Source organism: Erithacus rubecula, assembly GCF_903797595.1.
Source record: "Erithacus rubecula genome assembly, chromosome: 11".
NCBI lineage: Eukaryota > Metazoa > Chordata > Aves > Passeriformes > Muscicapidae > Erithacus > Erithacus rubecula.
Window position 1 is genome coordinate 20660739 of NC_136663.1, and position 143649 is coordinate 20804387.

Below are 143649 nucleotides of genomic sequence, written 5' to 3' on the forward strand. Positions count from 1 at the left end.
TATTGATACATTCTGGAAATCAAATGGAGTTGATGATGCCGTGGAAAACTGTGGAGAAGTCAGGGACACATGCCTCAGGGTCAGCATTTGTTTCTGCATTCTTCTGAGCACATGACAATCCTCCCCCCTACAAAACAGGCCCAGGAACAGCTGCCTGATAACAGAGCAATCATCTCTAGGCCCTGTACCTCCAGCTTGTCCCAGCCAAAGAGTCCAAAGTGACCAGATACTGATCCATAATGGTTTCTTCCAGGTGCTGGCCAGATCAAAATCCCACACACCATCTCTCCTGCCCCATTCATGGACCAACAGCCCACAAAGCAGATGAGGAAAAACACCAGCCCACATTTGAGCCCCTCTGTCCCCTGTGCTCATGAGCCAGCTTTAGCAATTTCAGAAGGAATTGCCCTGCTAACCTCACATGACCACCCTTATGAAAGACTTATCCTGAACTGACAAAACAAATAAATTGCTGCTCCTGTGTGTATGTTCAGACTTGGCACATTAATTAACATACACTTTTTTTTTTGGGTAAGACTTCTGCTCTTCAGCCTCATGGCAACAGTGGCTAAATTAATGAGTGTACATGTGACAAAAGGTGGAGAGCTGAGGTATTTGGGTTAAATGATCATTAAGTAACATACACAGAGACTCAGAAAACAGCTCACCCCTTGGTCCTTGCTACAGTGGAACCAGAGCAGAACTCCATTCTCCTTCATTTCCTGCTTCACACGGAGCTTTGATTTCTCTGTCTGTTCATAGATCTCCTAAATAAAGGTGTTGTGTTGGAATATGGTTGTTTATGAGACAGGATGCTCTGATTTTATGGGGCTAGAGGGCTGGTCCTGCAGGTATAAACTCAAAAGCTCCAGCAACCCAAGGATCCTACAGGCAAGAACTTTGTGAAAACCTTCCAGTGATGCACAGTTGATTAAAATACAAAAACAGAATCTCATTGCAGGAGTTTTTGATACCTGTACTCTATCTGATGTTTTCACTCAGGTACCTCAAAGTGCTTGATTTGATCAGGGGCAGGGAAACAAAGGTAGGGGAGACTGATGGGGGAGACAATGCAGGAGGGAATAAGAGGAGTGTGGGGGAGCTGCTGGCTGCTGCCCAAACCCATCTGAGGGTTGTTTCTCTTGCTGACCTGAAGCTCACCTGTGCTTCAGAGCAGCACCAGCTCACCATTAGAAGCGGCAGGTTGTGAGAAAGGCGTTGTGTGTCAGCGCCGGGGAAAACTGTGCCTGGTTTGTTCGATGGAGAGAAGAAATGCAGGACCAGCACTAAAACGCTTTGAAACACGTGAATCAGTCACTGACGTTACAGCACGTGAAAGAACACCCAGCTCCACAAATGCAGCGCTGAGAAGGAGGCATGAGGGAGGCATGAGGGAGCCGTGCCCTCGCCTCTCCTCCAGCTCTGCCGCCTCTCCCGTTCTGTGGGGACACCGATGTCCCCGGGGCCGGGGAGGAGACAGCCCCTCACCCTCACCAGGAGCTGAGGGCGGGCCTGCCTGGCGTCACCCGGGGGGCATCTGAGCACGGTCCCGTAAGGGCTGGCGAGAGAAAAGCCCCGTGAGGACAAAAGCCACTGTCCCACCTCCTCCTCGCCAGCGGCCACCAGGCCAGGCAGCACCCGCGCCTCAGGACTCCCCGCCCCAGCCACCCCCGCGCCGCCGCCCCGCCCTCAGCTCCGCCCCGCCGCTGCGCGCACGGCATGCTGGGTATTGCAGTCCAGCAACGCCGTCCCACCGCCGGGCGACGCGGCATGGAAACTACATCTCCCGGCGTGCCGCGCGCCGCGGCCTCCCGCGCCGCCGCGCCGCGTTGCTGCGCCCGGCCCGGCGTTCCCCCCCCGCGCCGCGCTGGTGTCCCGGGGCAGCCCGGGGCGGCGGCGGCTCCGTGCGCCAGGGCCCGGCATGGCGCTCCCCACGGCGGCGCAGCGCTGCCCGTAGGTGCGGGTGTGCTCAGGGCCGGGCGGGCCTGCGCGGGGCGGCGATGCGCCACAGAGGAGCTCTGAGGGTGCCGGGCGGGGCGGCTGCGCTGGGGATAGCGCGATGGCGAGGGGAGCGCGGGAGAGGGGAGATCTCTGAGGTGTGGGGTGGGAGGAGGTGGCCGGGACGGGCCATGCTGGGTCGGGGGCCTTGGAGAGGGCTGGGCCGGGCTCGGCTGGGGCTCAGCTGTTGCTGGGGTGCGGGGAAGGGCCGCTGAGGGGAACAGGGAGCGGCCGGGGGTGCAGGGCTGGGGCTCCCTGAAGGGGAAGGTGTGTGCTGAGCAGCTGAGCTTTGCCAGCGGCTGTGCCGGGGACAGAGAGGATTGTGAGGAGCAGCAGGAGAAAAGGAGTGTCCGAGGATGCTGGGGAGATGCTGGGGGTGGTGGCGAGGCAGAGCTGTGGGGTTAGCTCTAATACCGGGGAGCGTGCTAAGGTGATGGTAGGGAAAATGGAGCCTGGGACTTGGTAAGTGTAGAACATTAGAGTGAGGTTCCTTGACACATCTGGAAGGCATTTCTGTAAAGAATTGAGAAATGCGGTGTGCAGGAGGGCCTGGCATACTTAGAACGTGTTGGCAGGTTCAAGGAGAGAAAAAAGATGCAGGTGACTCTTCAGGGGAATGAGCCAGCTTCCAAGAACTGCGCTTGAGAGCTGTGTATTCTTGCTTGTCACAGTTGACCATTGGAGAAATCATCACTTTCCTGCTGTGCTGCAACGCCCTAACCCTCCCTGATTTTGTGAAAAACCCCATCCTGTCGGCATGGCTCACCTGAGAGAATTTGCTAGCCAGGTAAGTGGTGATTAAAAATTTGTTTTAAAACCCTCTTCAAGGGTTTACATAATGATGTTTGCTCTTGATACAAGGGTTTCAAACAAATAACCAGAAAATCACTTTTTGCCACTCTTTATCTCTCTTGCACAGGTCTCAGCTTACTCCTGTTAGCTGATTGACCTGTGTCTCACTCTGTGCCTGGTGTTGGGCTGATAGTGTTGTGTTGCCAGCCATACAGAAAGTGAATTCTTCACCCACTATGGAGCCTTTCTCTGGGATTAACTGTGTTCTTTTTAGGGAGACAGGAGTCACTGGCTTACTGATTATTTTTGGAAGAGGAAGTCTAGAAATGGGAACAGAAAAACTGTGTATGCTGGCTCTGCCAGACATACCTTGCTAAAGTCGTGGCATTAGTCTCAGAAAAATGGTGCTTGTAAGAGGCATAAGAGGCAGTGATATTTGATACTGGGTCATAACTCTTCCAAGAGATCTCAGCCTCCATGGATGTGGTTAAATGCTGCTGTTGTGATGACATTTTCATAAGAGGAGTGTGGAAGGATGATGCCAGGATTTGGGACTAAAAGCTAAACCACTTTAATAATACTGGCTTGCATCTTCTTCCCTCTGCATTTAGTTGTGGGGTGTGTTTGATTATTGGCAGATGTCAATACTGAACATAGGTCTTAAAACATCTTTTGTGACTTTTGGGGCATTATTCTGTTCTGCTCCTAGGTAGAATTACTAAAAGCTTTAGTGGTTTTAGCTAATGCTTTCTCTGAACCTTTAGTGATTTAAAATTGATTTGCAATGCACCTTAGCTTGCATGCTGTCTTTCATATCAACTGTTTCCCCCAAGTGTGTATGGAATTAAATGTAAATATAATGCCTGGCTGAGTCACTGTACAGGGAGAGAAAAGGAAGGATACTGTCTGGTTAGGGCTGAAAACTGAGTTCTGTAGCTGCAGAGGAGGTTGCTCTGAAGCTTTTTTTGTACACATCATTCACTCATGAAGCTTATCAGCATTCTAGTGGTTTCAGCTCTGAATTTATTATGGAAATGTTAGGCATTCTCAGACCCTGTCATTCCATGATTCTCTGTCTGGTCTTGGAGTAGGAAACCAATCTGTGTTGTCCATTCCTCCAGCCTTTTCAGGAATCCCTGGTGGAACCTGGTAATCTGTGTAATTGCCAGGTGATGTATTTCTGTTAGTTACTATGTTTAAAACTCTGATCTGAGCTTTCTTTCTAGATTTGCTGTTCTTTCCTGACTTTGGAGAAGCCATTTAAGTTATTTTGGCTAAGTAGTGCTTCACCTCCTGAAGCAAAAGAATACTGTCTGTGAAGAGAGCTGGGAGTCTCAGACAAACTCGTGTGTTTCAAAGTGTTGAACACAAGCTTCCCTCTTTTCTATACTCCAGAAATTCAAAACTGTCCCAGGTTTTGGCAGTTGCAGAGAGCTGTGCACAGATTTTGTATAGACAGGGAAGCTTTCAGATGGCTCCAGATACAAACCTGGTTCCACCAAAGAGCCTGTTGGTACTCCAGAGATGAGTGTTCAGCATGCTGGCTGGGAAGTTGGGGAGCAGAGAAGGCAATGAGGGAAAGAGAGGAGCAGATGAGTTCTATTAAAGCCAACTTTCTCCTTCCACTATGTTTGGCAGAGCAAAATTATGTTTATTTGTTTGTTTGGCTGGGTGGAAAGTGCTTCAGTCAGAAATTACACTAAATGTGATTGTAAACCCTTTGAAGTTACCATGTTGCTGGTCAGTTTCAGCTCATAAAGTATTGTGGCCTTGGCAATCTTCTGTTATAGATCTCTCCCACATAGGACAGTGAATCCAATTCCAGCCTGCTCCAGATTAAGGAGTTCTCATTTCCAAAAGGGTTTAAGCACCCCTCAGTGTTCTGTGCAACAAATGCAGGCATGATTCTTGCTCTTGAATATTTTGAGAGTAAGATCCAGCTGGACACAGCCCAGAGAGATCTTCAATTGGTTCAAATGGTGTTTGCTTCTGTTCCCAATATGCAGCTTATCTTTCCAGGCAGTAGCTTTGAAATGAGGGAGATATTTATCCTTCCTTTCTAGTACTTATCCACATCTTCTCAAAGACTGTGGATATCATGTCTCCACAGCTGGAGGTGGCAGAGCTGCCAAAACCATTCTTTCCCCATGAAGCAGCTGGTGTTACTGCCAGGCTTGTCTCATAACACACTGCACTTCCTAATTGCTGATGGCTGCAGTGAGTTGGTCTGTTTTAAACCATGGTATCATCAGTCAGGATGGCAAAAAACTCCCACACCTGTCAGGACAGAGCATCCTTCTTTCCTGTGCTGTGAGATTGGATCCCAGAGGGCAGAAGTGGAGCACATTACTAGGAAATTGTCATCACTCTTCTCATACTTATTCCCTTCCTGCACTTACAGCTGAGATGGTGCTTTGTGTCCTCTCCCCGCATAGCCTGCCCAGCCCTGCCTGAGCCATGTCTATTGCCTGACTGACTGCTCTCAGTGGAGAGAAACAGCAAGAGGCTTTCACAGAACTGCTGTGTAACAAGCATTCAGTCAAGCAAAAAGTTAAAATGTAGTGACCATCCTTTAACAGCTTTACATGCAGTAGTAGAACAAGGAGCAGCCACTGCTGACCTGGAGCTCAGTTTTCTCAGCTCTGATAGGTTCTGTCAATGTGGAAGAAAAATGGGAAGAGCCCAAGCTGGTGAGCAGTTGCAAAGGTTACATGTCCTAATGAGCTGTTTTGGGTTTTCTGTGCTCATTTAAGCAGGTATAAAGCATTCCATCTGGATTCTGTTGCTTCCTACTAATGAAATTTTCCAGGTGTGTTTGTAGCAGTGCAATTCCAGAAGATGGATTTCCAGCCAGCGTGGTTCTCTAACAAGGTGACTGGTACTGAGATAATTCATGTTTAGGAGAGGGAGGCATGGTGCTTATTACACCAAGGTTCTTTGCAGTGCAGGTATCTTGGGGAAGGGGAGAGCCAGGCTCATGGAGTGCATCCTTCTCTCTCCTGACAGAGCAGTGCAGTTCCATAGCTCTCCATTCTTGGTGGAGCTGCATTTGTGCTGCTCTCTGATGAGTGCTGGGGCTTTTATGCCCACAAATCTGAACATTTTTGTTTGTCAGCACAGGTTACCATGTAGTGTCTCAAACTGGGTTTTTTTTTTTAATGGACAAGGGTTTTTGAACAATGTCCTGCAGACAGGACATCTTAGTTTGTTGTGGAACTGCAGAGTTGCTGAAAATGCCACCTGGCAATTTCTTCTGTGGTGTCCACAATGGTAGTTCATAAGGTGTTCTGTTGAGCAAACAGTGGCCTGCTTGAATTGGGGATGGGCCTGTTTCCTCCTCCCTGTTTACAGAAAGGGAAGAAATTCATCCAGCAGTGTCCAGAGACTGTAACTGTGGCTGGAATGACTCAGTACCCCTTGGCCCTGTACTGGGTTCTTTCTGTTGCTGGGTCTGGATTCTGCAGTTTTGGCCAGTGCATCAAGGGATGTTCATCCTCAGGCCCTCCTTAGAATTTCTCTCTGCTTGTCAGGAAGCTTTGTCTCCTTCACAGCACCTACCTGAACTTCTTTGTTCTATGGAAACAAGATAAAGCAACATCCAAGTCTGGAAGCTTGTTTACAAAGCTGTCCATGATTACAGAGCCTGCCACATAAAGTAGTTGTCCCAAAAGCTGCCTGCCACAGCCAGTGCAATTATGTTTGATGTCTTGATCTGGAGGAATCAGTCCTGATTTTCTGATGTACTTTACCAAGCTGGAGGGGGAGCAGTTAGTTATCTTGCTGTTTCTTACCTCATGGAAAAGTTACATGGAAGGGGAGGAGTGTTTTCTTGAAGGTTTGCTTCCCTGCAGAATAGTGGATAGTGTTTCTTTTCTGAGCTGAGCAGGTGCTTCTAGGAGATGATCTTCTTTCTCTCCCTTTTCCATGATGTGTGGGAGTGGCTGATGTGTTGCTAGCCATTTTTGGGTGCAGTAGGTCACTGTGCACAGTAATGTCTGGGGCACTTTCTTGCCCTTTTCTCAAGTCAGTCAAGAGGTGGAAACTGCTCCTGGTCTGTAGTGAGCCTGGACTAGTCTGTGCTCTCTGCCTGCAGTCATCTTTCTCATGTTTTCCCCTAACATTTTTCAAGCTCAAATCTTCTTCCCCCCACCTCCCTCTCTCCAGTCTCTGCTACATATCTCCATCTCCAGACATCCCTTCTAGTCTGTTTCCAGTGCATTTGTTCAAAGTACAGCCTGTTTGGGTGTTGCTATGGATGCAAAAGGATATTTGGTTATCCTTCTGTATCTTGGACTGGAGTTTGTGTGGAAATCCTGTTGAGTGAGCAGCCTGTAAAGCTCAACTGGGCCTTGCTTATAGCAATGCACAGAAGGCAAACAACCTGTGATGCCAGACTGGCTTAATCATTAAGCAACACCTTGGGCTGCTCAGTGAGGGCCTGCTGCTAGAACCTGGTGTGAGATGGAAAAATGCAGCTTCCTTGTTCTCTGATAAAATCTGCCAACTCAAGGCCCTTGTGAGAGAGCACTCTCACTGTGTGGCATGTTGGAGTTGAGACTGAGAAGTTCTGGGTGTGGAAAATTCCTTCTAATGGCTTGGCTGCTTCCTAAGGTCAGGCCATATTTTCCAGAGGTTTTTTTTTTTCCAAAGTATTTAAAAAAAAAGGCAGAAAATCTGATCACAAAGAGCATTTTAGTAGCATAAAGGACCTCCTGGTGTGCAGATGGACTGAATTAAATAGCATGAGAAAGTGACTGATTTATTCCCTTTTTTACCCTTACCTTCATAAAGAATTAATTGTGCAGCTGCTGTCAGTATTTCTCTGTTAGTAACTGCCTAGTTGATATGTTTATCTAATGAAGGAGTTGCTGTTTGCCTTTGCATCTGGCTGTGCCAGCCAGAGAAGAGGCTGGTACACAGAAGCAGGTCAGGTAGATGGAGTGTCCATTCTGTTCTCCTGCCTCCTCCTTGCTGCTGACCTTCCAAAATATGTGAGGCTCCATCTGCAGACATGTGAGGAGAGCTGGGCTGGCTGCAGCAGGGAACACAGTAAATGTGAATCCATATTACTGTAATTTTTCACCCTCCAGATAAGTAGGGAAGGGTGTAGATCTTTCTCATTTCAGTCTTTGAGTGCAGGAAGGTTAACTAGGGAAACATTTTTATGGCCTTTTGCTTGTGCCCCTTTTCTGATCCCCATCTCCAAGAGAGAGCTGGTGCTGGTACCACTTGCTGGTCTGTATTGAAGTGTGAACAGATGCTTGCTCATGGAGCTGCTTCAGCCTCAGTCAGTGCCTGCAGTTGAGCAGCCCTGTCCCAATGGAGCTGACACTTCCACAGTGATATTTGCTGACGCCCTCATGCTGGGCTTCCCTCCTTTTCCTCCCCCACTGTGGTCTGCAGGGTTGGAAAGCCTGTGGAAAAAGTTTCTTCAGTTCTAATCCTGGATCTATTCTATGCTAAGTTTCTAAGACTGTTAACATGAGTTTCAGATTCATTTATCAACACAGTAGGTGCACAGGTATGTAGATGAGCTGTATGTGAGCTCAATGGAATTTTCCCATCTCTGCTCCATTCAGCACTCCAGGGTGGATCCTGAGGAGCTGTTCACCAAGCTGGAGCGGATCGGCAAAGGATCCTTCGGTGAAGTCTATAAAGGCATCGACAACCGCTCCAAGGAAGTGGTTGCCATCAAGATCATTGACCTGGAGGAGGCTGAGGATGAGATTGAGGACATTCAGCAGGAGATCACTGTGCTCAGCCAGTGTGATAGTCCCTACATTACCCGGTACTATGGCTCCTACTTGAAGGTAGGACTAACCAGGGTGATTCCTTGTAGTTGGGGTGTGGGGAGGGCTCCTCTCTGGGTGCTGCAGTGGATGGTGGCACATGGCACTGCAAAGTGATGTGTGAGTGGAACAGGAGCAGTGGTGGCTCTGCTCACTGCATTGATGTGCATTTAATAGCCGATTGGGCTTTATAAGCACATGGAAATGAGGTGCCCTCTACTTTGTGGTACCAAGACCAGGGTACTTCACTGGAGAGCAAATTATTTGTTGAAGACTGAACTTTCCCTGCTCTGACAATTCTGGAAAGGAGGTTGATGGAATACTTTTCCAGAATAGCACAGTCTTAAGGCAGTGTCACTGAGGGATTTATGCCTCTGAAGAAAAGAGGAGATTGAAACTACATCAGAAATAGTGAAAAGAATATGAACTGAGTCTGTGGAGGAGTACTAATACTGCTTCCATTGAGAAACAGATTAGGAATCCCTAATGGAAGTTGTTCAGAAGTGGCCTATGCATGCTAGCTGCTGGACATGAATGTAACAATGGGACTGCAGCAAACAGTTCCTGAGCTCTTTGGATCCTGAATATTCCTCCCTTATTTTTCAAAGGCTACAATGCATTTTCTCAGCCTTCTGCTGCAGTTTCATGGACCTGCTGCTTATCTTCTGTTGGGATCCTGTGAACCTCAGCATGGAATCTCCTCTCTGAGGAGTTAGAGTGTCTTGCTAATTGTACCCTTCAAGCTGTTAATGAAATCAAAGGCTGCAGTGCTCCCCTGCCATTGTCAAGAAGGACTTGTGCTGGATGAGCTGTTGGAGAGATGTTAAAGGGCTCCAACCTGGGAATAAGCCTGTCTGTGGGCTGGGCAGTCTGGTGCCTGTAGGGGCATTTGCCCAGATAAAACTGCAGACTGAGAGTTAGAAATGTGCTGGAGGCAGGTCCACCTCTGTAATGCTGTGTCAGCAGAACAGAGGAAGCTTGGGGCTCCTTCCTTAAGCCCCTGAGAGCTGCAGTGTGCAGCATCTCCTGGATTGTGTACAGAACTACTCTTGTGTCTTGCTGCCTCATGAGTGTTTCACTTTTCTGTCTGCTTTAATTACTGCCTTTGCTATTGATTTGTGCTCTTGCTTGCAGGGCACTAAGCTGTGGATAATCATGGAGTACCTGGGAGGAGGTTCAGCCCTGGATTTGGTGAGTAAGGGGCAAGTTCTGGACTATGAAAAATACTGACTGAGGACTTGGTTTGTGAAATGCCCATAAGCCAGACACTCATTTTCCACATTCCATTGTTTTGGCAGCCCTGTGCCTGAGGGGGTAAGCAGTGCAGGACAGACATGTTGGTTATGCTTTCCCAGGACAGAGGGAATGTTTTCATGGAGCTCAGCTGTCCCAGCACTGTTGTCCAGCATGCTGTGCTGCTGTATGATGGAAAGAGCCAGTGAACTGAAAAGTGAGCCCAGATAGTTGGTTTTGATCAGTGCAAATCTGTACTTCACCTACTCAGAGTCATGGTATTGGTCAGTGCTTGCATAGCTCAGTAAAGATATGGTCTATGATTAAGTTACCCCAAATTTTGAGAGAATACAAATGCAGGATTTACCCATGGGCAGAGGTCTGTATTCTGTCACAGCATTTTGCTCTTCTCTTTAGGACAATAACACCCATTTTTTCAGAGTGGTAACTAATGATGTAGGGAAAACTGCTGAGCCTACAGTGACTTGCAGGAAGGTGTAGTAGGGGGCTGTCATCAGCAGAAGTTGTCTGAGTGTCAGAACCTCAGTTATTGCACTGAGAAAGCAGGACTTAGAGGAGAACTGATGGAAAGGAGAAGAACTTTGATACAGTACTCCACAGCCTGAGGGTTGATGTCTCACAGGCTGAAATTCAGTACTTGGATGCTGGCAGACAGATCTAAACAAGAGAAACTTAAAATGTTCTCTTGGCCAGTGTATTTCCTGGCCAAAGTGAGAGATGAACTGCTGCTTGTTTGGGAAGCCCTTAACAGATTGATAGACTAAGCAGAAAATCCCCCAAAGTTTTTCCATTGAATGCTGCCAGGTACAAACACCAGCATTCTGCTTGTAGCACATACATCAGGTGTGCAAGAAGGTGCTTCCTGCTGAGTACAACCTGCTTGGCCAAGGGTTCCAAGTAACAAACTGAGAGCCTGGAAAATCCAGTCTCTCTTTTAAAGTCATCTTTCTGCCTTTTATCAGCTGAAGCCAGGACCATTGGAGGAGACTTATATAGCTACTATCCTGAGAGAAATCCTAAAGGGTTTGGATTATTTACATTCAGAGAGGAAGATCCACAGAGACATCAAAGGTAAGATTGGAGAGTTCAGCTCTCTCTCCTGTAAGGGATGTTAGTAACATAATACTCAGAGGTATTATATTCACCATAATCTTTCAGAGACTGTTTCTCAGTGCTGCTTTGTTGTTGTGTTGTTGTTTTCTGAATCTGATGCTTGTCACAATCTCACAACTCATGCTTTTCATGTCTGTAGGGTTTAGAGTAACAGTAAGGATCTGTAGCTCTCCCCTGGCACTTGGAGTTTGGGCAGTCAGGGAGCTGAAGTGAAGGAGTCAATGAAAGGCATGCTCAGATGTTAGCTGACTTGTGTCTGGACATGTGCTTTGCTGCTGGACCCCAAGGGTGTGTGTGCTGGTTATTGTGCTTGTAGCTCACAGCAGACATGAGCTGTCCTCATGCAGGGTTCACAGCCCTAGAAAATCAGGGCAGCTTGTGTCAGCTTATCCTGTTGCTGTTTTTAATAGTCACTGGCCACGTGCAGTGTACAGAGAGCTGGCATCCTGAAGAGCAGTGTCCCAGCAAGCTCAGAGCATCAAAGTACTGCAGGAGGATGGAGGGACAGTGCTGTGGAGCTGGGCCAGTGCTAGATGCTCCCTGCTCTGACCCACTGCAGGAGGGGGTATGAGCAGGCAGATTGGGAGAAAAGATTTGGTTGTGTATTTGATACTGCACATTTCTAGCACTGCAATATGTGTAGGGAGTGTTGGCTGGCAGTGGTGGGGAAATGCTGAAAGTTGTTAGGTGAGGTCTCAGAATGAGAAGTCCTGCAGAAAACCCCAGTTCCCAAACCTGCACTATGTTACAGTCTTATGAGTGGGAACTAGTACAAGAGTGGAACTTGAACTCTTTAGAAGGATCTGCTATTTAACCTCTGCTGAATGCTACTCTGGAAAAAGAAATCAAGAGCATCAGAGACTGTGTTGCCCTCCCTTCTTTGTGTGGCCAGGAGTCAGATCTAATTCATGGTGTGGCCCTTCTACTCCCTGCTCCTACCTTAGCAATATTCCCCTTCTGATCCAGCAAAGTGCATGAGCTTGTTCCATGTTACCCAGCAGGGTTCAAAGCATTAGAATGGGTCTGAGGCTGGGCTGAGAGTTATCACTGGGGTAAAGGAGGATGCCACAGGAGGGATCTGCTCAATATTCAGTTCTATGTGGGCTGGAGGTGATTCAGAGGCCAGCAGACTTAATTATTATATGCTTATAATTATTAATTGCTTATTTGTGCATGTAGCTGCCAACGTGCTGCTCTCGGAACAAGGAGATGTGAAACTGGCTGACTTTGGGGTGGCTGGACAGTTGACAGACACTCAAATCAAGAGAAACACCTTTGTGGGGACTCCATTCTGGATGGCACCAGAGGTCATCAAACAGTCTGCTTATGACTTCAAGGTGAGCTGGGAGCAGGGGGATTGCTGCTTGAGGCTACTGTACAGAAGGTGGTGCTAGGACAGAAACAGGGACTGGAACTGCTGTTTACTGCAGGAATTATTATTTTCTGCTATGATGCAGGGTCTGCTGGAGAAGTGTGTGTATTAGATGTGAAATGTCATGTCTGGTTTATGTGATTAGCTGTCCTAAAACTGTGCTTTCATGTTGTAGAATTGCTCCTTGTTGTTCTGTGTTCTTCTCTTTTCCAGGCAGATATCTGGTCCCTTGGGATTACAGCCATTGAACTAGCAAAGGGAGAACCTCCAAATTCTGACTTGCACCCTATGAGAGTTCTCTTCTTGATCCCCAAAAACAATCCTCCAACACTTGAGGGTCACCACAGCAAGCCCTTCAAGGAGTTTGTGGAAGCCTGCCTCAATAAGGATCCTAGATTTGTGAGTATTGCTGACCACCTGTGAATTTGGGTAAAGGTCAGCAGAAATCAAAAATTCCTTCAACAGGGAGGTTCCAGAATTCCAGAGAGAGAGAAGTGCTGAGCTTACAGGATGGACATGTGAGGCTGGCAGGAATTCCTCAGGAGGGACATGGAGGGGCGAGTGCTGATCCCTTCATGACCAGCAGTGGGACCTAAAGGAATGGCATGAGCCTTCCCTGTGTTCAGGGGAGGTTTAGGTTGGATATTTGAAAAAGATTTTCCCCCAGAGAGTGGTCAGGCACTGGAACAAGCTCCTAAGGGCAGTGATCATGGCCCCAAGGCTGCCAAGAGTTCAAGGAGTGTTTGGATAACACTCTGTTGGGGATTGGCAGCATTGTTGGGGGCTGTCCTGTGCAGGGCCAGGAGCTGGATTTGATGATCCTTGTGCATCCCTTCCAGCTCAGGATATTCTGTGACTCCAGCTGAAGTCAGTGAGTCACATTTAGTCTGCAGAGATGGTTAGATGTGACATGCCTTCTTTATCTGCTCCAGAGGCCAACAGCTAAAGAATTGCTAAAGCACAAGTTCATCACACGCTACACCAAGAAAACCTCATTCCTGATGGAGCTGATCGATCGCTTCAAACGCTGGAAGTCAGAGGGCCATGGAGAGGACTCCAGTTCTGGGGATTCTGATATGTATGTACACTCTGCATGGAGGGATGCCCTGCTTGCCCCAGGGTGGCCACTGCAAACAGCTCAGCTCCTTCTCCCACCTGACAGCTTATCTTTGAGGTTTTGTTTGTGGGAGCAAGTGAGTGCTGCCTGAAGAGCCAGCTGCTGTTCAGTGGGACTCAGTTCTCTGTTCTGGTCTTAACCTGTGGAGCCTCTTGGCTGAGTGTAAGGAATCAGAGTACTGACATGAAACATTTAGTCTGTGTGTAACCAGTAGAACAGGGCTCTTGTTGCCTGTGGTTTATGCACCTTTCATTAACTACAAGAGCTCCAGGCTTTAGTAGCTGTGACAAGGAGCTGTTGTTGGTGTGTATGTGCACTCAGGGGTAAATCTTTGCACTGCCATGCAGGACACACAGGTTATGTGCCTTGGGTGGGGAAGGGGCACTTCATGGCCAGAATGGTGTCACAGAGCTGCTCTTCACCTGTAGTGGCAGCCACTCAAGTGACCAAAGACTCAGGGAGATTGGCTTATAACATCTAAGTCTGGCCCCTCACATTGTGAGCTTGGGTTGTCTTTGAAATTCTCCTAAATTTAACTAGCACTAGAAACTTCTTCAAGCTGGCTGGATCAGAGGTGAATGTGGTTATTTGGAAACATGATGTAGTGCTTAGCTCAGATCTCTTTGATGCTGTATATGTGCTGTAGAGACTGAAGTGATTTATCTTCAGAATTTTTTCTGGGGTAGGGAATAGCCTGAAGTCCTGCAGCAATATGAGTCAGGTGGGGAGAACTTGTGATTCTGGGAAAGTATGGGCAAACCCCCAATGTATGGGACTGAGGCTTTGTCTTGACTTTCCCCTTTTCATTTGCAGTGATGGAGATGCAGAGGATGGAGACCAGGGCCCAATCTGGACATTCCCACCAACCATTCGCCCCAATTCCCTGAGCAAGCTGCACAAGGGAATGGCTCTTCATGGTTCCCAGAAGGTCTGTGTGCTGTCTGGTCTTTCTGAAGAGGGCTGAACTAGCATGAACTTTTGGGTATCCTGGGGAAGCCACCAGACACTCATCTTCTGGCTGAAATTTACTGCAGTCTGGCACTAAGGGCTGGTGCTCCAGACTTGCCTCTTCCACATCATCAGGGTGCTGTGACTTGTGGCTTTCTCAAGATCTGGTGATGAGATTGCCATGTAGTGAATTTACCAAAGGCCTCATGTGCCCTGGAAGCATTTGCCTGTACTTGTAACTTCTTTTTGTGTTGTTTTCCAGCCTACTGAGCCCATCAAGAGGCAGCCACGGTCACAGTGTCTCTCCACACTTGTTCACCCAGTTTTTGGGGAGGTGAGTAGAACCTTCTTAGTGTCTCTGCTGGTTGGAGATGAAGAGATACCTGACACAGATAAGTAAATGGCAAGGATTTGGAGAAGGGAGGTGTAGTGAGGTGTCTAGTAGGGTTAAGGAACTCTGAAGCATTTGTACCAGTTCAGAGTTCTAGACCATATGTGGGGACAGTGTCCTTCTGAAAACACCTGTGTTTGGGGGAAAGGCATTACCCTTCTGGTAATCTGTGTTCTGGTGAGGTTCTGATAGAGAAATATCTGTCTCTTACCTGCATCTTTGGCTTGTTGATGCCTGGGCAGCTCCAGGTCTGATGTCTGAGGCTGAAGTGCAGCTCCTGTTAGAGCAGGTAGTTGAGCTGGCCTGTCACTGTGCATGTCCACAGCAGAGTTACTGAGGGGAAGGTAGCTGGGTTAGAGCAGGAATTTATTAGGTGAATTAGAGCAGGCTTTGCTGGTTACTAGGCCATTTCTTGATCTGCACAAACTGCTGTTGGTAGCATGCCAAGACCAAGGAGTTCCCTGCCACTTAGCTTCTGGAAGGCAGGCAGAGAAAATGTGTTTAGAAAACCTACCCAGTTCCCCTGCCTTGTGGTCTGGATGGGGATGTGGAGTTGAAGTAAGAGCTACCATTAATGATAGAATGGTGTTTGCATCAGCAGAGAGGTGACAGCTCACCTTTCCAGCTGGGTGATGTTGTTAGGAAAGAGGAGGATAATCATAAGAGGGCTGCTGGCTGTGAGCTCTGGTTCCTCTTTCCAGTAGAAGGGCAGAAAAAGAGATTATGCTTTGGAAGAAATCAATGAGATTCTGCATGTCAGGGTTCTGTTCTTGAGATGCTGGTGGCAGACACCCTTTCTTTGGTCCTGAGGAGTTACTCTTCTGGATCCTGATGGCATGGCCCAGCAGAGAGCTGTGCTTTTGTCCTGACTTGAGTCTTTTCTCAGGTCTACTGCTATGTGGAAAGAGGTTTTTCTGCATGGCAGGAACTAGAGGTCATTCTGAAAAGCAGGCTCTGGAAATTGGAAGTTTATCTCACCAGCCTCTTTGTTCCACAGGGCTTGACTTTCAGAGGTCAGAGCATGAGGCCAGTGACCTGGGTCTTGTAGTCCTAGAGCTATGAGATGAAACCACATAAAACCATGCTGGTTTGTGATGCAGTTTGTGCAGCACAGTCACTGATGTCTGGATCTCTGTTCAGTTTTAGGAGCCTCCTGGGGCACAGTGCTCAGGGCTCTGACTGTAAATTCATTTTGTGCTTTCCATTACTCACCTTGCTGCTCCAGTTTCAGGCAGGAAGTGGCTTCTCAGACATTTCATTTCTGCTAGTTTGACTCCTTTGCCCCAGTTTGTTGATCCCCCTTTCCTTTGATTAGTCTTTTGCTGGCTCTGCAGATCTCACTGAAATTGGGAGCAGGAAGGGTTCTGGGCAGTCTCTGAAATAATCTGGCTTTTGTGTGCAGTAGAGGGGACTTGAAAGAAGACTTCTCCAGGCGAAATCTGATTCACTGCTGGTTGTATGTGATATTCTTTGCTATTGATAGGAAACTAGAACTGTAAACTTTGTCCTCCTCACTATTGTATGATTGCATCTTAAACCAGCTAGGCTTGATCCCCTCTTTTTCTAAAGGGGCTGCAGCTGGGCTTTGTGAGTGGAGATCTGGCTGAGATATTCTTTGTAATCTTTCATCTACCTTCTCTGAATGTGTGTTATTGGATGTTAATATTGAAAACATCCCATGAGGATTCACTAACAGGTGTGGACAACTGCAAATCTGGAAACATTGTGGAGCAAGGAGGTAAAATGATGTTTGGGCCTGGTAAGGTTGAGCTCAGTGCTCAACTCCTGCAGGCTTCCAGAGAGCTCTTCTGCAGTGGGAAGAGGCAGCCCAGCACACACTGCTCCCATCACAGACTGGCAAGCTGAAGGCCAGGGGCTTGGCACCAAAGGCTGATGCTAAACTGAGTCCACACCTTAACCTCCAGGACAGACCCTTATTCTGAGGCAGCCAGCCTTTGGTTGATAGACATCAAATCCTTGGCTATAGCATCACAGCTGGTTTTGGCCTTCTCCTTGCTGTGTAACTGAGTTACCCTCCATGCTCCTGCCATTTCTGTCTGAGCAGAGGAGTGCATGGGCTGTTCCCAAGCTTTGTGGTAGGGAACAGGTGCCCACTGGAGGAGGAAATGGCCCTTTTTGGCTGGGAACTGTGTGTTCCCAGAAGGGGACTTGGTGCACAGGAATGACTGCAGCTGGGGATTAGCACTCACATTGTTCTGCTTTCTGAGGAAAAGTGAGCTCCTGCAACAGGAAAGGCTGATCCTAGAATTGAGGCAAAGAACTGTGAAGCTTATGTAAAGCCCTTTAATCAGCAGGGCCTAATGAGAGCTTAATTGAACTGGACCAGATGTTGCTTGTCCAACAAGATGCTTGATTGTTGTTCAGTTCCTTGTATAGTGGTGCCCTGGGGAAGGGGCTGCCATATCAGCAGCTTGTGGGGAGAAGGTGAGGAACTACTGCTGGGATGGAAATGTAATGTTTTGAACAACTGACTCCTTCATGCTCAGCACCAGTGGCCTGTCAGGCATTCCTTCTCAACAGAGCTGTAGCTATTTCAAATTAACAACTGGAACATGTGCAAGTAGAGGCCTAGTTGGAGTGTACTGAACATGAGAGATGTGAACTGAGGCAGGTGCTGTCTGTGGAGATCTTGGTGTGTGGACTTTTTTTCCCGTGCCCCCTGGGTAAAGCTCTCTTAGAGAGGAGTGTTGGAGGCCAAGGGGCTCAGGATCCCTGGTGTGGCAGTTGTCTGCCTTGGTCTCTCAGTCACTAGAAGCAACTCAAGACTTTTTTTGTGGTTATTAAAAGTGGTGGTGACTAACTCCTGGCTTTAGATATATTCTGCCCAACCTGCCTGTGAGCTTGTGTGTGTGTCTGGGTGCTGGGCTGTCATTAGCAGCAAAGGTGATTGTACTGCATCAGATACATGTGGAGTTCTTTGTACTGTTACTATTTACAAGTTTTCAGGTCCATTTCTTAGAACATTTAATTTGTTTAAGAGTACATCCTGTTAGGTAAGGGCTTCAATTGCCATTAGTACCTAGAGGCAAATTTGAACCCTAGACATTTTACCTTCCTGACCTACAAATGAGCTCTTTTTGCTTCACTTAAGTGGAATGTGGGTTGCCCTCCTACACCCTGGTGGAGTCATAATAAGAGGGAAAGGGCCTTAATGTCAGGATCTAATGAGGACTTAATGCTCTGTTTCTGGGTTGCAGCTCAAAGATAAGCACAAGCAGACTGGAGGCAATGTGGGAGCCATGGAGGAGCTGGAGAATGCCTTTAGCTTGGCTGAGGAGTCCTGCCCAGGCATCTCTGACAAACTGATAGCACACATGGTGGAGAGGGTCCAAAGGTGAGTGAGTGTCCTGAGTGTGAGCTGGGACAGAGCTGGCACTGAACCACACAGCTCTTGTGCTCCAGGGCTGGTCAAAGGTCAGTGCTGAGCACTGACAAGAGACAGATAAAAGTCAATATTGATGACAGCTGCCTTAATAGTTCCTATGGCACTTCTTGTAACTGCTTTCATTTAATGGAAATAATTCTTTAGCCTCAGAAGCCTTTCCTCACACTGGACAGGTTTCTGTAGTGTAGATGTATGTTGTAGGGCACAGAAAGGTGCTGTTGTTCACCTTCATTTTGCACATTATCTGCATGCATAAGATGTCCTGCTAGTCCCATTACCCAGGCAGCAAGGACTGTGCAAAATCTCATTGGGATCACTTCTGGGATAGAAAGTTTCTGTTAATTATTATCTGTTTCATTGCAAGGAATGTGCTTAAAGGCACTACTTGCAGCTAGTCACTGCTTGCCCACCTTTAGGTATACACAAGTGTACTTTTCCTGACAAGAATTAGTTATTAAACCAGTAAAGGAATGTAGACTAGAGAAATTTAGTTCTTTGCTGGGTCAAACTTGGCTCACTGCTGGTGCCAAGTCCAGTCACATTCCTGTGTTGCAGATACCCATACAGCTAACCTGGTCACAGATTTATCAGATTTTAGCTTTTCTCCCTTTCACAGCAGGCAATCCTAAATCTCAGCCTTTCCTTACCAAGAGAGAATCTTAACATTTGGCTCCTCCCTGGTTAGCAGTGTTTTACCATACCAAAAGAAGCTGTTCTGTGCTCTGGCTGCCCCTATATGCACAACCCAAACTCTACAGTCTTGACTACAGTTTACAGCCTTGAACTTAAACTTCCTAACATTTCTTTCTTCTGGTGGGTTAAAGTTTGTGCCTTGTAACCTGTTGAATAGAACAGAATCATTAAGGTTGGAAAAGATGTCCAAGATTGAATCCAGCCTTTTACTGATCATCACTGTGTCAACTAGACCAGAGCACTGAGTCCCATATCCAGCTGTTTCTTGAACATCTCAAGAGCTGGTGACTCCCACATCCTGGACAGCACATTCCACATGACAGCCCTTTCTGTGAAGAAATTCTTCCTGATTCCCAGCCTCAACCTCCACTGGTGTTGCTTGAGGTCGTTGCCTTTTGTCCTGTCCCTGTTCCTGGGAGCAGAGCCTGGCCTCCCCCAGCTGTCCCCTCCTGTCAGAGAGTTGTGCAGAACCACAAGGTTCCCCCTGAGCCTCCTTTTCTCCAGGCTCAGCCCCTTTCCCAGCTCCCTCAGCCTCTCCTGGTGCTCCAGCCCCTTCCCCAGCTCTGTTCCCTTCTCTGGACATGTTCCAGCCCTCAATATCCTTCTTGTGAGAATCCCAAAACAATTCCCAGGATTCCAGGAGTGGTTTCCAAGCAAATATACCATGGGACTGTGTAGAACCCTCATCTAACAATCACTTAACACCAGGGAGAGAGCACTCATGGTTCTGGCTGACCCATGGAGGTCACAGAAGTCTCCTGTGATACCTGTAAAACCTGAGCCTCTGACTGAGCAGGAGCTGCACATAGATGTGTGTGGGTGACTGCAGACAGGGGCTTGTTTCAGCATCATTCACTTCTGTCAGCCTAGAACTGACACTGCTGGACAGGGCAGAAGCACAGGATTGTTTTTTGGGGGCCTGCAAAACCTCAAAGACTTGGTTGCTTTTTTACCATAAAACACTAATGCTGAAAACTCATTAGATCAAAACTGAATCTTGAAAGCCTGAAAAAGTGTGAAACCACTTTGGCTTTTAGTTAAAAGTGCTGGTTTTGTCTGTCAGGACTTTATCTAGCAGAAGCTGGCAGTGGCCATGGGAGTAGGGCCAGCCCTGCTGGTGGGCAGGAGAGCTTCAACCAGGCAGTACTGACCAGCTGTCCCTGGTTCATTCTTCCTTGCAGGTTTTCACACAGTCGGAACCACCTGACCTCTGCCCGCTGACACTCACATTCCCTGCTCTTGTTGTCAGGGGGGAAGGATTTTTTCCAGCTTCATAAGAACTACATCTCTAATCCAGACCACCATCTGCTGTTGGATGTGACATTGTGATGGACCCCAGGACATTTCAGAGCCTTCATGTTAGCCGTGTTTCCATGATAACCCAGGGTGGGGTTTGCAATGCAAGTACAATTTAGACCTTTTGCAGAACCCAAGATGGTTGGTCTAATTGTTTTTACAATGTAATCAATGCAGTTTTTAATTGTTTTCCTACAATGGATGTGTCCATTTTGGCTTGGTTTGATTCACAGCTTGTTTCTGGTAAATACCTGGCTGCTGGAAAAAGGGAGATTCTCTTCCATTGATACATGTTTCACAGGCAAGTCTGATGGGTTTAGCCTCCTGCCCTTCTGAAGAAGTGTTTGTGAGCAGTCCTGTGAGTGCAGGGATGTTGAGAAGCTCTCCTGGCATTTAGGACCTCTGGGAGAGTGAGACCAGCTCTCCAGTTGTTCTGGAGGATCACTTCAAGCCCTTCACACACAACAAGGTTTTCCAGTGCTGCAGCAGCTGAGCTCATACACTGTTGTTCTTTCCCAGCCTGTCATTTCATAGGAGGATGGGTTTGCTGATTGTTCTTTTTTTGGCTCTGGGACAGCATTTGGTATTAAGCCTTAGTTCATCTACTTCAGGCAACAGCAGAACTCGCCTTGGGTCTCCAGGGAGCAGGAGGCAAAGTGGGTGTGTTTGCTGTGGGAGCTGGTGGAGTTCCTGTCCTTGGTGCTCCTGGTCTGAGCTGTGCAGGCCCACATGGGGCAGAAGGCTTGAAAAGGGCAGTGGGGGGAGCATAACAGCCACAGACAGCAGGGCTTTGGTTCAAGGCAGAGGGACACTACATAGCAAGTTTTTGATACAGGAACCTGAGCTCTGCAGGAAGACATGAACTGGATTGTTCACAGCAGTGTGGTAGGGCTGGAGATTCCCAAAAGCTGCTCTAGGCCTCCCTCTCCTTCTCAACCTTCCCTTTCTGGCTCCTCCTTCAGCCTGGGATCCAGACTTGCTGCAGCCCGGGCTCTGCTCCAGTTGAAAAGCTGGGGTGGTGTTTGGTAGCAAAGTAAAGCATCAGCTGCTGTGTTGGCTGCTTAAGGAATTCCAGCAGAGCCATCTCCAGGAGCTTTGCTGCCTGTATCATACTAGTTTATAAAGCAAATCTTTAATTCAGGTAAGCACACAGATCTTAAATCTACATTTTAAAGGTCTAGAGAAATAGACTTAAAAAATAACCCCTGATAGCTGGTTGCTTAGAGAGCTGCTCTCTAACTGAAAAGAGATTCCCATGAAGTCAGCAAGAACTCAGTTGCCCAGACCTTTCTGTCTGGGTGTTTGTGTGTGGATGATATGGCTCACCCCAGAGCCACTGAGAACAAAGGCTGGAGCTGTGCAGCATTTTTTGAATGACAGGCCACTTGGTTAGAAACAAGGCTTGATTTTTGGTACTTAGCTTCAGACCTGCAGATTTGAAGTGCTGGGCTGCAAGTAGCTCAGGGGGACCCTGTGTTCCCTGATCCTGGTGTATAGTGTTCACTTGACCTTATGACTATCCTTTATTTATCCTGATGGATAAATTCAGGCTCAGCAACACTATGAACTTGTACAGTAGTAGAGAAGAGGTGCTGCTGCTGCAGAGCTCAGAGCTTGCAGTTAGGAAGAACAGCACAACCCCACTTTTCCCTCAGGAGGAGAAGTTCATGTATAGGCAGGATGCTTGGAGAGGGGGAAGGCAGAGGCTGCAGGCCAGCACAAGGGCCCCTGCTGCTTTTCAAGTTGCTGTTCAGAGCAGTAGCAAACTGTTGATAAGGTACCTGTGTCGTTACTGGCATGCTCTGCAGTGGAAGGAGTAAACTTTTTAAAGGAAACAATCCTCACACCCTTCGTCCAGTATTCAAAGCAACAATGGGTTTAGTTTTCAAAAACATTGAAAGGGATCTGCCACTTTCAATAAAGTAACAAAACAAATGAGGCTGGTGTAACTGTGTTATTAGGGGAAAGCATTGGTTCCAGCTGCTTTTCTCTGTTTTCTTCTTGGTCTTCTCCCTCATCTTGCAGTTATAACAGAGACAGAGCCAAGCTGCAGGCACATCAGTCTTTTCTGGCACTCCAGGAAGCCACACTACTGGCAGAGGTACAGCTGTGCACTGGAGCACACTGCACTGCAGTTTTTTGCTGGAGTTTGTTCCTTGTCTGCAGTCTTCAGACTCAAGCTTGACTGGCAACAGGGAATCTCTGCCTTCCTCAGTCTCACTCTGCAGCTGGGAGGGGCCCAAGTGGAGCACAGGTTGCCCAGGGACATGGTGGAATCTCCATCTTTGGTGACAATCCACTGCACAGATGTGGCTCTGCATGGACAAGGGTTGGACCAGGCAACCCTGAGCCTGGGTGACCTCAGGAACAGCATAAACACTTTGGAGATGCCACTTTAATTGTGTTTAAACCCTTGGGACTGTCCTTTCCCAGGCAGGAACAGAGGTGAAAGGCACAGCTCAGGCTGTGCCCAGCTCTGCAGTGCTCCTCATCTTTCTTCCCCTGGAGCCAAGAAGCAGGACTGTGTTACCCTGGATGAAGGTCAAGCATGGAGAGGCAAAACTCATCATATAGGGATTGTTCAGCCTGGAGAGGAAAAGGCTTCAGGATGACAAAGGGGGAATGGTTTCACGCTGACAGGGCAGGGTCAGATGGGATAGCAGGAAGAAATTCTTCCTTTTGAGGGGGGTGAGGCCCTGGCACAGGGTGCCCAGAGAAGCTGTGGCTGCTCCAGCCCTGGAACTCTCCAAAGCCAGGTTGGACAGGGCTTGGAGCAACTTGGTGTAATGAAAAGTGTCCCTGCCCATGGTGGAACTGGATGGTCTTTGAAACAGTGAGATCATGGCTATTAAGCTGTGCAGTCCCAACTGCACCTCCCCCTTACACCATAGCAAGAAACTAATGTGTAAGGACCTGTTTTAATTCTGTTCTTGCCTAATGCTCCTGTTAAGGAAACTTCTCATGCTTGTATTAAGACAAAAATACTCCTGGAGAGTTCTGGAGAAATGAAATATTTCACACAACTGATACACCACTGCAATCCTCACCCTTTTTAAAGTTCACTGAGGTAAGGCTTCTGCAGTTTTGCTAGGAATAGCTAGCTTTTCTAGCCTGAGCTCCTGCACTTCAAATATACAGACATTTGTGCTCAGCACTCTCAAACCAAGAAGAGACTTTTGCTGCCTGCTGTCCTCCCAGAGGCTCCTGGTTTAGAGACCCCAGTTCAGCAGTTGTATCTTCAAGGGAGATTCTGAGCTGTGGGTTCAGCACAGAAGCAACTGAAGGATCATTCACCCACCTGCCCACAAACCTTAAGGGAAGACTCTTGCTCACTGTGGGGCAAGTGGCACTCAAATTCCAAAAAAAAGGCAGCTCTGCCACCTTCTCCACACCATCCCCACTCTGGCTGGAGAGCACTTGGAACAGGGTGAGCTGAGATCCAGAGTTGTGGAAAGCTACTGAGTAACTTGAACCTGGGATGGTGAGCTCAGGAATGGGGATGGTTAGCTCAGGAATAAGAGGCTGAGAGAGTTTTATACCAAGATGCTATTTACTTTGAACAGTCATATTCAGCCACAGTATAACATATCTAATCAATCCACATGGATACACCTACAACAGGTAATTAAAAAAATAATAAATGAAGACACTAATAAATTAAGTACATTTAACTTAGATGGGACAATGGTGACAAAGGCTGGATCTGCAGTCACTCCTCTAGGATGCAAATGCCAAGCAAGAAAACCCCTCTGGATTCCCCTTCCCTTCAGTCCTCATCCCACATATGCTTGAGACCATAACTGAGCACTCCTGCTGGCCTCTGTCCTTCCCATTGTCCCATGGGATCTCCACACTCCCCCATCCTCACAGCATGCAACACTTTCCTTTTGCTTTCACTGCTTCACTGCATTGTTCTTTCTGTCAGTACACAAACACTTTTCTAATACAAATCAGAGTCCTCACAGCCCATCAAAGCCACATCCAACAGCATCTTGTGGCACTTAGCATGTCAGTCCTTCTGTGGAGGCACCCAAAGGTGACAGCTTTACAAAAGAGAACAAGCTGCAAACATTTCAGATTTAATACAGAAATTTAATAGAGTCCACAGACACTAATTCTCTATCTGGAATCCAGTGACTTTTACACCTTCATGAGAAACAGAAGATGGATCCCACCCTGAACTGAAATAGAAGATTAGGGATTTTCAGAAGTCCTTGCATGACAAAAGCACAAGCAGCAGTGACTTTCAGAGGCTTCTTCTCCTACAGTGCTTAAATGCCTTGAAAACATCACCCACACCAGAGTGGAGAGTGTTTGCCATCCCATGCCTTACTTAACTCCTACTACAGGATAAAGAAACTGGAGCAGTGATATGAGAGTAGTGTTTGAGTTCAGAGGACAAACCATGCACCCCCCACACCGATCCACAATACACCAACACCTTGGCAGCTCAGCAGAGACTCAGTCTTCCTGCTTCCCTGGAAAACTGCTCCTGAGGAGCAGAGCTGTTCTGGGAGAGCTGCAGTGTCTGTTCAGAATGAGCCAACACATCTTGTGTTCCTGTTAGTGTGAGGCAGCTGTGCCAGCAGGCTGATGCTGCCAGCCCACGGAGCACCTGGCACAGGGGGTGTCTGTGGCACCCACTGCTGCCAGCCAGCTACATCCCTGGAAGCTGCTGCTTTTCTCCCATGAGTGCTGACCATCCAGTCAAAATGTAAAAAGAAGGTGGTACCTGCCTTCAGGGCAGGTAAAGGTGTCACTGTACAGGTCCAATGGAACAAGAACCCTTCCATGATGTGTGTGCACTGGAGCACTGCTGCTGTTGGGTTCTAAGTAGGTTCAGCTGGAAGAGACTTGATCCTTTTCACACCATTGGGAATGGATGTGATCTCTGTCTGCAGCCTCCTCACTCCCACTTTCCATGCTGGGGGGAATGAGCCTCCTGGGTCTTTGCTTTGTCAACTCCAGAGACTCCTGTTCCCACCTGCTTCTTTTGGTGGTGTTGCCAGCAGAGATCCAGCTCTGCCCCCATCAGTCTGTGTGAGTGTCCTTCTCCTTGGGAAACAGCAGGCTCGACCTGGCTGGAGAGCTGGTGGCTCTTTTGATCACCTCCATCCACCTGCCCAGAAAAGACATGAGAAATGCTTAACCCTCACTCAGAGGTAATCCTGTCCTTTGTTATGAGCTGTATCCCTTTCCCAAACCTCCCCAAACAGTAATTTTCCTTCTTTTACAACTCTTCTGGAAAAATAACTTTTCAAAGGGACAGCTTGAGATGTGGTAAATACCCTGGAGAACCTGTGACAAGTGCACAGTGCTCTGAGCTCCAGAGAACTCTCATGAGAGCTCACTCTATTCTCTCTTCAATGTTATCAAGGATGACAAGCTGACAATAATTATTGCTTTTCTTAACATTAAATTAGGAAATAGATAACTGCCTTGTTCATGTGGAAGAAAGCAAAGCAGCAGTGAAAAAAGCAAGATAAATCCACTGTGGATTGGACATTTTTCCCTTGAAATCCCTGCATAGGCCCAGCGCATTTAAGAACACAACTTATGGCTCAGGTATCTGATACCTCAGCTGTTCACAAGTGTGTGACACCCTCTCAGGGAAGGGGGACATGTGGCACCTCAGTAAAAGCACATTCCAAACCAGCCAAAATGACCCTGCAAGGCAGGACCCAGTGCAAGAGTTCTCAACAGAGCAAAATTTTGTATGTGCTACATTTCACACACCCTCTGTGGAAGCCCCTAAGAGCAATTAATTGTAATTATAGAGGATAATAATAAAATGTAATTACAGAGAAACCAGACAAGTGAAAGGGGGCCATGGACTTGTTGCTCTCAGCCTCATATTATAACTAATGCTTCCAGAGATGGAAGATAAAAACCAAAAACCTCTTTACAGAATCTGGAAATCTGACTCCCAAAGAGCTGGTGGATCTGAGCACCCCACAGCCCTTTCCCTCCCACATTCCTCTCTGTGCACAAAGCACAGCTCACAGCTCTGGATGTATCCCCAGCTCTCCCACACAGAGGAGGGTTCTGTCAGAGGAAAGATCTTTAAACATCCATGGGGAAAAGAAGGGAATGTTATTCCTGAGATCACTCTAGGAGGAAAGAGAGGATGGGATGACCAACCACTGAGTTAAGAGCAGGATACAAACCAAGACAGAGAAAACAGAAAATTACCTCTCAAAGGTGTATTTGCTCTCAGCCCTGAAGAAATACACGTGGGACTTGAACTGCAGCTTGAAGACATAATCCTTCTGAATGCCATCTGCCTCCACAGGGCAGCTGACTGTGTAGCCAAGCAGGGGGAGGCTGGCCAGGGGATAATCATCCTGCAAGAGCCCAAGAGCCCAGCCCTGAGTGCAAGGCACCCCTGCCATGCAGCCCAAGTACCCCAGGTGAGGGCTGTGCACTCTAGTTCAGGAGACAACAGGAGAACTCTTCTGCAAGGCCACCAACAGCTTATAAATAAACCTTCCCCCAACTACTTTCTGTTTTTTATAGTTATTTGCTTCTGCTCCTCTGCCCAGTGCTGCCTCCTGGGCTCTCTCCTCCTTCTCTGCACCCTTTCTATGGAACTTGAAGCACAGATCTGACACAAAAGTCAAGTAACCCTCACAAAAGAAATGTGCCCTCAAGGCAAGAAGCCAGAATGACCCAATTACTGGGTTAATAAACAGAGTTTATTTGGTTAATAAGACAAAAAAGATTGTGCTGCACCATGGTTTATTATCAAGGAGGTGCTGAAAGTACCATAGGCACAAAAATATCTGGAGCTTGTCATGCTGAGCTGGAGCCCAGCACAGAGAGAAGTGGGCAAAGAAGGTCCCTCACATCCTTTAGTCACTGCATGAGGAGATGTTTCCCCCTCACCCACAGAAGGTCAGTACCTTCAGAACTGGAAATTCCAATTCAGTTCCACAAGAAGTGCCCACAGCCTTTCAGAGACCAGCTTCAGCTACCTCCTCTCCCCTTGCTACCTCCTTCAATCAGCAGTGATTTGTCCCTGGGGCTGAAAGTCAAGAATCCCCAGGTCCCCCCAACACCCTGACCATCATCCCCTCACCTACACCTGCCCACCTGGTGTGTCTTGTAGAAGAACAAGCAGAAGTTGGTGAAGACCACCCAGAGTTTCTGCCAGCCATTGCTGTTCTTGAACTTCCTCAGCAAATACCCAGAGAGCTGGTTCTGGCACAGAAGGAAAAAAGGACTGCATGAAATCACAGGTTTCAGGTGAACAGCCCAGTGCTGCTCCTGCCCTTGTCCCCTGGTGTCACCCAGGTATGGTGACAGCCACCAGAGCCCATCCCTTTCAGCCACCCCTCCTTACATGCAGAAACCCCACATGGAACACACTGTGTGAGAAGGGGAATAAAGCAGGAGAGGAAACAGGATAAACAGCACGTGGCAGCTACACAAAGCAAAGCTGGCATGGAAGGGGGTGCAGGGAGGGGAACACCACTGCCTTGGAGCCAGCCAGCAGGATAGGGAAACTATGGCATGGAATGACAGCACAGGAAATCTGGAATTTGAGAAAAAGACAGGACACATGGCAGATTTACAGTAAGAACCATTTTTCTGAGGCATAAACAAGGAAATCCAGTTTTAACAAGGCAATGGTACACATCTGCCTCTGAGGACAAGGACCCTCACGTGAGCAGTTAGGAAGCAGGACATTTTCCTGGGCATCCCATGGCTCCTCCCCACCAGCACAAAATGTGAGAGGCATCTTTACCTGGATCATGCACAAGTAATCAGACAGGGACAGGCTCTGGTTCCGGTACCAACAAACATGGGTGATTGTGTTGGGCCGTTGGGCCTGGCCCAGCAAATAGCGAGGAGGAAGCTCTGGAGAAACAGCAAGAGAGCAGAAAACTGAGCAGAGAAAGGGGGAGAGAAAAACAGAATGTTAGGGTGAGAGGAGTGATGCAAGAAAGGTGGCTGTTAAAGGAAAATGGATGGTGAAAAAAAAGATGGTGTTAGAACATGGAACAGATCAGAGTGACAGGGAGTGCAAGAACCACATTCAGTGCCAGAACCTTGTTATCCATGCACAGAACTGTGAACTGGTGTCTTTCCCAAGGTGTCAGCAGGGAAAGGCCAGTCCCCCCTACAGAAACTGCAACAGAAGCCAGCTCAAGAGCCCAATGTCTGCACCTCAAGCCCAGGTCACAGCTACAGCATGTCCCTTACCAAGCTGATCCAAACGGTCCCTCTATCAGAAAAATGCAGGAGCTCCAGTGCCCAAACTTTTAACTACAGTTAAACAAGTGTCCAAGAGCAGAGCAGGACAGGCAGGCACAGACACATACTGCACCTCCCTGCCCCATTGCTTTTGTCAGGTTAGTGAGCTCCTTTTTCTCTCTGTGTTATTTAGAGTCCTTCCCACTTCTGGAAGTCTTCCAAGCATGCCAGCCTCCAGCAAGGTGTCCTACCCTGCCAGAGTGCTGCCTACAGTGAAACTGTAGATTTGCTGCAAGCAGTGTAAGGAGTGCTGAGCTGATCACTCTCAAAATCTGCAGGATTCAGTGCTCAAATGTGCCACCAGTGCTGCCTTGCACTGTGAGTAACAGCAAGACTGCAGATACCAGTGGCCCATAGAATCACAAAAAGGTTTGGGTTGGAAGGAGCCTTAGGGCTCATCTGATTCCAACCCCTGCCAAGGTTCCAACCTTCCACTAGCCCAGGCTGCTCAGACTCCATCCACCCTGGCCTTGAACACCTCTGTGGGTACATAATAAACATCTCTGCTCAGCACAAAATGATGCTGCTGTGAAAAGACACTTGGCTGCTCAGTCCTGCCAGCAAGGGAAGGACAGAGAATTCCAACTGAATTCCCTCTTCTTAATTCTGGGTGCAGTACAGCAGCTAACCAGAGCTCAACATGGCACAGTCAATCTCTAAAGGAAAATACCACAGGTAGGGAACTTACAGTCATAGAACCATTAAGGTTGGAAAAGACCTCAAAGATCATCAAATCCAACTTTTCACCAAATCCCACTGAACAATTTGGCAAAGTGCCACATCCACACATTCTTTGAACACATTTCTGGGGGTAGTAACCCCACCACTGCCCTGGGCAGCCTGTTCCAATGCTTGATCTCTCTACCTGCAAAGAAATTCTTCCTGCTACTGTGTAGCTTGAGGTCATTCCCTTTTGTCCTGCCCCTTGTTCCCTGGGAGCATAACCCAACCCCCACCTGGCTGCACCTTCTTTTCAGTGAGTTGTGCAGAGCCAGAGGGTCTCCCCTGAGCCTCCTTTTCTCCAGGCTGAGTCCTCCCAGTGCTCCTGGTGCTCCAGTCCCTCCCCAGCTCTGTTCCATTCTCTGGACAAGCTCCAGCCCTCAACATCCTCCTTGTCTGAGGGGCCCAAACCAGACCCCAGGATTTGAGGCACACCAGCAGTGCTCAGCACAGGGGATGCTCAGCCCTGCAGCAAGCAGGAGCTATTCCATCCCAGGATATCCTGGCTTTCCTTTCCACCCTCCCTGCTTTGTTCCCGCTGCCGAGGCCAGCACGGAAAGCAGAGGGCGAGCACGGACACACAGACAGGTACAGAGGGACAGCATGCAGTGCTGGTGATGGCCCAGGCTCTCCCTGCACACACAGCCACTGCCCAGGCCAGCCTGGAGCTGCAGCCAGGGCAGGATGGGCAGGGCCAGCCCTGGGTACCTCAACAGCCACACTGTGGTCGGCCATGGAGACGCTGGTGTTGCGGTACCAGCACACGTGCATGGTGGTGTTGGCACGGTGGTGGCTCTGCCTGTCCAGGGAGCTACGAGAGGAGTGAATGTCATCTTCGGACTCCTGTTCTACAGAGACCTCATCAGAGGATCCTGGGGAGGAGAATTGGGTAGTGCTTTAAGAAAACTGTGTGATGCAAACGGCAAGAGAAGCTGGGGTTCCTGAGAAAGGAGCTTTTCTCTTGCCATGGTCCAGTTTGGTGTCAGGCTGGACTGGTTACACAGCTCCACCAACCACTCTGAGCACATCAGTCTGGGTCTCATTACTCAAACTGATCACAGGATGGTTTGGGTTGGAAGGGACCTGGGCAGGGACACCTTCCACTAGAGTAAAATCACAGAGTGGTTTGAGTCAGTGCTGTGTCCAACAACCAAAAATGACAACACTTCATCTTGAGTGAAAGAATACAACAGAGGTCTCAAAGAAAAAGTACTTCATGTTTCAGCACAGCCATAACACCACCAGGCACAGGAATACTGGGCTGTAAAACTTGACCTCCAGAGACACTACATTTTGGACAAAAAAATTCACCACATAGTTAAATTGAGAAAAATCCATGTAAAGGGTGACTAAGGACCTTATAAAATTAACGACTCTGCAATGGGAGCATCTCTGCTGCATTTAAAGCTACCTTGGACATCAGTCTAGGAAGACAAGCACATCTCTTTTGATTAAAACCAAAACCCAAATAATACCCCTTTATCATATGAATGATAAAAATAAGTCATATTTATGTCATCAAACTCAGAACAGACCTGCTGCTTTTCAAGGAGGCAGAAACACCACTTACTGTTGGAGCGGTTGCACACAGAGTTCTCCAGAAGCATCTCAGATTTCTCAGTAGATTTCTTGGCCATTTCAATTGCCACATTCAGATCTTCCATCCACTTGCCCATCTCCAGGCGGGTGCTGCAAGGGAAGTGGGGAATGGGGATGTGCCAGCCCATGTACTGAAGGCACTGCCCAAAACAAGGGACAGTATCCTTCCTTTAGATAAATAAAACCAAAATTATAATTGCTCCAAAGCAGGAAATTTCCAGAGGAAAACTGACCACACATACTCTCCACTTCTATATTCAAGCCTTGAAACAAGACTAAACAACTAAACACTTGCACTTCACAGCAAATAAAATGAACTGATAGCTGACAGGAGAAGAATTCTGGAGATGGGGGATATGAACCATGATTTTTTGCAAGGATAAGTGGCAGCCTGAAGCACAGCCCAGGTTTTAAAAGGCATCTGGGATGTATCTGACATCTCAAGCAAGTAAAACTCAGAGCACAGGAAGAGGAAACTTCATTCTCCCCTCCCAGGATCCACTACAAGGTGAGACCTTCGCAGCCCTTCTCTATCCACAGGGTGCAACAGTAGAAGGTTTGGCTTTAGACACAGACACAACATTTCTTTGTTTTGGTAACTGTCTCTTCTTTCTGAAAGTTTTTAATTTAGACTGAAAATTCCACACATGGTCTAAGCCTAGTAGCAATTTTTATTTTTGACAGGTAACCTTTGAGCTATTTTAAAGTTCTAACAAGGTAAAAATTCTATTTTTTTTTTCCAAATTTAAGAATCTTTCAAGCACCTTATGGCTCACAGTTGCTGAGAAATTGTTGATCTCAAAATATTGCATTCTCAGGTGTTAGGTTGGAATTTAAAAAATACACCTGCATATCAAACATGTTGGTTCCTGTGCAATTACACACCTGATTTATAAATATCCTGTAGTGGTTATTTTTCAAGAACAGGTCATCAAGCTGTAAAAATCTCTATGATTTAAGGTTGAGATTTAGTGCTCCCACCCTGCATTGTTGGCATTCCTGATTCCAGCTGCCTTTTCATAGCAGACTTGCAGAAAGACAAAAACTTCTAAAGCTGATCCTGACACCAGGGCAGGAGACACCCTAATTACAAAAAGGCACCAAACTCACTGCACAGGGTTAATTTAGGCTGAAAACAAATTGTTTTTATTTCCAAGTCAGCCTTTAATTAAATTTTTTCTATTCTCCATCTTCCTCCATGAGATTCTGCAGAAACTCTCCCCTCCTCACAGCAATTCACATGTTCTGAATTTTAATTCTTTTGAGTCTCTAAAATACTTGCATGTTTAGATTTTGTCTTCTGAAGTGGTTTGAAGGATGACACTGGCAACTCCCAAATAAACAAACACAATGGGAAACTTACTGCTGCTGTTTGAGTTTTGGGTCAGATAGAAACACAGAACCACAGGATGGTGATGGGAAAGGACCTTAAAGCTCATCTCATTCCATCCCATGAGAGCAGGGACATCTCCCACTATCCCAGGCTGCTCCAAACCCTGTCCAACCTGCCCTTGGACATTTCAGGGATTGGGCAGCCACAGCTTCTCTGGATAAGCTGTGCCAGGGCCTCATCACCTTCCTTGGCAAGAATTCCTTCCCCATATCCCATCTATCCCTGCCCTCTGGCAGTGGGAAGCCATTCCCCCTTGTCCTGTCCCTACAGGCCCTTCCCCAAAGGCTTTTTCCATCTTTCTTGTCAGATCCTTCAGGCATTGCAAGGTCACAGTGAGGTCACCCCAGAGCTTCTCTTCTCCAGGCTGAACAATCCCAGTTCTCCCAGCAGAGCTGCTCCATCCTCTGCTCATCCTGGTGCCTCCTCTGGGCTCTCTCCAGCAGCTCCAGCTCCTTCCTGTGCTGGGCCAGCTCTGCAGGTGGGGTCTCACCTGAGCAGGGCAGAATCCCAATCCCTTTTCTGCTGCCAATGCTGGGGGAATCAACCCAGGATAAAATACTCCTTCCCAAAATTCAACACTGAAAAAGGAGTTGTGAAGAGTACTGGGCTTATTTTGAAGTCCAGAGGATGTATGAAACACCCCTCTGGCTCTGCACCACTTGAGCAGCAACTTTCTGAAGAAGGAATCCATCAAAGCCACAGGAAAACTAGGAAAGCTGGGATTACCTGGCTGCCACCACTATGGTTTTCTGTGCAGAATAGATTGTGAAGCAGTGTGGGACTGACCATTCATTCTCACTCTCCTCCACCTGCAGGAAAAAAGATTTTTCTCATCAGTGCTCAGTCACCAATAAACATTAAAACTGTCCAGTGCTGGCTGGGACTGGAGTCAAACAGGATTCCAACCCAGCTGCAGGAAATGCAGAACAGCAACCCTTTGATGAATACCACCTACTGTCAAGTCTATTTTGGCTCTATACCAAAATCTATGGTGTGTTTCTACTGCAGGGGCACAGCACCACTTCCAGCAGGGCAAGGAAAGGAGGAGTTGGAGCAGATTTGGCTCTTTACTTACCGGGGGGTCAAGCACTATCAGCTGCAAACCAAAGACAGAAAGAACAATCCTGTTAGAAAAGGTGTGGGGAGGCAGGAGGATTGGTTATATGCCAAGGTGTTTGCAGGGGGATAAAACACCAGGAGAAATAAATCCCTATTTTCAGATCAGCCCCTCACCAGTGTGAAAATGAATGGGCAACAGGGTCTGCTGCAGCTGTTTGCTAATGTGGAAGGAAGAGACTCATCACCTGCAGGTAAAGAAAGCTCTGTTTGACACATATCAAGGTCCAATTGCTGCTCAGACCAGCCTTGGAGCAGTTTGTGGCTTTGGTTCTTGTGCCCTGAAGGAATTCCTCACCCTGCCTTAGGCAAAGCCATTTCCTTAACCCTGTGATGCAACATGGAACCACTTACCAACATGCCATGCAGAGAGAGGTGTCCGTGGATTTTGAACTGATTTGTCCCTGTGACCCCTTTGCTTGTGTACAGCAACATATCAGAGAACTGGAAAGGCAGAAGAGAACAGTGTTCTGAAAGCAGCAGGCAGGGCTAAGGATTTTTTTGACATCTCCTTAGAAAGATTTAAAGGCCACTGTAGATGCATGAGAAATGTCATTTCTCAGTCAGTTTGGCCAACTACCCTTCAAACCTCTCTTTTGTTTACTTATAAGAGAGGAAATTAATTTTTTTAGTCCTGTTAAAACTCTGTGCCATTAAGGAACCTAGTTGACTAAAGAGTTATATCACACCCTCTAAAAACATTGCTTAGAGTGAGTTTTCAGTCTCAGCTGCTGATTTTCAACACACTTCACCAACAACTTTATCTTGAAGACTTTGGATTTATACAAGTCAGAAGCAACACCCACCAGAAAGAACATCCTCTGCTGTAAGCCCTTCTTAGTGAGCTTGTACAAGCAACCTTCCCGGATAAACTCCTGCAGAGGAAAAGAAAAAGTTAAATCTTTGATCTTTCATGACCCAAGGGAATTTTATTTTCACCCCAGAGTACACAGATGTTGATTGGTGTCCAGCAATGATCACTAACAGATTTTTTAGAGGCCTGATGACACCTTCCTTCCTTTTTTTTGTGATATGAATCAGCTGCTTGCTGCAGCCAGCATTTAAATCAGTGAAGGAAGAGAAAGGAAAGGAGCAGAATTCCTGCTGGATACCAGCACTTCACCCATCACACATCCCACTGCAGTGACTGCCATAGCATCCCCAAAACACATACTCTGCTCCTGTATTTATGCTCAGTACATCTATCAAAATAAACTAAAAAAAACCAGGCAGGAACTGCACAAACTCCTGCAGCACAGAGGCACCCACACCAGTTCAGCCCAGTGCTGTGGCTCTGTTCCCTGAGTTTGCACCAGGCAGACACAAGCAGAGCTGGGAGTGGATTTCCAGTATGACACACCAGTTTCCACTCATGCACAGAGCATCCAGTATACCCAGTATCTGTACTGGAAAGTGCAGCCAGAGTTTAAGCAGAAGCATTTCTGACCTAGGTGATGATCCCATCATCCATGGCATTCACTAAGAGACAGTCACATGAAACCTTTACAGCTGTCCCATAGACCAGAGGGGCAGCCATGGCAAATCCAGGCTGCAAAATAAAACTTCCTTGGAAAGCTTGGAAATAAAACCAATAGAGGCTGTAAAAACTAAGCAGAGGCACTCACCCTGCCAGGTGCTGTGAGATTGTCTATCCCAATCAGGTCATGCTGTAGCTCTGTCAGCTTCTGGAAGTTTTCCAGGCGGATGAGGCTGTGCTGCAGCTGTGAGGTCATTTCTGTGACTTCCTTCAGTGCATCTGTGTGGAGAACAGCACCAATGGGACAAGAGAGCACAGCAACCCAGGCCACCCATTTCACCCCTGGAAAAGTGAATCTGAAATTTAGATCTGAAATTTATAGCCAGTTTTAGAACAGAATGGTTCCACAATCACCCAGTCCAACTGCCAACTTCTTTAAGAGTATTTTAGAGGAGTGGAAATAGAGCAAGTGACTTCACAGCATTTCCTATGTTTCTGGAGATCATTGTGTATCTCAGACTTTGCTTAAACAAAAAGTATTTACCCTGTAGCTGAAAGCAAATGAAAAAAATCAAACCAAAAACTATTTCTGCTAAAGAGTACTTTGTCATAAATGGAATTTACTACACACGCTTCTGATGCTACAAAACAAACATTTTTTGGTCACATTTTTACATCTAAATGACAAAAAGGTTGTAAAAAAAATACTCTCTTCCTTTTTTCCCCTGCTAGGAGACATGAAAATGACTAATTTTCCAGCTTTGCTTGAAGCATTGGGATCCATCATGAGCAAATCACTTCCAGAAATGCCAGGAAGCATTTACATTGAATTTGTGGACATAATTGAACATAAGTGAAGCTAAGTGTTAAAGACCAGGTTGGACAGGGCTCTCAGCATTCTGCTCTAGTAAAAGTATCCCTGTCCATGGTGGAAGAGGAATGAGATGAGTTTTTTCAACCCAAACCATTCTGAGATTCTCTGATTCTATAATTATTGTGTTCCCAGGGCACAGACAGAAATTTGGATGTCCCTGGGTTTTGCTTTTATCATCTTTTTTCTCTTCTGCCAGAGTGGGAATTAAAAGATCCATGATCTGCAATGTGGACTTTTCTACCCAATTACAAAAGTACCACCTAGACCCATGAAGGAGGTGAAGAACAAAGAAACCTCCACCCTAAAACCTCCACCTTGCCTAGAACATATTGCTATATTCTAAAACCCTAAATTATTTTCACCATTCGAATCACATGCTCGTGATCCTAGTTCTATCACTCAGTTCTGCATAGCCTCAGGTCAAAAGCAGTGTTCTCCTGGGGATCAGTGCCTGCCAGCACAGAGAGTTCCAAACTCCAGGGAGCTTTGGAAAGGGAGCTGCCAGCAGGACAGGGCTGGGTGCTCACTCACTGCGGCAGTCGGCGAAGTCCCGGTGCTCTGCTGTGTAGTGCTTGCACAGCCTCCCCAGGATCAGCTTGTAGTGCATCAGTCTCTGGATGGGTTTGAGCAGAAAGGTGTTGAGGGGTAGGTAGCAAACCTTCTGCAGCTCAAACTCCTTATAAACCATCTCCAGCTTCTTGAGGCGTTTGGTCGCTTTCTCCAGTTCCGTCAGGACCTCGTCGTGCTTCTGCAGGTAACTGGTGAACTCCTGTGGGATGGGACAGAAAGTTCCTTGCATCAAAGGAAAAGTGTCTTTCATAATTAAAGGAAGTGGCAGGCAGCTCCCAGTCAAGGTTAAAATAGGTGTCTGGATGGGATTGTGCCTGTGCCTGCTGGGAATACCAAATGCTGGGGGTGGAAATAGTCCCACACTCCTACACTCCCATTCAAGGCACTGGTTGTAATTAAATTATTACTCCACTACTACAGCATTAATGTAACTGTCCTACATAGGCACTCTGCTCCAAATAAAGTTGACTTCATTCCAGAAGAAGTTATTCTGCCTTTTAAAAAATGTATATTTTTAAATTAAATAACCTTGTCAATCAATGTCTAAATAGGGGAGCTAAATGTTTTTCTTTGTTTTCTGCAGAATAACCAACAAACACCTTTTCTCAAGGTAAATGCAGGTGGCTAAATAAGCAACAGTAATACAAAAACCTTCCTGCAATTATTTCACTGTTGTTTTCTTTTTAATTTTTTTCTCAACAATAACTTTTTGCAAGTTACTACAAGATTGACTGAAAAAGAATAGGTTTAGATGGGAAAAAAATTCTTCCCTGTGAGGGTGGTGTCAGATACTAGAATCTGATAGTTCATGGCTTAAATATTGTTAGGAACCTTTTGCCTGTTATGGCAAAACTGTATATAAAGAAGTTAAAACCAGAGAAGCCCAGCCCTCCCTGAAGATGCCTAACTGGAACTTTGGACTGTGAGTTAAGATGCCTTGATAAGATAAAGGGAACACTATTATTCAATAATCATGGGTCTAGGGACAAGTAAACAAGGCAGAGGGAAAAGAATGCATGCCCAAGAAAGTCAAACCCAGGAGAAAATCATTCCTGGCTGGCTTTGGGTGGAGGAGGCCATAGATCAAGAGGCCAGGTTTGCACAGAACCCCCCAGACAAAGGGGAGAGGAGGAAAGTTGTGGGTGTGTGGTGAAACCTCTGGTCAGAGGCAATGAACACCCATCCCCTTACATAAACTGCATCAGCTGTAAAACCCCCAGTGCCAGGAAGGCCACATCCATGGGACATGCATGGATGGGCAGTGTCACAATCCATCAAAGACTCGCCCCAAAGTGCTCCCCAGACTTATTCCTGTGGCCTTGCACTACAGGACTGCATGTGATGCAAAGTGATTCAGTCTGCTGCAGCACACTGTGCAAAACCTGCTCCCCTCCAGGGGAGGTACCTGGGTATTCCACCTGGCCTGAGCATACTGGAATCCATTGGATTCTATGCTTTTTGGGGGACCCTCACCACCAAAAAGACCAGCTGGACAGGATCATCAGGATGCTGGTGAAATGCCCACCAGAGTGTAGTAAGATTTTCTTCAATCTGTCCCTCTCTCTCTGTCCTCCCACCTCTTTTCTATTTATTTCTCTTCCTTCTTCTCTCTCTCTGATATTTACTATTATATAAAGCTCATAGTATTGACATTGGCATCTCGTTTGCACCTTCATTAAAGCACAGGCATTTCTAATAATTTTAAGAACCAAACCATAGCAGGTGCTGAGGCCCTGGCACAGTTGCCCAGAGAAGCTGTGGCTGCCCCATCCCTGGCAGTGCCCAAGGCCAGGCTGGATGGGGCTTGGAGCACCCTGGGATAGTGGAAGGTGTCCCTGCCCATGGCAGGGGATGGGATGGGATGAGCTTTAAGGTCACTTCTAACCCAAAGGCCTCTGTTATTACTGAAACTATTAATTTCTGAGGTCTGATCCTTGACAAAACAAAACAGAGCACCTCCCCAGGCCCCAGAGTGCCCGCCCTGAGTCTGTGAGTACCTTCAGCGCGCGCATGTTCCTGAGCATGACGTCTCCGATGCGCTGGCAATCTCCCTTCACCTGAGCATTGCTCCTGCCTTCCCTGCAACACACACAAGCACCAAAGGAGCCAACAGAGATGGGGGATCAATTTTCTGCCTCCATCTTCCATTGTAATTCAGGACATAATCTTTAGCCATCTGACATTCCTATTTCACTGTTCAGATTGAAAATTTGGTACATTAAATATGAATGCTGCACAAAAACACAAAGACACGCTTAAAAAACTGGAAAAGAATAGAAAGGAACTTGTGTGAAAGTCTATTTTTGAGAGTTTTACATTTCAGATCTTTACATAAATGTCATAACACAACCCCACCTGATTTTATGAACTTATTTTTGTTCATACTTTGTTTATGTTGACCACCTTTGAAAGGTTCTTTAGTATTACTGTATATAAAACATGTCAGGAGAAAATAACACAAAGTTTAAAAGACTAAAAACATCATCTGTGACATAAACTGCATTGCAAGAACCAAATTCGCACCTAAATCACAAAAATATTTCCTAGATTTTCACCTGGAGATTCATTAACTGGAAGGTGTTGTAAAAACACACCCATCATCTTTTTGATCTTGTGTTTCTTCTTCTTTCTAAGGCTTGAGAGACATTATCAGATTATATCAAGAACTGATGGGCTTAAAAGTGTTCTCCAGCCTAAATGATTCAGTGATTACAAAACCATCACTTTGGCACACAAATCATACAACTACAGAATATTATATACAAAGCAAAGTTTGGAAAATGGGCTTTGTTCAATGTAGTTTGTACTTTTCAAAATAGCTTTAATTTCATAGAAGATTTCTCCTTGATTCTTTTGATGCAGAAATACCAATTGCAGTCTGGTTTTGAAGTGAGGATGTAGAAAAAGATCCCCCTGCTCACTTACCAGAGTGAGAGCCTCTGTTCAATCTCCTTCAGAAAGCCCCTGTGGAACTCATAGATGGGGTCAATGTTGGAGAAGAGCAGTGTCATCAGGCCCTCTGGCATGGCATTCTCCTTGATCACAGCACTGCGGAACCACTGCCAGAAAACCAGAAATTCTCATCAAATCCTGTTTCAGAAATCCATTGTTGGTATGAAAATTCCTGCTCCTGCAGCAATGGGAGAGGATGCACAGGCAAACAGGATATGAAAATTCCTGCTCCTGCAGCAATGGGGGAGGATGCACAGGGAAACAGCAGGAAGGGAGAAGAAATATTTAGGGAAGACGTAATTTGTGGAAAATGAAAAGATGGGACTTTTTTTCCTTGCCAAAAATGAGGAAGATGAGGCCCATGGCTGGCTCTGGGCACAAGCTTGTTTCTGAATGCAATGATGGGATGGTTGGGGACAGCTGAGTGACAGTCAGTTACCCAGTGGCTGCCCCAGCTGCTGCCACTTCCACGCAGATAAAACTGCTCTCATAGACCTGGAGCCCTGTGCAAGCCACTCAGCTGAAGACATCTCGTTGCAGGTCACATTCCACACTCTATTCGTTTTCAGGATATTACAAAAATCCTCTGAGATTTCTCTGAGGTATTCCCCCTTCTTTTAGGAGAAGTGCTGGGCAGCCTGTAGGAGGAATTGGAGTGAGATGGTGCTCAATGAGCTGGCAGAGAACACCTCCACTGAGGCTATGCAGTGTTAAGGGACTCAAGCTTTTCTTTGGTGAAATCAAAACAACAGCTTATAGAAAGGCAACAGTCACAGTGCTCAAATGTGGAGCTCATGAACAAAAAAACTCTTTTAGAAGCACATGAAATAGAAATTCATGCTGCCCTCCAAACCAGCACTCACTTGTCTATTCTGGGTGAAAAGAAGAGGAAGAAACAGAAAGAACAAACCCATGGGTTTGATACTCTTTTCAATTGACATCTGCTCCAGATCCAAAGGCACAAGGCTAAAAGCTTCCCAAGGAAAACCACAAAGAAGACAGCCAGAACTGGCAGATGATATTGAAACTGAATACAAAATGTTTTTAGGCTCTCCTTGTTCACAATTTTCAGACCAAAAGTTTGCCCAAGTCATGAGGATGGCACAGGATGTAGCTGCTGGAGCAGGTGATCGAAGTCCAGAGGCAATATCTGCCCTCCCACAGAAGGAGCTACGGAACAAGGACGGGGACAGCTGCTTGGCTCATGGATTATGCTACAGCACAAGAAGAAATCCCAAGTTTTTTCCACCCTAACAATCACAAATCTGTTAAAGAAAGGGAGAAAAGAGAAAGTCAAGCCCACTTACCACAGTAATAACCTCCAGGTCCTTTAGATAGGTGCGCTCTGTGGCAAGGATCTCCTTTGCTATGAAGTACGCCTTGTCGGTGGGGTAGCGCTGGAAGGACACACACCATCAGCAAGGACACAAACACAAACCTCTGCAACAGTGGGGGGTGTTTTGCACCACTTCATTAGTGCTTTGTCTGGAGGTTTTTTTGTTTTTACTTAGAGCCAGGATTAAAAAAATATACTAAGGAACTGATTTTTTTGCGTTTGGGCTTGGTTGTTCATTAAATTTTATCAAAAGTACAGAACATTTAGTAACACTTCTAGCTACCACTTAGAAGTGAGCAAAATGGAGATAAATCTAGCTAGCTACAAGGTCTCAAAGCTAAACATTCCAATAGAGAAATAACATCTATATTATTTATACTTCTAACCCAATAATCAAATTCTTGTGACTTTCAGTGCAGCACTAACTGTCCAACCAGAAACTACCAACTGAAACCAGGAAGAAAAAAGAAGATGAGCACTGAAAAAGACACCACTTAAATTCCTCCCTTTTGTTTCATACCTATTGCTATATTATAAAAACCTCAATTTTAAAACAATGTGAAACCACACACATCTATTTAACTACACATCAGTAATTTTAACTCCATCACTCAATTTGAAAGCTTCTCCAAGGCCTGAAGTCAAAAGCAGTGTTCTCCAGGGGGTCAGTGCTGGAAAGCTCAAAACTCCCAAAAATCCCAGGTTTCTGGGATCCAACTAACTTCTATTTCCTACTGGGCATCAGCTCAAACCTTACCTCCACTTCCCCTTGCTCTGTGCAAATGGAGCAGCTCATTACTAACAGGATGCCCAACAGATTTGCAAACAGTCCCATTCCAAAACTGTTTCTTTCCACTTAGAGCTTTCACTCAAGCTATTCCTTTGAAGCCCTTGTTAATTAGCTAAGAAAAAAAGAAAATGAAACTGCAGCAGTTGTTTGCTGCATGATTGCTCTGAGCTGCTCCTTAAAGAGATAATGCATATGGAAGAACACAAGAATGAAAAGGTGGTAAGAGATGCTGTGCAGATGCAACACAAAATCACAGTTAGCTTGAAAACATATATTACTAAAAATTATGCAATATTAAGGCATTAGTCATTCTTCAGGGTAAGGGACTGCTTTTTCTCCTTAGCTCCCTATGCTGTGCTGTAGTTCTGTGCTAAATGCCACTGAGTAATGTCAAAATTTGGACTCCTCCCTCTCTGCCCCTCCTGAGGGAAACACTGCTTTGAGATTCTCTCTTCTGTTTCCTCCTATATTCTGAATTAATTAAAAATTGTCTTTATAGAGTCACTCTGAGATGCCTCCAGTGCTGTCAGCACAGGGAGTGTTTCCCAACCCTCCAGTTCAGTGTTGCCCACAGAGAAGACATTCTCCTGGTAGCTCAGTAACCTCTCTATTGAGTCCTAGAGGTGTACCCTCAAATAATTAATTGTGAGACACTCTCTAGTCTCTTTACAGGTTATTTTATGCTGGTTATTGTAGTTCCACATGTCAGCTCCTCCCTGGAGGAACAGAGGACATACTCCCACTCATTCCACAGCCATCCCCTCAACTCCAATCTGCCTGTCTCAAGTGCAGGGTGTCAGGCAAAGTCCCACCTAATCCTGGCTTTTTTTTTTTTTTTTTTTTCCCTTGGGCTGTTTACCTGAATGCACTCTCATAAACTGTGGAACTTCAGTGAAGGGGCATCTTTCATTAGAAGGATGTTTCCCAAAGGAAACAAAATCATTTTTCTGGGCTCCCTGGAGCCCAAGGTGACACACTTTTACCATCTCACTTCTCAGCCTCAGCAGCTCCTTACATGACAGGAGGGTTTCTGCTCTCAGGGAAGTTCTTACACAACTCTGGGTACATCCTCTTCTGGACTATGCACAGGAGCTTATTGCAATTCCTTGAAATCTTACAGAGCATGAAGGTGTGTGAAAACCTGGGAGCATGACCTCTACACAGGCAGGTAGTGATGGGGGAACTTTTCTAAAAACTCAAACCACACCATGGTCATAACCTGTCACTCCTCATAGCCTGCATGGATCATGTTTTTTTCCACCTCTGAGCATTTCTGCAGCTTTCTGCTCCATTCTCCAGCTGTGTGCTGACCTGGGCACAAGAGGGTTTTTATTTTCCCAGGCATCTTCTCTTCCTCTCTCCCCCCACAACACATCAGCCCTTTCTGCTTATTCTCAGAAGTTCCCACTCTTTTCAAATTGCTCCCTGGTGGAATTTAGTGCCCCTAGCTTGCTTTTTTCCAGCCCTGCACCAGCCCTAAGTGCATCCCTTGTGCTGAGTGCTGGCAGCAGCTGCTGGGCAGACCCTGCACCAGAGGAGTGGAAAGGCTGTCACAGAGCACAGGGGCCCTGCCAAACACCTTCACTGCTGCTCAGGCTCTGCAAGGGGAAAGAAAATCAGCTCATGCCTCAAAAGCCAAACACAGGAACTCTCTGAGGTGGCAGTCTCCTTCTGGAGTCCAAAGAAAATGTTTCTACAACTATAGCAGGCATCAAGGCAAATATCCCCACTTGGAAAAACTGGTATTTCACCATATAATGTACAAACAATCCTACCTGGAAACCTTCAACACCCACCAGATGCAGCAACCCGAGCTTGTGGGGAATGAAAAGCTCTACTCTGAACTTGTAATGGCCAAAAATGCTTAATTTTTCACTTCAAACACTAGGATTCAGAAGTGTTAAAAATAAGTCTGAGTGGGGAACTCCCCCTAAAGACCTAGCTTCAATTTCCTTTTTAAAGTGGATTGCTGCAACCAGCCTCCACTAGAAAAGGAATAGGGAAGAATCTACCAGTAAGATGAAAGAAAAGCAGAGTGATTTAAAAAGAAAGAAAAAAACCTCATCTTTCTCAAGGTATCAGTACAGGACCAGCAGCACCATGGCAGCAAAGAACAGACAGCACACACTGTGAGGGCTGGAGAGTTGGCAGAACATGGCCTGATCAACCAGGAACTGAAGCAGTAACACCTTTAAATCAAAGCTCTAGTCACAGGGATATTGTAAGATTACATTTTTCTTTTACAACTAAGCTGTAAAACTCCAGTGAAATGTAACCAATTTAACACCAGGTTCCTCCTGTATCTATTTCACTTAAAACAGTGTCTCTGAATAAGACATCAAAGCCTTGGAATACTCAGGAGTTGATCAAGCTTAAGATCAATAGAATAAAAAGAAGTTCCCTTCTAAGAAGTCTCACTTTCATAAATTGCTTTCAGCCTGAAGGAGAACACAAGCTGCCAAAACCCCAGACCTTGCAGAACGTGGCAGAAAGGGTTTGGCTCCATATTTAAGTCAGCTAACACAGTCTCTGCTCATTATTTCCATGCTGTAAGGATAAATGAGAGGAGTTATTTTTAAAATAACTATGGAAACTAATAGTAGAGTGATCAGCCAAAGCTATAAACTCCACCTCAAGAAGTCTAAATGAGACAGGGAAGCTGCCAGTTGGGTGGGTTGTATACAGCTCAGCTCCCAGCTACCCTCCTCTGGTTAAACCTTCCTCTCTCTGGCAAGCACTCACACCACATCCACAGCATGGGTGTTTCCCAACAGCATCACAGAACTGCCTGGAGGTGCCCAAGACACCCAGGAGCAGGGGCCTGTGACCTTCTTGCCTGAGGATCCTGATCCTGGCAGAGGTGAGACAACCAGAACACTGCATGGGGCAAGCTGAAGAGCAGAAGCAAAGATCACACAAAGCTTCTTCTTTGTGGCTGTATGGAAAACAGCAGATCCCAGTGTGGCCACTGACTCCTGAACTAAGTTTGGACAGTGCAGCCTTCCTTGCACTGTAATAGAAGGAGCTTGGATCCCTCTCAAGCACCAGAGCCAACAAACCTCACTGCAAGCAAGGCAAGGAGAGCAGAGAGCCTTCCAGAAAAGTGGGCATGGAACTCTACTGTTAGGCAGACTTCATCCTGCTGGAAGAAATGCAGCAAATCCTGAGCTCTACATGGGGGTGAGGAAAACCCCACATCACATGGGGAACTCTCTCTGATTAAAGCAACCAGTGCCCACAGGTAGGCAGAAAGGGAACAGCCCAGGCATGGAGCAGTACCTAGACATAAGCACATCTTGAAGACCCAGAGCTGTTCCTGGCTTGACACTCACTGCACCTGCAAAACTCAGGGGCATTTTTGTCCCCCTCTTTCCAGAAAGTGAGACTCAAGCTTCTGCAAGGCCAGAGTGGACAACTTCAACAACATGGCCAGCTCTGCTGAGCAAGCCCATGATGGAATGGATGTGAGAGACTTGACACTGAGCTCATGCTATGCAACAGTTCAAGGGGAACACCTCAGGACCCCAATAAAGGTCCTGTTATGATTAAAAAGTATGACCTGGAGGAACAACATATGGTGACAAGACTGCATGGGAAGGAAGGAACCCAGGAAACAAACACCTCATACATTAACAAAAAAGGATCTCTGAGGATTATTGTGTCCAGCTCCCCACTCCTTGCAAATCCTGAAAATAAACCATATGACTAGGGCATTATCCAGATATTCCTTGATCTTTGTTAGGCTTGGTTTTGGATCACTGCCCTAGGGTGCCTGTTCTGGGGATTGGGGTGAAGAACCTTTCCCTAATATCCAACCTGAACTCAGTTCCATTCTGGGGTATAAAAGGTAGATTTTGAGCACAGTTCCCTGGCACACTGCTCCTGCTAAAGCAGAGGAACATAGTCCCAGTGGCCATACCAAGAGGACACAAGAAGTTGCCAGGAGTGCACCAGGGACTCCTGCCACAAGAGTACAATACATTCAACCAACCTTCAGCACTGGAGTTCTGCCACAGCCACCACAGAATAAATAAAACACCATCAGCATTCTGCACCCAGCTCCTCACCTGGCACCTTCAGTGCCCAGCACAGCTCCCACTCACCCCTTCAGTGCCCAGCTCTATGATCTTACCTTCCTTTTTGTTTCATCATCCTCTTCTATCCTGGCCCCACCAGCATCACTGAGGACAGGGCTCAGCAGAGGGGATGAGCCCTGAGTGACTGCATTCAAGTTCACCTGAAAGGCTGGGGTCAAGCCTAGGGGACTCTTCAGCACAAAGGAGGAGAGCTGGGAATGGTCCACAGGGAGGCCTGGGTGGGAAGACAACAAGAAAATGGAGTGGAAAAGGAGAGAAAATTATTTCAAAGATAGTGCTAATAAGGTGATTATCCACTGCTACAGCAAACCAGAATTGCAATCTTGTATTATTTTTAAAAAGGTAAAAGAAAAAGAGCAAAAAGCCATACAAATCCAAAGACTTCAGTGTGTATCTCAAGGTAAAGGGAGTGTTCCCTGCATCCCAGAGGTTATAGGGCAGTGCAGTAAGGACAGACAGCAATCACCAAAGTTAAGGGAAGGATAAATTGCTCTTGGTCAAGGAAAAAATGCTGCTGAGTAGCAGCACAGTTCACAACAGAGTTATACTGTAGGGACAGGAGTACAGCTTTTAATTTTTGCTTTTCAACAGAAGAGTTACTTTTCAACACAGGGAAAAGCTGGGACAAATGATTCCATGACTTGCCACTCCAGAAGACAAAGTATGAAATACATTCAGAAATTAGTGTACCTCCAAAATTCATTCAAAGGGAAAGGAAAGCCTATTGCTATACAAAGTGGGAACATGATAAAAATTTTATTCCTAGCTTTTCTAACTATACAAACAGAATAATCTCAAGGAAAATAATTTTGTAGCACTGAGTATTAACTGGATAGACACAATCCATAGCTAAACCTGTTAGAAGCAACAAGTACCACCTTGCTTTAGATTATTAAGCATATTTTTAAAAATTATTATTTTGTGAACTCTTTAGGATTTCTGACACATCACAGTGAATTTAAGCCTCCTCTTTTCACCATGTAGACCCTCCTCAGGGGTGAGAGTGACCATTCAAGATGAGATTTTTTTTGGACCAAAGGAAGGTGACAGACACACTATGCCCACAGAACTCCTCCTAACCTCACACACTCTTTTTCTGATCTTCCCTGTGATAAATAAATGAGTTTTCTCAGATCAGGCAACTAAACAAGTATCAGCACTTAAGCAACTACAAGTTAAACACCCTCCCAAGCCTCCCCAGCAGGATTTGTTGTGTCACAAGTGCTTAACCACCCACCCAAAGACAAATGGGGAAATCAACAGCCAACCCCAAACTGCCAAATCATCATTTCCCTGACTGAGAAATAACTGAAAAATGATTAAAAAAAAAAAAAAAATTAAGCCCTTAGATCTCAAGTATCTCCTCACACAGTCATGGGTGCAGCAGGAGGAGTTGGGAGGTTTCTATTCCCAGCTGCTCAGGCTTGGGAAGCACAGGCAGGGCGAGGCAGCCCCAGGCTGTAATTCCACATGGACAAAGGCAGGAAGCTAAACAGAGCTGCACTCGGTCACCTGGAAGAGATTCAGATCAGCCAGGCTGCCGGGTTAACTATTTGTACACTACTCCTGCACCACTTCTGCAGCAGATTTCTGCTTCTCCCTGAGCGTTTTGTCCATTCACATTGCTTCTAATATCACCCCAGGAAAGTAACAATGAAAAAAAAAAACATTTGTTTCACCTATCCAGGCACAAGTTTGATTGTACATGCCAGGAATGCTGAAAGAAACCAGCTTCCAAACAAATTAATTTGCAGGGGGGAGGAACTTCTTTAAGTTCTAGAATCTGTAACTTGAATTGCTACCAGACAGCCTGAAAGCTCAGATGCAGTGGGAGCAAAAGGGATATAACTAAGCTTTTTTAGTTGGGTTGTTCTACCTTTTACCTGGCCAGTAGATAATTCCAAACACTGAATCCAAAAGCAAGAACCCCTCCCCAAAGCCAGAGTGCCTGATGGATTCATAGAATGGTTTGAGTGGGAAGGGACCCTAAAGCCCATCCAATCCCACCCCTGCCATGGGCAGGGACACCTTCCCCTATCCCAGGTTGCTCCAAGCCCTGTCCAGCCTGGCCTTGGACACTGCCAGGGAAGGAGCAGCCACAGCTTCTCTTAGTGCCAGGTCTAACCACCCTCACAAGGAAGAATTTACTCCATCTAAAATCTCCCTTCTTCAGCTTAAGGCCATTCCCTCTTGTCCTGTCACTTTCCTTTTTTTTTTTTTTTCTTTTTTTTTTTCCTAGAAGATACTATAAGAAGTCACAGAGCAGCTCGAGACAGCTTTTTGGCTACCATTTGTTTAATTAAATATTTGATCTAAGCTCAGTGTGATGGTGTCTTGGCAAATGATATTAACAAGTGAGGAATGAAATTTTCATTCTCATAACCCAAGTCTTCTCCACCAGAGCAGCACAGGAGGACTCCAGGTAGGATGTACAGCAATTCCTCATTCTCACAGAGAAGGATGGTAAAGGGAGAAGTCATTCAACTGCTGTTCAATGTAGAAAACTCCTAATTAGGTAGAATTATTGATGTGAAGATCAAAACATGTGAATGATTCCCTTTGACATCACACCTTGGTGCTCTGAGGTCTTCCCCACAGGCAGCATCCTCCAGTTACATTAAAAGGGATTATTCTTTCAGAGGGATGTTTCTGTGTTTCAGTGTTCTGCATGAAGTGGAAATCTGTTCTCTGCAGCTCACACAAATATCCCAAATTTGTGTCTGTAAATTCTGTGAGCACAAGCCTCCACACAATGATGTGGGAATTCAGTGCTGTAGCCCAGACAGTCAGACATGGCTGCATCCTGTACACAGCAAATTTCTGCCTCCACATCACACACAAATGAATCTAAAAATGCATCAGCTTGGTGTAACATTCCACATACTCAAAGATCTTCAAGTACACTAAAACTTCTTAGTTACACTACATAGTTAAAAAAGTATCCTTAAGCAACCAAACCCACAGTTTCATAAAGACTACTATACACCTAATAGAAATTTTAAAAAACTAATCAATAAAACATTGCAAAAGCTCTGTATTATGCCAGAGCACAGCTACAGAATCTGGTGAGAATGCTGAGCATAACCTTCACAGCTACTGTGCAATATTGGTCAGGTAGAAGCAGGCTCCATTTGATTTTCTCTGAGATAACAAGCAGAATAATAAGACAACAAATTTTTGGCATCACTTCCCAGTGATTGTTTTCAGCACATATTTCCATTTTTCAGCTAAATTCAATTCCTACACAGAAAGCCAAATTTGAGTGTACAAAGCAAAAAATACAGGTTCTGTAAGCTTTATGTCTGGATGTTTAAAATAATTCAAAAGACAGACAACTAAATTAGTACCCCAATAATAATCAGCATTACAGGGTGGACAAAGGTTATGTGAGGGTCAAATGTCAGCAACAGCTCCTTATCAGAGTGTCTCTTGCATTTCACAGAAAACCTTTAAAGACATAACTTTATTATTATATCATTGCTATTATTACTGCTTCAAAAGCTGAGATGATTTTCAGGCTGAAGCCCTGCAGAGGACAATGGGAGCCTGCTCTGAGCCTCCCTTACACCCAATGCCCTGCTGAACCCATCACACACACACACCAAATTATTATTTCTAGAGTGAAACTACACAGTATTACTTCTAGAGTGAAATCATTAACAAGCTGATGTGCTACAAGTAAAATCCTGGATATTTTCCCTATCTTCCTTATTAAAAAACATCACAACTAGCAGATTTTCCCTCTGCTTTAAAAAGATGAGAAAAATTTGGGAAAAAGATGAGAAACAGTAGGGAGATAAGAGAATTGAAAATTATCTAAATAACTATGCAAGAGACTTTAAATTCAAAGATCTCTTTTTTTATCCTCAAACAGGTACAGAAGAATTATTAAAGCAGATTTACAGCACTTGGCATGTGCCCCAGTGCTGAGTACCTGTGAAGTCACTGCTACACGTGCTGGTGACACCCATAAACCAGCTGAAACAATCCCAAAGAATCACCCTTGTAAAAACCCTGTTTGCAGGGAAAAGGATTCACCTGGGCATGGGCCACAGACACCTGAAGGAAAACCTGGCAGCTAGAAAATGTGCAATCACCTTCTTATGTTTGCAAAAAAGAAAAATCTTCCAATAAAAACAGATATACAGGAGAGAGAGCTCAAGGGAAAGGTCACCACAATAAATATTCATACTACAGAGAAATCTGAGTTTCTAGTCCCATTTGTATCCCAAGCAAAAGATCTGCACAAATCAGGAATTTGAAACACACACACCAGCATTTGCCTATTGTGCTCTATTTGCAACATAGTGCTACAGGTGGAAAACTGTGTGGACAAAGCTGGGAATAAAACTATAAATTGCCTTGGCTAGGAGAACAAATATTTATTCTATTTCAAAGGTAAAGGTAATAAAAATAAAGCTAAAAAGCCCATGTTGTCATTGATATCAAAGTTTTCCTTGTTTTATTGCATAAACAATTAAAATTATGAATTAGTACAAATCTGTAGGTTCATAATTGGCAATCTGAACAGACACAAAGATACTCAAAATCCCAACATATAATTCAATAAACATTTACCATATAAAAGATAAAGTTCAAGAGATTAAAATTAAAAAATTCCAGCTCTCTTAGTTTGAATGTAATCTTTTCCTGGCAAGAGTAGCACCTATGGAATTGGGGAGTCCCTCTAACCAAGGCACAGTACCCCTTTACGTACCAATAAACAGGAATTTTGGGATTCCAGCAAATGAGGAACATTATGAGTTTTGAAAAAGTACAGGAAACCTTCCCACAGACCAGCTTCAATTAATCATGCTCCAAATTTGAACTTCCAAACCTCCATCTCACCCACTGGAGTAATCCTATGGGAGCCCATGGGCAGGTAGTTAATGAAGAGGATTTTATGGTGTAAAGTCTCCCCATCTTTAGAGAGAATGTGTATGTACAGCCATACATATACACCTATAAAAATTCCTAAAAATGACAGGCAATGACAGCTAAAGGCTACACTGAGACCTGTGGTTACACTCATTCAGTACTGAGTAACTATGGCTTAGAATATTTTGCAAAATGACAATAATGGGAATGACTTACCGACAGGTTTGCACCAAAACAAGCATAAAATTAGAACAGTTTTTATTAGTGTCTTCACAAAATCTCATCCCTACCAAGACTTGCAACTGGACAAAATCTACCACCAGAAAAAAAAACAAAAAGAAAAAAAAAATCAAAACCCCCAATACCAAAACATAACCAAGACACCAAAAAAAAAACAAAACCAAAATAAAAATCCCTTAAACAAAATCACTTATGACCACAATAAAAAAAAAAAAAAAAAACCACAGGAAAAAGGAGATCAATACTTGGTTTTATCCAGATTATTCAGCAATTCTGAAATTTACTGGAAATTAAAGTGAAAGATGAGGGTAGATTGATATATTGCCCTATTCCATCCTAAGATAAAATATGGCAAGTACTGGGAATATAAAACATGTATTACTTTACTAATGAATACTTTAAAATTACAAAGTCTACACACAATAGATAACACAGGTTAGTAAACTTAAAGCTTAACCAGGTGGTGGATAGGTCAGAGAATATTCCATGACCCATGTTTTGTGCAAATTAAGTTTCATTAACTGCATAGATGATGATCAAAAATGCTCTGATGTAGTGCTTTACATTTAATAAATGTGTTTAAGCATCAGAAGGATTGTAAGTACACACAGAGAAGTACAGGTGGAGATTGAATTGCTCCCATTTTGCTTTCTTTCAGTCACATTGCAACATTCAGTTGAGCACTGCAGAGAGCTAAGGCCAGCAGCCTGACTCACTGGGAAAAGCCACTAACACTGGCATGCATCCTACAGCTGCCTGTGTTTGCTAAAACACAACAGAGAGACATGGAAGGATGAAAAAGAGTCCTGGCACACTCCCTTTGCTGAGCCAAAAGTGCTGCAAAAGCTGCTGGCTGCACTGTGTGGAAGCAGAATGATGCCCTGGGTTTTAGTTTTCATTTTTTTCAGAATCTCTGCTGCTTAGTGTGTAACTCTGAAACTTCATATTAGGTGTTAGTAAGTTCTCTTCACAGGGGAGTTTGATAAAACAATTCCTTTCTAGCTAGAGAATCAAGGACAATTAGTACCTAAAAAGCAGAAATATCAGTGAGGGAAAGGGGGCAAGCCAGGGGGCTGAGACTTCATAGCCTGGGGCTGTGGCTGGATAACTGACCCCAATATGTAAATGAACCAAAACTTTTAAAAGTGTAAAACTTGAGACCAGAAGGCACCTTGGATTTGATGTGGGTGTAGCTCCAGCCAAGTTCCTGCACTGCCCTTTCAATAAATCCCTATTTTGTTCCTTTTGCTCTGTCTAATCTCTGTTCCAGGTCAGCCTTTCCAGAACACAGCTGGAAACCCCTGTGGTTCTCCTACTGGAAAAGCACAGCCAGAAATGTTCGTAACTGTTTGTGTCCCCAGATCCCCACGGGGTGGGAGGCACAAGGCAAATGTGCAGGGGGACAATCAGACTCACAAAGTTCACACCTAGGTTTTATCTGCCCTAGCACAGCTCCTCAAATGCTGCTTTCTTACATGTGACAAAGATCTTCTCAATATTGCCATTTTTCCTAGGTCATTTCCCCTGTTTTCCATGGAGAGTGGTTCCCACAGCAGAGGTCACTGCTCAGGGTCTGCCAGGCTCTTGGCTCTAACACTTCATGAAAGGAAAACTTGTGTTCTCAGGAAATAAACAGAAATCAACACTGTAGCAAGAAAACAAAACAAACCCCAGGGAATAAGGCTGGAAGTGGCATTGCCAGGACTCAGGACACACCATGCTGCTCTCCAGTTCACCACTCCCCTCATGCTACCCAAAAATAATTGAGGGGGACAGAGCAGGGAAAGACATTCCTGTCTCACCTTCTCCTGCCACCTCAGGAGACAGCCAAGGGAGAAGAAGACAATTCCACTGCACTGAAATAACCCACACATGGTGCTTGAGCTCCCTGAGAAGGTCTGAGCTGCCACACTCCTTTAAGGGCACCTGGTTTTCTCTCCATCTCTACCAGAAAGGGGATCTGAAGCAAATGATGAAGAACCTTTGGTCACAGCTTTCTTGCTATAAAAAAAACCTCTATTTCAGAACCAAATTTTCTGCTCTTTTGTGTCTGTCTGGGAAACCTTGAACAAAACAACACAGCTCAGCATGCAAAGATATCCTCAGAAGCAATGGAGTTTTGGAAACCAAGTGAAGCACAGAAGGAAACCATGACAGCTCTATGCTGTCAGTCAGCCAGAGCACAGACAGAACCAACAGGGCACAGCAGCAGCTCTGAACTCTCAGTCTGTACATGAAAACTTCATCTAAACTGATCTGTACCAGGGTCAAAGCTCCCCTCACCTCCTCCTCACCTGTGGATCCACACAACTTGCCCTAAGGTAGGAGACTGAAATCCTAGTCACTACCATTCCTTTGGAAAACAGAAGGGGCACTACATTAAGGATCTTACTGCTCTCTTTACAAAAATAAGAGAATCCCTGAGAGTTAGAACTGCCAAGAAAAGATCCACACAGTTAAAAATACAGGAAGAAAAACACTGAAGATGCCTTTTCAAACTAACTATGGTGCAAGAAGGCAAATTGGCAAGCCTGTACATTGAAAATACAGGCAGCTTTTTTCCAAGGTCTTTTGAAAACTAGGAGAATTTAGTTGGATTTATTCCCTGTTCTAACACATTTAAAGGAATGCTTGTGATTGAGGCACAGGCACAGGACATGAAACAGAGGCAGACACAGTTATATGTAATAGCTGAATCCTGATTCTCTTTTCAAAAGATCAAAGATATCAACAGCCTTTCTCTACATCTTTATCTATACACTTGTCCCTGATGTTACCACCTGTTATAGAGTTTGCAGACAGAATTCTATCTTTTCGTTGATTTTCTTTTTCTTCCTTAGGTTACATAAAGTAGTTCATTCTGGGAAGAAATGAGACAAATCACCTAAAAACTCATTTAAAGGAACCAGCTCTCTACACCACTGCAGACCTCCTTCAACTCCTGTTTCAAAATATCACACCACACACCCACAACATCTCCACAGGCCTGAATAAAGTTCCACAAAGAGCCAGAACACACATTCAACAAGAAAGAAATAAAATCAAAGTAATATATATAGCAAAAAAAACCAGAGCACCTTGTTGTGCATTACTGGAGGTCTGAGCTAATATTTTGTTCTAAATGTGCTTTGTCTTCCTGTGCTGCTGGAAAGGGACAGGTTTCCCACAAGACAACACACATTTCACTCAAACACAAGATAAAAGCAAGCACTGTGCACAATAGTTATCCCTTGGTAAAACTAACCTGGAAGAAATGGGTGACTAAAGGAGGTTTTACCTCCTCGAGTTCTGCCTCATGTTGAAAAGTATCCCATTGAAGCTTTAGTTAGCAGAATTTTGAGAAATAATAGTATTTTTAAATGTTTGAGTAAACAATGAAGGTCTTTAATGATATACCAAGACCATATTTAAACTAGTAGCAATAATATTGACCATAAAGTTATGTTTGTAACTAAGCTGCTTCTTTTGGAGGCAACTGTATCAGCACTGCATTTTCTCTGCAGAGGACTGAAAACTGGGCAGAAAGGAAACCCAAAACTAAGTGGCTGAAAAGATCATCCTTTCCATCACAAAATTTAGGTCAGGTGTTATGGATTTCCCATCCTTGCTTGCATGTAGTCTAAAAAAATGCTCTTATGCTCTTACAAGCTCAAGCTCAGAATTTCACTCCCACAATCCATGGTAGTTGGGAAGGACATTTTGCAACTTTTGTTGTTTCACCTCAATAAATGTTGCTAAATTAAATGTGACCAGTTAAGCAACAATTCAGTTGTCTTTTCCATTACACCTCCAAACTTACAACTCAAGTCTCACATCAGTCACCTGTCTAAAAGGATTTACAAAAGCCCTGAAGCTCTGTTGTCTATAGCATTTACCTCTCCTAAAAACTCAACTTCTCAGAAAAATTACAGTATTTTTCTGAATACAGTCCATATTAAAAAAAAAAAAAAAAAAGTTAAAGCTAACACCAAGGTTTACCACCAGCTGTCCTCCACAGATATAGGACACTTTTCTGAATCAATTTATGAGTATTTTTATGCAGAGTGATTAATAAGGAAAAAGGAAATGTGATGGGGATTAAGTGCTTTTACAGTCTGTCTCCAAACTTCTGCAAAACTGCTGAAGAACCTGGAAGTCAGCAAATAAGCTTGTCTTCATGAGAAGTTTGGAAACTGCTATTTCTATTTGGTTGTATGCACATTCCCTCTTCCAAACTACCTTGCAAAGGTAGGTAGGTATAGGATATTTGTTCTTCAAAGCATACCACAGATGTGTTGCATAGGTTGGTATTTTAAAACTGTCCTTCAGAGATGATTTGAAGATTGTTTGGGTTTTTTTGATTATGGAAACAAAAACCCAAAATGAGGATCTTGCTACAGCGCAGGAAAACAGGCAATTTAGTGGATGCAGCTGCTGGTTAACAAGCATGTGCAAAAGTAACTGTTTTATTTGGATTTTGGAGGAACAGCATATTATATGAGACTCTCACAGATATGTTTACAGCCGAAGAAATCCTTCAGTAAACTGTAAGTTGTGATGTCTGCATGAGCCAGTTGATACTTAAAATTCTCCAATATTAGTGTTTTTTTGCTCAATGTAGTATTTTCCATTAAATATTTCCATTTAACATTGTAGTCTATGATAACCCATTCTTGACGTAGTGTGATGCACAGAAACGCAGCACCAAATGCCTTGAGTAACATAGAATTGGCACACAAATTTAAAAAAAATTTAAAAATCAACCATGTTATGTGATTTAAAATCCAACCACTGGACTGATAAGCCTGAAAAGCATGAGGGATCCATGACAAAAATCAAGACAAATCAGTTGATTTGTGACTTCTCTGTCCAGTCTTCTTGCGTGAGATTTTTTAAATTATTCTGAAAGTCAAAGGCGTAGCTGTCCCCCGCGGTTTGAGCAAAGGGGTTGCTAAAGAACAGGTTGACATCCAGAGGTGCAGCTGTTCCTGAGTCCCAGGAGTCAGTGTCTGTGCTGCTGGAGTCCTCAGTGGTGGTGGGAGGGCAGCTGAGCTGCTCCAGCTGGTCGATGATGTCCGTGAACTGGAAGGCGGAGCTGGACTCGGAGCGCACGGAGCAGGCGGGGAAGTTGAGCATGGAGCTGGCCTCGGAGTGGTTGGCAGAGCCGTAGGTGTGCAGGGAGCAGGTGCCATTCAGAGGCAGGTTGTTGAGGGAGCTGCTCTCAGAGCGGTTGTTGATCAGGGAGCTGGTTTCTGAGGGGCTCAGCAGGCTCTGCATTCTGCTCGCCTGGGCTTTCACCTCAAACAGCTCCGAGGTATCTGAGGGCCTCTCGTTGCCGTTGAAATCGCTGCCTTCTTCAAATTCAAACTCCTCTTCCATGTTCATATCCACAGCCTCTGTTGAGTACCTGTCAGGGCTCGACTGAGCAGAGACTGTGTTTTGCTGGAGGGCATCTGCAGTCAAACCTGCTGACTCAGAACTCTTTAATTCTAACCCACTGTACACATAGGAAAATGCCTCAGAGCCCCCAGCAAAAAAGGACATTTCTGCTGGGTCGTCATCAATAAACTCCTCTGACACCTGTAACTGAGAATTTGTCAGTGTGAAAAGAGGGGCACCTCGGCTGCCACGCTGCTGCTCTTTTTCAGCAATGAATACACCTGTGGTAAAGTCATCCTCATCATTGTCATTTTTACAACCAGCAACCCTGCTCTCCTTACTACTCCTCTCTACATCTACGTCTACACCGCAACCACTCTCAACAACAGGACAAGACGGGTCACAGTTTCCTGCAACACTACCAAACCCAACACCTTGGAGCACGGGAGATCCAGGCTGCTGCATCAGCTTCCTCCCCGCTTCTTCCACTGGTGCTGCAGTGCCTTTGTCTGGATTCCTGGTGTAGGATGCTCTGGGCTCCAAGGAAAAAGGGCTGGGTTCAGCAAACATGGGCAGGATAGAAGCAGGACTGGTCAAGGAGTGACCCGAGTGGAAGGGGGCAGCTGTTGAGGCAGGAGACCCTGGAGTTCTCAAGCCCTCAGTGAATGGGGCACTCTAAAAGGGGGAGAAAAAAAAAGCAGAAACACAACAGATAAAAAGGTTTTTGCCATACATAAAAACAAATGCAACATCCAGTTGCATCCATGTGTAAAAGGAATATAAACTTCACAGGAGCTCACTTTGTAGCAGATACTGTACATAACCTGATCCAGCAGCCCATATAAAAAGCAAGATTTTTTTCCTTAATTCTGATAACTGGATGGAAAGTTAAAAGTATATATTTTATTATATTTTATAGCTGAACAAGCATCTCCAAAGAAAAACAACAAAATGACAGTGAAATTCTGTGATGTTTCCTTAACCTCTCTGATGTAATACAAGAGCATTCAGTGAAATTATTGTTTCATGCTGTGTCCTGCAGAAGGCATCTTAGAACAGCTTTGAGACTGTCAGAGAGCAGTCAGAGAATACCTGGAGATCAACTAATCCTCTGAAATAACAACATACTAGAAAGTCCAACACTTCTTTTCAGTTCAGTGGAACTTTGAGTGAAATATTACTCACTTCACACTCCACTGGCTACAACTGTCAAATCAGCAACACCAACAAAAAGAACTCTGCAGCCAGTCAAAGAGCAAACAGTGGCAGCAATTCTGGTGAGTTCACTCTTTCACTATCACCTCAGAAAGTTGTTTGTCCATGCCCTTGACCACAACTCCAAGAGTGCTGCAGAACTGACCTGCTTTGGCACGTCTGTGTTCGAGGTGCGAGTGGATGCTCTGACCTTGCTGTGCCTCCTGTGGAACAGAGCAGACTGTCAGCATCCAAGACATGCATCAGCCTCACTCCTTCCCCCAGCACTTATAGACATGCCAGTAGCCAACAGAAATATCTCAACCTCTATTTTATTGTGTTTTGCTAATAACTAGTTCAAATTTTAAAAGGTAAAGAGTTGTAAGTTAAATGATGCAAGAGCAAGAAATGCGCAAAAATGGAATAAAGCCAGATCCAGATAATTCACAGAATCAGAGAATCATTAAGATTGGAAAAGGCCTCAAACACCATCAAGTCCAACTGTTCCCCAAACACTAACCCATGTCCCCAAGTGCTTTATCACTACATTTTTCAAACATCTCCATGGATAGTGACTCCAACACTTCCCTGGGCAGCCTGTGCCAGTGCCTGCCCACCCTTTTAGTGAAGAAATTCTTCCCAGTATCCAACCTAAACTTCTCATGGCACACCTTGAAGCCATTTCCTCTTGTCCTGTCATTTGCTACCTGGGAGAAGAGACCAACCCCCTCTTGGATGGGGCTCTCTTGGTACCACTGAAGGAGACTTCAGGAACAGTTTGGGGCTGAATACTAAACAGCACATTGTAGTTTAACTCTGTTCTTTGCCATCATTATTATAAACATCTACAGAAGAATGGCTTCAGAACCAGAATGAGCTAATCTGCAACAATTGTACAAATTTTCACTAGTTCAGTCAACCATACAAAATGTTAGACTCCAAAAAGTGGTATCCTGCATGACACTCATGGTTAAATTCATTCTATGTCAATAATTAAATAGAAAATCAATATTCCAAATAGAAAAGGTGCTCAACTGGAGTCTGAGACATGAAAAATATTTATTAATAGTAGATTAATGCAAATTTTTTAAAATTACTATTAAATCCCTATAATCTTTTGGATTAGGAGTAAGAGTTTCCCATATGTAGTTTGGATTAGTATTTGGAGTAGGAGGAGTTTTCCCTCGTGTAGACTGAACAGCTTTAGAGTCAAGTAAGGAAAAAAACCAATTTTATCATGAAAATGCATGTTCTTAATTTATATATTTATGTGTTTAGAAACAACTGAGTATTTAAGGCCACAGTTTCAAACCTGCAGATCCCAAGTTCCATTATGTGCTCTGCCACTGGCTGATTGCAGCTACAGTGGCACAGACAAATCCTCATTAACATCAAGGAATCTTCAGCATGTGCTGAACTTTCAGACAGCTAAGCCACACATTGTCCACAGACATCAAAACATGGTGCCCAAACTTTCCTAAGCTTCTTCTATCACCACAAAATACTAAATTTTTTACATTTTAGTTTAGCTACCTTAAATTTGATAATGAGTCTGCCTCCAAGCAGCATTAAAACACTGAAATATAGGCAATAAGGGCACTATGAAAGTTTCAGCTATCTTTTGACAAAGCTATTTATTTCATCTTACCTTTCATATGGGGTTCTCTTCATCCCACTGTCCTTAATATAATCCACTAGCTGCTTCTGTGTTCTTCCACTGTGAACCCACAGAAGTACAAAGGTTATCAAACACAGGGGAGGGGCTTTAGAGATGGAATGTCTTTAGAATACTTTTTCCTTTTGATCTCATTTTCTAAAACACAATGAGTGTGTTGTGTTTCTCCCTACCTGTATCTGAAAGATGACCCTCTGGAGAAGAACACTGCTTTAGCCTTTGGCTTTGGCTGGTCAAAGAGCCTAAAGAATGTGTGATACTCAACACAGATTTTCCAGAAGTTTTTACACTCATCCCTACTTCCCAAAAGAAACTCCAATGTATCTTGATATGGGCCCTGGGGAAAAAAAAAATAAAATAAAATAGAAGTTTCAGTAGCACTTAAAATGACAGTAAGGAGAAAAGGAAGGCACAAAAGTGTGCCACCAAAAAAGCTGAACTCCAGCAAGACATAGGATTTTGCTAAGTCACTTCTCATCTTCCATAAAAGTGTGAGTGGTTCTGAATGTCATTAAAAATTATTTCATAGCTGTCAAAAGTTTTTGTTTACCTTGAAACTATGTGTTTAAAAAGCACTTGACTTTAGAAAAATGCTCAATATAACCCACCTTTAGAAATTTGAAAGAAATAGAATTATTGAAATGAAATGGTAGCTATTTCAAAATACTATTCCTTTTTTAGAAGTTGTGATGCTTGTCTCCTGGAAATTTAGACAAAACTGGAAAATACTGCATATGTCACAGCATAGTTATCACATGAAATTTCTGAGGGTTTCTTGGTAAGACACATTGCTACATAAGCAGACAGTGTGTCCTGTTTCAGGTATCCTTGATACATGAATTATATTATGCCCAAAGTTGTTTTTTCACTCTATTTTAATATAAATTAAACACTGAATGCAATCTAGTCATCCAGCATGGAAGCAACAATTTCAATGACATCTGCAATCAAAAACATCTACTGTAAATCAGTATAAAGTATAAAAAATAATACTTGTGCTACAGAGGTGTATAGAAAAGATGAAGCAAAAGTAATCACACCATCCTTAAAATTAAGCTACAACAATATAGTTTCAGCCACCTATTCCTCCATGAAGTGTATCAGATAATTCTCATTTGAACTAAGAAAGTGGATGGAACTTTTTCAAAATAGAAGTACTGAAACAGGATGCACCAAATACTTGGGTCCAGTAATATTTTTCTGTCTTACATTTATACATGTGCAAGCTTGTGTCAAGGATAAGCTGAGACTGAAACACAAACTCTAAAGATCCTAAGCTGTGGAGTGAGAAAGGAAAGATTTACACTCTGATGCAGCCAAGCCTGCCCACTGAGACTGTTTTATAAAATCACATACTCCAGAAATATTCATTATAAATTGAAGCATAGGGATTTTTTCCCAATATTGACCAGTCTATATTACAGTAAAAGTTACACAGACCTCTGGGTGGAGCTTAATAAGGAATCTTTTCCTCTTGAAGCTCAGCTTACGGACCTTGGACCAGTTGAAGGTATTGATTTTCGTGTTACCCTGAATTAAAATGAGAATGATCAAATGTTAGCAGAAGTTTCAGAAAAGCAGAGTACCAAACAAAATTCTGTTGTGGGTATGTAGACACATCCAGCTGGATTTGTAGTTCTGGTGACAATATTCCCTTGAACAAGAGAGGGGAATTGCAGGACTGCAGTGGCTGATGCACCTCCAAAAGAAGCTGCCCCACATTAACCAAAGAACAGGTAAGATACAGCTGAGCACCTAAATGGAAATATTTCAGTCAATCAGCTGCATCTGTGTTTTGGGGAGAGGAAAACCCTATCATTGAATTCATAAACAGGATTCTGACATAGTGACACTAATTGGTCCCTCCAACACTAATGCCCCCAATCAATCAGCATTCCTATACAATAAGAGCAACAATATCCCAGCAAAAATCCACTGGAATATTAAAAGAAGAGAAATCAAACCAAAATTCCAAGATGACAGACCCAGAGCTGTTCCAAATGAATTGATGATTTTCTCTGATCACACACAACTTCAAACAAAGCTTCTCTATTTTACTGTCACTTGGTTTTGATGCTCTGCACAAGAACAAGCTGCACCAAACACTGTTTTGGGGGCTTAAATGACACGCCTTGACCATAGAACATGTTAAATTTTCAAGACATCAGAGACACCTGATTTTAAAATGAGAGATTTAGTCCAAGACATGCTAAAGGACAGACAGTCTGCCATCCCTGCCATACCTGGAACACCAGCACACCCATGTGTGAAACTGCCAGATTGATTTTGGTGCCCTCACGGTCAGAGGCAAGGTGGAATCTGATGCCATACATCTCCAGTTTCCGGGCAATTTCAAGCACTTGAAAGTCAGATTCAGCAGGAGTTTGACCCCTATAATGAGGAAAAAAAATAAAGTTTTAAGAACAGTCTGATTCTAGTCTGAACTCTGGCACTAAGTGAGAATTTTCTGTCTCATCTAGTTAGGGAGTTTCACTCCAAGTCATGAGTTATACTGAAAGTTCTGTCATGACACATCTGGTGGCCAAAGTCAAGTACATCCCAAGACAGATGCTGAGAAATTAATTAGCTCAGAGTTTTTTTACTTGAGAAACCATCAAGTTGAACAAATCCAAATTCAATCCATAATGCTCCTCCTCCTGCTTGCTTGTGTACATATTAGCATTAACTAAGATAAGGAGAGCTCATAGAGTTGCACAGCCAGCAAAACACAAACAATGCAAATATTGCAACAGAATGACCCTTTTCAGGTCAGCTTTTGAGACCTCTAAATTATTACTCTATTACTACCAGGTGCAACAGATTCCCCCAGCCCTCCCTACGAAGGAATCCAGAAAAGGATCTTTAAAATGAAACCTCATCTGCTGTCAAAATTACTCTAAAAACAAGAGGAAGCTGTACAAGGAGCAACTGCTCTGTAAGTGTGCACAAGGTCCAAAACAGCAACACAGAGACTGTTCATGACTCTGGCAACCACCTGTCAAAGTTTCAGCCCTCACTGACTGCTCCCCAAGTTAGCTGGCATCAAACCACTAACATTTTGCTCTCCTAAATGAAAACAGTCTTTTTTTTCCCCTCAATCCCCCTAGATTTTTTTTTTCCATGAGAGGGTGTATATTAGATTGTAGGGCATTTTCAGTGGGTACTTGTACTGACAAGAGCTTTTCCCTATAAGTTCATGAGTCCTGACAAGGAGTTAAAGATCTCCAAGAATGAGCAAATGGTGCTGTGGAAATGAAGGAGTTCTTAAAATCATAGAATTATAAAATCATTAAGGCTGAAAAAGACATTTGAGACAATCAAGCCCAATTATTGCTACTGATCATGCCCCAGTTACACTACAAAGTAAAAGTCTTTATCACAAACATAAACATGTCACCCAAGGAGGTTTCTGAATTACAAATACCCTGCATGAAAACACTACAGCCATGTTTTAGGCATGATATGATCCAGCAGCACTAGGAAAAAGGGGAGAACCTTCTCCTGTGCTAACCCCAAGGAAACCCTACTGCAGAGCTGCCTCCAGGTCTGGGGTCCCCAGCATAATTGGATACTCCATAAAATGAAGTAAGACCAGAGGAGGGCACAGAGATGCTCCAAGGGTGAAGCCCCTCTGCTCTGGAGACAGGCAGAGAGCTGAAGGTGTGCATCTGGAGAAGAGAAGGCTCTGGGGAGACTTCATTGTGGCCTTTCAGCTCTTAACAAGGGCTTTTAAAAAAGAGGGAGAGGGACTTTTTACATGGACAGGTGATAGGACATGGGGGAATGGTTTTAAACTAAAAGAGAGGAGATTAAGATTACATTAGGAGAAATTATTTCCTGTGAGGGAGGTGAAGTCCTGGAGAAGACACTTCCCATCCCTGGAAGTGTCCAAAACCAGGTTGGACAGGGCTTGGAGCAGCCTGGGATAGTGAAAGCTGTCCCTGCCCATGGTAACAGGTCAAAGTGAGATTAACTTTAAGGTCCCTTCCATCCCAAAGCACTCTGGAATTCTGTGAAACACCAGCAGCACAGGACCTGCTGGGGCATTCAGAGCAATGAGGCTGCATCAGCCACAGCTGGATAAACTGACCCTCTACTGACAATGCTTAAAAATAATAAATAGCAAATTATTTATATGTGCAAGTTCACTAGGATAAATGTAATGATACAAGGAAGACACAGGTGCTAAAAAATTATTATTCCATTTATAAATAAACAGTGCTGAAACCAGATTTGATTTCTGCACACACAGACTAAGCAAATTTAGAGGCCTTTTTTTCCAAGAAGAAAATGGCTTTCCTTCCATAAATCTGCATTTCATTTTATTAAAACAGATGATAAACTATTTTTAGCATTACCTATTTTTGTGTACTGTGCAGTGCCAACCACAACATTGGTTCTAAATAAATTCCCCTGCTCCCTTGACTGGCTTTTCTAGTCATACTCCTTAAAAATAACTCCTTCTACCTACCTAGAAGTATGTGTTAGATTAAACAATTGCTTAGCACCTTATAGATTTTTTAAAATACAAACAGAGAATATTGAAGTGAATGATTATTACATTTGAATTTAACAGAACTAAGGATGATGACAATACATATTCCCTCCAAGTAGGAACTGTCTCTGCAATTCAGAATACAATTATGAAACTTATTTCATATGCTACAGTTTTAAAAATAGAAATTGTTAGAAAAAGCAATGCCTCACTAACATTTACTAAAATTCTCTTGAATGTAAAAAACACATCTACACAAAATGCCCTGAGAAAGTAAGCCTGAATGCACACACATTTGATAACAGCATTTCAGCAGTGTTCATTCTGGAGGGGACAACAAAGAATCTAAAACACTACAGCAGGAAATCACAAATTTATTTGGCCAGCTGCAGAAGTCAGGGATTCAGTGACATTCCTGACTTTACAAGCTCAGTCCATAATCCACCCTTATCCAAATGTCAGTATGATGTGACCACGTCATATAAAGGGAAAAACATAAGAGGCACAAAAACCCGAGTTCAAATGGAAACAGAAATGCCAAATTACAGAGTCTTGTAGCTGCATTTCTACCAGTGTTACTACTACTTGTACTAGTTATGTCAAAGAACTTCAACTGGTAAAGCAGATTTCCTTCACTGAAATGAGTAACACTGGAGTAAGTGCTTTTAATATTTGCTTTAACTGTTGTTTCCATTTCCACCACAGATTCCTTAACTGCCTCAAAAAAGCTGGTGTACCATGGCTCCTATTTATTAAAACTATACAAAATAGGTAGGTCATAAATTCTGCTTTTGGCCAGGGCTTCCTGAGTTACACTCTGAGAGCACTGTGTGTAACTCCCACCCACGCTAATTCCTGCTGTAATTCTTCTGAAAACAGCGACATTAAGAATGAAAGCAGGGCTTTGTCTTTTAAAGAGGGTGCTGAGGCTTGGGAAGGAGGCTTGGAAGAGAAGGAAGGCAAAACCAAAAAAATGGCAACTAGAAAATTGGAGGTCTATAATACTAAAAATTTCTCATGAACAGTCTGGTGTAACTGATGTAGAACCACTGACTGTTATTTCGTGTATTTTCAGGGATTTGATATATTCCAAAGCACAGCACAGGAAAAAAAAAATTTAAAAAATTAAAAAATTAAAATGAGATACCAGGCAATTTTGAGAGTGTTCACTTGCACACAGCCTGCCTGTAGCCACCAGAGAAGGCTGAGCTGGTATGGAGGAGCTGGAGCAGAACCAAGCAGCTCTGACTGTTCCACAGATGGGTACAAAGAGAGGCAGTTGCAGAAATTGCCCTCAGATGCTGCCTGCAGGCTTAGCTGCACAGCCCAGCCCCAAAACAATCTGCTCTAATTTTGTTCAGCCATTAAGCAGATAAATCGACTTAATCTTCCCCAGGTCAATGGACAAACACTAATATCAGTATTTCCAGCAAAAACTGCTGTCAGTGCAGTAGGTGTTAGTGTAGAGGGTCTTTACAACCATCCAGCTACACAAATACTGGTTGTGACACAATATTGGTCATTCAAAAATTAGAGTCCATACAAAAAAATTTGTCAAAATAAATGCTGTCAAGTGTTAGGTGATTTACAAAGCATTTAAACCCAGTGATTAATAGAGAACTTTAAAGATGAAGTGTCAAGTTAGAGGTTTTTTTCCAATTTACATGCAATTTAAACAATTGAAATTCATGGACACTAAGCTAACAAGCTGTGAAAGGATGTGAGGGATAACAGTAAATGTCAATAGAAATCTAGTAAATCTTCTTCTTCCCTGATTTATGTATGTACAAACAAAGAAACCACAGACATGTGAATGCAGGAAAAATGTGTCATGTTGAATCCTGCACTCAGCTCACAGCAAGTATTCTCCTACTCACAGAAAGACAGAATACATTTTATTTTGAGTGTCTGGGTGTCAGGAATTAACTGCATCAGCACCAATACACCATCTATAAAATATACATCTTTCATTTTTAATAAACTACATAAATAAAGTAAATTAACTCAGGCTCTTGCTGAAGCAATAACTAATGTGTCACACCAAAAATATAACTCATAATTTGCAAAGTATAGAAACCACATTCCTATTATTTTTGAAAGTAAAAGAAATTATTTACAAATGTAAAAGGAAAAAGTATCTTTAACAGAAAACAAGCATTCAATTGCTATCTTTCCAATTACAATATTTTCCATTTAAAGAATGGATTGGATACACAAGCTATGTTTTATTGAGGGTGATGGTGTCCTACCACTTCTAATAACTATAGTGAAGCAATTAAAAAAAATAAATTAAAAAAAAAAAGAGCCACAGAAACAATCTGACAACCTGGAAGAGATAAGCCATCCTGTCAGGAATAGGTTTCTTTTCCTGGATATCTGGTTTGTACAAGAAATCTCTGTCAGGAGCAATAAGCAGTAGAAGAATCATGGAATGCCAGGATGGTTTGGGTGGGAAGGGACCTTAAAGATCACCCAGCCCCCACTGCTGCCATGGGCAAGAACACCTTCCATTATCCCACACTGCTCCAAGCCCCATCCAACCTGGCCTCAAAAATATTAGTCTGTTAAAGGTAAGTGGGGAAATAGTAAGGTAAATTAAAGGAAATTAAAAATTAAAATAAATCTTAAAAGGCAAAATATGAGACACCAGGACAATATGAGAGAGAAGCATTTTTGTCTGTCCAACTGCACTGTGCATCACAAGGAAAAGCCAAATGCCCAGGTCCCTGTTCCTGCCTGCTCCTTGGAACAGAAATGAGGAAAAAATGGGTCTACACTGAGAACTCAGCACCCTCCTCAATTGCTGAAGATGGGAAAGGGTAGAAAATACTCCCTGATGAAGGGAGAAGGGAAGGGATGTGTGCTAGTTTGGGCTGGGGTTAATTTTCTTCACTGGTACTGAGGTTTCTACCTGAGCTGGGAACATGCTGATAACCCAGGGGTGTTTTCCTTATTGCCCAGCAAAGCTCCAAGGCCTTTCCTGCTCCACACACAGCTCCAGGGACAGGAGCAAGGACTCAGGAGGGGGCATGGCCAGGACAGCTGATCCCAGCTGACCCCAAGGATATCCCATCCCATATGGCCTGGTGCTCAGCATATAAAGCTGGGGGAAGGAGCAGGAAGGAGGGACATTTGGAGTGATGGTGCTTGTTTTCTCAAATCACTGTTACCCATGATGGGATCCTGCTTTCCTCAACACCTGCCTGCCAGTGGGAAGTAAGGAATGAACTCCTGGTTTTGTTTTGCATGGCTGTGTAGTTTTTGCTTCACCTATTTAAACTGTTTGTACCTCAAGCCATGAATTTTCCCACTTTCACCCTTCCAAATCTCTCCCCCCAACTCACCAAGGATGAGCTAGCAGCAGCATAGGGCTGAGCTAGGGTTAAACCAGGGAAGCCACAGCTAATTTTAACACTGCACTGCTTGCAAGATGACATCTCTCTAACAAAATTGTTTCCAAAGGCACAGGGGAAATATGAAATACACCTTCAATGCTAACATTCAAAGGTAACCTTGTCTAATTTCATGTCTCAGCTGTTAATCTGAACTTGACTTGCATGTACACCTCTATAACACTGATTTAAAATAAGATTTACAATCATTTTAATAATATGGCTGCATTAAATGCAATTCTCATTAAACTAATTTTGAAAAGTACACTTATGCAAGAAGGAATCTTTACCTATTAACCTTCCTCTGACTCCTTCCTGACAGGCAAAAACACAAACTTTCCTTGTAACCAGTGATTAGAAGTAACTTGTTTAAAAAAAAATGCTCAAATCCTTTTAACAAAACTACCAGTCCCTGTCTCAGAAGACAGTCACAACCTGTCCATCAAGAGAAGCAAACCAGGAAAATTCCCCACAAGCAGATCTAAAAATGCAACATTTCACCCCAAATTTGAGAGCCATCAGCCTACCCTGCATGGTGTCATCAAAACCTTGCATGACACATTTGCAGCTGCAGACTCCACAGTACCTTGCAGTAGTATCACAATGTCACTACAAGTTTTGTGAAAAGGATGCTATTCCTTTTAATTTGCTTTCAAATTACTAATTATTTCAGCATTTTTCTTTAGACAAGAGAAAAACAATTAAAGCTCCTCCAGCTACTTCTCCCAAGGTGAGGAATCCTACCATATATTTTAATTAATTTCAATGTTATTTTAAATTACTTAAAAACGTTTCTTTTGTTTCTTCATTTCCACATGCACCTCAAGTGTTCAAAAGCAGAAAAAAGTAACCACCTGGTTTCATGAAGAATCAACAAAGTTGAAATTTCATCATTAGCAATAATTTCAGAATAAGTTAAAATGACTGATCATAAACAGCAATCAGTTCATTACTGAAATTCTCAGAAACTAATTTTCCAATATTACAGGATGTGCTTTTAAACACAGATGCTGCCCTGAAAAAACTTTGTTCTGTCTTGAAAGGAAATCAGCAACAATCCACAAGTTCACCCACAGAGAGCAAAGGAAAATCTAAGTTTGAATTAAAACACAGAATCATGCTCAATAAAATGTGTGTGTGGACAGTCACCATTTATAAAAGAACTTCAAAATGCTAAATCCTAACATGCAAGGTCTTGAAAATTACAGAAAAATAAGTTCCTGCAGTTCCTGACTCCATGTTGGAACTAATTTAATATTTGTGGTGGAATTTCTTTGTCACCAATAATCTTCCCTTATTTAAAAAGTACCCAGCTGTAAAATAAGGTATTGCATGAATTCTGATGGAAGTTATTTCTTCTCCACTCCCTCCATCTCCCTTATGTTTAATGTGCAAAAAAATAATACAATGCAATTGATTTCTAATTATTTAGACAAAAGTAAGAGTTCTGCATATGCTGGCAAAACAGAATAGAAATTCTGAAGAATTATTTTACCTAAACCCATTATTACATGTAAACTTTCTTTAGCAGATTATTAAAGGCACACTGCAAAAATCACTTGAGAAAAAAACTACAGCCCAACAACTCCATCTTGATTATGTAACTATCACTACACATAACTTTTCTTGCTCAAGGTAAATGGTGTTTAATTTACACATTCTTAACGTCACCCTGTCACGCAGCTGCTCAGCCTCCCCCAGGCAAGCCCATCTGCTGCCCAGGGGTTATCTTAGTGGTTTACATTAATCCTCACTTACACATGCTTCCTGTGGAACTCCAGGATCTTTCCTTCAAGTTTTTCCTGGTTTGGCAAATATTGGTTTGTTTTAAGGTGTTCTCGATCTTCTGTTTCATCAAAATCCCCTATTTCAGCTAGGGCAGAAAACAAAGCAATGTTAGGATAAGAAGAAACAATGGAAAAGGAACAATGACAGAAAATACTTGTAAGGAATTAGGCCACAAGAGCCTTTAAGTAATTCAAATTTGTGCATGATGATTTGTATGCAGCTTCATTTTACTAAACTCACATTTATCCCAAGATGACTTCCTGGGGATTACAGCAATATTTGAACATTGTCTGAAAAATTTAGACTTTTTAAGAGTGCAAGATGTGAGACTTGAAGACCTGTGAGGTGTTCTGAACATTTCTTCCTTATATAAACCTTATACCAAATAGTATATTTCAATTTTTTTTTTTACTATATATATGTAAAATAGTAATAGACAAGGCTACTCAGAAGATGGCAAATTACATCTGGAATTTCAGTTTCCTCTTCACATATCCATGTCTTTCAGATGCAATGCTGTGAACTTAAGAAGATTTACAGAAGAAAAAAGCATTATTGTAAAGTGCAGAACAGCTTCCACCTGATACAACACAAAATAATCAGAAGCCTTTAGCTTGGAATAAGCCAAAAGCATAAGGCAGGCAGAACATGTGGCAAATGTACATAAAAATTGCAAGTTGAATAAATTGATTTTAAGGAGTAATTTACTTTTTCTGATAATAAAAAATGAAGCTGCAATATTAAATTCAAAACCCAAAGGTTTCAAAAGGTAAAACTACATATGATGTCCTAAAAACTATAGAATTGCTATATGCTTGCTCTGTGTCTAAGGGCATCTGCCATCAACTACTGTCAGAGAAAGGAATAGGCTTGTTCTTAACAAGAACATAGCAAATCCTGTTTAAAATCTAGCCAGCACATGAAAGAACGAGTAAAAAACCTGAAAGATGCTTTTGTAAAATAATTTCTGTTGAAAATAAACCTGTTCTTTCTCTTTCCAGAAGAGCAGAATCAGGCTAAGCAAGGCCTAACAATGAGATTCACTCATCTGCTCCACAGTGCTGGGAAATCATGAGCAGGTTTTAATGGTATCACACACAAGATAGATTTTCTCTGCCAATAAAATCACCAGAAGTAATACTATTGTAAGTGTATTATTATATTGCATTGCAGAATTAGACAACTAACAACTGCTTAGCAGTGCACATGTGAAGAAGCATCATTGATCAGCTTTTGCTTCCAGCCACCTGCAGGTCAGGTTTGCAGCCCTGTGAACACTTCAGCTGCTGCTCCAGCAATCTGCTGTCTGAACTCACTCAAGGTTTCCAACTTCCTTGTCTCAAAAGCCACATTTTAGGTCTTTAAGCATGTACAGACTGAGCCAGCAGCAGCATGGAGTGCTTCCAAATAAATTGCTTCCCATTTCAATTTTCAGTCCCAGAGAGGAGGAAAGCTGCTGACAGCCCCACTGCAGAACCTGTTCCAGCATGGTTCTTTGTTGTATTTCAGCCCAGCTCCTGTGCAGCCATATCCTCCCAGGCACAAGGAAAGTGAGAAGTGAAGCCAAAGGAGCACCTAGACAGGTGGGAACAGCTGTCTGCAAGATGTGGAGTGCTGGCAACAGTGCTTGCAGAGCCAGGAAAACAGACAGCAAGGGGCTGGTTTTGTACTACCCCCTGCAGCCAAATTTACCTCATACATTAGCACCAGCTGCTCCTCCCCACACCAGCCCAGATGATCATTTACAGTGTGTGGAGAAGGAAATACTGTGAGACAGAGACTTCTTCTAGTTACCAAAAGCTTCTGTGTGAGATTTAATGTGGGTTAGCACTGGCACCATCAGCAGTGTCAGCCCAGCTGGGATACTCACACTGCAGGAGGTGGGAGACCAGCAGAGCAGCTGTGTTGTCACTGCAGGTCAGTCTCTCCTCTGCCAGGTCCCTCTTGATCTGCAATGCAAACAGGTACCTGGAGGAGAGGTACAAGAGCTGGAGTTACACAGACCATCCTGACACATGAAAGGACAACAGAACAACTGAGCAGGGGGTTAAAAAAGCAGCATCTCCTGATCCTTCTGCTCTCCAAAGAACAACAACAGCCTGGATACCAAGGAGTGTCAAACCAAACCACATAACCTGTGATTGGGATCCAGTGCAATTTATCAGCACAAAAAGACTCACAGGAACAAGGAAGAAGGAAAACCATGTTTTAAGCAGGCTTCATCTATACAGTAACAGCAGCTGTCATTTTTAGCTGGAAAGAAACTTAAAAAACACTTCAAGTGATCTTATCTATTAGAAAAAAGATGGAAAAACATCACTGATTCCAGTATTTTGTTAGCAAAACTGATAAGCATTTCTGTTAGCACTCAACTAATCTACCAGCAGTTGTGTTTTCCAGAACTATATTAGCAGCCTACAAAGACAGCAAGAAGTTCAATTTACTTTTCTTATACTGCTATATTAGTTCAACTAAACTATTTCCCATTTAGTGGTTAAAGAGGAATCATTTCTGTTTAACAGTTCTGTATGCTGTTCCTTTTACTCCAGTAAACAGGCAACAACTCACTACCATAAACCTTCAAACTGATAGAATGATCCTAAGATTTTTTTAAAGAAGAATTTATTTTAAAACTTTATTCCTGAAGTAAAAGATACTAAAAGGATTTTTTGAATGATAGGGTTTTAAAATTTTTTTAAGTACTGTAAGTATGTGTTAAAGGCTTCTCAAAAAGTATGCTCTGCTTTCTGGATGTCTGATGAGCTCTCTCAGTTTCTACAGTACACTCACAATAAAGAATACAATATCATTAACTACCCAGATGCTCTAAGTGCAGACCATAAATACTCAATAAAAAGGCAAAATATAGTTCCTGCTCTAAAAAGCTGCATTCCTCATGCATTTCCTATATGAAACAGCAGTTAATGGAAGAAAACTTGGTGCAAAGGAAATACTTGGATAGTATTTCTCCTTACAAGAGACAATCACAACAGTTGTCATGCTGGTGTGTTCTTAAATACATCTGAAGGATAAAAAGGAACCTCTCTAAGAGGAATTCCAAATAAAAATAGTGGAACTGTGAAAAGCTCTTTAAACACCAACATCTGGGTAATGTCCTAGTTAGAGGTACAGACTTCAAACCAGGTCCCCAGGTGATAGCAGGTAGATAGAGCTGCTTAAATGACCACAGACCAATTATCAATCCACCAAAATAACCCATGGTGAGCATGGCTAAAATTGTGATCAGTAAAGTGTGTTTGGAAGTTTAAATCACTTACTAAAATATGCACTGCTTATTTTATATTTATTTTTTATAGACACTGTTCATAAACGTTAGTATTTTCTATATACTCTGACTCCCTTGACACCATGATGCTGAAAACCCTTAACCTGTGCTGTTTTCTGTTTTGAAAAGTATTTTTTCTGATAGCATCCATCTGCCAGCACATGTCTGCTGCAACTGCAATTCACTGTAAGTGCTCTTTCACTCATCTTCCTCAGTTTTGCTTGGAAGCAGCTGTGCTGCCTTCCTACTTTATTAATTCAGTATATAAAGCAAGTCCAATAGTTCTAAAAAAACTTTACCTGGTATATTCCTCTTGCAGCTGACCTGGGTCTGGAGGGAAAAACTTTACAGCCAGACGAAGCATTGTAGTCTTTGGTCCTAGAAGAAAAGTTGGTCATTTCACCAAAAAAAAAAAAACAGTGTTCTTCACAAACATTTGTGTATTCTGTTTGCCAATAGGCAAAGAAACAACACAAAGAAAGTTTGTTCAGATTTTACATCCCAGCTAACCACAGCAGGCTCTGGTGTAGGTTGTTTATGTCAAGTGAGATAAAGCAGCTGTTTTCCAAAGGAATTTGGATACCACTGACAAGGTGAGTCTGCAGGCTGAATGTTGGAAAAAGTGTTTCATGCAATGTGAAATCTGTAATACCCCAAAGCAGCTACTTGGCTGCATAAAAGAGCATCAGAGGTGACCCAGGGAGAGGGTCCCAGAAGGGAGACACATCCCACAGGCTCCCAGTGCCCACCTCCACCATCAGGACTGATGCCAGCACACCTGGCTGGCACCCCATGGAGGTAAAAGGGTGTTTGCAGCCTGCTAATACCCATGTCCTCCCATTTTCAACACTGTTCTTGTACACCTCAACAACAGGCAGAAAACTAATTTAATTTTCAAAATGAAAGAGAACCCTTGGTCACTACTGGGAACAGTCCATAATGCTCTAAATTAACAGTTCCAGCATCAAAACTCAGCCTGTGAAACCACATCCCCTGTTTCACCTGGATTTCTGAAGGAATTGCTACAGGCTACAACAATCTCTCACCATGCCAGGACTGGGTACCACCATTTTCCCACTGTTTTTCCTGCCTGAAATCAAATGAAGCCAAGTATTCCAGAGGCAGGGAAAGCTCTGGCCAGCCTGTGCTTCCAGGAGCCTGCTGAGCATCCACCTGATGTCCACAGGCACCCTCTGGACCAGAGCCAGGCAATGCCCCCCAGGACTCCCTGTGCCACTGCTGTTTCAAAGCAAACTTAGCCAAATTAAACATAAATCAAACTTGCTGGAGCACAAGCAGCCTGCTGTAATTTATTTTAAGCATTAAGATCTCTGAAAGCTTAACAAAGTCCAGTTTAACCCCATCAGCCCCAAAGTACACTGATTTTTTCTGTCTGGAATATCTGATTGCCACAGGCCAAACATTCCTTCACTCATCCTCTCGTTTGCTAATGAGAGAATAACAAACTTTGCTTTTTGACAAGTACCTGGGAGAACTCACAGACTATCACAGCTGAGACAAGAGCAGCTCCCAGCCTTCAATTCCAGAATTACCAAAGCTTTGGTGAACAAAAAAAACCTCCAAAAATCCACATCCTAATTACAGTGTAGTATCTAGAAATGAAAGGAGGCTGGAAATAACACCCTACAATGACACAGAAAGCCCACATTTGGCAGAAACTAAGGATTTTACAGTTCTAGAGACAGACCAAGTAAGGAAATAAATCGTTTTAATGATTCCAGTTAGAAGACCAAAACTTAATATCAAATTTCTGAAAATACTCTGAGCCTCTGGAAGACCTTCACAAGGTTAAAGACAGTTCTGCACATTACTGATGCCACTCAAGTGGAAGTATCAATGTGGGACCAATTTTGGAAGTGTTTCAGACATCACTTACATCAAATGACATTAAATAGAAAAATTTAAAACATAATACTGCATATTTGCTTCTTTAGCACAGCCCTCCTCTTTTTGTTTAGCCAGTCTTGCCTTTCCTCTATTAATAAGTTCCACTCAAATCAGGAAAATAAATACTTGCCCAGTCTTAACCAAGATGCAGAATTCATTTTAAGAAGCCAAGTCTGAGCAAAAGCAAGAAACAAAAAATGACCCAGGCAGGAATGGTGAATAGAACACTACATAATATAAAGTGGCAGCACCTCTGAGAAGGTGCCCAAGTGTTAACTTGATACTGTGTGCCTGTCAGGAGGCTGAAATTTTGGATCCAAATTCCTTCCCATCTAGAGTGCTTCAGTAGTAAAACTGATTGCATTCATTTGAAATTTAAAAAAAACTCCAATCCTTATCACACAAGACAAAGTTCAACAGATGTCACAAAAGCAAAACTAGCTGGGAGAAAACCAAGAACTTGAGTTTTTAGAGGGAATGTCAAAGAATCAGAAATGCCCATCTGCAGGTACACAGCAATCACAAGCAACATCAACCAACAAGTTTGAGCAAGGTCACCTAAAAGTTCATAACATCTATGTTCCACTGCTGCTGGACTAAAAGAAGTCTAACTTCAAAATCATTACAGAAAAAAAACCACAACCAAACAAAACCCCCAATATATAGGAAATAGGACATTTCAGCCAATTTAAAATTGATTTCAGAACATGAACATTTGCTACACAACTGACTGGTATCTCTTACAGACTAATACTGACAAAAAAACTAAATAAATCTTTCAGTCTCACTGGCAACACAACATGGGTGATAGACTTTAAAACAGCTATAAATCTTAGTACATCCCCATGACTTTAGACCATTTTAGAACAATATTTGTATTATCAGGAAACACTGTCTGATCTAAGGTCAAGTTTCCACAATTTATATGGTATAGGAGAAGATACAGAAGGAGTAACCAAGCAGCACTGCAGACCTATGATCCACCAGATCTTTTGACTGGGTAACACAATTCCTTCTACCCAGGAGCATATAAAAACAACACTCCCAGCATCTTTTTGGCAGGGAAAATAAGAGTGAAAAATATTCTGTACTCTCCTAAAGGAGCCTTATTTTATAGATGATTTGGCTCTTCTGCTTAAAAAACAAGGTCAACAAAAGTCAAAAATCATGACCTTAAAGTTAGAAAATGAGCTAGAATTGATGATTTCACATTTTCTGGCAATCAATTTTAGAAGAGTAGCTAAAAGCTACTTCTCAGTACTCATTTTCAACATATTTCAATCAAGATTTGGAAAGCAAGAGGAATCTACCACACCCTCCTGATCCTGTTCTTCCACAAAGCCTCTACAATCAGAACCACAAAACAAACAAATTGCTTAACTGTGTTCTACAGGGAGAAAAAAAAAAAAAAAAGTTTCAACATCTGAAGAACCAACCAGCATCCTGCATTCTTCAACAATTTTGGGCCTTTAAAGTGCCTGTCACATTAATACTTTTTAGGTGGTATTAAGATAAGACTATTTGCAGGGTGCTCCTGGTCAGGCAGCAAAACTCCACAGGCAGGGCAGGGGCTCTGACACTGCAGCCACCACCCAGGGGGGAGATCCCCACCTCTGCTCTTCCAGGGAAGCTGCTCCTGAGCATGTGGAAAGAGCTGACATGGGAATCAGCCAAAATGCTCCTTTTTCTTCCCACAGTATGACAACACAGCCTCCAAAAGCTAACACAGCAAGTGTCATATTTCACTCCAGCATAACACCAGCTGACCCAACCTATCCAGATGTTTATCAGAGAAAAGAACCCTACCTGCAGGAAGTTTCCATTCCACCCACCACATACTACCTATTAAAATGTCAGGTTAGCATGCCCCAGCAGGAACCACTATCACCTCTGCCATGTGTATGCTACAGGGAAGCATAACCAGTAAATCAAGTAGTAATTGTGAAAGCAACCCACATAAAGAAGATGCAAATTAAGGAAAACTTCCTTTTTTAAAACTACTTACTCCGTACTTGTTTAATAACAGGTTTCATAGGTTCCAGCCAAATCTGAAATTGAAGAGAAAAAGTTATAAACTTATTTCATTCTTATTTAATATAATATGAAAACATCAAAAGTAAATTCAAATTAAGCAGTAATTTATGAGCAGCATTTCTTCCTCAATGCAGTAATTCCTTTGCTATACAAAAAGTGTATTTATCTATTTGAACTGACATTTCTCATGCATCAATAGAAAAGTCACTGATCTGTGCTTAAAGCTCATCTGGACAGAAGAAGAGCCAAGTCAGCAAAAGCAGAGCCCCAGTGCCAAGAGGGCAGGAGTCATGCCAAAACCCACAGTCTGACAGGAGCCAGGCTGCAAAATTACAGAAAGTCTGCAGAACATGGAAAGGTCCAACATCTTTTTCCTTTCCATGCTATTTCTGTCACTCTTACCTAGCTACTTAAGGATTTTTATTCAATATTAACTTCTCACCATTTTTTCTTTTTTGACAAGCACATTTTTAAAGAAAGACTATTGTTCTAGTAAAATGAGCATCCATAAAGGTAATGCAAAATATTCTGGAAGCTCAACTTTTTATTTTCCCCACTCTTCCAAACAGAAAATTGTTACAAGACAATTCTATTTGGTTCTTTCTAGTTACTGCTCTGCTTGAGAGACAGCTGAGGATTTTAAGAACCTTATTAGCTGCAGAAACAGTTTGGACACTGCACAAGAAACAGAAACTAAACAAGCTCTAGGGTATTTCCTCAGTTTGAGAGCAGCATGGATTAGTGCCATTTGCATTCTCTATGTTCTCAGTCATATTATTTGCATGTGAGTCCTAAAACTAAAAAAAAAACTAAAAAAAAAAAAAAGTTTAAAAAAACCAAAACAAGACAAAATGAAAGGAAACTCTGGGAAACATTTTCTAGTTCAGAAGCTACACTGTCCTCTTTGCAAGGTACAGGATAAGTGACTAGGAGGCTTAAAGGTGTCAGCATTGATCTAGATCAATGATTTAAAAAGCTTGCAGGCCTGTGTGCCTGCTGAGGTTTGTGTTGATTAGACAATGGTTTGTAATGGCTCTTTAGGAAAATGAATTGAAGACTGAATTAACTGAGGATCAATATGAACACTACCAAAATTACACACCATAATTTGATTTTATAAGTGCTCTGCAGAGTACACTTTGAGTTCGTGTTTCTCCTTTCAGATGAATAAAGGTTTTTATTTCTGTCTGCAAATGGGACCATCAGCATTTAACTGCTTTATACAATTCCTGAGATTTAACAAGAAGCAGGATCTGATTCCTCCTTTCTGCTTTAATAGCTCTCCTCATTCTGGTGAGTGAAACAGATTTACAAGAATCCAAGAGATAATCCCACAGGAGACTACAGGAAACTGCAGCAGACTGAGAAATTTTTGTCACTCAAGGAACTGCATTCACCCAACATTTTTATTATGGCAGATTTGTCAGGGAACTGTACTCACCCAATATGACTGGATATTCTGGAACTCAATTCCAAAGTAGTCCGATTCAATCAAATTCAGATGCTTGTAAACCTCTGTCAATAATGTCTGGCCGTAACATTTTGACTAAGAAAGTAAAAAAAAAAAGTTACAGTGAGATTAATATGAATAAACAAGAATAAATTCACAGCAAAACCAAATGGCATCTTTATAAACTGGAGAAAAACATCACAAAGATTTTTCAGGTTGTTCTTGTCACTGTACCACACAAATATCTAATATACAGGCAAGATATAATATACATAACATCAGATTCAACTCCATTTGCACAGTTCCTGTGTGTAAAGTTAAAGGTGTTTGTCTTCTGCTGCAGTCTGCAGCTCAATTCTCTGCTCTTGGGGTCATCAGTGTGTTGCTGTGCTCATTTCTCTGTTAGTTTATTGCTAGCCAAAAGAGTAGAAGTATCAGTTTAAAGAGATGTTAATAGATTGAAACTCTGTTAAAACCCACCTTTCAAAATTTCATTAACCTGTAACTTACAATTTTGACACGATTGTTGTTAAACACATTCATTTTATGTTGAAATTCTTAAAATAATGAATGTACAAAACATTTTATATCTGATTTAATTAGATGCAACCTATATTTAACAATTTGTTATAACTCAAATATCAGTGGACACTGATTCAAATATCAACATTGAGTTTTAATTTTCCTATAGTTAATTGTTTTAAAAACATCTTTTAAGTCTTTGCAATGCCCTCATTATGATTGAATAAGTTTTGAATTTGTATAAAGAAGCAGCTTGCAAATTTATGCCTCACAAATTTATTACCAGTACTTCAGCTTCCCTTCAAATTGCAATAAATTTCTAGTTTATATTTCTCAAGTTACCAATTTAATGCTTCATGAACACAAATCAGGACCACTTTTCAGATAATCATTTAAACTGTAAAATTTAATTCAAGCCAAAATTTCCTTTATATATAGGAAAGAACCCAACTAAACCTCCTCTCACACCACTGCTGGGAAGTCCTTTCAATGAATCCTCAAGAAACTCACTCATTAACCCCTTCTGAGAGCCAAGTTAGGGGCAAAGCCACAAACATCAGCAGAAAGCAGCTACAGCAACACAGGAGAGAACAGCAAACTTCCACAGCACACTGGTCCAATCACCCAGCTGTTTAGAATTGTTTTTAGAATTGTTCAAATGCCCTATAACACTTCAAAAAAAACCCCAAAATTTCATAGAGAAAAAGTCTGACAGCCTTGCAGTGCTGCATATCTGAGATAACTTTGGTATCTGCAGTGGTGTGAGCAAAGCTGACTGAATCCAAGCATGTAACCTCAGAGAAAAGCACAGAAAGCAGGACAGAGAAGGACACAAGATGTGTTTGTACCTCTCACTCAGGCTTTGATCAGAGTAAAAGAGCAGCCACAGCTTCAATCAGGTGAATTCACCTGGTGCTAACACAAATCACTCAAAGTTTCTTGGTATCACACTGGCTCAGTAGGTAGGAATACAGATGAACTTTTTTAGTTAAAAGCTGTGCTTCCAGAAGACTCTGTGGGCATGGGTTTTGGTTTTAAAAAAGGGACAATGAAATAAGGAATGACACAGGTAATGGCAAGCCACATCTCCAGCAAGTGACATTCTTCCTCTGCTGTCTCCTGCATGTTTCTCATGCAGGTCACAGACTCTGCCACAGGAAACACATGCCTGGAGAAATGCATTTTGGAAATTCAGTTTTTTCATTCCAATTGAAACACATTTCTTGCTATGGACTTGTGCATAAATTTTCAAATAGTAACAGGAGAAAATATCCTCAAATATAGTAGGACCCTTGCTTTTTAAGGTCCATAGCCACACACGTGTTTTTGCACACCTCCTTTTCCCAGGCCCCAGAGATCCAAGGAAGGAACTCTTTTCAGCCAGCAATGTTTGTGGGGAGGCAGCAATGCCCTGATCAACCTCATGTGCAGAGGATGGGACACACAACTTGCCTTTTCATGGACAAACCTTTAGAATCCTCTGAACAGGACATGCCCTGTGACCCAGATCCCTGATTTCTCATTTGTGATACAAGAAGCAATTCTGGTTCCAACCACCCTTTGTTAGAGCTGATACACTTGGATTAACTCTTGAAAGTTAACAATCTCTGCTAACAATCAGACAAGTTTTACAGCCTGTGTGCTGCACTGATCAAGGAATCAGTGTGCAGGGCTGGTTCCATGCAGGCATTAAAATGATCCCAACTGGATTCTAACACATTTCTAACAGATTTCTTCCATTTAAACTGAGCCACATCTCTTGGCTCCATCAAATTCCGTGCCTGAAAACAATCTAGCTGCCCTTATCTCTCCCAAAAAAAGAGCCTGTATGGCACAGATCCCTGGCTCTTCCCTCCTTCCATTCTCAAATCCACACTCCTTCAAGAGAAACTGGAGATTAAGAAATTTAGGTGGTTGGAGCTGGAAGAAACTGATTAAATTATGAAGGTGCTATCCAAATGTTAAAAGTGTAAAATAATTTTGCTTGGGCTATCAACTGTAATTTGGGGTGTCATTTACAATGAAAAGCTAAGGAAAAGCCCAGTTTAAGCTCTGTATCATTTTGTATCCTTCAAAGGATAAAGGTCACATTTTGAAAGAACAGTATTAATTTTATTTTGAAATAAAAATGAGGTTCAAAAGCTTGAGACAGAATACAGTCTTTTATTATTAGGCCTCAAATTCTTAGGGAAAACTCCTCCTAGAACTATTTGGTTCCTCAAGTTGTTTATTACATTTATAACCATCCTTTCCAAAGAGCTGAACATTTTGAAGTAGACAGAAATGAAAGTAACATAGTGGGCAGCTCCATGTAATTGTTTAAACTGCATAAAAGCAGCACAAAGAAAATATTTGAAGTAATTTCTTAATTACTGTAATTTTGACATCAGGACAAGTAGCTGCATGAATGCATTTCATAAAGGTCCTGCTTTCAGTACAAATTCACAACATGGCATACTTTCCATTCCAAACTCCTCAATTACTCTTTATTTTCTGCCAAGACAATGACTACTGATATTACTGAATTATTTCACACTAAAAAAGAAAAAAAAAAGAAAAATAGGGTAAAAAACCTAAAGCAGCTAACTACAGCTTTCCTCAGTGACATTCTTGATGGGATCTCACCAGAGCAGAGCAGAGGGGGAGAATCAAGCCAAGAGTTATTTGCTATTTTCTCAAATATCACCCCCTGTGTGGCAGATCCCCCCTCTGCCATAATGTCTGAGCTTAGGAAGAGAGAAAAACTCACCTAGGATTTTCAGTATACCATAGCTCAGTATTATCAAAACCAGTGCTTCCTCTCTACCTGCAAAACTTGTCTTCCAGAACATCCTAACCTTCTGCTTCCACATATTTTAATTTAAAAACCAAAAACTCCAGTATTTTCATAAGGAGTACCATTCTCATCTTCCAAAACTGGCAAACTGCCCTTGCTCCAACTTTCCAAAAAAGAAATCCACTTTTGGCAGCAGATAAACTGGAAGGGAAAATAAGTCCAAAAGTCAAGAAAAAAGTGATAAAGCTGAGGTATAGAATGGAAAGTCTTGTGCAGCCAGAGCCACCAGACCCCAGCACCAGCAAACACCTTGGAGACCAAATCCTCCAGTTAATAGTGGATTTGCATGAGAGGCACAAGTTTAGATTTGACATCATCATTCACAAGCAGCCAACACAGAGCACCCTGTGAATGGCCAAGGCAAACCAAACTGATTTAAATAAAGGCCACTTCAACATGGATTTTTATTGGTTTTCCTTCTTTGGGGCACTTTAGAAGTCTTCCTAATGAAAAAATGAGTTTTTCATTTTTTTGGCAAATTAAAAAGCATAGACAATTTGCAACTAAACATAGACTTGCTATTTCCTTTCTTAATCAGAAATATGCAAACATTTTGGTGAGTTTATCACTGTTTATCTCCAACCCTTCTGTAATCTGTTAGATCTCTGTCCAAATGAAGCGTGAGACAGAAAAAACACCCTCAAAATTCCCTGTTAATAATCATCTTTAATGCCACATATAAACAAAACTGCATTTCTGAATACAGGGTGGACACTAGAATCTTTAATAGAAAGAAGGAAATCATCTAAGATAGCAAGGAATACCAGTCATTAACTCTGTGCTTTCATGGCTGAAACAAGATGACCTTACAGCTCCATATTTAGTATTCAATCTGCAAATTAAAAAAGCAAGAAACAATTGCCTTCCTTTTCAGTACTTTATTAATAGTTTCCTCAATTTTGACTGGAATTAATAGCTCCAATGAAAATACTCCCTGCTTCCCCACAAAAACAAGCACCAGGTAACAACTCTGTCAAACACTCATGTGCTCAGACAAATTGCTTAAATACTATTTTATTTTGATATCTGAACATTAATAATAACTTTACACTTCAATTCTTGCAGTTTTTCTTTTAATTCTTTGTGAAGAAATGGTATTTTAAATACATTTACTTTATCCATCCCTTTATCCTGGCAGATCCCAACTACAGGTTACTTCACAAATACCACACCAAGAATAGTCTGCAGAGTATTTAACAGTCTACAGAGCACAGGATGCAACTTCATTATCACAAAATGAGATACAGTGCACTTTCATCAAGAAAGTTCTTCTTCATTAAAAATAAGTTATTATGTTACAGAAAGAATTATTGTGTTACATTGAAATACCATTTACTCAACTATGGAAGCTGCAAATCCAAGCAAAAAATCTCGTAGCTATTTTAAATTCCATTATTACAGTCCATAGTGGCCTTTTTTGCTTCTTAAAAAAAAAAAAAAAAAAAAAAAAAAAATATCTAAGACTCCCTCTCCAAGGTTTTTTTTGTCCCAAGATTTCAGTGGTTGGTTTTGATGTGGTTTTGCCAGGGTTTTTTAAAGTAGAATCCACAGCCAGACAAATTATTCTAGAAATGGAAGCCTCTGGCTCATTTAATTAAGGCTGGCTTTCAAATAATGATCATTTAAAGGATCATCTAAGGCAGTGTCAAAGCACTGAACCAGCTCTACCCAACAAACAAGCTTTTCCAGAGTGGTTAGACTTGCTGGATGCCTGAAAGTAGGAAAACAACAATTGGTTGACATGGGAAAACATTCCCAAAAGGGAGGGAATTACGTGAATGAGATTGGAAAATGAAGACTTAGGTAGTGAGCATGTAAAGACAAAAAATGCTCTTAGATTTATAGAAATGGTGCTGTGCTGAAATACCTGGACTACTTGAGGAAGAAAGAAGTCACATAAATTAACACCATGGACCACATCCTTGGACAGTTTCACAGGTACTGCTCGATGATTTGGCACCAAATTCCTGCTAGTTAATAATTGAACATCCAGGTGACAACAGTGATAGTGTCACAGACAGCAGCTGCTTTGGGGTAGCTGACCCCAAATTCAGGTTCATACCAGAAAGTCTAAGCATCTCCTTGACCCATGCAAGCTAATAAAGAGAAGGAACAAGTCAGGACACTGCTCTCAATTTTTCCCCCTTGAAGTTTGTTACTTGCACAAAGCCCTGAACCTTCTAAAGCCATTCCCTTGGAGAGGCCACTCTGCACACTCACACTGCAGGTGCTTCTGCACCTTGCACAGCTTCATTTCATATGCATGTTTATGCACATAATAAAAGTCTGTATTTTTAAGTCATTTGTTTTTCTCTGTTCATTAAAAAAAAACCTCATTAAAATCGCAACTTTTTCTTCATTAATTAAGCTTTTTCCTCAAAACTATCATCCACGCCCACATTGACCAGATTTGTTCTGGGTTTTCATAGAATTACAGAATGGTTTAGGTTGGAAGTGACCTTAAAGACCATCCAGTCACACTCTGTGCCATGGGCAGGGACACTTTTTCAACCTGTTTTAACCTGGTCTTGGACAATTCCAGGGATGGTGCAGCCACAGCTCCTCTGGGCACCCTGTGCCAAGGCCCCACCACCCTCAGAGGGAAGAATTTCTTCCCAATATCCCATCTAACCCTGCCCTCTGCCAGTGGGAAGCCATTCCCTGTGTCCTGTCACTCCAGAACTTGTCCCAAGTCTCTCTCCAGCTCTCTTGGAGCCCCTTCAGGTGCTCAAAGGTCTCCCCAGAGATTTTCTTTCTCCAGGCTGCACAATTCCAATTCTCCCAGCCTTCTCTCCTAGGAGAGGGGTTACAGCACCCAGGTACTGCACTTCCCCTGTGAGGTGTTAGGCTACTCCAGGCTGGCACACTGCTTTGAGGAAATCTGCCCAAAGGAAATAGTTTAAAACATCTAGAAGACAGTTGTGACAGACTCTTTGCACAAAAGGCAAATACAAATTGGGCATTTTTACAGAAAAGGCCAAAACTCCCTTTTGTTTTGTGCAAAACTGAAATTGTACCAGCTGTCCTAACATCAGTCCCCACTGTACTTTGAGCAGAGGTTTGATAACACAGTGATGGGTTAATAAATACCTATAGGCCAGATTAGATAAGGCCAAGCTGTTTTAACTTCCCCCTTGCCAGCAGGAGTTTCCTACACCACTGGCTTCAGCAATCAGCCTGAGAAGTGGGCTGAGAGCACAGCAACACTTTTCCTTCATTATTTCAGCTGAAGACATGTCAGATAGCTCTAATAGTCTTTACAAAGCTTTGGGTTTGGTTTTTTTTTTTTTCTCCTCTTCTAATTCTTGTTTTTATCAATGAATGACTGCTTTGTCAGAGAGAGGACCCTACTCCCCTCCCATATCCAACACTCCAACCTTGAACAGTAAATCTCACACAAGGCATTGTCACCATAGAACACCTTTTTTAATATTCAGTGTATACAGTCTCTCTTACCCAGGTAGGCAGCACTGCCCTTTCCAAACATGAATTTGGTTGCAAGGAGAAAGGGCTGACACAGAGGGGTGCTTTTGCAGCCCTGTCTAGCAGAATGCACATCCCCAAGTCTGTGCTGCTGTGAACCCTGAGAGCACCATGACACACCATCCTTGCTCAACTCCAAGTGCCTTTTTCCAGCAGGCACAAACCTACAATTTCTCTGATCTGCCTCAGCACACTGAACTCCAGTAGCTGTCTTTAGCTGCCTGTGGGTTGATTCTTGGTTTGCTTTTGGGTTTTCTTCCCTTTCAGGCTCCATATATTTTATAGAATCACCCATCTGTGGGCCCAATCTTGAATGTCACCTGTCAAGACTTATAATCTTTTTGCCAGGGTCTAAAATTCTCAGTGACCAGGGTTCCAACACCCAAAAAAGTTTTAAAATATTTCCAGTGGAATTCTTATTTTTGGGTTTTTTTGTGGAACAAAGCATTTCCTACAGCCATTTTGGTTGAATGGCATAAGATTGATTTCCTATTTTCACTACCCTACATCACTAGACTATGAAAACAAAAGCAAACACCTGCCTAGCCATGCAAACTGTTAGTAATTTAATCCACTACATTAATATTTCAAGGACTGCAATAACACTTGATCACCATTTTCCTAAATGGTTTCTGTGTACATATAATCAATATTTTGTACAGGGATATTCAGACTGTTTTCTCTTTACAGCAATACAACTCAATTTTCTTTATATATAATACAACATCTAAAGTCAAGAAAACTGTAAAATAATAATTTTGGCTTACATAATTTAAGTTCACACTTTTCCTAAAAAAACCCCATGACCAAGAAACACTCAAATGAACAAAACACACACTCTAAATGTCTGTCAATAAAATGGCTGTGGTTTCACCTTTCCCCACCCAATACCACATTCCTACATAGCATCAAAAAAGTCAAGCTTCCAAACACAAAATAACAGACCCAAAGAATATATAGTGGAATCAAACAGTACACAAAATGCAAAGCTTTAGTTACCTTCTCTTGAAACCCTATAATAACTGCAAATTTAAAATAGTGAATTACTAACTTTCTCTTCTGAGGTCAGATAAAAATAAGTCCTAAGGCAGCTTATTTGCCATATTTAGGAGACTCAAACTGAAGAAATGACAAACATCTGGCTATGATTCTTTCTGGAATTTTGACTATTTCTTCCTGGCTAGGGAAGAAAAACACTGAGCAGACCAACAGCACCTCGATTCCTCCAGCACAGCACTTAATAGGATTCAGCAGCAGACTATCCCTTGACTCCTCACATATTTAAGCTGTTAATACTTTCACAGCACAGAGAGGAAAAGGAAGGAAGGTCTAAGCAGGCACAGGGGGAGCAAGGCAGAGGCAGGAGCTGGGACTGGGCTGCCTGTCCCACCTGCAGTGTGCCCAGGGCTCCTCACTGCACACAGCAAGTGCTTTCCAGTGCCCACACCATTACCCCAGTTTTTAACATACACATATTTCTTACTTAAAAGTGCTCAGTAAAAGCAGTTAAAAGTTTAATTATTTCTGCATTTCATTCCCATGAAAGTTCTTGGGGGCACTAATGCTACCAAAATATACTCTCTCTACTGAGAGCAGCATTTTGCTGTGTGCACAAGTGGGAAACACTTTCTCCAAACCATGGGAAAGATATTGCTGACAGATTGCTTCTGCCATCCCAAAAACCTCCTGCAGCCCCAGCCCAGCTCCTGATTTCATGGTTGAAAACAATAGGTACCCAAGGGGAAGCCACTTTCATGACATCTTTCAATCACAGATAACTGCAAACTGCACAGAAACCAGAATAACCAGAGTTATTCTATTCCATTCTAAGCATAAGGATGGAGAGCAGCTTTGCACCTTTATTGATGCAATTTATCAATGCAAATTAGCCAAGGAAGTGCTCAGCAAAGGCATTATCACTATCAGGGCAATCATCAAGCACACATTTTCAGCTTAGTACAGAATAAGCCACTTTGGCTTTGTAGTAATGTAGTAGTTTTGCAAAGTACATCAATGAGCACCAAGGTAGACAAGAGAATCTTTTAAAAAAATAAGAAAATAAAGGGGGTAATTACAGTGTAATCTTATCAAACTAGCCTGTTCTCAAGAATGGCAGTGGAGAGGAGCATCTCTTTACTAGGACAGACACCTCAGTCAGCATGGTAGGGATGCAGAACATCATTACTTCATTACATAAAAGAAAAATTAAAAAGAACTGACTTCTGTTCTCAAAACAACCCAACAAAAGAAAAAAAAAAATCCAGTTTAAATTTTCCTTTAGAGTGGAGCAGGCAGGCAGACCCTACAATAAATTGTACAAATATTTTTGACTCCCAAATTGCATTTGACATCCAAGCAGAAGGAGAAGAGGAAGTACATGCCATTGAAGAAGTACCAAGTTCTCCCCAAACAATTCAGTAAACTTGAAGTATAATAATATAAACTACTTTTGCTGGGCCACTTCCTCATAGAGCACTCATGTAAAAGAATTTCCTAAATGACACATATTTCTTACAGAAGCAACAACACACAGACCAAATATTAAACATCATATGATGGCAGCAATTCCATTAAATGCCATTTTGGTGAATTCAACCCAGCCCAGACCCTTCTACTTAAGAATCTGCCACATTTTTGTATTGATCAAAAACCTGCAAATTTAATCTCTTCAGAAAATCTAGAAAGCTGGCAAAACTTCTACTGTAAAACCCTAGTGTGCCCACAGTCTGAACTAAATTGAATTTGCCAATCATTCATCTTGTAGTCTGCAAAGCTACCCTTTGGACAGACTCAGTTTAGAGAGAAGAGGGCAGGTACCCAATGAAATGGTACATGCAAGATTTGAGCTGACTAAATAAACTGGCTATAAAAAGGGAAAAAAAACCAACTCATGAAAATAATTAATATTGCAGCCTAGCTTTGAATGGATATGTTTCATTCTCCCTTCTGTTTTGGAAGGGAAAGGAGAAACCATAAAGAGTCCATTTCCAGTTTTTTTAAACTCTAGAAAACATTGAGTATTTCTCCATCCCCTAGCATTGAAACCAGATTTACTGGAGAAAGGCTCTGCCCAACATATTTTAAGGAATAATTTCCTCTTAGCAATTTATAAAATTCCTACTTAGAAATCAAACCTTATGAAACAGATGGGGAAAAGGGATAGAGACAATGGATTTAAAAGGTGGTAGAATATAGCTATGGGGAACTTTAGCAAACTGTTCCAGGTATACCAATAACACCAAGAAAAGTCTGTTCTTTCCCATTTTGTTCTCTCTCCATCTGTTACATCACCTCAGTCTCTTTTCTTGCTCTTTGGCAAGTTAAAAAGTCAAGTGGGCTACCAAGGAGGGGCAACCACCAACTCCTTCCAGGAGAGAAGCATGTTTTAAACACATATTGGAGAAAGGAAGGGATGACAGGGTAAAGCTGCTTGGATTAAGCTGTTACTGTGGCTACTCTGTTTATCCCATATGGTTAAAAATGTTAGTGTGGCTCATTCTAGGCAGAAGGACAATAAACAGAGCTACAGCATCAGGTTTCCCACCACACTGCATAGAGAAAGGTCTCTCCAGGAGTTGATCCTACATTCAGTCTGTCCTTCCATTGACACACCATTTTTCCCAGTAAAAAGTCACTTGCCATAGTTCTTACAGACAGAAGAGAAAATAATTTGAATAGGAGAAAAAAAAAACCCAAACCACCTTTTGCCATCACCTACATCTCCCCAGGCAGGCAGTGCCAAAAGCCCATGGGGAAGGCCTGTGTCCCACTGCACTGACAAAGTACTGCAGACCTGAATCAAACACAAACCCCACATCACATCTTGTTTTCACATCTAGTGACAAAAATCACAAAAGCAAAGAGAAGTGGGCAAGAGTAATCTGAATCCTCCACTCCTCCAAGATAGCTGCTTGGGCAACAGTTTCTCTGACTGCTTTTTGAAAAATGACTGTGCTAGCACACACCACCTACTCAGCAATGTCACTGCCTTTTCCTAATTCCTGCCCTCAATCCCAAGTGAAAAATTCCCATTTTCCATAACAAACATCAGTCAGCAGTTCCTGCTATCCCAACAGCTCACCAAAGAAATCAGGCAGAGGGTCACAGTTTAATACCTCATGCCTGTTTTCTATCATTTGCTACCTTATTTAGCCAAAACTGAAAGCAATGGAGGCAGTGTTAGCTGGGCTGTAATGCCACAGCTGCTGACTCTGGACCTTTTTGTGCTCTATGCTCTGAAGCTGACCCAAGGCTGACCCCTTTTCCTCATTGCTCACTGCATCAAGCTGTTTCTAAGTTTTTCAGTTCCAACTGATCTCATAAAGAAAAGCAGCACAATATTAATTATTGCCTCAGCATGTCAGTGCCTGAATTGGGGGTGTTTCTGTGGGTGCCAGAAACAGAGAGAGCTCTCCAGGTTAAAAAAAACCAACCAACCAACCAAGAAAAAACAAAACAAAACAAAACAAAAAAAAAAAAAAAAAAAAAAAAATCAAAACAAGATAGCTCTTAATTATGGGAAACACACTTAACAGCTGAAAGCCCCATAAACGTAGCCTTGCACTGACTTTCACAATTAAAGAGCTGAGGGTGTTGCTTGGGGTTTTTCTTCTTTTTGGAATCAAGACACAAAAATACCATCTTCATCAACTTGGAAAAATAAATAAAATTATCCTTCAAAAGACCCAAAGTCAGCGCATTTTCTAAAAAAAATATTCTAACATAATGTAAAGAGAAAAAAGAGGCTTTTGTGTTCTATGCAGTACATGAGGGATGGGTGGGTTTGCAGTACCAGACACTGTGTACTCAAGTGGAAGGATACAGCCACAGCCTCACACTTACAAAATAAAAAAAATTTAAAAAACACCAAAAACCCAACAGATTTCATAGATTTTATGTCTGAACTTGAACAGCTGGACAGAATCTGTAGAAGTCATCCCCAAATCCACTATTTCTTCAGAGTTCCAGAGACATTTTTTCACTCTTTTTGAAGGACCCTTTTTGAGTCTAAGCAACCAACTAAGGCTCCAAGTATCAATTATAAATTACTGATTACAGTTTGATACTAATGTAGAATATCTGATAGCTGAGTATCTTCACTACAAGTTGTTTGCTAACAACTCAGGCAAACTAGAATTAAACTCTGAGACTAATGCTGAAAATACAACAAGAATTAGATGAAAAAAATAGTTTCAAACAAGAATCTCCCTAATTTGTACCTGGCTTTTACATCTTAAGGCAAATTTCCCCAAGCACACTTTTAAATAACATTTTCAGAAACACTGAACTGATGCTGTTTTTAGGGATCCCTGCTAAAGTGTGCTTTAGTAAAAACTTTCAAAAGGAGCAAGTTCACTTGGAGAAGATACAAACCATTGAAATAATTAATATAAATCAGTAACTAAGGCAAAGCTCTTCTGCTCTCCCAGCTGCCAAATTGACAAAGCTGCATGTGGCTCAGGAAGCAAGAACATTTTGGCAGCAGACATTTGGTGTTCCCCCAAAGCAAACAACAAATAAAGACTCTCTTTGCACTGTGCTTTTATTTAAAGTCTGTTAAAAACACAAAACATCTGTTATACTCAAAAGATTCTAAAAAACAATCCATGCAACTGATATCACTAATTGCACGCAGGTAAAATCCCAGCAGAAATCTTCTTTCAGATATTTCCTCAAAATTTCCCAGCTCTCTACAGAGGCACATCCTTCTGAATTTTAAATTACCAGTGTACTTAAAATCAAGTTAAATATCTCTTACCTCAACTTCAAGTACTTCCACTGTGTTGTCCAACATCTTTATTTTGATGGGGAGGTCGCGCTCGTGCGCTTTGGCAGGCGATGATGCCATGGCAGTCAAGAGGTTCTGTCCTGGCTCCAAGGTACTCACTCCTGAGGTCTTCTGGGCACCCAAACGAGAGCCTGGTGTCTGCAAAACTCTGTATGTTCCTTCTATCTCTCCCATCTTCCAACAGCAGGCAGAGTCTGTAGAAACATGGATGAAAATAGAGAGTTTGGGTTACAGCCTGATAGAATTTCCACTGACATTCTGTATGAAAATACTGCCCACTGAAGCACTACCAAAAAATCCTTATTTAACGCTCTTTATGCCACTAGTAAAATCAGTAATAAGGTTACTGAAACACTGGCAACCTGGTCTAGTGGAAAGTGTCTCTGCCCATGGAGGGAGTTGGAACAAGATGAGCTTTAGGGTCCCTTCCAGCCCAAACCATTCTATAACGACTAAAATCCAACAGCTGGGAAAAAATAGTAGGAGGAAAAACTAACCATTCTGAAACGTGGTTAAGAAATGGGATAGCCTAACCTGTGCCTTCTACCCTCCCAACATGAGCATTTTAGTTTCTGATGAGTTTTTCTACTGATGAGCCCCCTACCACCTGCAGCATGAGCCCTGTCACAGTGAAGGGTAAGGCAGGTATCTCTCACTGGTACCCAACCATCCCACTGACTGCACACCGAGATAATGACAGCTATTAACCTTCTGCATCCCCAAAATGATGACTCATGCAAAACCTTAACTGCTGGCAGCTCAGAGCCTTCATCAGGCAAAAAAGTAACAGTCCCTCACCTAACTAGCAAATTTGGGCAATACCCAGATTAAATCAGCAGGTAAAAATCTCAGTTACAGAGAAGGACACCAGTGAGCGTAGGCTGGCTCCCACAGCATGAGTCTTGCTGTCAGGGCTTGGTGGCAGTTGTGCAGAGCAAATGTTTAATTTGACATGGGGGAAAAGTCCCATGCAGCTCTCTCATGGCAGCAGAGTAGTGGTGATACTTGCAGGGGAATCACAGATCTCACAAAGATGAGACCTGTGTGCTCAGAATGCAGCACAGCCTCTGCCCCATGCCCACAGCTGGCACCCAGTATTTGGCAGCAAGGTACACCCAGCAGGAACAATCAGGGAGGTTTTGGGCCTTTTGTGTGAATTACCCAGACCCCACTGTCTCAACACTCCAGAGTATGTGGGTACTGCAGTGGGACAGCCTTTACATCCAAAGGAGTGACAGGTTATTGTTTTGTAATAAATGTGTTTTGTCAGAAGAGAGGCAGCTCATGAAAACACTGCTTTGTCTCTGTGCTCAGAGTAGGTAGGCAGCCTGCTCCCAGGATTTAAATGAAGTCAGCCCTACATGTCCTTACAATTTTATTTTTATTTATTTTTATACTGTAGATCCCTATAGAGATAAACTTATCCCAGAAGGGCAGACTAGCCTCCCCACCTAATCGCACCCACCACAAGACTTGTGTGGCCTCTGAGCCCCTGCAAAGCCCTACCCAAGCAGCACAGCTGAGACCACCCAGAGACACCACCAGCCTCTCAGCTGCCAACAAGAAAGTGTGACAATCTCAGAATCATAACAACTGGGAAAAATCTCTGACACCACCAAATCTAACCCCCAGCCCAGCACTGCCAACATCACCACTAAACCATGGCCCCAAGTGCCTACATGTTTGAATACTTCCAGGGATGGGGATTCCACCACTGCCCTAGGAAGCCTGTTACAATGCCTGACAAACCTTCCAGTGAAGACATTTTCCCTGATACTGAATCTAAATGTTCTCTGACACAGCTTGAGGACATTTCCTCTTGTCCTGCCTCTTGTTCCCTGGGGGCAGAGCCTGACCCCCACTTGGCTGCACCCTCCTGTCAGGGAGTTACTGAGAGCAAGGAGGTTCCCCCTGACATGTTCTCCAGACCCTTCCCCAGCTCCACTGCCCCTCTCCAGAAATGCACCAGGGACCCAAAACCAAAACCAGCATGAGCTTAACCTTAAAAGTGGGCACACACTGTCCAGTGCACAACCTCCCAGCTTTGGGTGATAAACAATAAAAAAATCTTTATCTTAGGGTGTTTTGTGCTTATTCTTTGCCCGGACTTCTTGGTTTGTGCAGTCACACAGCCAAGGAGAAAAATCTTTAGGTCATAAATTTTAAAACTACCCTAACAACAAAATTCAGCAGAAAGATATACCCAGATTACACCTCTAACTGCTAATCTGAAGAGAAACTAGAGCTTGATCTTCACATCTGTATCCCCTTGATGTCCCTTATTGAGTAAACTTTTGCTTTTGGCATTCAGGAGCCTATGAGCAGCTGGAGCTGCCCAGGATCACTCCAACTCCTCACGAGGTTCTTTATTAGCCACCAGCTCTTAAAAATCAGTGCTCCAGGAGCATTCATTCCCTTCTGAATAAACAGCTCCTGGAAGAGACACACACTGCAGTTACTCAAAAGGAAAAAAATGCAAGCAGCAACAGCCAAGGCAGCACAAGGAACAGCCCTGCAGCAGAGAGCTCAGCAGCCTCCCCTCCAGCTGGAGCCAGCTGCTTCCCCAAGGCAAGGCAGGCAGGCCACCCAAGGCCAGGCTCACCAGCAGCTCCTGGGTACTCTCTAGCTTTGGTCACCAGCCAGGACAGACCAAAGTCACATCAAACAAAAATTGCACATGTCAAAGTCCTTCCCCACAGGTGGCAACAGGAAAAGGGAGTTCGGTGGGGCTTGACCTCGTATCCTACTGTGACATGTTCCTAAAAGTATTTATGCCGGCCAATATTCTGATTTTACACTGGCCAATACTCAGATTTTAAAGGCCAAACAAGCACTAGACAGAACACACTGTTGCTTCTGATGTGCAGAAGCAGCAGAAGAGCAGTGGCCTGCTGTGTCAGCTGGGAGCATCTCTCCCATGCCACATCCTGTTCCCTCCCTAGGCACCCTACTAATGCCATCACAACTATTAACAATCCCCAACCAGCCTGGCTTGCTTCACTGCCTTCACCCAGTGTGTGAGGAGAGCTAACCAAGCTGAGCACCGTTTCCAGTTTCACCATCAGAGTTACATATCATGTTTTAAGTACTCTGACTACATATGACATTTTTGGACAAAAACCATGGTGTCGTGGTTCAGGACATCAGTTCAAGGGGCTGACTACATGAAAGGAAGAGGAAAATAAACTAGAGACAGGTTGCAAGCTCCAAGAACACAGAATTCCTATGAGCAGAGCATCCCACAGCACCGAGAGCCTCCTGCCATGGGTGAGCCACAACAAGATCTCAACAATGCAAAACTAAAATCCAATATCACTGCAACACTGGTGTTCTGGGATAAAAAATAAAATATCTTCCTTGCATTGCCTCTCCCTGAACTTGCTTGCACCTAGTGTTTATCCTAATAATTTCCTACAAACTGAGACCAGACACCAAAGCTAAATCTGCTGCCTGAAGCACAATGACTGTTGCTTTCAGCCCTAAGTGAAGGCGCAAATAAAATTTACAAGGTTTAGGTACATGTATATAATCCTTTTTTTTTTTTTACTTTTCATACAAAGCACCTTTTGAAATAGCTTTGAAGTCACGATGAGTTTCATCTTCGACTCGGATGGAATAACCTTATTTTTCAGAAGCAAGACAGCTATTTCAACTACCAGCAAATCTGGAAAGGCAGCTTATACCTGAGGATATGCAAGATCATAGAAACAGAATGGTTTGGGTTTGAAGAGGCCTTAAAGCCCATCATGTTCCAACCCCTTGCATGGGTAGGGACACCCTCCACTACACCAGCTTGCTTCAAGCCCCATTCAGTCTGGCTCTGCACACTGTGATGATAGCAAAAGCTTTCAAAGGAGCTCCTCTGAGCACGGTGTCTTTTGTGAGTGGCAGGATCTGTGCTCCATCCCTCTCCATGCAGAAGGCAGATCTGAAGTCAGGCACAGAGTGTGAGCAGGCTGATCCCTGCCTCCTGTGGGAAGGGATCGCTACACACAGAGCAGCGAGGGAGTACAAAAAAGAAAACTCTTCTCTTTTAACTTTCTCCCTAAGCCATTAAATCGCCACACTGAGCCGGCACCAAGTGATGCAGCAGGAATCCACCACCGCAGTAAGAGGGATGAAGATTCCGAGTGCCCCGCCGTGAGAGGGAGCGACGCGTCTCCCTGCGACCCCGTCCCTGCCCAGGGCCTCGGAGGGTCCGTGGCTCTCCCCACAGAGCCGCACGGCCACAGGCCGACTCGGGAGGAGCGGGCTGGGCGGGGACAGCGGGCAATGTCCGCAGCCGGCTCCGCCAGGTGAGCGGCGCTCCGGGAGCGCTGCTCTGACCCAGCACCGGGGAGAGGCTGCGCCCTCCCGGCCCGGCTCCTCGGGACGCTCCCAGCCCGGGCTCCTCTGCTCGCACGGAGGCGGGTGCAGGGACGGGGCGCGCCGGGGCTCACACACTCCCAGCCCCGGAGAGCAGCGGCCAAGCCGCCCAGGCCAGACCCGCGGCAGCCCCCGGGGAAGGCGCTGCCCGGGCCCCGGCAGGCCCAGCCCCGGCGCTGGCGGAGCGCGGGCCGCAGACCCCGCTCCCCTCCCCGGCCCGGCTCCCAGACGAGCGCCGCGGGCCGGCAGCGGCGGAAGCGCGGCCGCGCTGCGGGGCGGGCCGAGCCCGGCCTGGGCGCCGCTCCGGCCCCTCAGCCCCGGCCCCCTCCGCTCCCCGCGCTCCGGCCCCGGTTCGGTTCGGGCCCCGCAGCCGCCGCCCCGCGCTCACCTCCAGGCCGGGCCCGCGCCGCCGCCGCCCGCGCTCACACCGGCGCCGAGCCGGGCCCGCCCCGCCCGGCAGTGGGCAGCGGAGCCGGGGCGGGGCCGGCCCCACCCTCGGGCGGTAACGGGGCCCGCGGCAGGCCCGGGGGCCTCGGCTCCGCTCCGCGCACGGAGCTCCGGCACAGCCAGCGGACCGATCCCTCCCGCTGCCCCACCGCCCAGCTTAGGGGGTTGTTTTGTACCGAACTGGAACCCCAAGCGCTGTTTCCCAAGGCTTTAAACGAATGTTTCCATGCGAAGCTGAAGGGTAGCCAGCTCGCAGGCTGTTGCCCAAGGTCTGCACCCCAAAAAGAGGCACGAGAAACCCCCCAATGCACACCCCAGACATCCGTCACGCACACCCCACAGATCTCATTTGCTCAGGGTAAAACTGCCCTGAGGATGACACCATGCCAGTAACCAGCTCCAGGCCAAGTAATGAACATTTTAGTTAATTTTTTCACATATAAATTTTAAGCGGGGATAGAAAGAGACTCAGCACTACGGAACAGGAGAAAATGTGGATGCTGCACAGAGGCATTGGGCAGTGCTGCTGGCCAAAGCAGCATCCTCCTCCTCACTCCCCAGCCTGCAAGCCCATCCTTCACTGACACAGACAAGAACAAAACACTGTAGGAAATTCAGCACAGGACAAACAGATCTTTGCACCGTCTGGATTTCATCAGCTCTAAAGCTGAGGCCAAGGCTGGCAGATAACAGGACAGCCAGGAAAAGAGCTCTTCCTGAGAAGGGCCACCTTTGACAGCCCCTGAGTCACCCATAGCTCACTACAGTCTGCTCTTCAAGACAAGAAGCAGCAGGAATGAGAGAAATCCTTGGGTTTCTCTAGGTATGGATTGTTGGCCGACAGCATGAGAAATGCAGGAGCCATCTTGTTTCTGAGAACTTGACCTTTTCACAGCAACATGAAAAACAAAATATTAGCGTAGCATATGACTTTTGGTAATAGAAAACACATAAATTATGCAGAACAGGCCTTTCAAATGGAAGCAGCTTCATTACTCTCACTCACCAAAAGGCAACTTGCAAATTTAATGAGTAATTCCTGACTAGCAGCATTCTCATCTCTTCAAAAGAACAAAAGACACAAGGTTTTAAAAATACGTCCCATGGTTTGCTCTCCTTAAAAAGTGATGTGGATGGAGAAGAATTTCATGGATACAGGGGAAAAAAACCCCCATAAATAGGAAAGTTGCAAAAGTGAACACATTTTACACAACTCCATTCGTAGAACCAATTGTGATTTCAGCCAGGTGAAGTGCTTTCATTACCGACATGCTGTTTCAGTATCCTATTTGCATGGCTTTTTACTTGCAACTTAGCTGCTAACATGTTTTGACATCCTTCAAAGCACAGACACTTCAGAGCCATCTTCACTTCAATCTCTTTCTTTAACATCTAAAAAGAGCACTAAAGTTTTCTTGTGTAAAAAAGCAGCTGCCACTAAGAGAACAAATCTGATGTGATCACTTTAAAACCACATGCCACCACACTCAGGAGAGGAAGGAAAAATTACAGATGTGGCAGAGTCTTTAGGAACATCAACACCCTGCTGCTGCTCTTTAAGCTTCACTCCAGAGCCTTGATTTTATTGCTTACTCAAAACACAGTTAATTGACTGGACTAAAACAATACAGTAAGGAAAAGGCACAAAGGTTCAGTGTGTTTGATTGTCCTCATCCCTAACACCTCTGTTTTCTGACCTATCTACCCACACAAACAAAAAAATTTCTTTTCCATTGTATCAGAGAATTCCAGAATAGTTTGGGATGGAAAGGACCTTAAAGACCATCCAGTTTCAACTCCTCTGCCCTGGGCAGGGACAACTTATACTATCACAGGTTGCTTCAAGCCCCATCCAACCTGGCTTTGGAGAATTGCAGGGATGGAGCAGCCACAGGGTATGATTAGGAAGGGCCATATCAGGTTGAACTTCTGTTCTATATACTCAATAATTTAATAAATCTTCTGCAACTGTAACAAAAAACATGCTTGAGATGTGGCTTCTGGTGAGTTTGAAAACTAAAAGAGGGAGTGGATGGTTACCTCTACCAGACTCAGCATGTATGTTGCTCACAGCTATCCACAAAGACCTAAGAGTTTCTGTAGCATCCATGAAATCAAACTTTTCAGCCATCCAGTGTTTGAAGCCTTTACAGGAGGAGGAGGAAGTTCAGAGACCAAAACTAGATGAAGAATGTCATTACACATGAAAGCCAGCTGTTGCTGGATGGAAGGATGCAGTATCAGGACAAGGTACAACTTTCTCCTTTTGAGATAAAAATTGATAACAAGGTGTAACTCTCTCACTCAAGTAATATACCAGATAATCTGCACCACATTCTCCTCTTGGTCTGAGCAGGATGATTAGAATTAGCCTTTCTCTGCACTATAATATCATCTTTTTTCTTTAATCACTCTCTGGATAAGGGTTGAGGAAATCCTTCAAAGCAGACTTCTTATCCAACCAAGATAACAGCTGGGAAACTTTTTATTCTGATCCTTCACCATGACAAAGAGAAACTCTGCAGACTGAAAAATTACATCTATTGATGATTTTGTCAGCACATATTTTCCAAATACACACTACAAAGCTCTGTCTCTCAGAGGTCTCCATCTCATAACAAGGGAAGCAGTTCTAAATGCTTACATTGTGTCTTCCCTTCTGTCTACAGCAGCAAGTTGGCATAGCTGAGAGCAAAAATACTTACAACCATTTAAACCAGCATTTTATCCCATGTACACCAAACTAACTGGGCCACATGCCACCAGTTCACTTCTCTAGTGTGTTGTACTGGGACTCCACAATGACAACACACATGGGCATGCCAAGGATGGAGGGAGGAAGATGGGGTGGTGTGGGTTTCATTGCAGGTGGGTCACTGAAAGTACCAGAATCTCTTTTGGGGCAGTTCACAGATCTTTGACCGCCACAGTTCACTGCCATTGTCCTATTTTAGTTCAAGCCAGAGCCTTGTATTACAATTCTCCCATCTATTACTCTACCTGCAGATATTCAACCATTGGCTGTAGGCATCATTAACCTAAGCCTAAGCACAGTGTCACTTAGGACTAACTGGAAGGGCTGAGAGCTTTCTCCACAAGATGATCACTCTCTGTTCCATCACTCTTGAGGACCTGGTGACACCACACCACCTGCACAGCATGGTCCACTCACTTTTCAATGACTGTGTTCACATGTTAGATGAAATGTCATGACAATTAGTCACCACCCTGGCCATGTTTCTGGTGTCTGGAGATGTTTCAGCCCTGAAGAGTTCAGCCAAGTACTTCACAGCCTGTAATGGCCTGTGCAGCAGAACCAGACAGAGAATAGTTATCTTTTCTTACTGACCCATCCTCTGGATTGCCTCACACATCTCCTTAGACATCTCACTAGGGACTGGTCTGCATGGATCAACAAGTCATTCCTCAACCTGCCTCATCACTGATTAAAAAATTCTCTACCCAACAGTCACAAAGAGCATAAGTTTGTTTTTCTTAAATAGCAAAGTCAAGCCACTTTCAGCAATTTTAGTCAAGTGATGCTCTGTACTAACAGTCCACCAGTACTCCAGATGGTAGAAAAACTGAAAAGAGTGAAATCATAAAATCTGACCAATCCACCAGCTGTCACTAGCAAACAAGAAAAGGCTCAAGGTGAACAGGAATTTTGGATAAGCAGAGATATGATCTGCACAATGAGCACAAAGATTGAACAATACAGCCATACCTGTACATGCCACTTACCAGAATTATCTCTTACTGCAGGCTCACTTATTGTTAAAATTGACCTGAAAACAGGAGAAATACTGTTCTTCAACAGCAGTGAATGAAGATGCTCCAAAAATGGTCAGAATGCACCTTGTTCTACTGCCACAGATGGAATGGCAAAGGCACTCAGCAGCAGCAGGATCTTGCTAAACCAATTGATTTCCATGCTACAGATACTTGTAGACTCTGTGGTTGGGATTTTACACTCCCAATCTTAAATAATTCTGCCCCCCACAGTCACACTCTAGCACTTCTCCCAAAAAGAAGTCTTTGAGCTTCCCAGATTGTTCCACTTTGGAGTATTTTTCAAGAGCCCTTCTACACACACTGCAATTTCTAATTACATTGGCCTTTATAAAGCACAAAGTCCAGCAGCCTTAGACTGTGACCTGAAATTAAACTCTCATTATTAACCAATTCTTTAGAACAGGCTGGGTGTTTATGTACAGGAAAAACTTTTGCTAACAGAAAGAAACCCAAGAGGCTGCAATCCCTTTTTGCAATCACCTACTTTGACTTTCATAATTACATCTCTATTTTAACTTGGCTCTCATGGTGAAGGTGGCAATTAGAACAAGTAAATTAAGCACAGCATATGTTCATACCTGCACACACACAGATGCACTCACTCAGCAGCTTCTCTCAGTCTGACTAGTGAACCTGTCCAAGCATGTCCTCCCTGCCCAGAAGGTTCAGACTGTAGCCAGCAGCACTTCTGAAGACACAGCTCAAGAATCAAGAGCATAGACAAGCTACAAACTGCAACAAAATAGAGCTGCTGGGCCACAACACTGGAACAAAAGTCCAGGCAAAATCTGACAACTGTGTTCTTATCCACAGGTAAAAGCTGAGACACAGGCAATCCCTTATTGCCCCCACGTGGTACATCAATCCTATTGCACAAAAGTGCTAATATGCCCAGAATTCCTCTAAATTTGCTTTAAATTGAATCCAAAGTTTTTTGATAGATGCTAGTTCTGTGACTGTAACAGCCCGGATGTTAAGCTGCTACCAAATAGTCTTTTCTGGAATTATATTGATTTATTCTTCTCTTTACACTTAATAATGTCTGCACAGTGAGGACAACCAAGCACGTCTTAAGCAGCAAGGCCTAAAAACCATCCCCCAATAAAAATAAGAGTGCTAGAAAACTCATCCTGCCTTGATTTATTATTATTTTTTAAATCCCATTGAGGTTCATCTCATTTCCCTGCCCATCAAATCAACTCAGGTTTTGTTACCCCAGAGAAGCTGCACAAGGGTTCAATTCAGCCAAGTCTTGTAAAATGCCTCAAACATGTGCCTGAAAAATGTCTGTATGTTTGTGGGGTGGGGAACAAGACAGCCCCAGACAGAAAACACTGCTCTCCCACAATCTAAATTCTGACAAGAAAGGTCATCTCATCTTCACATACCAATCAACTTTAGTCAACAAATGCACAAATGCCCAGTTAAATATAAAGGAAAAAAAGGCCTAGTTCTAACTAATGGGCAGGACACTCAGAATAAAATGATAAATTTAGAATCTCCAAACATTAGACACAGATAAGCTTGGTAATTATTTTACAGCCAGATAAACCACAGTTTGGGCTGTCAGTGACCACCAATTCTGCTGCATTAAGTTCTTCCAGAAAGGAGGCAGCCAAACCCAGATTGCTGGCAAAACAAACTGGTGGATTCCCCACTCTGCCCTCAACCAAAAGGGCTGTTCCAGCTGTTTGTGCCAGGAAACAGAGCACTCAGTTCCACTGCTGCCAAGACACAGCCCCTGAGCTGAGCCCAGCTGCCAGACACATGGACATCCATCCCTGCCACGCTGTGCTTCCATGTTTCAAAGCAGCCTGGGCCTAATTGCTGGCCAGGAAAGGAAGAGTCAAACCAGTTTCCTTGCTCTGAGTGCAGACTTTCAAAGAGACTGAAATATTCCTGAAGAGCCAAATTGTGTGTTCTCTGCAGGGGAGAAATACTGAAGTCAGAGCAAGGACTACTACAGGAGCAGCTCAACTTAGGTTTTGGCTCTACTTTATGGAGAAGTTTTTTAGAAGTAAAAATAAATTAAAAATTTTAAAACAACATGGGAATTGGAAATTGCAAGGCACAGGAGTGAGCATGTTCTGAACAAAGCCTTTTACTGACAATGTCTTCTCTTTTTTTCCTTTTTTTTTTTAATAAATATGCTATTGAAGTAGTACAGGATCTGTTTTAATGAGTGTTTTGCATTAGCTCTCAGGGTGTGTATATTTCCCTATTTTATAGAATACACTGACTTACCTTCACAACACTTGTGAGCTCCTATGCTTCCTTCATAGGTTTTTCCCCATGAATTTTTGGTTTCTGCTTTTAAAAGTGAGGCAATTCCTCATTGCCCCACCAGCTTCAAATTGTTTGTCAATATAAAAAAGGGGGACAGCCAGAGTGAGGCACTCTAGGCATGATGCCTCAACATGGTGAAGTTGCTAAAGGAAGGCACATCTTATAACTCAGATCTCCCTGACTTTTTGCCATGTCTTCCTGGATGCAACTTACAGAGCTGAACAGAAATTTCTCTCTGGCAATGTGGATCACTTTTGGAGCTCAGCCTTAAACCTGACACCATTTACATCACCACAGACAAGATGTGCAAAGCTGAGAGCCAGGGAGGGCTGGGATGGAGCAAAAACAACCAGCTCCATCAGTTCTACAGAACTGTTTACAGCAGGTTTCAAAGGGAGCAGGGTAAGCCCCGGGCTTGGGAGAGAGAGTAGAGCTCCTCTTTATTTTCCTGTCTTGGAGTTCAGTGTTTCTTACAGCACTACACTCTCATTCTTGCTCCATGGGACTGCTCCATAAAGCCAGGCAGGATGGCTGTGGGGCTGTGTCTGCTCTCACCAGGGTATGTTCCCAAAAATGTGCTGTTCTCTCTCTCAGGTAGCTGGACACCTCCTCTGCCTTGCTGGACTGACAGGCTCTCATTCCTGTGGGTAGGAGTGAAATTCATTTGCCTTCTGCATTTCAAGCACCGAAACTAAACTTGCAAACACACAGCTACATCAGATCTTGCCTTGCTAAATGCTGCAGAAACTCCACAAGGCACCTGAAACTTGGGCACACCCTGCTGTGGCTATGAGCCAGGCCCAGGTGATCCCATCAGGTCTGGGCTGCACTGCCAGTGTCTGGCCATCACAGCACTCCTTAGATGAAGTTCTTCCTCCTCATACTCCCTCCATTCCCAGTTTCTGGGCTTGAGCCATAATGACATCAAATGTAACTTCACTGCACATGCACTCACCTGGTCACTGCGACAACAGCCTGGTTCAACATCCTTCAAGTCTTCATATAAAAGGACACAGAAGCAGGTGACAGCACCTCCCATTTTTTGGATTATGAAGAGATCACTTCACTGGTAAACTGGCCTGCATTACCAGCCACATGCCTTTGGGGCTGTCCAAAGGAACAGCAGCCCAGAGCCTCATTCAGCATCCCCAGGAAGAGGTGGCAGACATGGCAGGAACAGGGCTCCAAGACAACAAGCTGCTAATCAAACTGTTATCTCTCCTGAGAAATTGCCCTTGGGAATCATGGGCTGTGGGAAAATCTCTATGGCAAGCTGAGTTATGAAATGTTTTAATCACAGCTTTCTTGCACTGCGGGAATCCTTTAAGCATTTCTTTCCGGCTTTCTCTGACAGCAGGAGCTCTGTGTTAAGCTCTTTGTGCTCTATTTCATACACAGCCTTGAGAGAAAACAGCAGATAGGGAAGAGCACATAATTCCATGGAGTCCTTTGCACTGAATTCCACTACAATGTCCTTCCAAGCAATAGTTTTAACTCTTCCCAAAGTCTTCATGGATTGTACTATTGCACATTCCAAGAAATTACCAGCTCATTTGCCCTCTAGTTCAGACACTTCCCTAAAGAATGTAGCATTTCAGGATCTATTACAAAGTGTCCAGAGAAGGGAATAAAAAGTTACATTCTTCATTTTTCTTACTCAGGTGTCAGTAAACATTTATAGACATTTTGTTCACTTTCTTTTTCTTTTTGTAACCACTAAATCTGTGTAACAAGCTAGCAAAATCCTGATAGAAAAAGCTTCTCCAAGGCCCAGAAGCCAGATAAAATAACAAGAATACCACAGAGAAGCCAGACACACAGGTGTGCTTAGCCATGTCCAAATATTCAGAAAGATCCAGACAATATTTGGCAATATTTGTGGAGCAGGAGGGCTGCCTCATAACAAGTCACTTCTCTGCACTCATGCTGTCTGCATGTCTGAGATAGAAACAGCAAAGGACTCAACTGATATTGAAGTCAATCCATGAATCCAAACTTAATTTCTTTCAGTCTTGGGAGGATTTCCTACTAAATGCCTTCTGAATACAGCTGGGATTGGTAGCATTTGGTAATGAAATGCCAAACATTCCCTTGCACTCACATCACAGGAGAGTTTTCTCCTCAGTGGCTTACTCTGAGGTCATGAGAGTGTGTATGAAGAGAGAGGTGTGACTAACTCATCCCCAGGTGTCACACAAATGGGAAGCCTGGGAGCAAGCAGAGCCAATTTGATCTCCAGCCCAGCCATGCTAATATTCCAAACCACCTGAAAAGGGCACATTATAGGTTCTGAATGATCTTTTTTCCTCATTCTTTGCTGAAGAGCCATGATGAGTGAACTTGAACTGCTGTCCTCAGAAAAGGGAATGTGGACATACAAGCCACCATCACTCTAATGAGGACAAGTGGAACCTACAAAAATGCTACCCTGAAAGAATGGATGAAATACAAGAAAAAAGCTGGGAGCTTGCAGGATCTCAAATTGAACCAGAAAAGAAAGGGATTAGTCTGAAGGCAGCCATGGCACCTGCTCTGCTTTCCTCCTCCTCACCAGAGGTTGTTTTCTAGTGAGGAGCAGTGTCCAGTAAATAAAAGTCAGGGTTCAGCACAGTGCAAAAAGCTCCTCCTCCCTGCAATTGCCACAGCATTCTCCTTGCAGATATTATGTCACTTTAACAGGGTCCTGTACTTCTTTAGGGGTGACCTTCCAAACCACTGTAACATAGAATTTCCACAAAACCTGGACCATTTTCTCCAATGCTATGCATGTCTATCCACCCTTGAGGCAGATCTCTAAATGACCTCCCTAGAAATCTCTGTCCTGACTCTCAGCATGGTGTGGAGCCCACTGAGTAGACCCACCAGACTTACCAATAAGAACATGCTTTCTTTAATATCCAAAGGGAATTCAAAACTCTCAAAAGCTGTTGTAACAGGCTTGAGGGAGGAAAAAGGGGTGAAAAGCTGGGGAAAATCATCTTTCCCTGTTCCCCCTGGATAGCAACACTGAATACTCATCAAGTGACCCACCCTCATTGCCCTTGATGTTACCATGCCATAAACTGGCATCCCACAATACAGCAACAAAGCAATCCTGACTGGCCTCTCAGCTCTGAAAAAAACTCCCCAGGAGGAGCATCTATGGCAATATGTGTAGTTAGGCACCACATGGACAGACCAAGCAAAATTGTGACCCAATACAGAAAATGCTTGGATCAAAGCTGTTTCCTACCTGCTCTGGGCACATCTGTTGTTATCTCATCCCTCTGTCCTCCAAACTGAGGCTGAATTAAGGCTGTCCTGGTTTAGCAATGGTCTGCCTCAGTTTAATGTTCCCACTGAAACTCCAAACTGGCTGCAATCACTCACTCCCCTCTTCCTCTCTCCCTCTTTTCTGCTTCAGGATGGACAGGAGAACTGGAAGCACAAAATGTTATGCAACGAGACAAGAAAAGGAACAGTAATAGCAACCATATTAAATATCAAAAAGGATACAAAAGAGAGAGGGCTTAACATGGCAAAAAGTTTACCATGGAGTCTAACCCCACTCACTGCCACTCCAACCCTGCCCTTTCTGGCAGCTGCAAAAATTCACCCTGTCCTGGCTGGAACAGGACAATATTCCAAACATATCCCCACAAATTAATATTGAGTATAATAAAGAATCATAATAAACACAAAATAGCTTTTTAGCAATTTTTATTACAGTTTTGGCTAATTGTAGTACATAGATTATTGCAGGTTTTTGTACCAAGAACAAGTCATTTTTGCTATCAACTATAAAGTTCTGCAAATTCAAAAGTAATTTTACTCCTAAAATAAAAACCGTCACAACACAGAAACAGAAAAAAAAATAAACATGGCCAGTTCAGCAAGCCACCAAACAGAATCTACCTTTTGTCCCCAAGCCTTTCTGCTACTCATATCTCTTTTTTAACAGCAGCTTTTCTGAGAAAAATAGTCTTGCCTTAGCACAAAACCATTTCAAGACCATCCCAAGAAAAGTGAAGGGGAAATAGACCTTCAGAGACATCAGGCACACTCTGAACAATTGTTCCAAAGGCTTGGGAAGGAGCAGCAATTAATTACCTGTCTTGAGTATTTGCAGCTAAAATGGCTAGTGCCATAAACTTAGTTTTTCCCATTAAATATCAAAATAACATACAAAAATATTTCTCCTGCTGAATTTTTAGATCAATTATTTTTTTTTCTTAAGAATCACATGAAATGCTTTATCCTGATCAAATCTTTTAATAGATATGTTAATATTCCAAAGAATCACACATTGCCTGAAATAATTTCACAGATGGTGACCAAACAGCACTAAAGAAATGGACAATCTGCTCTTGTTCCCATGCTAAAAATACAGGAAAAAAAAAACCTATCAGCCCAAAATACACAGCAAGAGTGACAAGTACAATCAGGCCCCTGTGCAGACATTTTACATTTCACAGTTTTTCTTCAAGTACAGGCTCATAGCAATAGAAATAAATAAGGTGTTCTGGAGTGTTCTCTGACAGTGCTGCTATATTACTTTGGTCCCACAATTTCTTTTGAAAAAACAACTCAAGAATTTAGAAACACATGTTTTTCCATCCAAGTTTTACATGCAGAGATTTGATAAAATGGGATTTAACTCTTCTGTGCATACAAAAAGGTTCTCATGTTCACTTTTGACAAGCTTAGGGAATGAGTGGTGTCAAACTTTGATAGTACATACTTTTGAAAAGAGATCTAGAGTTCCTCAGTAAAGGCTATGATGCAGGGTTTTACTTCACATTTTTAGAAAGATTAAAACAGAAAACAGTAGTTTCAGGTAGGTAAAAATTTCAGTTGATTAGGAGGATTATATTTAATCTAGTCACTGAAGTACCTCTGGAATGATACATTAGCTATAGAAATTCTATTATTTTTTTCAAAGAAACACTATCAAAATACTAAAAGTCACAGCTGCACCTGAGCTCCAAGAGCCAAAACAAGTTGCAATTCTATTAATCTGTTTATTAGCTGCTCAGATAAGGATGTTTTGTGCTAGATGAAGAAATCTGATTGCTGACTTTATCAGGAGCAGCAGACAACCCAGGGTGTGTTTCTGCTTGCCCTGTCAGCCACCACCTGGGCAGTTGTGTGCTACATTGATTATTTGCTGCAAACACAAATGCATGATCTGCAGCACAAGTCCAGCCAAGTTAAAAACAGTCTCCTTTGCCACCAGGATTAAGAAAGTTTCTTATTAGTAGCCTAATAAAAAAATTACAGTCACTCCTGAAGTAATACTGCTGACTCCATCCTGCAGCAAGAACATAAAATACAGTTTGCATTGATCCTGTCAGGAACAGGTCACTTTTAAAAAGAGAAGTCTGTTAATATATATTTTTATTACATGTAAGAGTTTATGATGCCCTAAAAATAGTATGAAAATACTTCTTAAGAATTATAGAATTTCTTATCATTTGGATATAGTAAACACTCATGCATAGAAAATTACTCTTCAGAGTTTACCTTGTTCAACAAATTCAGCCTTATTCAAGTTTATTTGGCTACAATAATGCCAGAAAACAGCAGGAGTGATTTGTGATGGACAACAAGAAACTATTCAAAATTAGCTGCAGTAGAGTAAGAGATATTAGGAAAATAATAACCCTCAAGGTTACATCTAAAAGAAATACTGATTGTCATGTAACATACAGTGTGCCTCTCACAGAGGCATTTCCTCTTCTTTCTTTTGCCAAGACACAAGGCATGTTTGAATTTTCATTTGATATTTTGCAGAGGCCAAGGAAATCCTCTGCTCTGAGCAGACACAGAGAAAGAGCTGATAGTCTCACACACACATGTAAACACTACAATATTTATAAAAATAACCTTGCAGGGCTGCAACCTTAGTGAGGTGACTGTTACCTGGCACTGAACAAGGTATCACTGACAGCTTTTCTAAATGGAATACAAAGTTAAAAGCAGGGAGCTAACAAAGTCTATTAAAAAAAATATTATTATCGAATACTTATCAGACTAGAAAACTTTCAATGACTATTTTGTATCCCTAATAAGAAATTTTAAAATAACCTCAAGATAAGAAGGACTAAAGAAAACAAAAGCCAAATGTGTATAATATATTTAAAAAACCAACTGACTACATGTTATGAAATACATCTCACAAGATGTTACCACAAAACAGTCCCACATTAAACTCTACAGCAAGCTCCAGACCACGTGGAAGCAAGAGGCATCCTTTCTGCCTCCACCACTGCAATCCAGCTCCAGAAGGTATCCTGTGAGTCAGGGGATAAAATCATCTGAAAACAAGGCAGGGAAAAACCATTTCAGATCAGCTGCCATCTCACATTGAGAAACCTGAAAGAACTGCACACATTTTATAAGTCATAAGGACACAATGATTTCATCATGAGACTAAGAAACCTGTTTAAACTATTTCAAAGACTTCTTCCATAATTCTTACCAGTATATATTGTATTGACTTTCTGAAAAATTTTCATATATATATATATATATACATACACACAACAGCACACTGTTTAGTTTGACTCCAAGCCATTTAACTTTGCAAACAGCAGTTAATCCTTATAAATTAAAATTGACTGAAACCTATGCAAATCCACTTCATTAACATTTTTCCAAACTTCTTAACACCAAGCACATTAGAGCACAGCTGAAGGAGAAGCCCTTTAGCTGACTATTTGAGCATCTTACCCAAGACTTTACACATGGTGCCCATGAACTGCACTGCTGTCAGCTTCTCCACTTTGCATCTGCATCTGCATCTGTGCCTGCATTCTTGCAATCATCTCCTGCATGCGACGGAGCTGGAAAAGCAACACAGAAAGATTCTGTAGCCTAATCTCACCTCAGAACATAATTCTTCACTGTCACCACTCTAATGCTTGTTTTTATTGAAGAAGGATCACATATCTGCATTTTCTTTATCTGACAGGTAATGATCTCAGGTTGTGGCATCTTTTATTCCTCCTCATCACTGAAGAGGCTGGCATTTACTGACTGAAATAAAGAGGCTTTATTATTGTACTGTGGAATGGGATTTTTAAGCATCCCTAAATGGAAGTCTTTGATGTTAAATATATAAAAACAAGCATTTACACTTACTAAAGTTTATCAGAAAAAAAAAAACAACCTAGTTATGTCCCTCCAAACTACTCCTGTACCTGTCATCAAAAATAAAATTGTCAGGATTATTCCCCAGCTCCCTTGCTGGGGATGACTAGGTGGAAGCAAGTATTAAAGGCACACCATCCAGTGAGACTCAAGCACAATTAAACTTTGCCAAAGCTGAGTTTTAGAGTATTGCATTTAAATATATTAAACATTTAAGCACAAGAAAAGTATGTCAATCACCTGCAAACATTAATTGAATCCTGCTGAACATACATTACTTAAATCCTTTCATTGCACCCAACTCTGACAGGTGGCAAGTCAACCTCACTATGGAAATAATTTTGGGTGCCTTTGTGCACTTACACTGCAAGTTCAAATGAAACTGTTAAACTTAACAATAAACTTAAACCTGTAGAATGTTTACACTATACTTGTTTTTCATATTGCTTGCAACAACAATGCTTTTAATTTTCCCTTGGTTACATTTTGGGACTAGGTGACTAGCAGAAGTCTGAGCATCTGCTTGTGCTTGGATAAACTAAGGAGTTCATCTAACTCAGCCCTCTCCCAGCTCTTAGGAAGTGCATGGAGGAGCCTCACAGCCAGGTGTCCACTCCCAGTACTTATCCACAGTTCTCAAAATCTACAGTCTGCTCCTTTGGAGCTTGCCAAACAAAAAAATTCCACCTTTGCATTTAGCAAGCATGTTCATGGAGAAAGCAAACTCTCCCATCCCAGCATTTTTGAGCTCAGCTGCTCAAAAATACCTTGCTATGTACAAATTCCATGCTAATGAATGGAATTTACAATTTACAGACCACAATTTACAGACTATGTTAGAAGTATCTTTTTCAATTGAAATCAGCCATCTATTAATCCATTGACCATGACCTCTTGCTTGTGTAGAAGATTCCCATTCATCCTGCCATCTGATTATGTTAGTCCCTTCCCCTTTTGCCATCCACTTCTCAACAAGGCTATCAATCTCATCTACCCTAGCACAGGACCTGCTTCAGGTCCACACTTCAGCCTTTCTGCCCACATTTTGCTTTTCATTGCACTTTTTCTAGTCTTGCCTATCTTTAACCTCTAGAGGTTAGAGGAACAAGAAAAGCAGCATTAGAGCTATGCATTATGAATCTGTCATAGTGGCAGAAAGAGAATTTATGTTTCATTTCTTATTTCTCAGCATTTCTACCATCATTCCCTCTTTTGCTGCAGAACTGAACTGACTTTGTCCTAGTTTGCAGTTGTTAACTGTACAACTCTTACTCCCATGAGGATGGCTCTCCTTGTCCACACAGTGTGTGTTACATCCACTGCTGATCACTACTCCTCTTACTTCTTCTCAACCTGTTTTCCTAGTGAACCTTAAATAACTTTATATTGGCATATAACTGTTTTTCCTTTACAGATGACCAAGATCATATAAATATTTGTTCTGAAGTAGCAAAAAAAATAACAAAAATTCTCCCATTACAAGAATATAAAGTTCTGTCATCTTACTTCCGCTTCCTTCTCAAGCAGAATCTGGTCTTTATTTACTTCTTCATCTTCTATTTTCCTAAAATAATATTAATATTGTTAGAAACATAAAATCATTAAGGTTGGAAAAATGTTCTAAGAGTGCTGAGCCCAAGCATTAACCCAGAATTTTGTTCACCACTAAACCATGTCCCCCAGTGCCACATCCACAAACAGTTTGAACACTTCCAAGGGTGGCAGCTCCACCACTGACCTTGGACAACCTGTGTAGGGACCAAACACCCTTTCTGTGAAGGAATTTCTCCTAATATTCAATCTAAACCTCCCTGGTGCAACTTGAGGCCATTTCCTGATTTTGCATCACTTGGTACTTGGGCAAAGCAACTGCCTCCCAGCTGGCTTTATTCAAGATTTCCTACCACTTTGCTAATAGCTTTCTCCTACTCCATGTCACAACAGGGAAGATCTACTAATGGATCTAATCAAGCAAGTGCTACCAAATATGTAAAGCTAACAAACTGGTGTTTCTTCAAAAGTTAACAGAGAAATACATTGTAAAAAAATCTGCCCTGCCCCAAAACCTCTGAGATCATTAGTTAGTACAGTCAACAAACACCTATGGTCAAGCACTCCTAGTATCAGAAGTGCAAGCTTGAAATAAATTCAGATTAAATCTACCCTCACTTACAGTAAACCTAACTAAATTCTAGTACCATTTCAGAAATGTGAAAGCAAAGGTATATGGGCCACTTAACTAAAAAATATACAAAATCATGTCTTAGTTGCACATACCCAACTTAACAGCAACTTGAAATACTCTAAAAGCTGGATGATCTTATGTCACATTACTTCTAAGGCCTTTGTACAACAACATTTTGTTGGATAAGAGGTGCCAGAACTTGGGACATTTGGGGACTTTTACCTTGAATTTCAGAAACCAGGATTTAAAGTCAGGGGAGAAGAGTATTTTATCATTTATCTGTAGACCAATGCTACAGGCAGGAAACTGTTAAACTGTAAAACTCCTTTTACTGAAAACTGACCAGACATGAGACAAAATCTCTGTCAACAGCAGGATGGGGAAACTTTTGCAAAAATACCCCAAAGCCCCCAGAATGTGCAATTCGGAGCCCTCTAGTGGCCATAAGAAGAGATGCAGCTGAAACACCTAAACCAGGAAACACAGTTTCCCACAAGTCACCAACTCAACTTTACAGACCTTGCTATTGTACCTGAAAATCAGGTTTTTTGCCTAGTTCTCTTTCCAGAAAAGCTGTGTTCTACCCAGCCCAGCCTCAAACAGGGCTAACAGCCATTACCCAGTGGCTGCTACTATTTATGTATGTCATATTTAATAAAACATTGCAAATCATCTCTTTTTAAAGGCCAAATCCAAATATTCCAGTTGTTAATTCTGAAGAAAAATCCCACACTCTTTTTAAGATATCAGCTCTGATCTAATTTGCAGATTTTTTAGACAACACTTATCATAGACATCTGTCCTTCTTAGTACCTTCAACATTCCAATCCAACTGTGTTTAAGCCTCAGACCAAAGCACAGATCTATTCCCACAACTCTCTAACTCCACAACTGTCACTTTGGATTTACCAAATATTTTTTATACACTCTTTGTAAGCTGGTCAATAGCACCTGATGTTGACTAGAGTTACAGAACTGCCCTTAGTCTAACCAAATCTTAGCAATGCAATGGTAGGTGAGACACAGAGAGAGCAAAATTCAAATTCAGAAGATGAAGAAGTAGCATGTAACCATGAGATGACAACCTGCTGCCTCGTTTGAGCCTCTCAGAGCGGAAGTTCTCATAGTGAAGATCCTGGGTCACCTCCTGAAGGTCCTGCATATGGGTGCTGGAGGAAGAAAAGGAATTAAAAGATAAAACATCCTTGTGTGACATCGGTTTGCTTAAGCAGCTCTGGCATTCAGCACTGTCTTGGATCAATGTGCTTAGCATGCACACCCACTTAGCATGCTAATTTAAAAGCTAATTTCAGTTAAATTGGTGCAATAAAGAACACAGAGGGATCTCCCCAGCCCTGAGACTGCCCTTACAGAAGCTGGGCGAGGCCTTTGGTGAATCCAAGCAGGGAAAACAGAGTAACAAAAACCAGCAGAAGAAAACAACTAGTGGACTTTTCAAGTCTTCTCCCTTGCAAGTGTATCTAGTTGTAAATACATTGTAATAAGGACAACATGTTTTATGTTCCAAGGGATCTGAGTAGCAACACAACACTACATTCCACAAAAGAATCAGAAAAAAACATTCTTTTCACCAAGTAATTCATATTGGAGAGAACCTATGGATCCTGTGTGATCCAGCCCCTGACCAGGCCTAGCTCAGCTAGGTCAAGGTGCCTTCCCCACACAAATTCTGAATCTGTCCAGGGATTTCACAACTGCTGCCATCCCCAGTGCAGTGCTTGATTATCTTGGTGATTGTGGTCTAAACTACTATTCAATTGGAAATTTCTAACTTACATTAACATGGTCCTCAGCTTCAGGAAGTCATTATGCTCTGGATTCTCCACTTCAACTACACCCCATGGGTAGAGCCGACCTCTAACTTTTTTACCTTTTGCTTCAATGAGTTGATTGGACCCCACCACACAAAATGGAATGCTGGCCTGAAAGACAAAAGTGAAAAAGTTACTTAAAATGAACCAGGACAAGCAACTCCAAGAACAACTATTGCTCTGCTCAGCACTGCACATTATGGTAGTAAGTTCATAATTCTCTTAAATTAAAGGTGTAAAATAAATCAAAGTAAATGCTGCCACCATCTTCCAAGCTAGGGAAGCCTGAGCAGAGACACAGTGACTCACTCCAGATTGCATTGCAGATCTTGTTCTAAAGCCATCTGAGCACTCTGGAAAAAATACAATATATTATCTACTTTTATAACCTATTAAAGTAGTCATACCTTTAGGAGTCTGGTCTGCTCTTTAAAATCTTCATCTTCATCTGATTCAGCATCAGGCAGGTGATAAATCTTGATGCCATGCTCTTCTATTTCATCCAGAATCTGAGATATGCAGTAAAAGAAATCAATATAATGTACGTGCAGAATCAGTGCTTTTAAATCTTAACAGAAAATTATTTAATACACAGTCTCTTAAGAAATCTGGATTTATCTTACTGATCCAAATTGCTCAACAAGGATTTGGTTTTAAATACCAGATTTCTTCATTATATTCAACAACTACTTGCCACAGATTTTCAGACAAACAACAGCGTTTACCAAAACACTGTCCTTTGTGGAATCTGTGTTTTATTAAACCTTTGCAATTTTTTCTTTGTAATAAGAGCATTGACTCAGAAGTCATACTTGCTTTCTACAGCTGAACCTCCTTGCTCTTATCTCTGAATTACTACTTGGGGTGGGAGTGTTTGAAAAACTGAGATATAGACACAACAAATATTTTTTCCTTCATGGCTTCCAGTAAGGGTATCTGCAGCAGGAATCCATTTGCCATAGACCTCAAATTTTGCTCTTTAAAAAAGAATAATCTTTATTTCTCCAGAATTCTAGCACTCTAAATATACCTACTAGAGTATACCATATATAAAGTCTCTATTTTTATTCCAGATTGGGTAAAATAGCTGTAAGGATTTTCAGAATAACTGACACAAATCATGAAGTTTCCAAAGCAAGAGCGAGTACTGGAGCATGTCTTTGACAAGTTAATTCTAACATTTCTTTCTGAACTTCACAGCTGTTATTAGCTCATGATGTTTTGCTGAATCCCACCTCCTCCCAGCAAATACAGCAAGTCCTGCATGACTGAATGTGTTCAGAGGTCTTGCCTCTGGAAGACAGGACTGGAATGCTTTAGAAGGAGTGACATAGGGGAAGAAAAGCAACTTAAAATCAGAAATATCTCTGAAAATCCCATTTTTTAACCATCAGAATTCTGATTGGGTAAAAAAACCCAAAGAATATACATATGTACATTCTACATGCAGATACTATCTCTGCTTTGGGACTGATTAAGCAGGTAACAGAGCAATTACCATCAGCAAATGTATTTAAATACTTTTCCAACGTTTCAATATTCACTCAATCTAATTGTAGATATAGCCAGACTGCTATTTTGCATAAACATTCTCAGGATAATTTCTCAGTAAAATACATAATAAAATTTGCAAGATATCAAACTACATATTAAGTGATGCTACACTGTGCATGAGATTTTATTTTTTTCCTCAGCTAGGACAGAGTAAGTTTAATGAGAATGCCCCTCTCTTCAGCCACTGTACTGCTACAACCAAAGCACAACACGTTTCTGCAAGCCAGAAAAACACTCACCCTTTTCTTTAGTCTCTCTCTCTCTTTCAGAGAAAGTGTATCAGCTTTTGCAATCACTGGTACAATATTAACTTTGTTGTGTATGGCCTTCATAAACTCAACATCCAGAGGCTTAAGGCTAAAATTAAAATATGGAAAATTTTTATTTATTTTTACTCTAAATTAGCAATTTATTTCACTTCAACATAAGTATTGTCTCTTTACACAGAAAGAACACAGCCAATTAATGTTAGCAGTTATAGCAGTTGCTTAAGTAATGGCAACCTGATTCTGAAAATTTAAGTCAACAGGCACAAAACAAGTCTCTAAAACAAAATAATGCAAAAAAAAAAAAAGAAGACAGAGAAAACACCTACCCATGACCAAATGGTGAAATGAAATAGAAACAGCAATGAACTCGATTATCTATGATATGCCTTCTGTTCAATCCACTCTCATCATGCAGGTATCTCTCAAACTGCTCATCAATATAAGAGATTATGGTCTTAAAACTGCAAAACAAACAGGGATTGGAGGAATCACCAAATGGTCCACAGTTTTAGGGCTCTTTAAGTAATATTAAATCACTAAGATACTCTGTTAATGAACCAATCTTCTGATGAATGAAAATTTATTCTATAAAACAGGGAAAATAGAAGAGCACATATCTTAAAATTTTAATTGAATTCTAGAATAACAAGCTACTATGCATATTTTACATATATATATGTGTGTACATATATATATATATATATGTATGTATATATATATATATATATATGTATGTATATATATATATATATAAATAGGTCCATGTCTGTCATGTGCTAGAGCCCCAGAGCTGGATGCAGGTGTCACAGGAGGGGGGCAGAACTCCTTCCCTCAACTTGCTGGCCACACTGCTTTTAATGCAGCCCAGGATACTAATGGCTTTCAGGGACTGCCTGCTCATATCTAAATTTTTTGTCCATTGGTGTCCTGGTTCTGGGCCAGATCAACAGCAGGGGGCAACTCCAGAGAGAAGCAACTTATTGCAGTGTGCTGAGCCCTGGCTTTTATCTTCTAGACACTGCTCATGACTAGAGAGCATCCTCAGGCAAGGAGGAGGAAAGCAAGGCAACAGGCACTGTGGCCATTCCAACTGGAGCTGAACCACTGCCACAAACAGCTGCCCCTACACAGAAGGAGAAATGCAAGACCAAATCAGTTTGCTTAGTGAAGGATGGAGAGGAAGCAGGGCCCACACAGCAGGAGGAAGAGGCAGGGCCAGAGATGATCACCCAATATATGTGAAAAGATTTCAGCTGCTATTTGGGAGAGACCCTGGCAATCTGGCTGCTCTGATACCAGGATATTGAGGACCACCATATGGAACCAGATCACAGAGAAGCCAAGCAACTGGGACCCCTGTCCTGGGAGGTGGGCATTGACAAAGGGATTGGGAAGAGGACAGAAACTCTCAACTCTGCTGGCAACTTCTGTCAAGCCTGAGGGAAAATTATTCTCTCAAGGATGATCAAATGGAGTGACCAGGCAGGTGGAAGGTCATGGTGGAAGGTACCCAGTACCTGAGAGAACTGTGCTGAGGCAATCTATAGGGGTCCAAATAACCATCAGTGCCCTGTAGATCCAGATGAGGTCCACTGTACACAATCCATGTGGCAGAAGTTTGTACAGAGCACACCATTGTTGTATGTCAACTCATTAGCACTGTTGTCAGTGGAAGGAGAGCAAACAGTGCTTCAGGTGACCCAACTCTGGCAACATGAATATAATTTTTTTTCTTCCCTACCAACCTGCACCTCAGCTGTGGAAAGACCCTCTAAGATTAAGCACAGAGTTGAAAAACTCCAGCAAACTAAAGAGGAAATGTTCCATACTCCACCAGTACAGGCCAGTCTCTGGGAGCAAACCCCCCATCCTCAAGAGACAGGATATACACCACGAGGTAACCTGTGGTTTTACCTGCATGACCACAGAAAAGACAAGAGGAAGTGGGATGGAAAACCAAAAACTGCCTCAGCAGCATGGGTGCAGGAGTTGAGAGGAAGTACAACCATCACAGGAAATTCTTGAAGCATAAACACAGCTCCAGTTTCCAGTGGGCATGTCCTCAGACAGAACAGAAGGGCTGATGTTACTGCTGAAGTGTAAGGCTTCAGAACATCTGTAGTACATTGATGACATCATTGTGTGGGGATACACAGCAGAGGAAGTTTTTGAGCAAGGGGAGAAGATAATCCAGATTTTCCTGATGACTGGTTTTGCCACAAAGCAAAGTAAGGTCAAGGAACCTGCCCAGGAAATCCACTTTTTAGGAGAAAAATGGCAAAATAGGCAATGTGAGACTCCAGTGGATGTGGTCAACAAAACAGCAGCTCTGTCCCAGTGACCAGCAGGAATGAAGCTCAGGCTTTCCCAGGTGGGTTTTTGTAAGGTGAATATTCCAGAGTACAGTCATATTGTAAGACCTCTCTATGAGGTGATGAAAAGGTATGATTTCAAGTGGAGTCCTGAACAACAAGAAGCTTTTGAACAAATGAAACAGAAGATTGCTCATGCAGCAGCCCTTGGGCTTACCAGGACAGGACATGTGGTCTTGAACCTGTATTTCACTTTATTGGGAAATTCAATTTCCAAAAGTTGGGTTGGCTTTCCCCAAGAGGTTACCTTGAGGTTCAGGGGTTTGAGAGATATGGGAAAAGAGATAACCTCTGAAAGCTGATTGCTATTGATCTCAAGATTACTTCTCAGTATTTACTATAATGTAAATTTGTAAAAAAACTCAAAACAACCAACCAAACAAAATCTAAGACGATGAAATGCGATTAAAAAAAAGCCACAGAATCAGAGAATGCTCAAGTGAATATGTACAAGATCTAGGGGTGGATTTTTGCTTGGACTGAAGAGTAGATTATTTACTTTTTCAAAGTATTATTGAGAGTCAAGGTCACTGTTCACTTAAAGCTCTTTCAAGCAAAATGGAAGTCAACAAAGAAAAACAAAAGTGCCACAAAATTTATCTCAAGTTGTGTCAAAGTTATGGGTGCCTCATGTATCGGAATTAATTCATACCACTGAAATGAAGCTTCCTCAAAATTAGAAAACAAAAAAATCCCACCTCAAATTCAGCATTTCACAGATACACACCACGGTTTCACACCTCAGGACAGATAAGAAATTGTCTTAGGTTGCAATACAGGATGTGACCAAAAGTATGTATTCTATCACCATCTGTTAAAACCAGGTGGAGCAGTGATCTTTATCTTTTCCACAACCCATCCTCCCTCCAGGAGATATCTCCTGTTAATGGGCCATTGAGTCCCAGTGCATGACTGATAAAATTACATCAGCCCATTGGGAGATGCTCCAGCCAGGGGAGGAGCCAAACATTTCCTACCTAGATAAAAACTGAGATTTGGAACACCAGAGCAGCCTTTGCCACCGGATTCCAGAAGAAAATCAGACCTTTCCACATCATGTCTGGACCTTTGGAGGAAAACTGCACCTTCTCCAGGAGCACTGCTCCAGCTGAACCACATCTGCCACTGCAGGAGGATGCAGCCACCACTGAATGGGACTGCTGCCACCACCCTGACTGACTGACGGGTGTCAGGTTGGATTCTGACTCTGTCAGGGTTGGGATTGTTCTTTGTAATACTGCATTTCTATTTTAATTTTCCTAGTAAAGAACTGTTATTCCTATTCCCATATCTTTGCCTGAGAACCCCTTAATTTCAAAACTATAATAATTTAGAGGTAGGAGATTTACATCCTCCATTTCAAAGAGAGGCTGCTGCCTCTCTTAGCAGACACCTTTCTTTCACAGCAGGACAGAAATCCACATCAGTGTGCACAGACAGACCAAGAGAGATTCTCTGTGCACGTACCAGTCTCGACAATTGATGGCATCCCCGTATCCCGGCGTATCCACAACCGTCAGCCGCAGCTTCACCCCCCTCTCTTCAATTTCTACTGTCGAGGCTTCGATCTGCACAGTGCGTTCAATCTTATCTGAAAGACAGCAAACTGCATCTTCCACAATCCAATTTGTAAGACCGTGTCATTCTGAGATAAGGTCCAAAGATTAATTGACAGCATAAATATTATTCTATCGATTATGCTCTAAGATTCACACACAAATTCTTCAGATGTTATTAGAGGACTGTATGAGATTTCATACTTTTCTTAAAAATAATACAGAAATTAAGGAAAAAACCATAAGTAATTGGAGAACAATATAAAATTATATGCAATTTCTTCCTAAGGCTGGAAGTTATAAGTTATCATAAAACCATTGAAGCAAGTCATTCAACGGGTAGTAAAAAGAGAAAAATTGCATCTTTTACTTTATTACAATATTCTCTTTTACTGCATACCTTGATTAACAGAATAAAAACAGGACAACAAGGAAATAAAGAACAGGAAATGAAATTCTCATTCACTAAATATCAATCCAAAGCAAATTAATTTATGTGCAAGCAGGTATAAACAATTCATATGTTTCTAATTGCAACAGATTAAAAACTAAATAAATTCTCTGATTGTTTTAATTGATTGTTTATTGTACTGTGACATAATGACTGTTTTTAAGCAAAAGAAGGGATCAAATTTCTAGGTGCTAATATGAATACACCCAAGGACTAAATAACAAAGACCCAATAAATGTCCTGGGTGAAGAGGAAAATGGTTTTATCAAACAGCTGTAGTGTCAGGAAATGCATTTGAAACTATTGCAGTTAGAAATCACTGCTGGCTGTTAACAAAATTCAAAGATAAAAGCATTCAATTTCCAAAAAACATTGAGCAAAGATATATTTACCAGCAGCTCCTGGGATTATCCTTTCTGGATAGAGATCTGTCAGGAAGAGGCTGTTTATTAATGTAGATTTTCCTAATCCAGATTCACCTGTGATTCAATATAAAGATACATTTAACATATTTACATAAATAATTTCAGGAGTATCTGACAGTATTATCAGACAATAGATTTTTTCATATTTCTTTCAAACTAAAAATTTACAACTTCTGATTTTGGATTAGCCAAGTTTGCACAAAAAGGCTGATAAATAAATTTTTACATCTTGTCTTTGTAAGACCCATTCAGACTTAACATTTCCCATTTCATGTCTCCTGATTTTTTAAGACATACTTTTCTGTTATCACTCCAGAATGTGAAATATCATACCCAGTGAGAAGCTATATCCTCATGTATCATCAATTTAAATAATGAAAAATGCATTGCTGAACTTCTGTACAGCCAGGCATCATGAAGTGGGATTTATTTCTGGTTTTTATGCCAATATGGCAAGGAAGAACTCAAAGCAAGAGTCATATGGCCACTGAGCAATTTTTTTATACTGATGAATTTGAGGATTAGCAAATTGCACCATAAATATATTTTTGTTCTAGAGACACGTGACGGCCATGAGGAAAATTCAGAGGGCAACTAATTAGCTGAAGCTCAAGATTTTAATCAGAACAAATGTTCATAGCATAAAAAAAGAGCTGCAATTTGAAATGTTCAGTACTTGAGTTCACTGAAGATCTTTTTCTAGAATTTTAGTTTTATTTCAGGCGTTGATAGGACTAAATTTAAAAATTAGATGTTAAAAAATGATGGGCCACAGAATCTCTGAGTAACACAGACTATTCTGCAATATCAATCTGACAAAACCATCAAAACCAAAGAAAAAAAAATATGGAAATTGTTTTAAAATGAAGATTTAAGTAGGAGCTGCCAGTTTTAAAGAGAATATATTTTTTATATTCTTATAGAATGCAGCTTTCAGGATCAAATTGTTCCAGTGCAGCCTTCACCAGTGAAGGCAACATGCACCCAGAGAAACTCAACAGTCACATGGAAACATCTCAGCCAAACCAAAAAGTATGATTTCATCCAATGCCACATTCCAGTTTCAGTATGGGTAAATATTACTCATAAACCAGATCAGTTTTCATAGTAACTGTCAATGATTATATTGGCTACAGTAGTTTAGTGACTCTTAAGTGAAATAATTATTTAGATGAAGTCATAGCTTAATAATGAGAATGAACATAAAAATAAATACAAGTGTCTGGGATTTCTTTGGGAGCAACACAGCCACGCAGCCAAATTCTTATAAACTCCAGCTCATATATTCAGATACCACAACAAACAAGAGCAGGAAAACAAAATAACCAAAAGCTGTGTGAAAAAGCAAAATCATTGATTAGGATTCTGTCAGCACAGGCAGCTTTAAAGCATTATCCTGCTTAGAAATGAAGCAGGGTGGCAACTTAATGAAGAATGATAGTTCAAAAGAGGCACTGTGACACAGCCCACAAGAGAACATGCTTAAACTCCATGCATATTTGAAGGGAAAGAATTCACATTCCAAACTGTTGAAACAATCAACAATTTAAAGCACAGTTTATTTTATCTTACATCAGCTGCCTCCCTCTGCGAGTGTATCTTAAAATACCACTCCAAATTTTCAATGAAATTAATTTTTTTTCCAAATCCTCTTCCTGTAGTTTTCCCTTTGTTATTATTTATTTATTTATTATTATTTATCTCTTAAAATAGTGGAAGGCAACAACTGTAAAGTTTTGTCCCAACATGGGTGGATTAATTGCCTTTCTGTTACTCTTACAACATGTAATTTCCCTCCTACTTCTGTTTTACAAGAGGCTAGAAACAGCTGTTGGTCTGTATAACTTTACATTGCTCTCTTTCAAAACTGTTTTTGTGGCATTATTTGCAATTAGAATTCAAAGAGATCTGGAAGTTAAGTTTAGCTGCAGTATAGAAAGCACATCTTTTCTTTGTCAAAACTATTCACACTTTTAGGATCACTAAACAGTAAATTCTGAAGAGTTACAGCAGACAGCAGGATTTGAAGCAGCTACTTTTAGTTTGGTTTTACTCTTAGATTTTATGAGGTATCCTTTATGGTATCATCCAAATCAAATCAAAGATCAGTAAAAAATTATGATAAAATTCTAGGAAGACAAAGATAAGGGCAAACTCTGTCCAACACTGAAGAACAAAATACAGAAGTAGGACAAAAGCAGTGCTAGGGTTGTCATTTGGCAAAACTAATGAAAGGTTTGAGGATAGACTCTCCCTGTAACTACTGAAATCCAAAACAATTAAGAAGTTAAACACCTCCTATCATGTACTATCTCACCTCTCCTGCTCATTCCCACTGTGATCTCTTAGGCAAATCTAGCACACAAATGGGATTTATTTCCTGTGGTGCCAGGTAATGAAAAGCCTAATTCTATTAAGGTACTTTTTGTGAAAGCCTATTTAAAAGCAAGAATTACAGTGTTCAAACACCAAAACTCACAAGTTGTGGCTCATAAACAGAGAGACAGAGAAGACACCCAAGCCTGATTTGGGAAACTATTTGATTTTCAAGAAAAGCAACTGATTTCTCAAAGGATCAAGGTATTTCTGCAGACACCAGATTTTTCTTTCTATTCAAGATGCCAACTCAGACTCTCTAGGAATTATCCAATAGAATAACACTTCAGATTACAACTGCTAACATAAAATAATGATCAAAGTAAAAACTAACAGCCCACATCAAAACCAAGTGGTCCAATACTCAGTTTTTCTCACTCTTTTATAAGACTATTTGGAAGGGCTGAAAAGACTAGAGTTCAGATTCTTTTGAACTAAAGAGGCATAAACAACATTTTAAATAGAATGGTCACCTTAATACTAGTCTCTTAATCAAAACACACAAGTGAACTAAGACTGTATTCAAATGCAAAACCAGTTTTAAATTACATTTTAAATGCAGTGCTGTAATCCTGTGAGACAGGGGAGAAGGAAGGAAGGAATGATTGCTGGAGTGCACAATAAAATTTCTTCACCCACAAACTTATTAATGTATTCAATCATGGTTTGTAATGTGGTCAACAACTGCTGCAAAAATCAATAAGATATAAAAGTAAGCTGAATGCAACAGTACAGGAAAGTTATTGGTGCAAGCTGAGACCTTAGAATAGTGGATTTGTTTTAACTTCAAATTCCCTTTGAGCAAGTACTAATTGTGAGAAAAACTATAAAATGTTTCCTTACCAACCACCATAAGAGTAAATTCAAACCCCTTTTTCACAGACTTTCGGTGAACCTGATTGGGAAGGTTTGCAAATCCAACATAGCCTGGAGTTTCTGGGTTGGTAAATTGAGCAGGCTGTTGCTAAAAATCAAATAAAAAATAAAAAAAGACAATAATAAGCAACCACTCAAGACTTACTAGTGTGTATAACTGCTTTCCCCACTTATCTCAAAAGTTTTGAAGCTATCTGACAGAGAGGAAACTACTCAGAAGTTCCTACAACTGAACAGTTTCACAAAGAAGTGCAGAACAACCACATTGACCTAGAGCTTAAAAAATAAAAGAGAAATAAAATCCCAAATAATTATTTCTCAAATTATGACAAAGTCTGAATTGTGGGCACGAATCACTTTTTGAACAGTCTTCATACACAGGTAAAATAAAATAATTTTCTATGGATTTGAATAAAAAGATGACCATTTCTGATCCATTTTTAGCACATCCAAAGGATGCAGCAGAGAAAGTTTTACATCTTTAGTTCCCTCTTCAAACACATTATTCAAGCACCCTTTATCATTCATTTCACTCCAAAAAGCCAACATGGAAATTTTACTCATCATATCAAATGCTGGGGTCCAAGAATTAGATGAATCCCCAGCACAACAACAATATTTTAGGTTAAAATATCTTAAATGAAGGACTTTATTGGAAAAACAGTTGGTTTTATTAGTAAAGAAAGAAAGTAAATCTAAACCAGTATTTTCTGAAATGATGCCTGCTCAAAACAAAATTGCAGAAATGAAGTTTCAATCAAGATACGCCAGGGATCTTTTATACAACTCTGACCAAAATTCAATCCTGCCAAGAGTATTAGTTAACTGTAGAGATTTATACTTGCTTAAAACTACTTCCATCTATATTTTACATCACTCATCTTTCAATACTACATCTCTTATAGACAGTAAATTTATAATACCCTTCACCATCAAACAAGTGCAAGTTGCACAATTTGACATCGAAGATTAATAGTTAAGAATAAAAAAATATAAGTTTCATCTTGTTACAATGGAAGACAAAAATGTTATTCTTACCTTGGACATTTTTAGGGAAGGACAGGAAAAAAAACTGAAAAAAAAAAAAGTTTTTCAGCTTATTAAAAATTGTATGGGGAAAAAAAACTCACAAACCAGTGTCATATCTTCTGTTGCACACTAAATTGAAGAAGGAGCATCCCTGATTGGATACCAGATTCTAAAACAGTGTCAACATCTTCACAGAGCACAAGTATTTAACTCTTCTGTACTAACAAGGGGCAGAATTTTTAGCTACTGTTGCTCCTATAAACATTCAGACAATAAATTCGAGTAACATGAATGTGGGATGCTGAAGGCACCAGATGTGTGACAATTCTGAAGCCCTGAAAGCCCACATCCTTTCCAGAAACTAACCAAACACCTTGCTGAAAGACACCTTGCTCTTTAGAGGAAAGTTTCTTCAAAGCCAAAAAAAAAAAAAACCAAAAACCCTAACTCATGTATTATTTTTCTTTTCAAGCCTCTTTCTCCTCAACATTTCAATCCATGTTCGAGTGTTTTGTAAAGAGCCAACAGCTTCAAAATGAAACTTTCTCCCTTCCTCTTTTATCTAGATGCTTGCAAACTCAGTCATTCTACCTTCTGTTTACCAATATAAAATTTCCATATGGGAAATATAAAACAAGCACAAAAAAACCCCTTAAAGATTTATCTAAAACTTCTATGCAAAAAAAGCGTCTTAACAAAGTCTCACCAACCACTAACTTGCATGATTTCAAGAGATTGTGTGATTTACTGTGGCAACATAAAAATGTCAGCATATGCTGTATCTGCAATTCCCCTTTCTAGTTCCTCCCCTGGTTCACTCTTTTACTACAAGGTATCTGTTCCCTCTCCCAAAGCCCACAGTCACCTCTTACCCAGCTCACTCACACTTTAATTCCATGGATTTGAAATTATCCCTACCTGATTCTTTCCATCTTCCAAGAGATTTTATCAGCAAATTCAGCTTCGTGTGAAATTACATCAAACTGCTCCAGTTTTAAAAACCCTTCAGTTTGTCCATCCCAACAAAGAGACATCTTGGAATCAAAACAAACTGCCCGGTGTTAAGACAGCAAAAGCCCAAACTTTTGTGTCAGGCACAAGGTAAAGTTGTTTCAATGTGGGGATGATTTACTTTTCAAACCTATTAGGTGTATATTTGCACAATTTTAACTTCATTTGGGTTTGATGGGAGTTACAGATTGAAGATGTTAAATATGGAAGCAATTTGGTGTCCTTTCTCATGAAGCCAAAGTTTGCTGAGAAAAATCTGGCACCCTGGTTACTGACACAAAATGAAAACTGGAAAACATGGCTCTCAAGTGGAATTGCAAGATAAAAATAAAACCTAGTATCTGCAACATCTGTATGTCTGTCCATGTCTATGACCTATGATGTATTCAGCTAGTGAAGAACTTATCCTTGAGCCTTTTATCATGTAAGATTGCTGTGATAGCAACTCTTCCTTCCAAGAGTGCTTCCTCCACAGTGATGTCATTGATTCCTGCTTAAGCATTCTCCGTGAGAGTTTTCAATGCCAAACAAAACTAGATCCTGCTGGAACACAGAGGAACATTCTTTTAATTTGTGAGACTTGTCTGTCACCCAATTACTCTTCAGAGGCGGGCTAAGAGCAGAGGCAAGTTTCTCACAGCTACCGAGAAACGAAGCATAGAGCAGAGTTATGCACACAGCTGCAGCTACATTATATTTTAAAACACGGACCGAGGACAGAAATCTTTCACGGATGATCTTCCCCACAGCGATCCCGTCATGTCTGAGCGCTCCCGCACGGGCAGGAGGCCCCGAGCCCAGGGTAGCGCATGGGGGGCTGAAGGTTCGGCTGCCTCGGAGCATCCCAGATTTTCCTCAGGAGCTGTCGGTCATGTTCCTCACCCTCTAGTTTCAACAGGGCAGCTGGAGTTTTCTACGTGAGTATGTTCAGGAGCCTCACACGCAGTGGGAGGGCCCCCGCCCGGGGGTCCCATGGCGGCCCACACGAGCATCCGGTCCCGCGCTGGGCGGGCGGCAGGGCGCTCACTGCCGGGCAGCGCCCATCGCCCCGCTCGCTCCTCACCGGCATCACCCAAACCTCAAACACCGCTCAGCGCCGGGGGGGCTGCGCGGCTGAAAGGGACAGACCCTTTCCCAGCGCTCCTGCCCGCCGCCTCCCCTCATCCGCGGTGCCTTTGCCGGAAGGGACGGGGAGCCCGCAGTCCCCGAGGGCAGGGCAGGGCAGGGCAGGGCAGGGCAGGGCAGGGCAGCGCAGGGCAGGGCAGGGCAGGACCCCCCGCTCACCTCAGCGCCGCTCGGTTCGCGCCTCCCGCAGCCGCCAGCTCCGGGCTCCGCTCCCGCGCGCGCACGGCCGGCGGAGGGGGCGGAGCCGCCCCGCCCCAAGCCCCGCCCCCGGGCGGTGCGGGAGCGCCCCGCGCACGCGCGCGCCCCATCCCCATAGCAACCCGCTGGGACGGGGCGGGGCCGCCCGCATGTTGTAGGTCACGCACATCCCCTGTGCTGCACCAAGATGGCGGCCGGGCCGTCGGCCTCGTACCCAGCATAGGCTTCGCTGCGGGCCGACTAGAGGTAATGCCGGGCCCGGCGCGGGAGGGCGGGGGCGGGAGCGCCTCCGGTGAGCGGCAGGAAGGCGCGGGCCCGGCGCGGCGGCCGGGCGCCTTCCGTCGCCTGCAGCAAGATGGCGGCAGCGGCGAGCGGGGCAGCAGGCGGGATGTGCGGCGAGCGCCCGGCCCCGCTCTATGGTCGCGGCCGCTGCCATTGGCGCAGCGCGGCCCACGTGCCGCCGGCGCACCCCGCACCGAGCCGGGGCCCCGCTCCGCCGCCCCGGGCAGCGGACAAAAGCCATGAGTCATGTCCCGCTTCGTTCCCCTGGGGCTGCGGCCGCGCCGCCGCTGAGGGGATGCGGCTGAGGAAGACATCGCCTTCCCCCTCTTTGGGCTGGGCTGAGTCCTGCCCTGTACCCCCGCGCTCGGCCTGCTTTAGACTCTCAAACTGTATTTATTCCTTGTATTTATTCCTCCTGGTCCCCAAAGCTGAGGCTGCGCTGCGGCGGGGGAGGGTTTTGGGCTCACCTGTGGCACTGCAGGTAGCGCCAGCCGCCTCCGTGCATGGTGCCAGGGGAAATTCAGCCTCTGCTGGCCTGCTCTCTGTGCCTGCAGTGTGCCTTTCTTTTCGCGTTATTTATAGACCAGGATGATCCAGCGATCCTAAAGAGGGTTAAGCACTGGGATACGGATGATTCTTGAGCTATAGCTGAAATGGCACATGCTAAGTAGCTACTTCCCATGATGGCTTTCCCCAAAAATTAAAGGAAATTTTCTAACTGGCAAGAGTAATTTCTTCTGCTGAAAGACAAGAAGCAGTAGAGGAGATGGTGCTGGGAATACTGGTAATATAGAGATCAGTTAACTTGTAAGATGAGGCAAGGGTCTTGAATTCCTTAAGTTCAGAATTTGAAACAATCTCAGTTCTGTGCCTGTGAAATTAAGATCAGTGCCATTCAGTCCCAAGGTGTTGGAAAGAGTAATTCTTTGTCTTATCCTGTTGTGTAATGACAGAGAAAATCTGCACACTCATATGTGCTGCATTGCTTTATCACATGTTTTCTGTAAGGTGAGTGAAAAATCTGCTTGTTGGTTTAGTCTCCATTTTTCCTACTGATTCTATTCCAACATCTGTCTTCAGTTAGAAGACAACAGATCATAGTATGGTTTGTGGGTTTGGGTTTTTCTTTCCCCAAACCTGACTTGGAAATGGCATTTTGTCTATTGTTTCATATGTGGGTTGGGCATCCCTCGCTGTGGTAAAGGAGCATATATCAGAGGTGAATCTGGAAAAGCTACCTAATGTGTAGCTGTGTGTCTGTTAAAGCTCTGTGTCTCTAACCCTTTGCCTGTTTAGATTCAAGCTGTTAAAAAAAATCCAGTCTTTCTGTTTGTACATGGATTTTATATATAAAGCATGGCTCAATTTGTAAGCAAAGCCATCCACAACAAAACCACACAATCTTTTTCATAAAGGTCCACAGTATAGTTTTACAGGGATCAGAATGGCATGCACAGGATGGGCTCTCACTAGATAGGAAAGTAACAGGAACTGGTGGTGACTGCAGAGTGGCAGAGACAGTGTCAGCAGCCAGCCTGAGCTTGCTACTGCTGCAAATAATTCCAGATCATTCCAAAGGACAGTTTTCCAAGCAGCTTCTGTAAGAAGCAGAAAGATTGATCCACTTAGAACAAACATGGAGCATTCTGGTGTGTCCATAGCTGGCAGTGTGATACACTCCTGTCTTGTTGCAAGTTAAGCTGATTTTTTTCTGTTGGCTTCTTTTTTGCCTCTCCCCGAATTTTGCCCAATAGGGTATATTTTCCTATGATTTTGAAGGTTATTATGGTTCCTACTTTTTTATTAGTCTCACTTATCTAGACTGGGATGAGGGAAGTTTCCCTTTGAATTCAAATTGGATCATGATGTTGGTGTTGGTTGTTGTACAGCCTAATGGTAACAATATTAACTTGATTTTGGTAGGTTAAGGGCAGTTAATCAGGTAGCTGGGTTTTTTTCGGTTTTTTTTTTTTTTTCCATGTAACATTAAGCTGCCTCTGAAGATAGTATGGTCTGTTAGAAGAGGGCTTTGTAACCTTGGACTTTCCATAGCTGTTATCTGAGTGGGAGCCATACCAGACAAGGCAAACTGTGTTTGCACCATTTTGAAAAAAATTGAGATGTTTCACTGGTTACAGTATTTTGGGTGCTACTGCCTTTTCCAAAGCATAGTATTCTCTTTGTATATAGAAGCTTGTTAAGCTGGTACAAATGTACTTATGATTGTGCTGCTGTGAAAGTTTGGGTAATTCATCCAATCACTACTGGTAAGAGTAGTCAGCAGTGACACTGGGACCAGTCCAGAATATTCAAACTGAATGCAGATGTGTGGTTAGGAACACAGGATCATTTAGGATGGAGAAGACCTCCAACATGATCAAGTGCAAGCATTCACCCAGCAGCCTGTGTTAACCACTAACCCATTCCCCAGGCTCATCCATACATCTCACACACTTCCAGGAATGATGGCCTGTGCTGCTCCTCAATTTCATTCTAAACCTCTCCTTATGAATGAATGGGTCACTTACCATAGCTGGAAGGCTTTTGACAATTTGAATGGTGGGTTTCTGGGCACTATCATATTTATGTGAAAATGTTTCTCTTTGAAAAAAGTTCATTCAACAATGATTCAACTTTGGTTTTTATTCAAGAATTCCACAGAAGGAAATCCTCAGGCTTGTATTGTGCAGAGGTTATAAAATAAACCTCAGAGTGAAATAATGAGACTGCCAAGTGTTCCCATGGGTGTTTTGAACCCTTATGGGAATGTTGTTACAGTCTTGACAAAGATACACAGAGTAGTGGTGGCTTCCCCATCCCTGGGGACAGGACTTGGAGCAACCTGGCCTAGTGGAAGGTTCCCAGCCATGACAGGGGGTGGAATTGGATGGTGGTTAAGGTCCCTTCCAACCCAAACCAGACTGATTCTGGGATTCTGTGCACCACTGAAGAAGTTGCAACAGGGTTTTTATAGCAGACTGAGAAAGGTGTGTTCATCCAGGAGGTAACAAGTCTGACTTGTCCAGGAGCACATCACTGAGAGGCCCAGAGCCTGTAGAACTTCTGCAGCATGTGTCTGTGCAAGAATTAAGTAGGTGTTATTGTATTAAAATATGAAAACAGATAAAGAAGAGATAGGAAAATAAAATCCAGCTGCAGGATTAGTCCTCTGTTCCTCTTCCTAATTACCCTGACTTTGAAAGCAGAATTCTGTTGTGTAGTTTGTTATGCTTTGCTCATGTTTTTATTTTTCTTATTGTTTTTTCTAGGCCTTTTGTCTAGAGGCTATTTTTGCAGAGTCTGTGGTGTTGATTGTGGCCTGTGAGATTGCATTTGGAATGGGAGGGAGGGCCCTGGTCAGTAGAGCCTTTTGGGGAAGGGATTGCAGATGACTCAGGACACCTGGAGCTGGTCTCTGGCCTCCAGGTGTTCATGCAAGTCAAGATTCTAGTATTGTGTCAAGAATCTAGAGCTTGTTTCAAGAGCTCTTTCCATTTCAGAAAAATTCCTGGGTTCAGAAGAACAGTTTTGGGTTACTAGCTTATCCTGGATGTGGAATTACGCCTGAGAGTTTTGTGTTTATATTTGTGTTCATCTGTCCTTTAGCTTTAAAAGAAAGCAGATTTTTAGGATATAAACAGTCTATTAAAATCTTATGATTTGCATTCCCATCTTAAATGGATGAGTCCTGAATGCCTAATAAACCCTAGTGATCTTTTTCCACATCTTCCTTCTGTGAACTCACGTTGGCCCTTAGCTCTCACAGTGTGACTTCAGTGGAAAAAAATCAGAAAGTCAGCTTGGAAAAAGATGTATCAATAAGTGAGAAGGAAAAATTCCAGCTGAAGCAAGAGGAAAAACTGAGTTGCTAGAGGATTTATGTGTTTAAGGCTTTAATTGCAACTAAGAAAAATAATCAGGCTGTGATTTTTGTTCTGAGTTTGTTTCATAAAAAAGGTGTGTTAAAGTTGAAATAGTTAATTTTTCCTTCATTTGGGTGATCTTTGGTGTTGCTACCTATACAAGCAAACATTGATATTTTCCCAGCAGTCTTGCAGAAGTATAGGAATAATTTCTGGCAGCTGCCATATAATATAGATAATTTTCTTTGGTCCTGCTGGTAGACTTATCTCTCACAACAAGTTGTTGAATCTTGCATCTGGTAAATCTTTCAAGCCTCAAAGATAACTATTAATATTTTGCAAATTATTGCTAGATATATTAGCATGCAGATAACTAAAGTACACATAAGCACTGCTGTGGGTGCAGAGCTGACCTTGGCCACAGCTGCCTGGCCTGTGGGAGCTGGTTGTGTTGCTGAGGCAGCAAGGGAAGCATGTCACTCCTTTGTCAGGAACAGGGGTTGGAGCAAGGAGTTATGTCCAACTAGAGGCACAAAAGAGGCACTTGCAAAGCAGCAAGGAAAAAAAAAACCAACAGGGAGAAACCTGAAAGAAAAGATGGACCACAAAAAGCTCATCGAGAGGAAGTCGTAATGAGTTTAACTTCAGTGGAAAAACAGCCCTAGAAGAAGGGAAGGGATTGGTTCAGTAGCTGCAAGACACAAAGAAATGGTGACTCACAGGAAAAGTTTTGAGGATTGAATAGCACTGTCATATTTATGTGGTCTCCCTTAAATGATGTTATTTAATTTAATTGCAAAATAAAATTTATTTACTTGTTGCTGCAGAATGGAAGTAGTACCAGATTCTCTTGTACTCCACAGCACAGTGTCTGGAACTCTTTTCCAGCAACAGTTTTGCTGTATTACTGATGATTTTTCAGTGATGAGAGAATGACCTGGGAGAAGTTTAGGGATGGAACAGATAGATTTATTTAGCATTAATGGAAGAAAAGAGACACACCCATCCCTCCCCCCTGAAAAAAATACCCCAACAACAAAACAAACTCAAACATAAAAACAAGGAAACAAAGCAAAACCAAGAAACAGAATTTTATAAGGAACTTTCTTATAAATGTATGTCAGTGTGATTCTGGTACAAGTCTATAACTTGTGTGTATGTCACATCTTTTACCTGCATGAGAAATACCTGTGAAGGAGAGTTTCTGGCAGTCCATATCATGGTAATTGGTACTTTTGTGCTATAGCTATGAATTCAGCAACATCCCAGCAAATAACTGGACTTTAAGGAGGAAAGACTTGGAACCCTGTTGTGTTTTGACTATTACAATCCTGTTTGGAGGAGGCAGGAACCAGCCTTTTCTCTGTGTTATTGAATTGATAGTTGCTTGTTGAGATCTCTCCACAAGTCCATAAAGTGCTGTCTGGCCCCAAGTCCATGTCAGGATTCTGGTTTTAAAGGGAGGTTACTGGTATCATATCTCCCAGTAAATACCCCAAGGCAGGTGTAGCTGACTGTGACAAAGGTAACTTCTGGCATATTTTTCATCAGGGATTGGATAACTGGAATAATCTTGCATCATTCAAATTTCAGGCTTGGTTCCAGGTATTGGCACACAGCATGGGCATCACTCCCCTGTCCCTTTTCCCCACCCATGTTAATTTTGGTTGACTGGTATTTCAAATGTTTTACAGCAAGTTGATGAAAACTCTGCAGAGGCTTTTTATTTTTTAGAGGAACACTGACTGCTTTGATGGCCAGTGCTTGATTCAGGTGGCACCACCTGCTGTAGCATCATTTGCTAGTTCTCTTCTGCTGTTTTTTGTAGTCTCTTGTTTTTGTCTATCCCTGTATTTCTGGCACTGGGAATTGAACTGGATATTTCACAAAATAAGCTGGATATTTGCCAAAGATGAGTGACAAACAAAGCCTAGGGCAGGCTGTGTGGCTGGAACAGGGACCTTGGGCATGGAATGGGTACATAGGTTGCATTAGGAAAAAGGAAGAGAGTAAGGGACAGAGTTGAGATATCCCCACTGGCAGGGACAAAGGCAAAGCCAGGGAAAGCCAGAGTGGGGCAGAAAGCCAGGAGTGATTGCAGTGGACTTATTACTGCTTGCCCCAGAAATTGGGGGGCATTTTTGTGTCTCCAGTGGGCATTGGAGGTGAGGTGCATCCCCTGACTTCTGCCTTTTTGAAAGAGGAGGGCAGGGTTCTGTTGTTTGTGCACCAGCCCCAGCTGTTTCCATTGCTCAGGAGAAAGCAAGTTTGCTGTTATCTCTGTGCCAGTGATAAAGCTGAATGTAAACCTGTGCTGGAGCAGTTGAAAGGAAAGCTGAAAAGAACAACTCCCAGAGCAGGCAGGCTGAGAGTGGGAATGGGAATATATTATGGTTGACCTGCTAGTGCATATGCCTTTGTTTTCAAAGTGAATACTTCAGCATTTGGTGCACTGTACTGGGATTTAGGTGTTTGGTCTTATAAGGACCCTTGGAATGTCTGGGGAATAGCAAGTTGTAGGTATATGACTGTTGCTTAAAAGTAAGGCTGGTTATGTAGCATTGAAGAAGTTTAAAGGCAAATTTTTACTCTTGCTCTTATAAATAGTTATATGAAATTAAAATCCTGAGTAGATTGCTGTTGCTTGCAGCATAATTGTGGGTAAAACAAGAGCAAGCATTGAGTATTTACAGAAGATTAGAAGTTCTTGCAAATTTAGGAAACATTACCCCTCTATTTTATTTGAAGACTCATCTTGCTCAGGACACCATTCTATTAATCCAAAAGACAATAACCAAATGGGTGGAGGAGGACTGAGCAGCATGAGGTATCAAAACAAAAAGATTGTACCCAGAATGGTTCATGTCCTGTTCCAGTTCAGCCCAAAGATGAGCAGGGTAGAACTGGGAATGATTCAGTTATGAAAAGGGGTTTTAAGCATGAAATAATATTATTTGTAACAATTAGGGGGAATAGTTTTACTCTGAGTTCTCCCTATCTCTCTTTCTCTCCTTTCATAGCAGGCTTAGAGTGGCCTTGCAAATTTGGAAGGGAAGACTGTCTGGGTTTTTCACTGTCAGTTTAGATCACCGTAATGTAATTCTGTCTAACACATGAAGAGCCTTTTGCTTGGCCTAGTAGAGATTAGGAATTAGTGCTTGTCTGTGGATATGCTGAGCCCCTGTTGCATGTGCTATGAATAGGACAAAGGGAAGGCAGTGCTTAAATAGTGAGGGTCCGGGCATTGCTTTTCCAAAGTGGCAGTTGGAGTCAGATATTTACTTTAATGCTTTTTCAGAGGAACTGTTGCCAAACTGAAGGTGGGTTTTTTTCACTTTTAAATAGTTCTGTCCTGCTCCAAACAAAGCACTTGCCTCCCTGCAAGTTTCAGGCTTTTATTCTTTCAAGTGTTTTGTTTGTTGCAGTAACGCTGACTTTTCTCAGTTTTCAAGCTGCTTATTGCAACTGAAATATAGAAATAAAGACAAATAAAATGTACAGCATTAGAGGGTCTTGTGAAGCCATGTGACTTGGGAAACTGGAATTCAGAGCAAAACATACCAGAGCTCATAGAAGTTTATAAAAATGGAGCTCTGGCATTCTCGTGAGTCTTCGTTAGCCAATAAACATTATGAACTGAGGAATCTAAAATCTTTCAAGGAGCCTTGAATGACTTTGCTGAGGTTTTTTTAATATAATATGTCAAATCAAAGTAGTTAAGCAAGATTAAAAAGAACTATAACCCAAACAAAATGGACAAAACCAAATGTCTGTTTACATTTTTGCTTAAGTTGCAATTTTTTTGCTCCTCCCCTGAAAAGTGGCACTGGGGAGGTGTTGTTTAGTTTGCCACTGGTTTTTTGGGTTTTTTTTGCCCTTCATTTTCTATATATATTTATCTCATCAATGTGAACAGAAGTGGTTGTTGTCATCTTTATAAACTACTGTAAGCAAGTACTTAAATTTTGACCTGCAAAACATCAGCTTAAGAGTAGCTGGAGGAGGGTCCTAGTGGGTCTGGTGACAGGTTTGAACTGAGGGACACAGTTTACTTCACATTAATTGTCATATACTGAGAAAATGTAGAAAAAGGTAAGTTTGGGACTTGCAAATCCCTTTTCTTTTTAAGCTAGGTGATGTATAGTGCATGAGAGCTGCTGGCAGCATTTTTGTAAAAAAATTGCCACGTGTTCACTTTACATTTCAGTGGCCAATGGAGAGAGAACAGGAGACTCTGAAAGGTAAACAAAAGAACTTCAACCCAGTAGCCAAAGGACAGCAAAGTGAAAGTTTCCATTTGAGGAACAGAAAGAAAATAATGCATGCTTTGTCCTGCAGTATCTCCAAAATCCTCATTTCTTGGGTTACTGGGGTATCAGCAAGCTTTGAGAAGAGCCTCTCAGCTCACTAATCGTGCAAGATTTTTGTTCTCCTGCAGTTTAGAATGGCAAGCAGTGCTGCAGCTCTACTGTGAAAGCACCTGGGAGTGGCAAGCACACAGTGTGATGGTAATGTAAACTAAAAAGCAAGTTCAGATCAGCATAAAGAGCCAACATTGAAATTTGAAATTCTCACTGCAAGTAAGAATCCATTTTTCACTGTAAGGATAGTGAGGTATTGGATAAGCTGCTCAGAAAGTTTGTGAAAGGTTTTCAAGACCTGCGTGAGGAAAAGCCTGAATGCCCTGGTCTCACCCTGCTTTGAGCAGGCCTCAGAGGCTCTGACCTCCACATGTTGCCAGATATTCTGAATTTCTGTGATTTCTGTGCTGTTCCCACTTCCCAGGCAATGTATTTGGAATCTTTGTTTTCTGAATCACTTTTTCCATTCTTGAGTCAAACCAGTGTTTTGCTTTACTGTGAAACTGGGAGATACTGTATTTTACTTTATCCCTCATATTTATTCTTTGTGAAAATGTTTATTGACTCCCCAAGGCCAGGAACCTGAAATTTGCTTCTACTCCTTAAAAATTCTCTTCCTTTGCAACTTCTTGAAAGCCAAGTTTATGTTAAATCAGATTTCTCTCACAGTGCAAGCGGAAGGCAGACTCAGACTGGTTCTCTGTGGCTTCCTTCTGCTTTGTTTTTGAATTGATTTTATTAAACTGCCCATTGATTTTTTTTTTTTTTTTTTTTTCTTCCTCACCTCTGAAAAGGCATTTGTTTTGTCACAGCACTTGATATCCAAGGATCACAGCATTCTGAACAACTTGAAATGAAATAACACATCCATTAAAAAAAAAATAAAATAAATCAAGATGCTGTGTGTGCACAGCCAGGGCAACCAGGAGTATTTTGCTGGTCAAGTCACCAAGTCTGCAGCAAATCTAAGAGCAGAGCTTGAGTCTCTTTAGTGGAGGATTTTGTTTGGTTTGTTTTTTTTTTTTTTTTTTATCCGTTAAATCTCATTTTCTCAGTGTCCCTGTGTAAAATCAGCAGCTTTTCCTCACTCTGCAGTCAGAAGGCCTGATGCTCCTTGTTCACACTAGAACTCTGTCCACACCAGTAAGTTGCTCCTGTTCTTCTTACCTGTTCTGCATGCCCCTTGTGATAGGCTAGGAAGGGCAGTATATATTCTTTGCTAGCTGATGGTTGCATAATTTTATTGTCAAAGTGCCCAGGAAATAAGTCTTTTAAACACTCACATTTGCCTCAGAGCCCTGTGCTGGTCTGTCATTTTCCTTGAATATCAAGTCCTTGAATATCAAGTCAGCTCTTCTGTTCCTGCAAGACCATTGCCCTCAATAAACAATGTAGGTTACCAGGAGAAAGGTGGGTGGTGTTGCACCCACCTGGGACCCTGTATTTTATACCACCCAGATCCTGTGTGAGACTAGCACATATAGTCACTCACCTTGCTTCCACCACCCTCTCTTCTTCACAATATCACTGAGTGGTTGGAGCTGGGGATTAGTGTCTAGGCTTGGGTAGACTTTTTCTTTCTACCTATAATTCTCTGATTGGGTATTTACAGTGAGCCTCTGAAGATGGTGGGGCTGCATTAAGCACAGCCAAGAGGCAGAATTTAGCCTACAGAATCACTTCTTCCCAGCACTGGTGTGTGAATGGGGAAGATAGGTGTCTGATTTCCACATCCCTGGAACTTTTCTTTTTCATGGCAAGTAAGTAAAAACTAGTGTCAAAGTCACTGAGACGTAAGCAATGTGGACTCATGTTCAGTCACTTCTTTTTTTTATTCTCTTAGCAGAACTATATCTATATAGTTTGACTCCTAACTTCAGTTTAACAGAGATTTTCTGTAGAAATGCAAATGTTCTGTTGGAAGATCCCCTGGCGAGCCACAGCGATAGCTGGAGAGCTGGGACACGTATCCTGCTTTGGCTGAGAACCTCAGTACTCTGGCATAAAAGTATCCTGCATCCTGAATCCTCTTTTGCTTGCTTTTTCTAGTGTGATGCAAAGTATACCCCCCAGCCCTTTTCCCTTAATGCCACTGGCAAGGGATGTACTGAAATGGATGCTTTCAGGGGGTAGCTCTTTTGTGGTATTCTCTGACTTGAATGTGTGGGATAAGCACCCAGAGTACAAAAAGGGTGCTTATTTGTACAGTTTTAGAAATCTGGAGTTATATTTAACAGGAAATAAAATCACAGCACACACTCTGGAACATACTTGGGTTGCTTTCCAAATAAGGCTTTTGGTTTCTGGCTGGAAAAATAGGACTCTCTTATAACAACAGAAAATACGAATAGACTAGAAGAAATGCTTTGCAAAATCCCAGCTCAGCCGAGGGTAGATGTGCCAGGAAAGACCAACCTTTTTGCTCCAGTAGTTCAAGGTGCAGTTTCCTTTCACTTCCCCAAGAACTCTGGGGTGAAGTAATCATAGAAAGCTTCTTAACTCCTCACCCTTGCCTTCACATGGGTGAGCATGTTCAAAAAAAACAAGCCCCAAACCAGTTCAGTGTTAGTTTTCTCTCTGTTTGATGTTTTTGCTGCTCCCATTTGTGTCCTCCCTCAGACTGGTGATATGAGCTGCCAGTCTGATAAGGCATGGAAACTATGCACTGCCCAGTCCTTTACCCCTTCTGCCACCCTTTGGTGCTGTCCTTGGGAGGCTTCTTTTTCAGTTGTTTTAGCAAATCATGAAATTGGGGCCTGTTGTAATGCTGCCAAAATAGGGTTGCTTGAGAGAGAGTGGTAGGTGAGTGTTTTCAAGGGGTTGGGCACCTTCTTCTGTCTCTGTTCCCCTCAGCTACCAAAAATTCATGCACCTGGCTTATGGAAGAGCCATTTTACATACATCTCCATGACAATTGTATTTTTAAATTATTTTTTAATGTGAGATTGCATTTTTGGGTAAGTAAGTAGACAGAACAGGCCTGAAGAAATCTGTACAAACCCCTCTCTGCCCATGCTCCATAGCCTCATTGAAGAAAAGGTGATGGAACAGAGATGGTTGATGTGCTGGTGGGAGCAGAAGGTTGAAATAAGCCTCCTGGTACCTCCTAAATGTGCTTTTGTCCATGCACAGGACACTTATGTACTTAATGTGGGAGGAAAAGTGAGCTCTTCCCCCCGCCATACACACACCTCTTTCCCTGTGGAAGATCCTCTAAGGAGAACAGTTTCCTTCAGCAGAAATCATTATTTGAGGGTGGCACAGAGTGAGGTGCTGTAGGCCTTCCAGTAGCTTCTGGGGCTGGCAGGCTTCCCTCCCACCACTTGCAACTGCAAATAAAGGAAAAGCAACAGGCAGAGGAAGATTGCCTGTTAAGCTGACCTGGAGAGGAAGCTGTGATAGAAGCCAGAAATCCATAATGATCTGGCAACCCATGGCTGCAGCAGCACAAAATAAAGCAAGAGAGGGCCATGCTGCTACCCCAGAGGCACAAGGTGGCATGTCCCCACAGAGGGCCCCTGCTAAAGCAGATAATGAGGTGGAGAGGAGGGAGAACAATGTTGGTGCCTTGGTGGGATGCTATAGGCTGGAGGTTGTGATGCTTCTGTGGTTGGTTCCCTGGCACAGGGGATCGTGGTACTTACTCATGTTAGAGTTAATTGGAAGTTAAGAGAGGAGCCTGCCTGCTTTGCACTGGGGAGATAAACACAAAGGAGCAAAAGCACCTGCAAAGCATCCTGCACCTTAAGGAATATTCTGAGTCCCAGATTACAAACCCTGCACTGCAGCTGCTGCCCAAAGTCTGGAGGTGCTGAGGTGTGCCCAGGTCACTGGAGCTCTGCTTTTGCATGAGCCACCAAATGCTTTGGTAGACACCAGCCTGCAGGTGGGCATCCTCAGCCCAGGTTTGTGTCAGAGCAGCCAGAGCCAGCTCCTGGAGCAGATATGACCTGGCAGCAGTGGTGGCTGCCTTTGGAGAACTCCATGGTTGGAGTGGTATTCTGCATCCTCACAGAGATGACAGGCTTTCTGAGGAAAGGCTGGGCTGGGGAGATAGATCACAGAGGTGCCTGAGCATGGAGTCAGGTCTTGACAACTTCTCTCCCCTGTTTAGCAGACTTCCTGATTTCACCCACAAGTGTATCTCTATTTATAGTTATAAATTGTTTGTATCAAAAAAATTCAAGTGCTTTGATGATGTCCTCCTAGCCATAAGATAAAAAGAAGAGAAATGGAAAAATCTACTCTTGTTTATTAATAAGTAATAATTTTACTAAAGGCTAAATACCATCCATGTTTCCATAAATATAGTTCATGAAATCCCTAAAATTTATTGCATGTAATTAAAAGCAGTTATCCCAAAGACCTCAAATTTTTGTGGTCAGAGCTCCACAGAGCAGCTTCTTTTGTTTTGTTTGCTAGGATCTGGGAGTGCTCTCTCTCAAGGTGGGAATGAGAAAACCAGACACTAAGTGTAAGTTATGAATGATGAGAAAGATTAATGCTGTGTAGGAAAGTGAGCTAATGCAAAAATCAGTTCAAATTCTGTGTATTTTTACAGTGATGGGACAGGGTTTTTTTTCCTTGGTTCCCTGAGAGTGCGGAGTAAATAATTAAAAAAATATATATTTCACAGAGTAATAAACATCATCTATGCAGGAAAGGAGGTTATTGTACTTCCTGGCTTGCCTTTCCCCTCCTTCACTCTTCCCCATTTCCAAATTAGAGACTGGAGTAAGAAGAGGGGCTTTCTTTTTTATTTTTTATTTTTACATTTCTGGGGGATAAGAGGGTGTGTTGTGGTTTTGGGGGTTTTCTGTGGTTTTGTTTATTTGTTTTTCTTTTCCCTACTCTTGCTCTTACCTTGCCCTTCGGCCCGCCTGCAGCCTCACTTCGGGTAGCTGCTGCTCTGACAGTCTGTGCAGGAGGAGGCGGATCAAGGCGCCACTTGGGGCTGGGGCCTCGCCGTCCCGCTCCACTCGGGGGACAGGGCAGGAGCCCCAGGTGTTCGCTCTCTTCTCTAAGCCGTGGTTTTCAGGCTGATCAGAGCCCTCAGGAGCCACTGCTCACTAACCCTGGTGAAACCGAGCTTGAGGGAAGCGGGTAATCCTGAGCTCTGAGGCACACGGGGTTAGGTATGGGCCCTGGGCGGTTCGGTGCTGCAGCAGCCCCAGCCCCCTGAGCCGCTGGCCGGGGTCGGGAGGCGCGTTCGGGGTGACTCCGCAGGGAAGGTGGAGCTATCAGCCGCGGAGCGGGCGGCGGTGCGGTCCCGAGGGCGCAGGGCGGGTGTAGCCACCCGCGCCTCGCTCTCCGTGAGCCGCCAGCACAGCCGCAGGCTCCCAGGCCGCGGGGCGTCCCCGGCGGCGCAGGGCACGCGTGGCGGGCTGGCCCCGCCGGGAAGGGGCATGTCCCGCTGACGTGCGGGCCGCCGATTGGCAGCGGCCCGGCCTATATAGGCCGCGGGGCGGGCGCCGCGCCGTTCTCCCAGGAGCGCTCCGTTTCTCCAGAAGGGCGGGCGAGCGGGCACCGGCCGGAGTGAGTCACGGGGGACGGGGGGCGGCCCCTCCGCCGCGGCCGCGGCGCCGACGTGGAGGCTGGCGGGGCTGCGCGGCCCGAGGCGGTCTCGCATCCTCCTCGGGGCACCGACGTTTCGGCGCTGTCTGCAAAGTCCGCGCTAACTTCCCGCCGGCCGGGCCGGGCAGGGCAAAGGCCGGCAAGGGAGGGCATCCGGCAAGGGAGGTGGGGAAAAGTCTGGCCCCGCGGCGCGGCCTCGGAGGGCGCTGACATGGCTGTGCCGGCCGGCAGCTGCTGCCGGCGTGTGGGGCCGGGCCGGTACGGAGGCCGGGCCCTGCGGCTGCCTGGGGAGGGGGCGGCCCGGCCGGGCCGAGGCGCGGCGTGCTTCCCGTCCTCGGTGGGACAGGGTTAGTGGCGCGGGCCGAGGCGGCTCCTCGCCCGTCCTGGCAGTCTTAGGGTTTGATTCCGATAGGAGTCAAAGCGGCCGGTGGCGACCGTTCGTCCGGTGTTGGTCGGCCCGCGGGGCGCCGGCGGCGGGCAGCCTAGCCTGCCCCGGGCCGTGGGGCCGAGCGCTCCGCTCCTGCCGTGGCTATAGAAGGACGAGCGCTCTGGCCACCGCCGGCGGGGGGAGGTGCCAGCGCCGGGCCCGGAGCTGGCCGTGCTCTCCGCCCTACCGGCAGCATTCCGGCCGCGGAACCGTGCTGGAGGCTGTCACTGGGCCCCGCGAGAGCGCCTGTTCCTCGCTCGCTTGCTGCGGCCGCCCCCGACCTGCAACCCGCAGGGCCGCTGGGGCTGCCGGAGCTGGGGCTGCAGCTGCCCCGTGGCACTGGCCGCGCCCCGTCCCGTCCCCGCACGGTGGTGGTGTGGTGGTGCGCTGGACGCGCCCCCGCCGCCCCCTCCCGCCCGGCCCCGCGGGGGGCGCGGTGACAGCGGGGCCCGCCGGGCCCTTTAAGGGCGCCGCCCCGCCCGCCGCCCCGCCCCCGGTGCCGCCAGTGCTGAGGTGGCGCTGGCTGCGCCGCCCGCCCGGCCGGGCCCGCGGGGCCTGCCGGCTCCCCCGCCCCTCGGCCGGGCAGCGCGGGGCCGAGCGGAGGGGCTGCCCGGGGGTCACGGTGGCGGTGCGGGCTGGGTGGGCTCCGGGCGCAGACAGCCCCGCGCGGGAGGCTCCCCGCGGCGGGGAAACCCTCTGCCGGCCCCGCTGAGCGGCACTGGCTCTGCCTGCCCCACCGGGCCGGCCTGCAGGACGCGGCCGGGTGCACGTCCTCGGTGGCGGGGCCGCCACAGGGCTCCTCCTGTCCGGGGCCCGACGTGGTGGAAGAGTAAACATGGGGGATGGGTCAGGGCTGCCCGCGGCCAGGGCTGCGGTCGTGTTGCACTCTAATGATGCGCTAAGTCGGGAGTCGCTGCAAAGAGAGACTGCATTCTGCCACACAGCAGCTGTCTGTCAGCGTGATTCCCTCGAAACCTGGGGGCCGGGGCCTCCAGCCTCTGAGGGAGCCCATCGGTTTTCAGAAAGCAAGTATTTTCGTCAGTGTCCACTCATCAACTGAGACATTGCCATGTCCTGTGCGAATATTTTACAGAGGACAGTGCCTACCGCAACCAGCCCAGCCCTGTTGCTTTGTGTAGTTCTCACTGCATGGCGTTAACAAAGTGATAATGTTTTTATTAAATATACTTTCAAATAACATGTAACTGGCATTTCTGTCCACAAGAATTGATTGTATTGGCAGTGTAACTCATGACTTTGCCTTTGTTTCACTGCATACAAATGTTTCCCATGTGATTAGGTCTGACTATTGCTGGAGGTTATTTTTAGGATGATTTCATTCTTTTTATTGAAGTGTGCTCTAGACTTCTGCAACTTCTTTTGGTGTACAAGGCCAACACTACAGGCAGTGTATCAACCAGGCTGTTTAAAACCTGTTGACCCAGTCAGCTACATGCTGGCATGACGTAGCTGTAACCTTAGTTGGAAAACCTAAGTAGGCGGCCAAGGAGGTGTAAGATCCAAATGCAGTGCTTGGACTGCTGGGTTTGATGTTACATTTAAAATACCTTTCTAATAGTTGCCTCTGATTTTGGCCAGAGATGAATCCCTGAGGCCTACAATATACCAGATGCTGGAGATGAGCAGTATTTGTTCTTAGCTTCTTGTATGGGTGACGAAGCAGAAATTCATATGGATAAATGCTGCCCTTTGATTTTGCATTGAATGTCTGGCTGCTCTCTGAGGTGGAGGCTGCAAGGAAGATCTCTGCAGCTGGTGTGTACACATTGAAACCAGCAGCTGTGCCTTGAGGTTGTGTCTTTCAAGTAGGTGCTATATTGGGTGTTGTTCACTGGTTTCTTATTCTCACCCTCCTCCTCTAAGGAGGAAAACACGTGTGAGATCAGCCAGGTGCTGTTTTCCGGAGAAATGGGAGTTATAAGCACATCTGTGCCTTTAGCAAGGCTCTAGCCAGAGCTTGACAGATGTTTGTGATGTCTAGGATGCCTCTCCCTCCTGCCCTCATTTGGAGCTTGCCATGAGGTGGTGGCACCCTCGTTAGTGACCCAACTGGAGGCTGGAGGAGCTGCCATGGAGTCTCCAGGCTGAGATAGTCTGGAACAGGTGCCATGGCAGTAACTTGCTTTCCTTGGAATCTGCAGCAGCTTGAGCAGTGCAGGCATGTGCCATGGACACGTAACCAGTCTTACTGTGGTGTAACCCTGGACAGCAAGGAGATTTCTCCAAGATCAGGTTACCAGCCAGCCTTTCTGTACACAGCAAATACCTCACAGAGATCTGCATTGCTGCAGCAGCTGTACTTCAGCAGCATGACTGGCTGTCCCAGTACCTGCTGCCTCATTCCAGGATTAATTGCAGCATTAGCTCTATTGCTCTGACAGCACAGTTTGTGCTGCCTTCTGTTAAAGGTATGTTGAAGTAGGGGAAAACAGTGGCCTTGGCTGAGGTGCAGATCAGGTCTGTATGACTCTATTGCATCACTGCTCTCCCTGTTCTTCCCTCCTTCTGTCACCATCAGCCTCCTTTACTGCATCACAGCTCTAGTATAATGTGAGACACTCCCTCAGCAACTCTGTGTTTTTAGGAGTGACACTGGGTTTGGGAGCCTTTTCTAACACATTGGAAGGTCAGAGATGGCAACTGTCACTTTCCTGAAAAGCAGTCAAGTTTGCTGTACTGAAGGTGGTCCAAGCAGCACTGCAGGGTGAATGTGGGAGAGGGGTCTCTTGTCCCATGAGCAGGCAGAGGTTCTGGGTTTTAGGAGAGTGCAAGCTCTGCAGAAGCACACAGAACAGCTCTGGGGGACTCTGGGTGTGGATATTTTATCACTGACAGTGCGTGTACTGTACTGGCTTTTACATTTTCACTTGTATTCCTAAGCTCTTTTTCAGTAAATCTGAAATCCAGATTCAGGAGATAGAAATCACTTCCCAGCAGTTTGTTTTTCTTCCTCGTTCTTCTTTGTCTACACGTTTAAAATAGTTCATGTAAACCAGTGTAAATTTTCCTTTTTCCAACTTTCAGATTTAGGCCTGGAGACAGAATTCAGTGCCTGGTGCATGATCTTGTTGCAGTAAAAACTGCAGAGCTGGACTGCCCAGCAGCTGAGTGTAGAGAGCCCTGTTTGCCTTAGTTTGTGAGGATGTCTGTGTTGATTCACCCAAGCTCCACTGAGCTACATTCCTAACTTGTGACTGATGGCAATGTTGTTGGCAGGTTTTCAGGTTGTTATTCTCTTCTGACTAGAGAAGGTCTTGCTTGCAACCCTGAAATTTCATGTCTTGAACATCTGTTATTAATTGACTATATTTTTTCGTGATATTGGATGGCTACTCTTGTAGCCAGTGTGGTGAAAGAGTAACTGCTCCAGACTTCCTGCTGTGAAGTTTGAGGCCATAGTGGCTCTGCCTGCAGAGCTAGTAAAGCGTGACAGGTGTCATGCGTGGGGAGATGCAACTGAGTATGAGAGTGTTTTGGATAAGGTGCAACTTTGAAAGGTACAGGTGGTGCTCTGTTGGAAGTTACAGTAAAAGGGGTGTCATGGTTTTCTGTTGTCTTGGATCTGATCTATTTATTTTAATTTTTTTTTTTTTTCTCTAAAGCAAAAGCTGGCAGGCTGACAAACAGGCAGCTTACAGGACGGACTCTCTGGCTACTGACCATTTAGCTGGTAAGTTCTTGTTTTAGGAGAGCCAAAGGTCTTGCTGTTGCTGAGCTTGCTAGAGTGGCTTTCTGAGTGGCTCAGAGTGGCTTTGTGAGTGTATTCCCAAGTCAGGCACCTAAATAAGTTTCTCATGAAGAGGCAGCTTTCTGGGTCCTTTCTCTTTTGTCTCTAGAGATATGCGATGGTCTTGAACTGACTGGCCAGACATTCACATACTCATATAAAAATTGCACACCATTATTAATTGATTAATGAGACTGTACTTTAGATTAATTAGACTATGTTTTAAAATTTGTTGTGTCCCCCTTTACTGTGGCCTTCATAGGAAGGAACTCTGGTTTTGGTAACCACTGTGTAGGGAGGGAATATGCCCTTTAAATTTCTGTCTGTTTCAACAAGGAAACTGAGCAGCCATGGGCCCTGAGGGTGCTTTTCAGGAGAATGGCTGGGAGAATGCTCAGTAACATATACTTTGTCTTCCTGGACTGACTTTGTGCA

General features: G+C 43.2%; 4 protein-coding genes across 12 annotated transcripts in view; 2 read left to right on the plus strand and 2 right to left on the minus strand.

Annotated features, from left to right (window-relative positions):
• Nucleotides 1–1618: 1618 nt before the first annotated feature.
• On the plus strand, nucleotides 1619–22107 carry STK25 (serine/threonine kinase 25). 2 transcript variants are annotated; one of them, XM_079315536.1, is made up of 12 exons: nucleotides 1619–1957; nucleotides 2670–2785; nucleotides 8370–8600; nucleotides 9714–9770; nucleotides 10796–10904; nucleotides 12126–12283; nucleotides 12532–12717; nucleotides 13251–13396; nucleotides 14249–14363; nucleotides 14646–14717; nucleotides 17993–18129; nucleotides 20055–22107. In XM_079315536.1, exons 2-12 carry the CDS (start codon nucleotides 2756–2758, stop codon nucleotides 20092–20094), a joined length of 1281 nt encoding a protein of 426 aa, XP_079171662.1. In that variant the 5' UTR covers nucleotides 1619–1957; nucleotides 2670–2755; the 3' UTR covers nucleotides 20095–22107. The 2 variants fall into 2 exon arrangements, with proteins under 2 accessions (XP_079171662.1, XP_079171663.1); XM_079315537.1 differs by having other exon boundaries at nucleotides 1795–1953.
• Nucleotides 22108–24240: 2133 nt separating this feature from the next.
• On the minus strand, nucleotides 24241–94557 carry FARP2 (FERM, ARH/RhoGEF and pleckstrin domain protein 2). 3 transcript variants are annotated; one of them, XM_079315533.1, is made up of 27 exons: nucleotides 94430–94557; nucleotides 89647–89870; nucleotides 77039–77143; nucleotides 75569–75611; nucleotides 71955–72033; nucleotides 70240–70337; nucleotides 68340–68454; nucleotides 60938–61085; nucleotides 60135–60224; nucleotides 58868–59031; nucleotides 58668–58736; nucleotides 57186–57243; nucleotides 56260–56500; nucleotides 45385–45563; nucleotides 40434–40523; nucleotides 39100–39233; nucleotides 38172–38253; nucleotides 36136–36373; nucleotides 34879–35009; nucleotides 34060–34128; nucleotides 33608–33697; nucleotides 32864–32946; nucleotides 30716–30834; nucleotides 29854–30017; nucleotides 27262–27369; nucleotides 26362–26513; nucleotides 24241–25288 (listed from the first exon to the last, which is right to left on the minus strand). In XM_079315533.1, the coding sequence occupies exons 2-27, from the start codon at nucleotides 89848–89850 to the stop codon at nucleotides 25201–25203; spliced, it is 3141 nt and encodes a 1046-aa protein (XP_079171659.1). In that variant the 5' UTR covers nucleotides 89851–89870; nucleotides 94430–94557; the 3' UTR covers nucleotides 24241–25200. The 3 variants fall into 3 exon arrangements, with proteins under 3 accessions (XP_079171659.1, XP_079171661.1, XP_079171660.1); XM_079315535.1 differs by having other exon boundaries at nucleotides 55375–56500; XM_079315534.1 differs by having other exon boundaries at nucleotides 89647–89850; nucleotides 94430–94497.
• Nucleotides 94558–104251: 9694 nt separating this feature from the next.
• On the minus strand, nucleotides 104252–125180 carry SEPTIN2 (septin 2; the record flags this gene model as incomplete). 5 transcript variants are annotated; one of them, XM_079314817.1, is made up of 13 exons in its annotated part: nucleotides 104252–106841; nucleotides 107281–107393; nucleotides 109207–109264; nucleotides 110971–111054; nucleotides 111683–111828; nucleotides 112125–112226; nucleotides 113511–113628; nucleotides 113867–114001; nucleotides 117380–117503; nucleotides 118312–118398; nucleotides 121564–121684; nucleotides 122635–122668; nucleotides 124921–125180. In XM_079314817.1, 12 exons carry the CDS (start codon nucleotides 125178–125180, stop codon nucleotides 107289–107291), a joined length of 1374 nt encoding a protein of 457 aa, XP_079170943.1. In that variant the 3' UTR covers nucleotides 104252–106841; nucleotides 107281–107288. The 5 variants fall into 5 exon arrangements, with proteins under 5 accessions (XP_079170943.1, XP_079170941.1, XP_079170942.1 ...); XM_079314815.1 differs by having other exon boundaries at nucleotides 104252–106865; XM_079314816.1 differs by having other exon boundaries at nucleotides 104252–106932.
• HDLBP (high density lipoprotein binding protein) overlaps nucleotides 125068–143649 on the plus strand; it is a 38553-nt gene continuing 19971 nt past the window's right edge. The window contains exons 1-2 of one of the 2 annotated variants that reach the window (XM_079314813.1): nucleotides 125068–125205; nucleotides 143090–143157. The gene's annotated coding sequence lies outside the window, so the exon portion shown is untranslated. Of the gene's footprint in view, nucleotides 125206–138860; nucleotides 139001–143089; nucleotides 143158–143649 lie in introns of those variants that run through there. The other variant, XM_079314814.1, reaches the window with a different exon arrangement.

Coding starts and splice junctions, on each gene's coding strand:
- STK25 (XM_079315536.1), top strand. CDS start 2,756: ATGGCTCACCTGAGAGAATTTGCTAGCCAG. Junction 12,284..12,531: donor AGTCTGCTTATGACTTCAAG/GTGAGCTGGGAG, acceptor TCTCTTTTCCAG/GCAGATATCTGGTCCCTTGG. Junction 12,718..13,250: donor TCAATAAGGATCCTAGATTT/GTGAGTATTGCT, acceptor TATCTGCTCCAG/AGGCCAACAGCTAAAGAATT.
- FARP2 (XM_079315535.1), bottom strand. CDS start 89,850: ATGGGAGAGATAGAAGGAACATACAGAGTTTTGCAGACACCAGGCTCT. Junction 68,455..70,239: donor GGTCTCCCACCTCCTGCAGT/GTGAGTATCCCA, acceptor TTTCTGCCCTAG/CTGAAATAGGGGATTTTGAT. Junction 35,010..36,135: donor GGACTTCGCCGACTGCCGCA/GTGAGTGAGCAC, acceptor TTCTCCACACAG/ATGCACTGAAGGAAGTCACA.